Below are 140,399 nucleotides of genomic sequence, written 5' to 3'. Positions count from 1 at the left end.
TCTAGATTTTTGAGTTACAATTGGAAAGTCTCCACACTTGAAGTCATGAAGGACTCCTTCTAAAACATTTAGGGCTTCATTTTCACATTCCTTTGTAATTCATTTTACTATAAAGTAGGAATCCAGAATTTTTTTTTTTTCCGGGTGGCTATATCCACATCATATCTGTATTCAGGTCTCTTTCTGATTCTTCCATTTTATATCACTGATCCATTTGAGAATTCATGGGTCAAAACCACATTGTCTTGATGACTGAAGCTTCATGATACGATTAATCCTTTCGATAAGTCCTCTTTTTCTAGAATTTTCCTCACTATGCTTACTGATTAATGTTTCATAGGAACGTTAGGATAAACATACCTGTTTCAACAAAAACTGTTGATATTTTCCCCAGAATTAAAGGATGAATTTCCCAGAATTAAAGGGAGAATTACAAGTTCATGGGGTTGATTCTCCTTCCTGAAAGACGATGTGTCTTTCCACTTGTACAAATCCTTTTGTCTTTTAGTTTTGTTAATTAAAATACTTATTGAAAGAGACCACGTCACAAGTCGTTAAGGGGACGGCTCGATGACTTTTCACAAAGCGAGCCGCCCCGTGAAATTGCCACCCAGACTGAGAAAAAATGGAGCGCCTGGGTGACTCAGTCGGTTGAGCATCCGACTTCAGCTCAGGCCATGATCTCACGGTTCGTAGGTTCAAGCCCTGAGTCAGGCTCTGTGCTGACAGCTGGGAGCCCGGAGCCTGCTTCGGACTCTGTGTCTCCCTCGCTCTCTGCCCCTCCCTCTTGTTCTCTCTCTCTCTCTCTCAAAAATAAATATTTAAAAAATTTTTTTTAATGACTGGTGCCCCAGGAGCTCCCCTCCTGCTCCCTCCTCCACACCCACTACTTTCCCGGCTTGGGCCATCACGGGCATTTCCGGGTTTCGAACGTCCTAACTGAAATCACACTGCATAGACCCCTGGCTGTCTGGCTTCTGCTGAGAACATGAGCTCATTTCCGTTGGGCCCCTCCTGGGAGCAACATGGCTGGGTCATGGGGTGTTTGTGTCCAAACTGTGGCAAATACTAACGCATGGCTTCTAAAATGCTGGTGCTCTTTCCCACTCCCCCCAGCCGTCTGCTCAAATCCGTTCTTCCCTCCCCCCGGGCGCAGGGCAAGATGACGTCTCCCAGCCCCCCTTGCGGTCAGACTAGGCCACGGCATCCAGTGACCATGGAAACCCACGTGCTGTTCTACCTGCTTCACTCCCCCCTGCCCTTCTCTGGAAGCCACCGCGACCCAGGTCAACCATGCAAACAATGGCCGTGCCCTACGGGAGGGCAGAGAACCGTGTTGGCAGGGATCTGGCTTCCAGAAGCCTTCTGGAGCAGAGCTACCCCACCCACGAAGCAGTTCACCTCACAATGTCTACAGGTGAGACCGGTAGACTCCCCCCCCCCCTTTTTTTTCATGTCTATGCATTTATTTGGAGAGACAGAGAGACGAGAGAGAGAGAGAACCCCAAGCAGGCTCTGTGATGTGAGCGCAGAGCCCGACGTGGAGCTCGATCTCACACACTGGGAGATCACGACCTGAGCGGCAATCAAGAGTCGGCCGCTGAACCGACCGAGCCACCCAGGCGCCCTGAGACAAGGTCGACTTCTGTGCCCTCCGAGCCAGTGTCTGTTGGGGCCTTTTTTGCCAGGAGTTGGGTGTTTTAGCCTCCACCATACTGAATTTCCGGTTACCAGTACGTGACGTTGTCTCCCCCGTGAGGCAGTGGAGGAGGGACTGATGGTGCTACAAAGATTCTCTGTATCTCTTATCTATCGTGTAACCAGGGAAGAGGATTGAGGCATGGTTTCCTCGTCTGTCATGTATCTTCCCCGTTACGGACACACCTCCCGGGTCATCCACGGCGTGCATCACTGTCCGTCCCTCCTGCCCCCTCCGCTGTGGCTAACTAACCCGCTCGTGGATTGCCAAGTGCCTTCCCTTGTCGCATTAAATGCTTTCCTGGACCGAACCCCACGTTGTCTAATATGACACGGCCACGTTTTCATTTGAGTTGGCCCACGACACCTCTGCTCAGCTTTCACCTGAATTAACCTCGGTTTAGGGGAGCCCCTTCCACGGGGCACGGAGTTGCATTCGGTTGAGGAATCCAACGTTATTGTGTTTCTTGTACCAGGCAAATAAACCCACCCACGCGTATTGATAGTTCCGACATCTGTGTTCTATCACACTGTTCCACGTATTGTTTTGTGTTTTTATGGAGTTATTTTTTCCTTTTAAATCTTTGATCGGGGCACCTGAGCGGCTCAGTCAGGTGAGCATCAGGCTCTTGATTTCGGCTCAGGTCACGAGCTCACCCTCGTCGGGCTCTGCGTGGACAGCGTGGAAGCTGCTTGGGATTCTCTCTCTCCCCCTCTCGTTCTCTGCCCCTCCCCTGCTCGCGCTTGCTCGCTCAAATTAAAAAAATAAAAATGTTTTTAAAAAGAAAGCATTTTTAAAAAATCTTTGATTATGTGGTTTGTTCTCTTTGCTTTTTTTTTTTCCTGTGTGTGTGTTTATTTTTGAGAGAGAGAGAGAGCGAGAGAGAGAGAGAGAGAGAGAGCAGGGGAGGGGCAGAGAAAGAGAGGGAGGCACAGAATCCGAAGCAGGCTCCAGGCTCTGAGCTGTCAGCACTGAGCCAGACATGGGGCTCGAACTCATGACCCGTGAGATCATGACCTGAGCTGAAGCTGGACGCTTAACTGACTGAGCCACCCAGGTACCCCTAACATTATAACTTTATGTAATATTCTTGGCCCACCACTTCTTCCTCCACCGTCATTTGTGTGTGTGTGTGTATGTGTGTGTGTGTGTGTGTGTGTGTGTTTAAGTAAATTCTAAGCCCGATGTGGGTCTCAAGCTCACGACCCCGAGATCAAGAGCTGCACCCCCTCCCGCCTGAGCCAGCCACGCACCCCTGATGAGTTGGTTCCCCCATCATCGAGACAACCGTCTTTGACGTTGTCCAGACACCTCCCTCTCTGTCCCTCCCTCCCCCCACCCACTGTCGTGTTAGCCTCCGTTGCAAACTTAACCGCAGTCGGTGCGCCCCCGTCCTCTGCCAGGCACGTGTCGGCGGCCGAAGCTCATCTTGACCATGAGTTTGCTACAGACAGACTCCATGGGACCCACCCTGGCTGGGCTCTGCGATGGTCACAATTGGTGCTGGGGCGCCCTGAGCCTTGAAGGCCAGCTCAGCTCAGCGTCAAATCCTGCGTCCCACCGTCTTCCCTCGGTTAGACCTTGTAGGCAGGCTCTCTTCCAATCCCTTAAAATCGCGGGGATCCGGGTTCTTCTCCACGGCAGACTGGGAAGAGTTAGGTGCTCCCGGTCTGATTCTTCGTACCCAACTCCTTCGGCTCTTGTGGGATCCAAGAGATAGAGATGTCATCGCGTCAGGGCGAGCCCCGTGCTGACAGGAAGCGTGTTTTCGCTCATGTTTTCTGAGGCCTCCGGTGCTTGAAAGATCTTGCCATCTATATCCTCTTGCATAGTTTCCGCGACCCTTCTCCCCATGTGGCTTGTATACCAATCGTAGCTGCTGTGGGCAGCCGTGGTGCATTATTTTTGAATCTGCAACTCCTGAATTCTAGTCGTGCTGAAGACAGCGTTTGCGGGGACCTTTACGTCACCTCTTGCGCGATACCCAGTAGGGAAGACATGAAAATGGCGGTCTCGTGCTGACGAGTTCACATCAGCCTTCTGTTGAGCCATTTCGGCAAGCCTCCCATCCCTGTAAGCTACACTCCGGGTGCCACGTACAGGGGTCACAGCTCCCACCTCCGGCAAGGTGTCCCTGCCTCCTGTCTGAGTAGGAGACCCCCCCCCCCCAGGGCAGAAGCTGTCTCTTTCCCATCAGACTAGGAATTCGTAAAAGACCCAAGCGATGTCTCCCTCTTCAGACCAGGTAGAAGCCATCTCTTCTCCCACTGTCCCACATAAGCATACGAGCTTACAATATGTTGTGAGTCCTAGGGAGGAAGTAGGGTAGGAAGGGGGGAAGAAGAAAAATGGAAGCTGCTAGTGGGGTGAGGGCAGACGTCTCTGAGCAGATGATATTTACACAGAGAGCAGAGTAACATGAGGGGCAGGCCACGTGGATATCTGGGGAAAGAGCATGCCCTGCGGAGAGAATAGCAAAGGCCCTGGGGCAGGAGAAGCCTGACTGTTTAATGACTGGCAAGGAGGCCGGTCAATGTGGCTGGGGTGGAAGGTGCAGGGGGCAGGCGAGGTCGGAGACGCGGGTCATTGTGGGACCGTGACGCTGGCTTTGGCTTTACTCTGAGTGAAGTGGGAGCCACCGTGCGATTCTGAGCAGAGCACTGACCGAATCTGACTTCCTTTTAAAAGGATCACTCTGGTAAACAAACTTTTATTTTATTTTATTTTTTCAACATTTTTTATTTATTTTTGGGACAGAGAGAGACAGAGCATGAACGGGGGAGGGGCAGAGAGAGAGGGAGACACAGAATCGGAAACAGGCTCCAGGCTCCGAGCCATCAGCCCAGAGCCTGACGCGGGGCTCGAACTCACGGACCGTGAGATCGTGACCTGGCTGAAGTCGGACGCTTAACCGACTGCGCCACCCAGGCGCCCCTCTGGTAAACAAACTTTTAAAAAGGGCAGGGGGGGGGGGAGGCGCCTGGGTGGCTCAGTGGGTTAAGCCTCGAATTTCAGCTCAGGTCACCATCTCACGGTTCACGGGCTCGAGCCCTCCATCAGGCTCCTTGCTGACAGTGACAGCTTGCTTGGGATTCTCTCTCTCTCTCTCTCTCTCTCTCTCTCAAAATAAATAAATCAACTTTAAAAAAAATAAAAAATAAAAGGATCACTCTGGAAAGTAGGTAAAGAATAAACTGCGGGAAAGACAGGAAGTAGAAACAGGGCTGGGCTCACACGGCGGAGCGTCTTGCCTGTGACACTGACCGGTGTTCAGCAGCTGAGGTCGTGCCCATGCCTGCTCCGGCCTCCGCTCGGCCAGGCCAAATCCAATGGCAGGAGACAAGGGGCTCGAGGAGCAGGGCTTTTGCATCCTGTCAATACTTGCCGTCCGGTGACCAGATCCGGAAGCCCTGACCATCGGGAGCCTGGCGGGTGCCCTTTGGAAGCCACAGTCTGGCTCAGCCCGGCTTCGCGCCGAGGAAGGAGAAGGACGACCACTAGGTGGCAGCGTTGCTCCGCTGAGAAGGCGGCGCGGCTCCGGGAGGGGGACCTTTCCGTCCCGGACAAAAGGGAGCCCACCTGCCCTCTGCCGCTGGGCTGCTTGGGGCCCTCCTCTGCTGTGGATGATGGCGGCGAGCGTGGTGATTATTCCAGGGGCTTCCAAAACAATAACCACCCTTCAACCGCCCCGTGTGACCCTCACAGCAAATTCTGGGAGATCGCCCTCCCTCCTGGGACCTAGTGGTCCATTTTCCGGCCGGGACCAGGGGCCTGAAGAGGGGACTGAGGCTGGCTCACATCCTCCAGTGTCAGAGCCCGTCCCTCCCTGGATCTGGGGAGAGCAGCGGAGGGGGAGGTGGGGGGGCAGGAGCAGCCTTCACCTGCGCTGGTTTAGGGCTCCCAGAGGATGAGGGGACTCTTTCAGGGGCCACCAGAACCCCATCACATCAGCTGGTGGAGGGGTATCTAACGTCAACCCACCTAAAATAAAAATCGGATCAAAAGTGATGGCAAAGGAGGGGCGCCTGGTGGGGCTCAGTCGCTTAAGCCTCTGACTTCGGCTCAGGTCAGGATCTCACAGTCCGTGAGTTCAAGCCCCGCGTCGGGCTCCGTGCTGACAGCTCGGAGCCTGGAGCCTGCTTCGGATCCTGTGTCTCCCTCTCTCTCTGCCCCTCCCCCGTTCATGCTCTGTCTCTCTCTGTCTCCAAAATCAATAAACATTAAAAATTTTTTTAAAAAGTGCTGGCAAAGGAGAAGGACTTGCTCGGAACTGCCTGTCTTTATACTTAGTTAATGGTATTATTATTGTTCGTTATCACTCAAAAAAGAGGGAGTGGCTCCCATACCAGTCACACCCCATACTACAAGGCACCAGGTACCTCTTCTTCGGCCTGGATCTTAAGATCTAAGAGAAGATCTTAAGTAACGACTAGATTACTATCTCTGGCCTTCCCCAGACTGTTAGCTCCAAGAAGGACAGGCGCGGGTCTCCGCGTGTTCCAGATAGTAGCCTCGTTCCCAGCCCCGGAGCGGGGCCCATAGAAGGTGCTCAGGGAAGGGGACTGAACGCATGCAGGAATGTCTTGACCTAATCCCGTGGCCTCCATGGGGGCCCTCCTGCCCCCGAGCTCCGCAAAGCCCACACAGGAGAGCAGTCTTGCATTTCAGTAACTGAACTTCATTTCAGTAACTGCATTTCATGGATCCAGAAATGAAGGTGGTTCTCTGTCAAAGCTTCCCCAGCTGGGTGTGGGCCTGTCCCTCCCCCCTGCCACCCCCCACTGGGGGACAGACAGAGCAGAATGTGAGGGGACCCTGGGAAGCCAGCCCTGACCCCACTCCTGTCCCTCTCCTCCCTCCCACCAGCTCCTTTCCACTTCCACGGCTGCGTGTCCTGCCCAGGCTGCAGGATAGAGAGGCCGAGGGAGCCTTGCCCATAAATTACATTGCAGACGGTCCACCGGGAAGATTAGGATCGCACGGGCTTGGAGCCAGGCTTCCCAGCATCTCCCTGCAGGAAAAGTGGTTCAGGGATAAACAGACTCAGCAGTGAGAGGGAAGAAGGGAAGGAAGGGACAGGAAGGGGGGGGGCGGTGGGAAGGGGAGAAGGGTGGGCGGCAAGAGGGAAGAGAGGGAGAGAGAGCAAGGCAGAGAGACAAAAGGCAGAGACCAGTAGAGGCACATGGGCGGAACCAAACCCGATGGCCTCTCACCTCTGCGTTCTGGATCCCAGGTATCGAAATGTCTTTCTCTGGAAGACGAGACTGACGGCCTTAATGGTCCTGAGTCCCAGGGAGGGGGGGATTCCTCCCAACCAAGGCCGACTCTGGGGAAGAGACAGCAAACCTTGGGGCAGGTCTAGGGACTTGAGGACAGGACACCCGAGCGGATGGTCAATGCCATTCTCGGGGTCCCCTTTTCGGAAGTGGGGAAGCTACTTAACCCCAAGGACGGGGGGTGCGGGGCTCCCACAGCCCCACCCTTCCTCTGCCTGTGTTTGCTGTATGCAACCTGTTTCTCCCCCACCCCGGGACCCCTCACCATTTCCCCCCGGGGTTGCAATGCCTCACACCGAATGAACTTTTGCCTCCAGAAAGAAACGTTCAAATTCAATTTCAAGCCCTCGCGTTGTGGAGGGGAAAGCCTCTAGGACTGAGATTCAGGACACCTGGCCTTTGACCCCTGTCAGCGAGGAACTCACTGTGTGGCCTTGGGGTAGCCACGGGGCATCTCTGGGCCTCATTTTCCAAGGCGAAAGAGGAGCCTGGAGTAGCGGTCCCCCAAAGAGTCTTCCAGCGCTGAGATTCCACAGCAGCCCGCATTCCTCTTTGGAGGAAATCCCGAGCGAGCGAGCACTGAACAGGGAGTCGGGCAGCCCCTGCTGCAGCCGACTGAGCCTACATTTCACCTGGCAGGCTTGTTCGGAGCCAGCACCACTGGTTAAAACACCAGCATGTCTCCCCTTCGCTACAGCACCTGAACTTCCCAGCACCCCTGTGGGTCATGCTTTAGGATCGTGCCCATCATACAGAGAGAAAACTGAGGATTAGATCGTGCCCATTATACAGAGAGAAAACTGAGGGAAGGATCGTGCCCATGATACAGAGAGAAAACTGAGGGTAAGATCGTGCCCATTATACAGAGAGAAAACTGAAGGTTGGATCGTGTCCATTATACAGAGAGAAAACTGAGGGTAGGATCGTGCCCATGATACAGAGAGAAAACTGAGGGTTGGATCGTGCCCATGATACAGAGAGAAAACTGAGGGTAAGATCGTGCCCATTATACAGAGAGAAAACTGAAGGTTGGATCGTGTCCATTATACAGAGAGAAAACTGAGGGTTGGATCGTGCCCATGATACAGAGAGAAAACTGAGGGTTGGATCGTGCCCATGATACAGAGAGAAAACTGAGGGTTGGCCAAAAGCAACTCGGCTCAGACATAGCAGAGCAGGAGTCAGATGGATGCCAGCCCAGCTCGCCCCCCACCCCACCCCACCCACAGCGCGACGCCTGAACCGGGAGAGGGACACCTCGGAGAGGACAAATGGAAGACAAGGGTCACGTGCACCCCAAGGCATCCCCGGCTCGTCCCCCTGTATTTAGACGCAGGAGATTCCAGGGAACGGCTCGGTCCTAATCTCTGTTACGGGAAAGGATTTCTTGGACAGACGGGGACACCGAGGCCCAGAGGAGCTTCCACGGCTCTGATCGCCAGATAAAATACAGGACAATGTTCGGGACACATGCATGCTAAAAAAAAAAAAAAAAAAAAAAAAAAAAAAGACGATTGTTAATCTGAAATTCAAGCGTCACTGGGCAGCCTGAGTTTTTATTTGTTAAATCTGGCTGCCCTCAATGGGATACACCCCACTCCCCACCATCCTGGGGGGGCCACGAACCCTTCCCAGCACGAGCTACACCCACCCCCAATCCTGGGCCCTGCAACGAACACACATTTGAACGAACACTGGGGAAACAATCGCTTCCCGCAAACCCTTGAAGCCCCAGCCATCTCTAAAGTGCCCCCGGCTCTCTGGGGGCATCGAAGGAGGGAGGCAAAAGGCTCCCTCCAAGCCCCCCTGTGCCTCTGGCCTCTGTGTCGCGGCAGCCAGTGGCGTCAGAAACAGACACTTCCCGAATCCCTCCTCCGGGCCTCAGTTTCCACATCTGCGAAATGGGAGCCCGGTGCCCTTTCCCTGCAGCCCTGGCCCGAAGAGACTGTGAAAGCATCGTCACGGCCCCAGCACTGTGCCTCCAGGGGCCCGGGCTCTGGGCGCTGATGAACACTTCGTGCCCCTCCTTCCGGGGCAGGACGTGGGAAGGCGGACCAGCCACCAGGAAATACTGCTTCTGCCGGTCACAGTGACCGAGCACCATGCACGCCCGGCTGTGTATGTCACACGTCCCCAGCCCCGAGGTAGTGCCCAGCACATCAGAGGCCCCTTTGACGCTAAGCCCACGGTGTCCTGTGCCGAGCCCCACGTGCAGTGACCCGTGTGGATTATCTGGTCTAATCCCCCAAAACACCTCACACCCCCACGCGCGCGCTCATCGCCTGGTGGTCCTAGATTTGCCTGATGTGTGTCGTCTGCCTTCCCGACTGGGTCACACGGGCTCTGCAGCCAAGGGCCTTGTCCCCGGCTGCATCCCGGGCTGGGGAGCCGTGCGGGGCTCAGAACAGGTGGACCAAATGAATGAGTGCTGTTCTCGGCCCCTCTTACAGATGAGGACGCCGAGGCTGGGAGAGACGATGTTGCCCACGGGCCGAGGGAGGGTAGTTTGAGCCCAGGCAGCCCGACTCGGAGCCTCTCCTGTCACCCTCCACCATTCGGTGGGCACACAAAAAATTATCGGCGGATACACAAAGGAGTTCGCCACCCTCCTCCCCTCACCCACACCCTCCGGGGCCGGCAAAGCAACCCCTTCGAAATCTGGAAGCAATCGCTAAACCTGAGAGCTTGACTCTTCTTCTTCTTTTTTAAAGATTATTTATTTATTTTGAGAGAGAGAGAGAGAGAGAACGCAGACAGGGGAGGGGCAGAAAGAGAGGGAGAGAGAGAATCCCGAGCAGGTTCCACGCGGTCAGTGCAGAGCCCGACGTGGGGCTCGAACCCACGAACCGTGAGATCATGACCTGACCCGAAACCGAGAGTCAGACGCTCAACCGACTGAGCCACCCAGGCGCCACGAGCGCTTGACTCTTCAACCTAAAGCATCAGCTCAGATGCTGCGCAGAGGATCCTGCTCAGAGACGGGGAGCCACCGCCCTGAGTCACACAGCACCTTGGTAGGAGCCCAGCTGCCCCGTCCCGTAGGCCCAGGCCCTGGACCCCCCTCTCTGCTCCCCTCTGTACTGGCGACAGAGCAGCAGCCTTGCTCCCTCCTCGCTGTGTGACCTTCCCTGAGTCACGGCGCCTCTCTGAGTCTCTCCCGCCCTAAACTGGGAATACGGCTCCCGACCCCGCAGAGCTGTTCCGAAAATTGGGAAGTGAAACCGTGGACGACCAGCCCAGCTGGAGAGAACGTGGCCCTCCCCGCTCAGCAGACCCCACCAGCCCCCTCCCGGCCTCTTGGCCTCCACCCGGCAAGCACTAACCGGGGCCTGACAAACCCCAGAGCCAACCTGACAACCCTGTGAAGTCTGAATCAGAGGAAAATAATTGAGGTTAATTCCTCAGCGTCTCCAACATACCACCCACCTCTCCTCCCAGCAGGCCGGGGAGGATTTAGGAGTTAATGGCAGCATTGTCATGTAAAGGGCTTTGAGATCCTGGGAGAGAGCCCCGGGGACGGGGACGTGGCAAGTATGAAATGGGCATAATAGTATTCGCACCCAATTACTCCAGGATGGTCACTCAGGCTTCTCCCACCCCCAAGCCACAACGGAAGAGCCGCCCTTTCCCTCCCCCCCGCCCCCCACCCCCCCCCACCTCCTCCCCAAGCCCCTGCGGGGACCGGGCTAGGGCTAGCAGGTGCCACGGGCTGGGACCTGAGTCCTTCCAGCTTGCTGTGTGGTCTTAGGAAGTTCACACACCCTCTCTGAATAGCTGGCCTCCTTAGTGTCCTGAGGGTCCCTGCAAATCAATAGACAGGTAAAGCACCCACCGTGCCTGCCCCTCCCCCCACCCCTTTCTCTCTCTCCCTCTCTCTCTCTCTCCTTCTGCATCTTTCCCCCACTCGTGCATGCTCTCTCTCTAAAATAAAAAAAAAAACAGGGGCACCTGGGTGGCTCAGTCTGTTAAGCGTCCTACTCTTGATTTCAGCTCAGGTCATGATCTCACAGTTCGGGAGTTCGAGCCCTGCGTTGGACAGAGCTTGCTTGGGATTCTCTCTCTCTCCCCGTCTCTCTCTCCCCTGTTTGTGCTCTCACTCTTTCTCAAAATAAATAAATAAATAAACTTTTAAACAATAAAATAAAATGCAAAAAGAAAGAAAGAAACTTGGAGGAAATACCCCAGTCTCCTTCTCTGTGTCCTGAGAACGTCCAACGGGGACATCTGCCAGCTTTCTGTGCCCCCGCCCCCCCCCCCCACCCCGGGCCGGTTGATAGAGCCTGAACAAAGCTTTATTGAGCATGTACTATGTACCAGGCTCTGCGCTGAGTGCTATCGCTTTACATCTAACTCACCTCCTGGGAAATGTGGTGTTTCCATCCCATTTTACAGGGAAAGAACCCGAGGCGTGGGGCTAAACGGTGGCCGCTCTACGGAGCGGGCACCGCCTGGTTCCCTCCGCACGGGGCCGGGAGGCTCACACTTTAGAGGCAGCCTGAGAGAGGCCCGGATGGGGTGCAGGCTGCTCGCGGGAGAATCAGCAAAGGCATGGAGCCAAAAGCTCCGTCCGGCCCAAAGCCGCATGATTTCTGGGACAGACACGCAGCCCAGCTCGTCTGGCACGACTGGTGGCCAGAGAGAAAACTCAGATCCCCTCTCTCAGGCAGCTGGGGGTCTCTAGGGTCCCGAAGCCCCTGCTGTCGGCCATTCGGTGCCCCGCTGCCCCTCGGATGCTGACGGCCCACCTGTCTTTCCCATCCCTTCTGGATAAATCCGAGGCAGCCCCCTCCTTCCTCAGATGCTACCCAGGATCTCCTGGTCTTTCTGGGCTCCTCATTTTCCTCCTCCTGCTCCCCCCGCCCCTCCCCTGCCTCCCCCACCCATCAGAAGTTAATTCCTCAGAAACTTTCCTTGGGAGCAATTTCCACTTCTTATTATGCCCGCTGCGCCGGCCAGCTCGGTGCTATCTGGCTCCCTACAGCAGGGAAGACGTCTGACACTTGCCTGGAATAGCAGAGGTGACAGAGTGGGGGGGGGGGCGACTCCTGGGATTACGATAAGGGCTCACAGGCCGTTTGGTATGCCAGCCCAGGCCACACGCTTTACCTTCCGTATTGGGGTGATAAAGATGATTCTCCATGCTGGTCCCTATCTCCTATCAAGACCAAACATTCAAATGCAGCCCTTCGTTTCCAGCCCCCTCCCCCTGCAAGATCCTACCTCCTCCAAAGGAAATTGAACCTTATGATTTGAACGGGGAAAAAAAATTAATTGAAGTAGGCCAGGTCATTCCCTCCCTAGGACTCTCTCGGATTTAATGAAAAAAATGGAGATGGTTTTGAAGACAGGTGTACTTGTGGGGTGCAGAGAAAGAAGGGGCTGGAAGGTATTTCTTTGGTGGGCTCTGAGAGGAGGCCCCAGTCCATCAGGAGGGCTCCAGCCAGGGGTGCCCAGTCCCACCCCACCGGCCTGGTGCTCTGACCACAAAGTTGTCACATCAGAGATGAGTCGGCGGCACGGGGGCGGAGGGGGGGCAGATTCTGACCCAAAAGAGAGGTACTGAGGGTGGGGGGGGGGCGCAGGGAGGAAGCATGACTTCACTTCTCATCTTAATAAAATTTTACCAAAGGAGAACGAGGCTTCGGGAAGGTTTGGGTTCCTTTTCTTCATTATGATTATTTTTTAGGGTTTCGGAATTGTTTCCTGGGTTCGGAGCCTGTCAGCAGAATATTTATTGTACTTTATGGTGCATTAGTAACGAGATTGTCTTTCCTCTCCACAGCCGGCTTCAAACCCCCCCGTCTATCTGGAAGGAGAGTATATTAAGTAGGAGGATTTCTTTTTTGCCAAAGTCAGCAGCCGTGGCAAAGACTCCTCAAGTCCCGGAACTCCGGCTTTGGTGGCATCGCCCACGGGGCCTCGGGGAGGGGGAAGGCGCCCCGGCTGGGCCTGGCCTCATTCCACTGGCCGCTGCCCACCCCCCCCCCGGCACCCCCACTGAGCACCTCCCAAATTCTTCGGAGAGCCACCGGGAACCCCTGCCCTTCCCCTCGGCAGCTCCCCGCACCCCTGGAAGGGCACCACACCCCACGATGGACTCACAACCACAAATTACAGCCCAGACAAGTGTGGATTACTGGCCGGCAGGAAAGGGCACCGGAGGCAGAGGCCAGAGGCGGGGAGGGGCCTGGATGGGGTTGGGTGGGGGTGGGGGGTGGCCCATCCAACCCCCTCCCACAGGAGCAAAGACACAAAGAGGCCGGAACAGAGAGGCTGGCCGCCCAGCCAGCTGCCCCGGGGCCCACAGCGGCTTCCCATACAGGTTTTACAGGTCTGCCTGGAGGCGGAGAGAAACTGGCCACAAGCCATTAATTACAAATTGGTTCAGGGAGGGAAAGGCTGGGGAGGACATTTTGGCTCCGGCCCCCCGGGGGTGGGGGGGATTCCTGCTCTGTCCTGGATGGGCCCCAGAGCCAGCACTGGGCTGCCCCCCGGGGCCCGGGGCTGCCCAGCATTCGCGCTGGGGACACCGCTGGGACGGCTGCCTCTCTGGGCCTCACTTTGCCCATCTGTCAGCCCAGGGGTGGGATCGGGTCATCTCCAGGGAGATGATTCCGCTCATCGCAACGACAGCCACGCCCGGCTGTCACACAGGCCACCTCACCAAATCGCCCCAGCAACCCCGCGGCCGGGGTACTGTTATCCTCGTGGCGCGGTGAGGGGCCAGAGAAGGCAAGGGGAGCGCAGGTGCCCGGGAGGGCTGGGGTCATCAGGCAGGTAGCGGCGGGGCCTGGGCCCCGGCCGCCGTCCTGCCGGGCTCCAGCTCCCTTCTGGTGACTCCACACCACCCCCTCGGACAGTTCCGCAGGCCTCGGGTCCCACGGTCACCTTCCGACTTGTCCTCCTCAACTAAAAAGACAGCAACGCGTCCGGAATCTTAAAGGCTTCTGGAGAAGCTCCCACGCCTGTGCAGACCCCGGCTGAGACGGGGGGAAGCCAGGTCTGGGCCTTATTCCAGGAGGAGAGGGTCTACCAAGCCCACGGAGTGGAGGCACCACCCCCAGCCCTATGATGGCACTCACCGTCGTTCCTCTTCCGCCAGGACCCCTATCCCTCTGCTGCTCCTACGGAGCCCCCCAACCCCGGGCCGGGCTTCCCAGGCTCAGCACTGACAGGGTGCACTGACAGCTGTGGGGTGGGGCCCTCCCGTGCACTTCCGGGCGATTAACGGCAAACTTGGCCTCTGCCCACTAGATGCCAGTAGCTCCCCACCCCCACCCCAGTGGTGGTGACAACCACATGTGTCTCCAGGTTGTGCCTCTCACTCTAGGGGGGCAAAGTCATCCCTTTGAGGTTCGCTGAGCTAGCAGTTAAAGGCACAGAGTGCCCTGGTCCATCGCCCCCTCTGCCACTCAGTGGTATCATCGGCACGCTGCTTGACCTTGGAAAGTTCAGCCTCGCCACCTGCAAAATGCGGGTGATAATGATATGCAGAGGCCTGATCTGAGGGTTGCATGAGATAAAGCCTGTGAGGTGCACCTGAGGGGCTTAGCCCAGCATCTGGCAAACGTGTGTAACCAAAGGAACTGGTCATGAGGTGGGGGGGGGGGGGGGGGGACAGAGAGTGTCACCCAGAGAAGATTAACACCAACGATGAAGTCGCTGGGGCTGGGGCTGGGGTTCATGTCTTCATGAGCTGGGCCCATCCGGCTCATGAAATTCATCTTTGGGTTTTGAGATCTAATCCTGAAGACCCTGGTGGTCACACTGTCCAGTCCTTTCTCTGAAGACCCTGGATCAAGATTTGTGTCCTTAAAAAACGGGGGGGGGGGCATCTGGGTGGCTCGTTCGGTTAAGCATTTGAGTTTGTGAGTTTGAGCCCTGCAGCAGGCTCTGTGCTGACAGCTCAGAGCCCGGAGCCTACTTTGGATTCTGTGTCTCCCTCTCTGCCCCTCCCCGACTGGCACTCTGTCTCTCTTTCTCTCAAAAATAAATGAACATTTTTTAAAAATTAAAAAAAAAAAAAGGGTTTGTGTCCTTTCATTAGATCGTCAGTGCTCAACCATGGGTCAATTTTCACCCCAGGGGACATTTGGTGATATCTGGAGACATCTTTGATTATCACAGCTGGGCAGAGGGCAGGTACCCCGGGCCAGGCTAAGTTTCCTACAGTGCACAGGACGGCCCCCTGCCACAGAGAATTACCCAGCCCAACATGTCAATGGCACCTAGATTAAGAGACCCTGCATCAGGCTGATCAAACCTACTTGCTTTCCCTTTTTGCCTTGGCCCCTAGGAAGCTCAGAGCAATGTTTTATTTTCAACTGCCACAGCTTCTCTCAGCCAAGGTTTCTGATTCAACTTTCACCCCTACTCCCATCCTCAACTACTCTGTATCTTCTTTCACCCGCCCTGAAATAGGCCCATAGAATCTTTGTCTCCTTTTAATCGTGTTTTACTATTCTAGGGAGAAGGGGGCACATAAACCAAAGCAAAGCTAATCCCTGTCGGTTTCTTTTTAAGTGATTTTCATAAAGAGGTTTATGGCTTGCGGTTTCACTTGTAAGTTAGACCGTCCTCTCAACAGCCAGAGAAGGCAAGCAGGAGGGAAAAGGGCTCAGCCACAGGTGGCTCTGTGTGTAAACGACGGTGGGGACATACGTGGGAATTAAATGAAATGTCAGAGACCGAATGAATCCTGCTGATGGGCTTCCATGGGGAAGGGTAGGAACTCTCAGTGCATTAACCACTTAATCCCCCTGGCAACTCTTTCAAAAATGACACGATTTCCTTTTTAAAGACGAGAAACCTGACGTTCCCCGCCAGTGTAGATGACCCGCTTATCATCCTTATCCTAAAGCCAGTTTGGTTCATTCCATGGCCTCTGCGCAGGTTAAGTTACCCAGACGGTCGGCACGCGTGGGGCTGACCGCTCACTGTCAGCCAGCCTCCTCACCCCAGCGCCCGCCGCCTTCCGCCGCACCTGCCTGATGGAGCATCAAACTCAAAACAGCACAAAGGGGTGCGTCCGTGGAGTGGACTGTTATTCAGCCATAAAAAGGAGCCAAGTCCTGAGTCCCAGGAGGCACCGAAGGACACACAGCCTAGGATTCCATTTACAGGAAACACTCAGAATACTCGGGTCTACAGAGACAGGAAGGAAATCAGTGGTTGCTTAGGGCGGGGTCAAGGGGGGAGGAGTAGGGAGTGGTTGCTGATGGGCGCTGCTCTCCTTCTGGAGGGCAAGAACGTGCTGGAAGTGGATAGTGGTGACGAGTGCACAACGTTGTGAACGCACTCGATGTCACTGTGTTGTACACGGTAAGACGGTGAAAACGTGGTATATTTTGTGTATGTGACTTTTTCCACAATTTTAAAAAAATGTATAAAGATAAATGAAAGAATGTAAGGAAAGGAGGGAGGGAGAGGGGAAGGAAGGAAGGAAGGAAGGAGGAAGTGAAGGAAGAAAGGAGGGAAAGGGAAGGAAGGAAGAGAAGGAGTGAGGAGGAAGGAGGAGGGAAGGAAAGAAGGAAGGAAGGAAGGAAGGAAGGAAGGAAGGAAGGAAGGAAGGAAGAAGGAAAGAGGGAGGAAGTGAAGGAAGAAAGGAGGGAAAGGGAAGGAAGGAAGAGAAGGAGTGAGGAGGAAGGAGGAGGGAAGGAAAGAAAGAAGGAAGGAAGGAAGGAAGGAAGGAAGGAAGGAAGGAAGGAAGAAGGAAAGAGGGAGGAAGTGAAGGAAGAAAGGAGGGAAAGGGAAGGAAGGAAGAGAAGGAGTGAGGAGGAAGGGAGGGGGAGGAAGGAGAGAAGAAAGGAAGGAGGAGGGAAGGAAGGAGTGAGGAGGAAGAAGGAGGGAAGGAAAGAAAGAAGGAAGGAAGGAAAGAAGAAAGAAAGAAGGAAGGAAGGAAGGAGAAAAGAAGGAAAGAGGGAGGAAGGGAAGGAAGGAAGGAAAGAAGGAGGAAAGGAAAGAGGGAGGAAGTGAAGGAAGAAAGGAGGGAAAGGGAAGGAAGGAAGAGAAAGAGTGAGGAGGAAGGGAGGGAGGGAGGAAGGAGAGAAGGAAGGAAGGAGGAGGGATTGAAGGAAGGAGTGAGGAGGAAGGAGGGAAGGAAAGAAAGAAGGAAGGAAGGAAGGAAGGAGGAAGGGGGAAGGAAAGAGGGAGGAAGTAAAGGAAGAAAGGAGGGAAAGGGAAGGAAGGAAGAGAAGGAGTGAGGAGGAAGGGAGGGAGGGAGGAAGGAGAGAAGGAAGGAAGGAGGAGGGAAGGAAGGAAGGAGTGAGGAGGAAGGAGGAGGGAAGGAAGGAAGGAAAGAAGAAAGAAAGGAAGGAAGGAAACAAGGAGGGAGGAAGGGAGGAAGGAAGGAGAAAGGAAGAGGAGGGAAGGAAGGAGTGAGGAGGAAGGAGGAGGGAAAGAAGAAAGGAAGGAAAGAAGAAAGAAAAAGAAAGAAAGAAAGAAAGAAAGAAAGAAAGAAAGAAAGAAAGAAAGAAAGAAAGAAGGAAGGAAGGAAGGAAGGGGGGAAGGGGAGGGAAGGAAGAGGGAAGGGCAGAATGAGTCTGACTCCTCTGGGCTGGAGTGTGTGAACATCTTTTTTCCCTTTTCTTCTCATCTCTAATACTGGAATATTGTTTGCACAATAAAGCAACCAAAGAAAACAAAACAAAACCCAAAACAAAACAAGAAGAAAACAAACAAAGCCCAGACCCCTGGAACAGCTGAGTCTCGCCGACGTTGTGGAGAATCAACAGGTCAAAAAGGTGATCCGATCGGTCTGTCAGAGGGTTATTTTGTCTACACAACACGGCACAGCTGGTTCGAAGTTTGGGCTTTTTGTTTTCTTTTCCCTCGCTTTGACTGGCTGCTTTAACCCGGCGAATAAGCAATTTGAGAATGACTGGGGAAAAATAATATTTTAACTCAAGCCTGGGTTTCCAAATCGCCCAATTAATAGAAGGGGGAGGGTCCTTTCTTTGAAGGGTCTGGCCTCCGGCATTTGGAGCCCAAGTGAGTTTTGGGCCCACACCAAGCTGTGGGAAGATGGTTCCGGGAGATCTGCTCGACCTCACTCCTGCCTGGGGCTTTTCTCTTACAGGTGCGCTGGGGCTCATCCCAGCATTATTTGGCCTGGGGAAGGGGACAGCAACCCACCAAGTCTCAACTGAGAGTCTTAAAGAAACTACACTCTGGGGGCGCCTGGGTGGCTCAGTTAGGCGTCCGACTTCGGCTCAGATTGTGATGTCACAGCTTGTGAGTTCAAGCCCCACCTGGGGCTCTGTGCTGACAGCTCGGAGCCTGGAGCCTGCTTGGGATTCTGGGTCTCCCTCTGTCTCTGTCCCTCCCCTGCTCGCATCCTCGATTTCGTGATGGGCAGTCTTGACTTAGTTCTCTACACTCGGCCAACAGCGCGTGTTGCTTTTATAATCCCCAATTTTTTTTTTCCTTCAAAGATTTGCAGGGACTATCAAGGACCAGCGTTCCCTTGGAAATGGCTTCCAGCTCGCAAATGGTCTAAACTCGTCTTTGCTCTCCGGCTGTCACTGAAGCTGCAGTGAGGGAAATTCAGATCACACGCGAAGAAGCCTCTGGGCTCCACGCTGCCTCTGGCCACCTCCCAAAGATGCAGCCTCAGCACGGAGCGATAGAGAATCCCAGGCCGAGAGAGGCGATGGGGCGTTGGGGGACACGGAACCTCTCTCCAGGAATGTTCTCCGTCCCGCTTCCTCCCGTGACGGACTTCTTTCTCAGAGGGAGTTGGGACATCCTCTTAGATCTGAGCGCAGACCGTGCGCTCCCTGAATCTTCCGTCCGCTCTCGCTCCTGCCATTTAACCTGGTTGTGCGTCCTTGGGCAATTCATTGGACTCACTCACCGGTAAAAAGAGGCGGTTGTTCCCATGAGGTTCGAATCAGCAAGTCCTCAGGGCTCTGAGCCTGCCTCTGATGTTAACCCTGTGTTCAGGCCTCTCTGGTCTGATGAGTCGCCTGTTTGGACAACCCACCCCCCCCCCCCACCCCCCAAAGCCGTGTCAACTCTACCGATGAGGAAACGGGCTGCCCAAAGTCACAAGGCTGGAGAACGGAGAGCCAGGATTCGAACCCGGATCCCTGGCCCCAGGGTCCAGGCTCTTTTGAATGGGTTTCTCATTTTTGTGTCCATGGTGTCCCTCTGCGAGCACTGGCAGCACATCGGGTTCGGTAAAAGCTTGTGAAGGCTCTGACTACGTCCGCTTACTTAATTGTGCGACCACAAACGGTCAGCCGCCGCGCTAAGTGCGTTTCATGCATTACCTCATTTAATCTTTCAGCAGTACCTAAGGCGTAGGCGTTGTTCGGATCCCCGTTTTACAGATGAGGAGATAAAGGCACTGAGAGGTAAACACACAGCTGGCACATCCAGGGGATCTAACCCCAAGAGTGTCTCCCGGGTTGAAGATGAAGATTATTGGCTCTGTGGCTTGGGAATCACAAGCTACAGGACCAGGCATAATGGATTCCAAACGAACTGCTCGCCCTGGGTAGGCTGAGCCAGTAGGGTTGCTAGAAATCCTGATCCCTGGCTCCGGCTTACAGCTGGGTCCCCCCCTCCCCCCCCCCCCACACCCCTGCACTCCCACCTCAGGTGTGGCGCACAAAGCGGGAGGCTTGGTTCAGGAGGATCCCCCACTGCCCTCTCCCAGTGCCACCCTCTAGGCTTTACGTTTCGCCTGAAGGAAGAATAAAGCATTTGCTTCTACGGGGTTTTGGAAGGACCCCCATCTCCTTCCAAGGAAGCTCAGCTTCCATGCAAAACCATCGGTGTCCATGAGGAACTGAAAGCATGTTTGACTTCACAACGGGCACATTCGAATGGCCTGCACTTTACAATCCATGGCGACCCAGTAATAGTCAACACTTGTCTGTTAACGGTGTCTTTCAGGGAATGAAGGAAATCGAAGTCTGCTCTTTCGACCTGCATGGTAAGCATCTTCCTTCCTACGGACTTCAGCCCACGTCAGTGTTTCGGGCACAGACACGTACACATGTGCACGTACCTGTCCACCCACTCTACAACTCCATGGGTCTCTTCCCAGAAATTAATCGATGCGTGAGACATACTTCCACGAACCTTCTCCACCGTGCCCGGCTCTGGAAATTCAGGACAGAAGAAAATGTCCAGGTTTCAAAACATGGACGCGAGTGCAGGAACCATCTGACCCCATAATTAAACAGAGGAGCTCACTGAGACCCAGAGGGGAAGAACGACTCACCCAAGGTCATACCGCGAATCTGTGCTGAGCCCAACTGGGTACCCAGGCCCCCTGGCTCCCGGCCCAGCACTGCCCAGAGAGGTACGAGAATAGAGGTCATTGTCTAAATTAAAAGGAAACAAATGCCACCTCTCCATCCCCGAGGAGAGCCAATGGAGGGAGTCTTTGCAGACACAATTGCCACAAAAAGTTTTCAAAGCCTTCCCTAACCTAATATATGTAAAGAAATCTTTGGAGAGTTATTCCCCATTAATCAGCTGTCAGCAGCATTTGGAGGGAGGGGAGGGGAAAGGGGAACGGAGGAGACGAACTCATTTTCCAGAGCCTGTCTCCAGGATTTCAAAAACGAGTTTAGCAGAGCCAGTCACTTTGGGGGCATCTGAGAAAATGAGAAACGGCTCTCACACCCTCAAACGCTCTAACCCTGCACGATGATCCCTCTGATTTAGTGGCTTACACTTTCGCACGGATCGGAATCGTCTGGAAGGCTGGGTAAAAGCACGGATGGCTGCCCCCCCACCCACTCAGACGCAGCAGGTCTGGGGTGGGGTCTCAGAAGTCACATTTCCAACCAGCCTCCCGCAGACGCCCAGGCTGCTGGTCCAGGGACCACCCTGAGAGTCAGCGCCCTGGGCCATCGGAGCTATTTGAATGGCGCAGACAGAAGGGTGAAAAAGCAACTTTATTCATCCGGGGGCAGAATAACGCGGCGGTCAGGCCAAGACTCGAAGTCAGGCAGAGGCACTGGCACCCCCCAGCTCTGCCGCACCAGCCCCGGGGGCAGGGCCTTGTTGGCTGTTGCCCATCGGTGCCCGGCCCCGGGGCTGGGACATCACGACGCCAGACAAACGTGTGCTTCTGTTGCTGAGGGGAGGCAGTTCTCACCGGTGCCGGCCCACTGCCCAAGCAGAAAGGAAGGGAGAGGTGACCCAGGGTCCAGGGGAACGTCAATAGCGGGACGCCTCGGTGGCTCAGCAGCTTACGCGTCCGACTTCGGCTCAGGTCACGATCTTGGCGTTCGCAAGTTCGAGCCCCGCGTTGGGGGAGCTGTTGTCAGCACAGAGCCTGCTGGGAATTCTCTGTTCCCCTCTCTCTCTGCCCCTCCCCTGCATCTGCTGTCTCTCTCTGTCTCTCAAAAATAAACATTAAAAGAAATAGCGGGGCACCTGGGTGGCTCAGTCGGTTCAGCGTCTGCCTTCGGCTCAGGTCGTGATCTCGTAGCTCATGGGTATAAGCCCCGCATCGGGCTCTGTGCTGACAGGGCGGAGCCCGCTTCGGATCATCTGTCTCCCTCTCTCTGTGCCCCTCCCCTGCTCTCTCTTTCTCTCTCAAAAATAAAATAAACATTTAAAACCAAGTTTATTAAAAAAACTAACTAACTAAATGAACATATCAAAAAAGAAAAAAAAAAAGAGTGACCCATTAATCGCATTTCTTTGCCTTGATAGCGGGTTGGGGGTGAGTAGGTGCCGAGGCCTGAAACTGGCCTCAGAGTCCATTTGTTTTCGTCATAATAACTTCCATGTGGATGCCTCCATTTTTAAAAAATTTTTTAGCGTTTATTTATTATTGAGAGACAGAGAGAGACAGAGCATGAGCAGGGGGAGGGGCAGAGAGAGAGGGAGACACAGGATCCGAAGCAGGCTCCAGGCTCCGAGCTGTCAGCACAGAGCCCGACGCGGGGCTCGAACTCACAAGCTGTGAGATCATGACCTGAGCTGAAGTCGGATGCCCACCCCGGATGCCTTCATTTTTTAAAGGTACAACCCCCATTATGAAAAATTTAGAAAATGCCTGGAAGCAAAAAGAAGAACATCAGTATCGCCCGTGATCTCGCCCTGTAGTAACGCTCATCTTTTGAGTATACATTCTTCTGGGTTCTTTTTCTACACATCGGCATCATTTTTTGCTTAAAGTAGGATCATGCTGTTTTGGAAGCGAGGTTTTTTTTCCACTCCATTTTCATGAACACTTGGCATTAAAAATTCTGAGAGGTGGTACAGTTCACCCCAATTTCTACCCAGCACGACATTCTGCAGAGACAAAAACAGGGCCATGTGAGATCCAGCTACCTCTTCCCAGAATCATCTATTCACTCTATTAATTTACTTACTCACTTTCTTATTTATTTATAGAGGTCAGGAGCACACAGGGGAGGAACAGAAGGAGGGAGAGAGAATCCCAAGCAGGCAACATGCTCAGTGCATAGCCCGATCAACCCCCGGATCGTGACCTGAGCTAAAATCAAGAGTCAGATGCTCAAATGACTGAACCACCCAGGTGCCCCATCTCTTCGCTCAGGGACCAAGGTCACACCACTTGACCTCTCGGTGGCTCACTTTCTCAGCCAGTACCATAGGGGTGATGTGAGTACAGGCCTCCAAACAGTTGTTGTAAGGATTAAATGAGCTAACGGTGTCCAAGAAACATTGTATCAGTGTTACCTCTTACTATGTGTCCTTGTGATCGTTCCAGAGTATTCCATTATATGGATGTTTCATAAACTATTTGTCAGTATTATATTGTTTGAAATTGCCTCCCCAGTTTTCCCTATTATAAAAAGAAAATGGTGTGATGAACATACTTATGTCTTTGCACATGTGCGTGACAGGTTCCCAGAAGCTCCAAGCAGTAGCCCAAGGATAGTTCTAAACGTTTCTGGAACTTTCAAAGCATGCTTTCCAAGTCGCCCTTCAGAGAGCTGGTGCCAGTTTACTCCACCACAAACAGTGTAGTTGAGTCCCAGCTCCCAGAACCCTCAGCAACCTTGGATAGTATCACTTTTCCCCCTCACAACTGCCCCTTTCATGAGTAAGCGTAGCATCCCGTCTTAATATGCTTTGCTTGGGAAACTGGTGAGATGGACAGTTTTTCATACACTCCCAGTCCTCATGTATTAACGACAGAGGTCTTTAATAAATTGTCTGTCTGTGTCTTTTCGCCTCAAGATGGTGCATCATCCTTATTGACTTCCAAGAGCTCTTTATATAGCAAAGACATTTACCCTTTGCAGCAGAGATATCGAAAGGACTTTCTCCGGTTTGTCATTCACTTCTCAGTTTCATTCTGGGTGGGTTTCTTTCCTTGTGTATTACTTCGTTCCCCCCCTCCGCCCCAGAGCCACTTGTTAACCAGCCAGAGGTACCATTGCTCTCCCCCCATCAGTATCTTCCTTGCCCGGTTCCATCAGCCTGGGGCCCTTTTAAGTTTGTAGCCTGGGGCAGTCCCTTTGATTTACTGCCCCCTACATAATGAAAAACCCAATTGGAAAGTGGTCTATCAGGTCTTTCCAGAAGTCCTAGACGACCCCAAATTGGCTGGGCTCCTACCCCTGCTGGCAGCCCAGGTCACAGGTCATCACGCCCCAATGACCCCCGAAAAGGGATAAATCAAGCCCCCAGGTGGTGCTAACAGTTGGTGCCAGCCAACTGGTTCGGCTGCTTGCTTCCCTGAATTTCCCTGAAAATTTTTGGGAGAATGTAAGTTATAGCCCAGAACGACAAGAGGAAAAATACGCAACTGAGGACGAGCCACAAAACCGGCCCCTTCCTGAGCCCTGCGAAGTGCCAGCCGCTGTGCACACACACGACCTCTCCGGCGATCCTCCACAAGCTGGGCGTTCCTGTGCCTGTTTGCTACATGAGGAAATGGAAGTTCAGAGAGGTTAGGTCACTTGCCCCCAGAAAACCCAGCTCATGAGGATGGAAACCAAGATCAAAAGGGATCTCACCAGGTTTCAAAGGTTGCGCCCTATCTCGGAGCCCCACTCACTGGACCCACCTGGGTTTTAACCCCAGCTGTGCCCCCGGCTGGCTTTGACACCAGGAAGACCCGGTCCCATTTTCCTTCACCTGGGGATGCTCATGACCCGCCCCTGTGCCACACAATATGGAGTCGAGAATCAAATTTTTAACGTGGACAACCTTGTGAACCGTAAAAGCGTTCGGCAAAGCTTACCCTTTGTGCCAACTTGTATCAACTTGTAGCAATCATGCAAAGCCAGACAGCTTACAGGAGATCACCAGCCCCTTTCCCACTCTGACCACCACACTCTTCCATTCATTCAACAACACAGAATCCTGAGTTCACCGGAACCCCGGGCCCCACGCCTCCCTCCTGCTCCAATGGGCCCCGACACATGGAATGCTGTGTACGCGGAGTCCCCATACCTGGGGATGCAGAGAAGGCTAGTGGCCCTGCCCGTTTAGGACACGGCAGCCAGAGGCACCCCAGCCTCTCTATCGGGCAGAGCATTCTACGAGGCTAAAGGAGGCCAGGCGGGATACAGCTGTAGCTTCCCTGCAAATTAATTCTTTTTTTTTTTTTTCCCCCGCCTCTAACCCAACACTACTGATATCAACACGGATAAATCTCAGACACATCGTGTGACGTTTCAGAACGGTGCTCACGGCATATCAATACATGAACTGTTAAGGCAATAGGTTTTAAGGTAAATATGGAATCAACTCCTAAAAGCACGTGTGTTCATTTCCTGGGGCGGCCGTAACAAACGACCTCAAACTTGGTGACTTAAAACAGCAGAAACGTAATCTCTCCCGGTTCTGGAGTCCCAAATCACTGTAACCCTTGGCCAGAATCAAGATGTCACAGGGCCCGCCCTTGCAGGAGGCTCTGTGGGCGATCCGTTCCTTCTTCCAGCCTCTGGTGGATGCCAGTGTTCCGTGGTTCATGGTCACATCCCTCCCATCTCTGCCTCCTCGGCCGCAGCACCTTCTCCTCCTCTGTGTCCAATCTCCCTTTTCTTCTCTCTTATAAGGACACGTGTCGTGGCATCTCGGGCCACCCAGAATAATCCAAGATAATCTCTCCATCTCAGAGTCCTTAACTGGGTCCCCTTTACATCGTAAGGTAACATTTACAGGCTCCAGGGATTAGGACTCTGGAAGAATCCATTCTATTATAATATAATGTGAAATATTTAATAAGTTTGTTTTTTTTTTTTAACTTAAGCCCTGCCAGCTCCTTGCTGTGTGGCCCTGGGCAATTTATTTCACATCTATGGACTTTTGTCTCCTCATCTATATTATGAAGTTACTGGCATCCATCTCAGGGGTGTGTACGAGAATTCAATAATCTACCGTATGCAAAGTGCCTAGAGAGCGTCTGGCTCATCACAAGTACAGACTTGCCATTATTATGGCCATTGCTATGGTCGCCGTCTTCCCGAAACCCAGGAGCATTTTCTACAGCACACCCATGCATACGCACACACACATGTATGTGCACACACACACACACACACACACACGCACCCTCCTGAGCAAGAGAAATAACTTTTTCTGCTTCCAGCCCTGGTTTCTGAAACTCAGCTTTGGCAGGGGGTGGGAAGAAGAGGGGAGCTAAAAACTACCATGGTAGACGCAGGGGCGGGGGGGTGGGGAGCCCCTTTGCAAAGGCACTTTTTGATCTGCTCTAACTGCCACTATAGAGAATTAGATGGAATTCATTTTTATGATGAAGGAATTAATGGTTATGGAGAGAATCGGGTTCAGGTGGAGGACTTGAATCCAAAGAAGGGAATAAAGCCTTGAAATTCAAATGAAAAATTATTATACAAGCATAAAGGAAACCTATTTTACACCTGTAAGACTAAATGTATAAATATGAACCAACTGCTCCCTCTGGGAGATGGGGATTGTGCTTTTAATTCACCTAGACAAATGTGCAGGCCCTTCCCTTCTACCTACACATTTCAATGAGGACCTGGGGCACCCCCAGACTGGCCACCTCCTCCCTCGAGCTATAGGCACTTTCTAGCCAGGGGTAAAAGCCCCTCTGGCCTCCCCAGAGCTTGCAGGAGGGAGGTGGGCTCCTGAAGCAGAAAAGTCCTTGGACAAGGTCATCTCAAAGTCTCCCTCATAGAGCTACAATTTTCTTTTTATTTTTTTTTATTTTTTTTTAAACGTTTTATTTATTTTTGAGACAGAGAGAGACAGAGCATGAACGGGGGAGGGTCAGAGAGAGAGGGAGACACAGAATCCGAAGCAGGCTCCAGGCTCCGAGCCGTCAGCCCAGAGCCCGACGCGGGGCTTGAACTCACGGACCGCGAGATCGTGACCTGAGCCGAAGTCGGACGCTTAACCGACCGAGCCACCCAGGCGCCCCGAGCTACAATTTTCTGGTCCTCCAGTCTCCCATCCCCCCCTCCATGGACTCCCGAGGCAGGACCCTACGGTCACCAGAATGTGTCAGCTTCATTCGTTCATTCCACGGCACCTCTGAGCACCTGCCGTGCTCCAGTCTTTGCGCTCAGTGCTGGGGATCATCTGGTTTGCAAAAGGGGAAACTGAGGCAGCAAGAGACTAAACGGGAGCAAGAGAGAGACCGGACTTTGGAGTCAAGGAAGCCTGAGTTAAAAATCCCTTCCTTGCCACCCGCAACTCTTTGACCTTGGACCACTCTCAGTTGGACCTTGGACATCCCCAAGTCTCAGTTTCCACCCCCCCCACACACCCCCACCCCAACCTCTGTAAAACAGAGAGGCTGAGATCCGCCACCTACGGGGGGGCCTTGAGATTAAACAGGCTTGCTGTTCAATCCATACCCGGCACAGGCGAGGCATTCAAAAACCCTGGTTATTAATATGGGTGCCCAAGAGCAAAAAGTAATATGATCGTTCAACTTAGCTCTTTGTCAAGCACCCTCTGTGCTCCTTTCCACACTGAGCTCACCCTAGAATTGCAGAGCTGGATATGAAAAGGTCTTAGCGATGGAGTACAGAGGAAGTGGGAAGGGAGGAAGCCAGTGTGTACTGAGTGCCCACTGCAGCCTGAGAGGCTCACCCAGTTCTCATCACTGCTCCCTAAGACGGTGCAGACTGACCGTGCCCGAGTTCCATCCGAGCATCTCTTACCATGTGCTTATGGCTGGTCACCCTCCCAATGCCCCGAGGGATCCAGGAAATCCCAGCACGCAGAAGGCACACGAAGGTCCAATACCACTGTGGATCGCCATCCCCACAAGATTCAAGCCCAGGTCTCCCCACCTTTCCCCAAGTGCACATATCCTGCTTGTACTAGAATCATTCATTCATTCATTCATTCATTCACCCAACGAGTCCTCTGAGCATCTCCTAAGGAACGTAGGCTACAACAGTGAAGGCACAGAATAAATGATCCTGCACCCAGGAAAGGACAGACCCCTCCCAGAGTGGGCCATGATGGAGGAGGGGCCTTCCCAAGGACACAAGGCAGGAGGAGCCCTGGGGACCAAAGGAGCAGCATCCCATCGGCCTCCCCTGAGCAAAGAGCCATCTGAGGTGGGAACCAGGCAGCGTTTGATCTTTTCTTCCTCAGTCTCATCCCACCCCGCCCCCAAAAGCCCGGGGGCCCGCAGGGAAAGTTAGTCTGGGCTTGTGGGCTTCCCCTGGAACTCGTGGCCAGCCAGGAGCTCCAGGCAAGCTGGAGGCGGGCGCCAGCACCTCCCCCCTTTGATTTGTTCAATGAAAATGCCTTGCCGGTTCCATAGATGCTCGGTTGTGATAAGCTAATTGTGCAAGGGCGCAGTCTACAACCCATTAATGCTGGACTCCTGCAAATTGAACTTGGAGTAGTGATCTAAAGGGGCCAGCGCAGGCAGGCAGCCCAGAGCCATCGGGCACTTGGTCTTTTGTTCGGGCAGCTGGGAGCTTGGGAGGAGACCTCCGTCCTCGGGCTGTGCAGCGGTTGCAGGGAACAGAAATCCCGGCTGCTCACACACCTCCAGCCCCGCCTGTCTGCAGGTACGCGGTGCACTCCCGCGTGCACACCTGCGGACACGCACACTCACCTGCTCTCCTCGGCTCTTGCACAGGTACACACAGGCTCTCAGCCTCACCTACGGCCGCACGCGCACTCACGCGCACGGTCCCCTCCGTCTCACACCGTCCCCGGGAGGCCACCCCAAAAAGAAACCTTCTCTCCGTCCCACGGAGGCCCCTTTGCCCCACACCAGGAGTGCAAAGGAGAGAGAGGTTGCTGGGCAGAGGGGAGGCTTCTACACATGTCGGGGAACACGCTGCAAAGATGGCCTTGGTTGCCTTTCTGGAAGCCAGTGGAAAGCAGTTAGCAAGAGGCAGAGGCCCAGAGGAGAAAAGAGAAGGAAGTGGAAAAGGAGGCAAAGAGAGGAGGTGGAGAGGGGAGGGGAGAGGGTGGAGGAAGGCCAGGAAAAAGGATCACTGAGATCCTATGTAGCGGTCTGCCTGGGAGAAGTCTGACTGTTACCATTACTGCTGTTATTTACCTCGGGAACTGGAATCCAACCACACTCTTTTCTTTCGCTCGGAAAAGAGAAAACGCCAAGCAGGAAAATATCCTAGTTTCCCTCTCCTTCCTATCCCGGTTGGAGCAGCTATCTCAAGGTCGCTCTTCTAAGAGTGCTACTACTTATGAGAGTAAAAAATAGTAGCAGAAGGTTGGGGGAGTGGGGGGAAAAGGTGTTCTTTTTCAAGGGTGCCCCTTCACAAGCTGCACTGAGGAATTCTGGCATCCGGAACCCGGAGCGAGCCTCCAGAAGGTCCTTTGTTCATGGATATTCTATTTCTCTCCCCACCCCCACGCCCACCCCCCTCCTCTCTCATTATCAAACATTTGAAGACTGAATAATTCCATTTGTTGACGTCTTTGGCCAGAGCTTCTGAAAATGCAAAAGGCCTCGCCGAAATCAGGACCCCTGGTTTTCAAGGTGGATTTATCACCCTTTAAAGGAAGATTCCTTGGGTAATCGCTTTCAGAAAGTGCTCATCACACAGGGATCTGAGATAAAAAGAGTGTCCTCTCCCTTGGGCTGCGGGGGAGGGATCCCTGGCCACTGCCGGCAGCAAAAAGGAAGCCTCAGTTGTGGCCCTAAGTCTCGCATGCGTCGGACCCATCAATTCACAGTCTGGGGCTGAAGCAGCCAGAGAAAGGCCAGCTTCCCCAGGCCAATGACACATTGAGGTCTTGCTCCAGATCCTTAGGCCTCTTTCCCACTTGGAGGGTTCATCTGGGGAAATTGGGAGGAGGAATTCCATGTGCCTTGTCGTCGCTCTTAGAAAGGAGGTGCTGGGGGCAAAGCGGGGGTGGGGGGCAGGTAGGAACTCAGACCAGACAGGGAGAAGATGGAGGTGGGGGACAGTTATTTACCCAAGCCATAGAGCACCAGGACCCAAGGAATTTCTAGAGGGAGGGGGTGCCAGAATCATGTTGGGCTGAGCCTGGAGATGCCCCTTTTGAGACAGCCTGAGGTAGATGCAAAGCAGAGGAGGGACCCTTCTGGAAGGTCTTTGCCCAACCCCACGTGGACCAAAGGGGTCCCCCAGGGATTCAGGTCTGAGTTATAGCCTGGTGCACAGTGGAGGCCCCTACATACTTGAGCACACCATGGAGATGGGGGAGGCAGGGCCGGGATGAACAGACTGAGAGAGGAAACCCACTGGGGAGAAGTCAGAAAGGCAAGGAGGAAAGGGGGTGGTGACAAAAGAGAGATAGAGGGGGCCCATGAGACAGAAAAGTCTGTGTGTGTGTGTGTGTGTGTGTGTGTGTGTGTGTGTGTGTGTAAGAGACAGGGAGAGACAGAGAGAGACAGGCAGATCAAGACCAAGAGAGAAGACGAGGGAGGGAGAAAGGAGCAGGGAGAGAGACAGATTAGGGTGAGGGGTTGGACGGGAACTTTCCAGGCCGAGTCCAGCCTGACACACACAATGGAGACCTGAGCCCCCCAGCGCTGGAAGCAGCAGAATGGTTGGCGGTCTTTGCAGTTGATTAATGTCTGTGTGGGGAGTGAATTTGGGCAAGGGGGTTAGCCAGGGGAACTGAGAGGAGAGGGAAAGATCCCCCCCCCCCCGCCACATCCAGCTGCAGCCGCCAGCCCCAGTTCCCAGGTGAACCCCCCTTTCCCCTGCTGGATGTGAAATTGCCATTTCACCCCGCCACACTTCTTAATTGTTGCAAAAATCATTTGTGAAATTGGTCTCCAACAGGCGAGAACGGCCACGCTCATTCCGACAGACACCCCCCTTCCTCCCCCTCCGCCTGCCCCGCGGGAGCCCACGGAATCCCCAAGCTGCGAATACTCAGGGTTGATGCCACTAGCAAGGGGTTTCGGGGAGCCTGCTCAGGGCCTCCCTCACAACTGGGCCCACAGCTCAGTCCTCTGCATGGCACGGTGGGGACCATGCCAAAGGTTAGGTGGCCCCCCCATGGAGCACCCCAAGTTCGCTGTCCCCAGCCACAGCTGGTGGGGCCCTGACCCCAGGAGATGATGCACGCGCGCGGCCCCGGCGGTAAAGTCAGCAAGGAGGGACCGAATCTTCCAGCCTCCACGCCAGCGCGCCCCAGAGGCCTCTCCTCGCCCAGGGAACTGACCCAAACACACATTCACACCTTCTTGACAGCTGAGACAGCATGGAAGCGACTCTAAAACATAAACACAGACAGAGACCTTCACTTAGAAGCACTCGCGTACTCAGACTGGCCCGCAAGCCTACAAGGAGCCTTACACACAAGCCGACCTCCACCTAGAGACACACAGCGGCTTAAATTCACACACAAACACACCCCTCGGTCCACCCACAGACGTAGAGAACCGGTGCCTTAAATCCTTCCTCGCCAGGATGGAAATTACTGATGAATGAATGAATGAATGAATGAACGTACATTATATTATAAGTATCTCTACGAAGGAGTGTATATTGTGTGCATATCTGTATGTGTATATCCATACACACATGCATACGTGCATACACATAAAATATACAGCCACTTCTGCAGGTCCCGGGCCAGACCCCCCAGCAAGACAAGATGTAAAGGGACCCCAAGTGTAACTGGACTTCCCCAGACACATACACGGTGGCCTCAAACTTCATCTCTCAGTCCCTCTCCTCAGGGGCAATGGATATAGCAGGGTAGCACCTCTAACGAAGAAAAGAGCCCAGAAAACCTTGTCGGGCCCCTAAAACTCAGGCCAGCCTGGTACCCGGGCCTGGGCAAGTGCAACCTGAATTCCCCCTTTCCAATTCTAAAGCTACCTGGCCTCCCCCTCCTCAATTCTGGAGCCGCTGGAAGGTGTGGGTTTAACAGGTTTTCTGTAGGCCCCCATTCCCAGAGTGCCTCCCCACCAAGAGCCTGATGAGCCCTCCCCACACCCCCCCCCCCAAGGGCTGGGACAGACGGGAGAGGAGGGAGTCTGTCACATGCTGAGAGGGGCAAAGGTCACAGGTGAGGAAAAGGGGAGGGGAAGGGGGCACACTAGGGCCAGCCTGAGGAGAGCCCCCCAGGCCAAGACGAGGCTGACCCCAGGACCTGGAGAGGGCGGGCAGGGGGCGGGCTGCGGGGCGGGGGCCGAGTTGGAGGGCTGGGTTTATTTTATTGTATTTTGCCTCCAGCGCTGGGCCGGAGACACTCTTTCCCGAGGGAGACAAAAGGCCTGCTGTCCTGGCGTCCTGCCCCGCTGGGAGGGCGGTTCGCCCCCAGGACTCGTGTCCCGGGGCAGGGGCGTCTGGCCACTCTGGCCGGGGATGGGGGGGGGAATCACCACCCCCACCACTGACCCTTTAATTGGGGCACTTCCCCCTGTAAATTCAGAGGGTGGGGGGAGCTCAGAATTGACGGGCTCCCCGTGGCACCAAGACTCTCCCCCCCAGATCCGGGGCACCACGCTCGCTGTCAGCCTCCGGGCACCAGACTGCCCTCGGAAAAGAGGTTCTGGGTCGTGGCCAGGGTGCCTGAAGAGGAAGGCAAGTTTAAACCCGGCTGCAGCTGGGGGAAGCGAAGGGGGAGACGAGGGGAGAAGACGCAGTCCCTAATATTTGGCACGCCCAGTTTTCTAAGCACTCTGGGCGGCTGGGAGCCGCGGAAGGCTGGGTGAGGACCCGCCACTGGGGCGCGGACGTTATTTCACAGAGAAAGTCATCAACCCTTCTCCTGAAGTCACCCTAGGCCGCTCGCCCGAGTGGCCCCGCTGGCGGAGATTTCAGAACGTGTGAGAGACATGAAGGAGATCCGCAATCAGCCCACTCTGGCCCTGGGAGGCCAGAGAAAAGGCGAGAATTCAGCGGAGCCGCCAACCCTGCAGCAGACATTCCCAAGCAGCCGGGACGCCGAGAGGGGCCGTGGGCGACCAGGGGGCTGGGCGCTCGGCCGCTGTGGCCCATTCGTCAAAAGAAGACACTTGCACAAAGTTGGCCCCCTCCCCTTCCCTTCTGCCCCCTTCCCCCAGCCCCGGGGCCTCGCTCCCTCTGTGTTAACGGGCGGTTCAAATTCTCCCCCAAAAACCAGGTCGAGCCGGGGATTAGAAAAGAGAAAAAAAAAAATAAATATTCGTTGGCGATTTCTTTTCGTTATTGGTCCTCGCCTCCCTTCCGCCCTGGCCCCCTTTTCCATCTCATGAATAAAAGAAAAGTCCGAACCTATCAGATCTCGTTCGCTGCCTCCCCCCCCACCCCACCCCCGCCGCCACCACCCCCGTCCCCCCCACTCCTCCTCGTACTCCAGCTGAGCACTTTTGCACAACTTACCCGGCGGATCGCTCGCCCCCTCGCTTCCCCTCTTGCCTTCCCAACCCCGTCACCCCCAGTCGCCTCCCCTCCAGCCCCGAAACTCCGACAGAGCCACCTCGTCCCCTCCCCGAGCCTTGTGGGGGGCGGGGGGCGAAAGCCGGTGCGCGAGGGGGACGTGAGTGTGGTCTGCAGCGAGGCGTGGAGGGGCGCGCAGGGAGGGAGCGGGCGAGCGCGGGAGTAAATATATAACTAAATACGGGCGAGAACCCACTCGGCAGCCTCTCGGCTCAGAAACTTTGGCCCGGAGCGCGCGAGCGCGCACGGCCGCCCGTCCGAGGCCGGGCCCTGCCTCCGGCCGCGGCTCCCCCCTCCCTGCCCCAGCCCCGCTCCGCCGCCGGCCTCGCCTCCCGGTTCCGCCCGGCGCATCCGCCCGCACAACTTCTGGCCGAGCCGAGCGGGCACAGGCGGACTTGGGGTTGGCGTGTTTGTTTGTTTGAACTTCCCTGTCGCCACCTTCCCCCCCCCCCTCCCGACCGCCCCCCTCCACCAACCTCCGCCCCCCACCTCGCCCCCCTCCCCAGCTTCTGGACGCGAACGGCTGCAGCCGGGGGTGGGGGTGGGGGCAGGGAGCGCGTGCGGAGAGGGGAGGAGGGGGAAGAGGTTAAAAAAAGCGAAGTGGCAGAAGAAGGAAAGAAAGAGAGCGCAGCGGGGGTGAAGGGAGCGGACGGGCAGCGATTTGTGCCGACTCTGGACTCGTCCCCGGCGTGCGCAAGAATGGCGGCCCTTCCCGGCACGGTCCCCAGGATGATGCGGCCGGCGCCCGGGCAGAACTACCCGCGCACCGGCTTTCCTCTGGAAGGTAAGAGCGCCTCCGCGCCTCCGCCGGGAGCCCGGGGTCCGCGGAGACGCGGCCATCTCCAGGGGTGGCGGCGGCGCCAGCGGCAGCTGGGCGGGAGGAGGGGGGCGCGCTCCCCGTCTCGTCTGGGACGGAGTCCGGGCGCTGGACCCCGGAAGTTTCCGGGGCCGACACTTGTCCGTTTCTGCGCGGCTTTCGGTGGCCGGCGGCCCGGCCTCACGGGTCGCGCGGGCCCTGGCCTTGCTCCGCCGGGCGGAACCCGGGGCAGATTTCGGCCCCTGGGAAACGCCAGCTCTTCGTGAATTTCAGCTCGTTCCACTATTTTCAGATACTTCCCTCCCCCCGCCCCCATAGTTTCTCGCAGCTCTCCTGCGTTCGCCCCTGCAAGCGCGTCCTACTCCTCGTCCCGAATTGTTCTTTTTTGTGTGTTTGTTTTCCCCACTGCTGGGATGGTCTTCCCAAACCCCTTTTATTTCGAAATGCCGACAGCATGTGGACAGCGTGTGTCCAAACCAGGAAGGTTCTCCGCTTCTTCCAAAGCAACAGTCAGAAACTCCTGCTCTTGGGGTCTGGAAACAAACTAATGCGAAATAATCGATAGCAACGATTTCCCCCGGCCCCACCCCCACAACTTTTCACTTGGGCTTCGGAACTCGGGAACTCTCCTGGGAGAGGACCCCGGGACGGGAAAGTGAGCGATTCTGTAATGCGTCCTCCCTAAAGAAATATGCAGCGCCGGGGCGAGCAGGGAAGGACGCACCGTGGACGGTTCCCGGCTCCAGGAAAGGGTGCGAGCGGGCTGCCGAGACCCTTTCCTGCGGGTTTTTTTTTTTTTTTTTTTTTGGCTTCGTTTTGTGTTGTGTTGCTTTCTTTCTAAACGGATGGAAGGCCTTCAACCTGTCAACCGAGGGATCACTGGGCTCCTGGGGGCAGGTAGCCACGGTGTCACACGGGACACCGCTTTCATTTTGTAATTACTCTTCTGGTAATTGTATGAGCCCCCTTGTGCGCGAGGAAGGGGAAAGGAGGCGGGGAGGGGATGGACGGGCAGGCAGCCTGCGATCTGGGGAGGGAGGGGTCCCTCCGGCAGCGGGCCGGGCGCGGGTCCCTGCATTAGACAGAGGCGAAGAGAGTGGCTCCGTGATCAAGTGCGCGCGAGCAGCCACGCAGGCGGGAGGGCGCGCAAGCCCGGGGATTTGCCGTAACACTCTCCTGTAGCGAATGCAAGCGAAACAGGCGGCCGAGGACGCGCAGCGGATTAGAACAATATTTGCCCAACATGACGGAGAATACTGAGGAGAGCCGAGCGCCGGTCGCTAAAGAGGCTCTTGAATATAAAGTTGGGCGCTCGAGAGCCCTCCAGTGCTAATGGCATATCCCGCCACGGAGACCGAGTGACTCTGCCTTGGCGACGCACGATTTCTGATTAAATCCGAGGGTGGCTTCAGACTCCTACTTTTGCAAAGAGAGGTGGGGGGGGTGGGGCCGGGAGCGCGAGGAAGGAGGCGGTAGGAACAGCCGAGCCTCTTCTCGCCTCCTCCCTTCCAATTATACCGGCAGCTCCCTCCACTCGGGCGGCTGTGAAATCGTTCTAATCTGCCAGATCTCCGCAGCCGCCGAGTCCCCAAATTGGGGGGATCGAGGCCGGATTAGTGCACCGGGTGTCCCCCAACCTTCTGGGAGGAAATTGTGTAGACTTTGCATTAAGGCTTCTGAGGAGCTCTCCCCTCCCCAGCATACCGCAGGGGCTGACCACGGGGGATGTCTGTCTCCCAGGTTCCCAAAGTCACCCACACCCCGGGCGGGGGGGGGGTGGTGGTGGGGGACTCTGGCCCATCTGTGTACCAGCCTCTCAGAGCCCGCAGGGACAGTTCATGGATTTCTGAAGCCAACTAGTATTTGATTTGGAAGCTTGGAGCATCTCCCCAGATCTCCCCAAAACGAAATTAGAGCTTTGAGAGGGGTTGGAAGCAAGGAGAGTCCCTCAAGGGACAGCCAGGTGACCCCAGAGGCAGGGACCAATGGCGTCATGTCACCAGTGCCTCGACTGTTCAGGTAGAAGTTGGACGGCTCTGCCAGCCCAGGCCAGAGCACTAAACACTGGTAATTAACCAGCACCTTCTGGCTCGCTCCAAAATGGATCAGTCTTGACCACCTAGGGCACGGAGCGGACCAGAGGGGCCACATCTCACCCGCTAGTGGCCTCTCTAAGAGGCAGGCAGACCTGTGGCCCAAACTGCATCCTGGGGGACATTGGTCCCAGAGACTCCAAGACTCCATCAGCCTCTTGGCTCCGTCCCCTCCCTCCCGTCCTCAGAAGCATCCGTCGTCCTCATTCCCCATGGTGTGACAGGAGCAGGGGCACGCGGCGTCTGGGGGACTGTAGCAGCCAGCCGTGACTCCCCCCTCCATCCTTGCAGGACCTTCTCTGAGCTTTATGACGGTTTTCGCCTGACCTCTGTACTGCCTGGGCTCCAAATGTGTGTGTGTGTGTGGGGGGGGGGGGGGTTCAGGGATCCTCTGTCAGGGGTCTTGGGGCTCAAATGAGACCAGCCAGGGAGGTGTGCTCAGTGTCTCCTCCCCATCCTTACCCTGTGCCTCTCTCCTTCCCCATCTGCCCTCCCTTCTCCAGTGTCCACACCACTTGGCCAAGGCCGGGTCAATCAGCTTGGCGGGGTCTTCATCAACGGGCGACCCCTGCCTAACCACATCCGCCACAAGATAGTGGAGATGGCCCACCATGGCATCCGGCCCTGTGTCATCTCCCGCCAGCTGCGTGTCTCCCATGGCTGTGTCTCCAAGATTCTCTGCCGCTACCAGGAGACCGGGTCCATCCGGCCTGGGGCCATCGGAGGCAGCAAGCCCAGAGTGAGTGTCTTTGCTGCGAGCCGACAGTCGTCCTTCCCACGGTTGGGGGATCCTGGCCGTAGCCCCTCTCAATGCCCTCCATCATCCAGTATCACTGGGGGTTCCGTAAGCTTCCTCACCCCCGGATAGCTCCCTCCTTACTTGAATTTCCAGTGGATGGAGATAACTGAGGTTCCAGGTTGCCCAAGACTTGGAGGCCCATGAGTCATCCCTGGGCCGTCCCTATGTCTGCCCCATCCCCTATCGTCATCCCAGACCAGGGAAAAATCTCCCCTCTGTCTTGCCTGAAATAGTGAAAGGGAGATCCTAGGAGTCCTAATTAGCTTTTTATTTTATTACCTATCACTTCCCTGGGCCCTCAGTCAGCTGCCTTCCTGGGAACCAGGCTCAGGTTTTGTGAAAGGATAAAGCCAATCTCAGAAGAGGGCGGCGGTGGTGGGGGGGGATGGGAACCAGAGCCACCAGCCTGGCCTGGGGCTCTTGGGAGGTTGATATTAAAAGTATCTCCCTCCCCCCACCCCATCTTTCCACTCCTGCTCTCCCACCTCCACCTCTGAAGCAGGTGGCGACTCCGGATGTGGAGAAAAAGATCGAGGAGTACAAGAGGGAAAACCCAGGCATGTTCAGCTGGGAGATCCGAGACCGGCTGCTAAAGGATGGGCACTGTGACCGCAGCACGGTGCCCTCAGGTGAGAAGGCAGCTGAGCCAGCGGAGTCTGGTTCAGGCTTGGGGTTCGGGGCTGGGGGTGGAAGAAAGAGGACAGGAGGTGCTGAATGACGCGGAGCTTGAAGGAAAGTTGGGGGGAGCAAGGGGGACAGGAGCGTGGAGAGAGTTGGGGCACAGGAGGGACTCAAAACCGAAAGGAAGATGAAGCCAGGGAAGAAGGAAGAAGAAAGTTCAGAAAGAGAGAAGAGGAGGAGGAAGGAGAGAAGGAGGGATGGATGGACAGAACGGAAGGAGGGACGGAAGGGGCAAAAAGTTAATCCTATAAGGCTGGGTGATAACAGGAGCTCCCTGGGCACTTTCTCCGGGAAGTGGCCTAGAGAGATGGGTCCATCCTAGGAGGGTTGATCTCCGGTGGGCTCCCTGGACCCCTTTCCCCAAGTCACAATTTCTGTTTCGTTAGTGCCACCAGCCAGCAATGGGTCCCAAATGTGGGGGCCTTCCAGCATCCTGCCTTGTGAGACAGAAAGCGGCCTGGGATGTCCGTGTGCAGGGGCACGTGTGTGTGGGGGCGGCCAGGCACGCAGGGCTGGGCCGCACACCTGAGTGTGGAGACCGCAGCACAGGGGCTGGAGGGCCTCCGGGAAGGCCCTGGGGGAGTGGGTGTGGGTGTGAGTGTATCTAGGGGATGCGCGGGTGTAAGGCCCAAGTGTGTGCAAGGATGCGAATGGGAAAGCCACCGTGAGATGCCCCAGGTGGGTCGGCTTCCCTAGCGAGTGACTGTCCTTAGGTAGAGACGCTTAACCGGGGAGGGGGGCAGCGGGTGTGAATCTCATTGCGGCGTGTTGGGGGTGGGGGGTGCTGCGCGGCTTTCTCCCAGGGGCCCAGGTCGCGCCGGCTCCGCTGCCCCAACGACTTATACTTGGTCTTTTGCCTTTGAATTTCTGAGGTTTAGTGAGTTCGATTAGCCGCGTGCTCAGAATCAAGTTCGGGAAGAAAGAGGAGGAGGATGAAGCGGACAAGAAGGAGGAGGACGGCGAGAAGAAGGCCAAGCACAGCATCGACGGCATCCTGGGAGACAAAGGTAGGGAGCCTCCCCGGGGACGCCACGGCGGAGCCGCGCGTCCCCACCCGCCCGCGTGCGGGCCGGTGCTGCGCTTCCGCCGCCCAAGGCTGGCGACCGAACTTCAGCGGGAGGACTCGCAGCCTCCGGGGGTGGGAGCGGGGGGGGGGGGGCGGGCAGCCGGGAGCCCCCTCGAGGCTTTGCCGAGAGCGCCCCCTCGGCGCGCCCGGGGCCAGGGCAGGGCGCGGAGCCGGGGCGCAGACGGACCCCGCCTCCCCGGGGAGCCGGCGGCAGGTTGGTGCACTGCGCGCCGCCGAGTGCGCGAGCCCCGCGCGCAGGGCCTCGCCGAGCCCTCCGGCGCGTGTGTCCTCCGGCGCTGGCGTTTTGGCGGCTGGTCCCGGCATGGATCTATTATTTATAGGAAACTTGGGCAAGGGCGGGGGGGGGGGGGGGACGAGGAAGGAGGAGCCGGCCCGCGGCTCCCTAAATGAATTTGTTAACCAGACCCGCACACGCTCTCTAAACGGTCCCTTGAAACCCTGCCTGACAGTTGACTGACCGCTGCAATCAATAAAAATTAGCGAGGGCCGCGTGGGCCGCCGCCGAACCCTCAGCCTCGCGTTGTCAGGGCGCGCGGACCGAGGCAGCGCCGAATGGGTGCAGACGGGCGCACGAGGCAGGGCCTTGCCCCCGTGGGGCCGGGAGTCGAGGCCAAGTTCCCAGAGGCCCGGGGTGGGGAGGTCTCGGGCGAGGAGAAAGATTCGGACGCTCCTCGCACTCTCCCCACTTTTCAGCGCGGCTGGGCCGCTGCCGGGAGTCTGAGCCTGGCGCCCGGCTTTTTCCCCGGATCTGCTAGGGAAGGCATTTATCTTTCAAGCGCCTGCACGCCCCGGGAAAGGGGGGGCGTGCTTTTGTTTATTGACGGGGGGTGGGGGGGGGGAAGTTTCGGGAGAAGGGGAAGTCTTTCTCATTACCCCCTCCCCTCGGAGTTCTCTCTGAGACTGGGTCTTCCGTGGGGGCATGGAGGAGAGACAGACAAGAGCCAGAGCCGGGGAGGCTGGCTGGGGAGAAGAAGCAAGCCCCCCAGCAGGCATGCGGGCCGGGGCAGGGGTGGGGGGCTGCAGGCAGGCAGACAGCAAAGACAGTGCTCCTGTGAACCAGCAAAACAGTAGCTTTGTGGAAAGTGGGGAAGCGCCCCGAACCTGGGAACTTGGGAGGAGCACATTTGGCTGGAATTTCTTTGCAGAGGTTTCTCGAGGTACCTCCCTCCTTGCGTCCTGCGAACTCCCAGCCAGGGTCTCTCCCCAGTTTTCAGCAGGCTCTCCCAACCTTGAAGATGAACTTCAGAGACAAAGCCCGCTTCCAAAGACGACACCCAGGGAGGCCCAGCCCCCACTGGCCTGGTGGAGGGGGAAGGTGGGAGGAGGGGCAGGGGCAGCCCCTTTGAGAGCAGCCTAGAGCTGGGGAAGGGGCGGGCTATTGACATTCAGGGCCCCAAGTGGAGCCCAGTCCCGCCAGGGACAAAAGGGCGAGGGAAGAAAGGGAGGGAGCCGCGCCTGGCACCCCGCTGCGCCGGGCCTGTCGCACAGCCTCAGGTCTGCAGTGGGAAGGGGTCCTGTGCCGCTAAGGAGCGCCTCTGGCTTGGCCCAGGCAGCCCTGAGCCCTGCGACCCCCTGTGGGGGGACCCAGTCCTTACTTCAGTTTGTAGCAGAAAGTGGCTTAGGGGCACTTTTTTTGTGGGGTGGGGCACATTGAACTTGAAGGGCTCTTTTCTGGTGCCTTACCACACGGCAGACGCCGTTTCTGGGAGGTAACTGGGGGAGAGGCGGAAGGAGGTTTGGTTTTATTTGGAGAGACTTTAGGTGTGCGTGTGTGTGGTTGGGGTTTGTCCAGTTCCGTCTGTGAGGACGCAGCATAGAGAAATCTGTCCTGAGAAAGAAGGAAGGGAAGGGGATAGAAAGGGTGGGCTTTGGGGAGCCCTCCGCCTCCAGGGAGGTCCTGCGCTTCTGGTGTTGGTCAGGGCTTACGAAACCAGCTAAACAGGCAACTTCGCTGCAGAGAGGATTTCCCTTCAGCACAACCAGGAAGCTCCAATTCTCCAGGGGTTTGCGGGGAGGAGGCAGAGAGCACAGGAGCTGAGTCTGGAGAGGAGTTGCAGAAATGAAATGGCACCCGTGGGTCTGGTATCCAGAAAGCCCAGCATTTTTCTGAGTGACAGTGGGCATGTCGGGCGCCGGGACTGTGGGCTGGGTGGCTGTGTCAGCGCATGTGACTCTCCGTGTGGCTCTTTGCCCGTGGCCCTCTGGATCGTGGTGCCGTGGGGCTGTATTCTGTGCAACCGCGGTTCCGTGTGGCTCTGCAGGGTGGTTGTACGTGGGTGTGAATGGGCAGAGCGACCGTGGGAATGAGTGAGGGTTGCCTGTCCATCTGATGACAAGTCACATCAGCCCCCTGAGTACCTGGGCAGGCATCCCAGGCGACCCCCCCCCCCCTCCAAGTGGGAACCTCTCCTCTCCCTCCTAGGCCCCGGCCATCAGCTTCACGGCCAAGTTAGAGGTGAAAAGACCCCTTAACCTCCACCCAAGCCGGCCAGGTGGGGAGAGGCAGAGACCCCTCAAAGCGCAGAGCAAAGGGAGGGGTGCACGCCCACAAACTTTGTTTTGGTTTCTTGCTCTCGACAAACGCTTTCTCCGGGGGTTGCCCCTCTCGTGGCGGGGAGCCTTGGAAGAAGGGGTTTAAGAGCTCTCCTCTTTAAGCGCTAAAGAGAGATCCCTCCCTGAGTCCGTTTTCCCCTATCGTCCGCTTGGCATTTAATAATGTTAAGACTTATTAGAGCTGGTAATGAAAACTGGGACTCCTGAATAGGAAACTGTGTTGGAGAGGGGTGTAATAGCTTCCAGGCATGGTAAGAAACTATTTATCCGCAATCAGTCCTCACTCTCAGAGTTTGAAGCACAAACGTTAAGTTGAAGGGTTTTAAAGCAGATTAAATTGAGCTTTTATTTCTGTGCACTTTCATCTCTGAACAGCTCACTCCTGCTCCCCTTGGGCTGATATTCATGAGGCTGTTCATATTTTTTTTTTTTTTTTTGCTCTTATCCTTGTTAAGACTGAGTTATTAGGATTGTTGGTGGTGAGAATTTCAGACCGCTAAGGAGAGGGGCTCCGGCCACACTCTGCTCACCTGGAGAGGGAAATGGACAGTTCTTGCCCTCATCCACTTGGACCCTCTTCCCCTCAGCCCTGCTCCGAGGATCAGGGGAGACACAGGCCGGAGACCCAAGTGGGAAAGGATTGGAGGAGGGACAGAGAAGAAAAAGATTTGCCTAGCCTGAGCCCAGAGAGACTCTGCTGGGAAATTTGATAGGGGTTTGCAAAAAGTCAAGCCATCTCTCTGGGGGAACTAAGGGGGCCAGTGTAAAGAAATGGGGGGGAGCAATATCAATAGTAATCAGCACCCCGAAACCTCATGCCTCTGACGTTGCACAAACGTAGGCTGAAACTGACCAGATCAGACGTGGGGCTCCATCTGGGCCTCTGGGGTACGGCGCCCAGAGAGGTCACGATTAATACGAAATAAGGAGGAAGAGGGGGGACTCACAAACTAAAACGAAGAGGGTGCATTTGCCTCTGTGGGGAAGAGTGCCATGGTCACCGCCGGGCGGAGACTTTGCTGACTTCCCCGGGTAGGAAAGACCGTCCGAGGTGGGGGCCGAGGGGGGTGCTGGGTAAGGCAGATCTGTGTTTCTTTCCCTCTTTCCTTAATGCATTTTTAAAGCCGCGAACGTACAGGTGTGGAGTGGCAAATGACGGAGGAGGATCGGAAGGGAGAGGAGAGCCCCGAAGTGTCGGCTTTAGACACTTGTAAAAGGAGGTGGGAAACAATTTAATTTGGCAGCGCGGATAGCTGCTAATGCGGTTTTCGGTCGTTCGCTACACTGGAGGAAGCTGTTTTGATTGTGTGTACAAGGACCTGCTAAATTTAATTAGGCTCCGGGGGAGCGCATGAATAGGGGAAGGGGGGGGCTCGGCTCCCCTCAGCCCACACCGTTTTTTGTTTTTTGCTTTTTTTTCTTTTTTCCCTTCCCCCGGCTTCACACCTGGAAGGGGCATTGTTTACCGGATAGGCGAGAGCGGCCGAGGCAAAGGGAGGCGGCGCGGAGGGAGCGGGGCCTTGGGAGCGGGAGCCGGGGAGGGGACGGAGATAGTCCATTTATCAAGAAACAATCTGCATTGATTTAAACCAACAAGTTCCCTCCTCTGTAAATGTGTGTTTAGAGAAAGGTAATTGACACTCTACCAAATCAAAGGATTACCCCGGGTTGGCAATCTAATCAAACAGAGTCCAGGCGGGATTTGAGGCTGTTCAGAGTGGGGATCAGCTTCGCATAATGGGGGCTCGGAGGAAGATGGGAGGGTGTCAGGCAATTCCCCGGCTTTAGGCTGAGCTCGGTGGTGGATATTCAGTGAGACCAGAGGGAGAGAGGGAGGGGGGCGAGGCCTCCGCCGCGCCCGGGTGGTGGGGGGATGGGGTGAGCGGAGAGGGGGCGTGCGGGGCGGGGGTGGGGGAACATCCCGCAGGAGGGGGGCTCCCGGCGAGGGGGCGAGCCCACACTGGGCTGACAAGACTCCCCCTTTCTTCCCTCCATCCCCCCCAACCGAAGCCGCGCGAGGGGAAGGAGGGAGCGGAGACTAACGGAGAACAACAAAACACTGGCGCTCGCGCGCGCGCTCGCAGCCCCGGAACCCGCGGTAAATAAACAAAGTCGGCAAACTGTTTGCCAGATAAACTCGTGCCTAAATCGAGTGTGACGGGCAAGGAGAGTCGAGACAGAAGGAGATAAGGTTGGAGGGGGAATGAACGAGCATAATCTAATAGAAGACATTTAGCAAACAAACTTGAAACAAGAACAGGGTAGCGGAGGGTAATTATCCGCCCCAGAGAGCGAGGGAAGCCTTCGGAGGGCTGGGGGTGCGGGGGTGGGGCGGGGGGGGGGCCCGGAGCCGCGGGGGTGGGGCGTGTTGGGGAGACGGGGAGGCCAGAGGCCTTTGGGACTCCACGGGGAACCGGGCCAGGGTCCCCAGGGCGCGCAGGGGAAGGCCTTTGGGACTCCACGGGGAACCGGGCCAGGGTCCCCAGGGCGCGCAGGGGAAGGGCTCGGCTCCCAGATTGAGGTTCCCGCGCGGCTCCAGCCTCCCGGACGCATTTCTACACGGGGTGGGGGTCCCCCGCCGCGGAGGCGTGCGGGTTTTATGTTCACCTCCGGGCACGCACCGCCCCACACACCGGCTGTTTCGAGGCGTTTGTACCTAAAAGACTCGTGTGCGCGGCGCAGCCGTGAAAGGAATTAGATATTTACCAGTTTGAAATAAGCCTGGCTAAGAAGAAGAGAGAAGAGAGAGAGAGACATTGAAAAGACGAGGCTGGCTGGGAGAAGACTTCAAACGAATTCATCACTTGGAATGGTGGAGGGGAGATTTACCAGACAGTATTGGGAAGTTATTTAGATATTAATAACACATTTTCCTGAGGCGCGACCACGGCAGCCATCTGCGCGGCTCTTGGAGCTATTTGGCTGGGTGAAATATGGGCGTCTCAAATGTTGGGAAGAGATAACGCAATCAGGCCGTAACCCTGGTCCTAAGACGGCATCGCAGCGTTAAACCCGGATTAACCTCCCCCCACCCCCGCCGCCCCCTCCCCTTTCACAGCTTTCCAAATTTTTCACTGGAATTTACATGGAAGGATTTAAAAGCACATATAACAGTAGCCTTAAAGCAGTAAGGTGATTATTTGGGCTTTTTTTTTTTTTTTTTTTAAAGAATGCCTTTCTGAAAATGATAGTTGTCACACATTACATCTTATGTAAATAATACGATATAAAAACATATATATTTTTTATACATAGAGAGAGTTGAGCAAAGGAGATCTCCTTCCAGGTTGCCTCTTGGGACTTTCTGTTTGTCATCATCAGCAACGTTGATGAGGCCTGGTTCCTAATGGGAACCTAAAGAAACATGAAATGTACAATCAGCTAAAGCCAGACAGAGTTCACACCACAGAAGGGGCACAGAAGTGCCTGGTGAGGAGAAGCCTTCCAACTGTTAAGAGCACAGAAGAGAAACCCCAAAGGGGAGATTCTCCAGGGGCTTTGGGGCCTTGAAGGCCATGACTAAGGGGGGGGGTACATTCCAGGAATTCCAGGAAAAATAGCTCGTCTCCTTCTCCCATCCCAGACTAATGAGGTAATTAGGAAACCCGGTTGGGGATGGGGATAAGAGGAGATTGGAAGGTGGGGATGCCCCCCTCAGTTTTTACTGTCCTAGGCCTTCCCTCTTCCCCCCCCTCCCCCCAACTCTGCCTGAAAGAGGAAAAGGTGGAAATGGGGTCAGCGCTTTCTGACCCGCTCTGGAGCGATTGGCCCCGGCTGGGGTCGGGCAGGGGGAGGGAGGGAACTTGCCTTCCCAAATCGAATCAAGGCAGAACGGTGACCTAAGGGGGAAACGTCGCCATTAGTAGATAGATCTCTCCAAAACTTCAAACAAAGTGGGGTGGGGGTGGGGGGAAGGGAACGGTGAAGCTGGGTAGGCAGAGGCCAGGCGGGGAAGGGGTCCGCAGGCAGCTCAGGGGGGACTGGGAGCCTGCGAAGGGGAGGGGCCCGGAGGAGGAAGAGAAAGGGTCGAGGGCAGAGGGGAGGTGGGGGCCAAAGGAAGGGGTGTAGGAAAGGGGATATGATATGCCAGAGGGGAGTCGGCTGCACTTGGAACTTCAGCCCCCGGGGAGAGGCAAGGCTTCGCGGCGCTGCAGCCTGGGGAGGGGGGGGGGGTTGTGTGCGCCCCAAGCCGTGCTTCCATGAGGCCCCTAGGGCATCCCAAGGCGCCAGGGCGCTCCAGCCTGGCCCTCAGTTGGGCACCTCCGGGAGCCGCAGAGCCCCGCAAGCTTGCTGCGGAAGGGTCCGCACGGTTTCTCCGAGACTGCGGGTCAGCTAAATGGTCCAAGATTTGGTCGCCCGGGCCCTGACTGTGCGCTGGGCCTGCGCCCAGGTCGAGCCCAAGGGAGGGGTGAGCAGAGACCGGGGAGACACAGAGGCACAGAGGGGGTACGAGAGAGAGGCAGACGGAGGAGAACAGCAACAGGGGGAGGGGAAGAGAGAGAGAACGCTGCGCGCTGGAAAACTGGAGCGAGAAAGACCGAGCGCGGGGGGTAGAGAACCTGCCCGGAGCGTTGGAGGGCGCCGAGAAATGCGGAGGGGCCGCGGGAGGCGCGGAGCGGCAGGAAGGAAGACAAAGGGACGCCGAGTCCCCGAAAGGCTGGCCGGGGACGGGCGGGTCGGGAGAAGCCGTAGGCCCCCGAGGCAGCCCGCGGGAGAGCGCGGGCGGAGAGGGCGAGCGCGCGGAGCCGGGCGGCGGCGGGAGGCGGGCGAGCCGCTGTCGTCCTTTTGATCCTCCGCGGCTTCCCCTTATCAGAAGCGCTTTCGGTGACACTGGCACAAAGGCAGTTCATCATATTACAGCGCGGCCCGGCGGCTCGCTGCGATCCCGCCGCTTAATTAGAGGCGAGCGAGTCGCGGCCGGCGGAGCGGGAGGGAGGCCGAGCCCGAGGCGGGGGCCTGGGCGCCGCGCTCCGACCCGGGGCGCTGAGCAGGGGCCGGCCCGAGAGCCTGGTCCAGCCGGGACCGGGAACAAGGGCGGGGGGTGGGGGTGGGGCCCTCATTCGGAGCGCTGCTCCTTAAACGGGCCTATCGGGGTTTCACTGCCATGAGAGTGAGGCTCCCTGCCTTCGGGATGTTCGCAGCCGCCCCTTCTAAGTTCTCGGCTTTGGGGAAGAAATGGCGCAGGCCGGCATCCCCACTCCCTGGCTTCCCACGCCGCAGACTGGAGGGTGAGAGGGTGAGTAAGGGTGATGTTACAAGGCTGGAGAGCTGAAAGCTTCATGCTGCTCTGGGCCCAGTTCACACCCACAGGTTACCAGCGGCCAGAGGGTCAGATTCCCCCCTCCTGCGGCTTGCCCTGTCCCCAAACGATCCCAGCTGCGCCAGGCAGGAGGAATCAGGAGGGGCAGAGGGCATCGTGGTGGGCCTGGGAAGGAACGGTGCCAGTGTCGGTCCTGTCCCCCAACTCACTAGAGTGTAATCTTGGACAACTTGCTCAGTGTCTCTGGCTCTCGGTCTCCTCCTATGAAAGCCAGAGCCCTGGACTAAGTCAAAGATTCTTGTCCTCCTTGGGGGGGACCTTAGACCCCTTTGGGAATTGGATAAAACCCAACAAACTGGCCAACCACACAAGTTCGTACAGACAGAATTTCGGGGAGCGTATAAAGGGGTCTCTGGGCCTCTGGAGGCCATGCCCCATTGGGAACTTCACGCAGGCAGTTTTCCTGGTGACTAATATTCTCTAGGGAGTGTCTCTCCAGACACTCCTGGATGAGAGAGCCCGGGATGAGGATCTGGAATTGGAGGAGGGGTGTTGAGGCTGGAAGCCTGCCCTTTATCTGGCCCTTGCTGCTTCCACCCCTTTCCAAAGCATGCAGCAGTATCCACCCAGTCACCCCCATTTGGTTGTTGGAAGGGTCCTTTCTGAGGTTGAAAGAAGCACAAATGTGGTGTTCCCCTTTTTTGTCAAAGAAAGAAAGACGGGGGGGGGGGGGGGGGGGGAGGGAGAGAGAGAGAGGAACGAAGGGGGGAAGGGAAGGGAAAGAAGGAAGGAAAAGAAAAGAAAGAAAGAGAAGAGAGAAAGGGAGGAAGGAAGAAAAGAAAGAAAAGAAAGACTTGTTTCAGAGGGTGAATTTCTTCAACCTGTAAAATTTTGTTGAGCACCTACTATGCATTGTGCCAGGCATTGTGATAAGTGCCCAGGAGCACCTGAGACACCAAGAAGGTCTCTGCCTTCAGAGACTTTTGAGCCAGGTGGTTGAGACAGAAAATAAACAAGCCTACGATAAAGAGATATGCCCCAGCGCATGTGTTTGTGCGCGTGTTTACCTGGATCTCTGAGTGCGCCTCGCCCCCTTGCCAGGCTGCCTGTGTGTTTTGGTGTTTGTGAGTGTTGTCTGTATGTCTGTGTGCGCGTGACTGCACGCAACAACAGGATGTGTTTGGGGCCCGGGCTGGATTTGGCAGGCAGCCCCCAACCTGACTTGGGGGGGTCACAGGCCTGGAAGACAGGGCACGGGAAGCGCCCAGGGTTCCAGCTAAGAGGAGGAGGGAGGGGCGGCCTGGGGCCTGGGCTCCCAAGCGCCTTCCCTGTGCTCTTTGCCACTGAAAAAAAAGATCAAACAGCCCCTAGGACGGGACAGAAAAAGGCGTGGGGCGTCCTCCGGAGAAGCAGCTTGGAAAACTCCAGCCTGAACTTTTCTGGGGTCTTTTCACGGGACCCAGACCCAGCGGGGCCCCAGTGGAATGGGCAGCTGCCTTTCTGCAGGACCCTCCCCCGGTCCCCAGCCTCTGTGGAGTAACAGGTGGAGAGGGTCCACTCTTGGACGCGGGTTCAAATTACAGCTGTGGGTCTGTAGGTGCCTGGGGAAAGTGGAGAGAAGGTAACATTTGGGGAGGTTTCGTGGGATGTCCTGTGTTGTGTATACTTTTGCGCAGAGATTGTGCGTCTGGAATCAAACGCGCTCCAGTTCTCTGGAAACTTGTCCTACGGTCTGCATCAGATTTATCTGGGCTGCACACAAATCAGGTTCAGAGTTCATCTCCAGAGCATCAACTTTGGGGTTGGTAGGGGTCAGGGGGAGTTCTAAGGAACCTTCTGGAACTCTGTCATTCCCAGCGGAAGCCTGCAGAAGACCTCCTGTCTCCTGCAGTCTCTTGTAACCACAGAACCAACCCCAACTGCTGGTCCAGCGGCAGAAGGAGGAACCCAGGACTTTCGGGACTGATTTTGTACTAATCCCCTCCCCACCCCCACCCCCGTTCCTCCTCTTTGCAAGTTTTTCTCCACACTTGGTCTTCTGGGTCTTAGATTCACTCTCGGGAGAATGAGAAGTCCAACAGAAAAAAAGAAATTCCAGGGTGTGTGTGTGTGTGTGTGTGTGTGTGTGTGTGCGCGCGCACGTGCATGCCCCCGCGAGAAAAAGCTAGGAGATGCCCGTCTGCTTTCTTCTACTGCTTTTTGCTCCTCCGTTCTCTTCTTCTATTATGGTCCCTCCAGCCGCCTGCAAATGCCGCCCCTCCCATCTTGGGTGATGGGGAAGGTTCTGAATTATTGTGCTGGCATTTTTAGGATTTACTGGAGGTGCTGGGAGTGAACCCTAAGCAAAGAGGCTCTGGAACCTCCTTTCCTCCCTTGAGGGTCGGATGGTTTCTGGATTGGTACTTTCCCTTCCATAGCTGGTACAGCTGACACCACGGAGGTGTAGCTGGTGCCCTCAGGGCTGAGCGCCACAGGGGCGATTACCCCCCTAATTGCACCCTTGCGTCTCCCAAACACACACACACACACACACACACACACACACACACACACACCCTTCTCCCTTCCTGGCTGGTGGTAGGTTTGAATGCTGGTAGCTCTTCTGTTGCGGAGCCCTGCCTCAGAGACTTGCAGTGGCCAGCCTCAGTTTCCCCATCTGATTAGTGGGCTTGTCAGCCCCTCTCCACCTCCTGGGGCAGGAGGAAATAAGGGCCGGGAAAGCGCCTCAGAAACTGGTCAGCGGGTCCGAGGAGGGGGAGGGGCAGGCTCCAGGGGTTTCTCCTTCCCCGGGCTGACCGCCCGCCCCCCCCCCCCTCGGCGCAGTCCCCGCTCGCGCCTCAATGGCCACTTTAGAAATACAAACAACTTTAGAAATAAAGTAACCAAACCCCCGAAAGGGGCTTTGAAGGGGCGAATGCCTGGTGGCGCTTTACTATGGTGTGGGCCGAGGCCCCGGCCTAATCCCGCTTTCATTTTCACCGACGGCCGCGGGGGAAGCGCTCCGGGCCTCCCGGCCCCTCAGGAGGCTGATTAGGCCACAAAGAGCCCCCATTATCCCGAGAAGAAAACCGGGGGCGGCGCGGGGCGGGGGGAGCTGGGGGAGCGGGCTGCCCGCGCCCGGGCTATTGACTTAGTGGATGAAGTCAAGAGCGGGCACGCTGGGAGCCCTGGGGGGGGGGGGGGGGAGGGGGAGGGGGAGGGGGGAGGGGAGCGAGGGGATCGGCCCCGCGCGGGGGAAGGGGCGGGGAGACGGAACAAAACAGGACGCACAAAACCCCACAACAAAAACTAAGCTTCGGGCGAGGGAAGCTGGCGGTGGAGGGCTTGGTCCCTGGGCTTCTGCTGGGTCAGCTGCCCCGGGCGGGCGACCCACGGAGCGGGGTGCGGGGCAAAGGAGTTAAGGCCCGGCTGGGAGGCGGTCGGTGGCTTTCTTGGGAGGGGATGCTGGCGGAGAGGAGAAAGTTCCCCCCCCCCCCGCGAGGCTGGTGTGTCTGTCGCTAAGGGCTGCGGTGGCTTGGGCTCCAGGCTCTGGCTCGCAGCCCTTCCCTTGCTCCACGAACCTGGGGAGCTGGGTCCAGAGGTCTCCAAAAGTCATCCCCTGCTGTGGCCACCTGTGGTTCTGTGATCAGGGACATCTGGTGGGCAGAGGCCACTCCTGAGATGCTCTAGGAAAGGTGCCTGAGCTGGGGCCTCAGCGAGGAGGGGGATGAAGGACAAAGAAAAGCCCGGTCCCCTGACCGAAAGATCTGGGTAACTTTGAGTGAGGTGCCCCTGGAGCCTCAGAGTCCCCATCTGCAAAACTGTCCCATGGATGTCAACTGCAGAAGAGTCGGTGATATAATTACAGAGACTGCAGGGCAGATTAGGAGACCAGATGAACAGTACTCTCCAGTCCCTTCCACCTCCTCCTGTGCTCCAAGGCCACTCCCCTATGACTTGAGAAAGAATAGGGACTGTAAATCTGTAAGTGATCACCTCGTTTGACCGGGCTGGGGTCGGGGCAGGTGCTGAGCCATGTGCAAATGAGTGGCATCCTCCCTGATCTAGAAGAAATAAGTGGGGCTTGGAGGCAGCTCATTCAACAGAAGGCGGGGGATGGGGGTTGAAGAAGGCAGAAACAAACAAACCAGGACCTCCCAGCTTTGGTGGGCAGGGTTGGGAGAGTCAAGGTGAGCCCTATTTGGTGACTGAAGGAGATAGTAGAAACATCCTCCCGGCATGCGTAGAGGAAGCAGGTGAGGGTATATGACACAGTCCCCCAATCACACCTTCTCCCCAAGAATAGCTGCCCCCCCCCCCCAGTTCTCTTGAAATAGGAGAGGTCTGTATACTGACTTGGAAGTGACCTGAAGGCATCTAGACTCTTCATCCATTCATCACGACGGTCTGTTAAGCCTTACTTCCTGTGGGCTGGCCTGGGGGGTTATACCCCCCCAGCCCAGCCCAGGTGGTGGGGCTTCTCCAGGCTGAGCTAAGAAGCTGGGACTTGTTCCAAGAGCAGTGGGGAGCTCTGAAATACTTTATTTCAGCAGGGAGTGCTGAGCCTGTGGCTGGCTCCCAGGACAATGACAGGGACCGGGCTGGGATCCCAAAGGGTGAGCCAGAGTTGAACAGGCCTTAGAGCTCATCTGGTCATTTTCTAGATGGAAAAGCTGAGGTCCAGAGAGCGTGGCATGAGTTGAGGCCAAAGGAGGGGAAGGGAACGCTTGTTTTCTGGCAGCTTCACCCGCAGAACAGCCAAAGAAGCGGGTTGAAGTCTTGCTTCCAGGAAGGCCAGGGGTGAGGGCCTGGGGAATCTGGCCCTTTTCCATCCCTGCAGTTCGTCACCCTTTGTGTTTATTTTTTATTTATTTTAAATTTTTTTTTTTTTTTGAGACAGAGAGAGACAGAGCACGAACGGGGGAGGGTCAGAGAAAGAGGGAGACACAGAATCTGAAACAGGCTCCAGGCGCTGAGCTGTCAGCACAGAGCCTGACGCGGGGCTCGAACTCACGGACCACGAGATCGCGACCTGAGCCGAAGTCGAACGCTTAACCGACTGAGCCACCCAGGCGCCCCTACCCTTTGTGTTTAATGTGTGATACTGTTTTTTTTTTTAAGCTCCATTTCACAGAGGGAGACACTGAGGCTCCGAGAGATTAGCTCAAGGAAGGAGGGAAAGGAAGGTTTTCTCCTAGTACGGTCTATAGGACCTTGAGACTGTTACCCCCAGACGCCTGAAGGGCACAAGTCTGGCTACTCTTGTCCCATTGGGATAATTGCAAGCCCCCAGCCCCTCCCTTCCATTCTTCAGGAGCCCGGCCCAGGGGAGGCTGGCCCAGGGGAGACTATGGCTCCAGCCAGTACCCCCCACTACCACCCACAGTCCCAGCACCCATGAGCACCTACTGGGATCTTGAGACTTGACAGATGTCACAGACTTGGCCATCTTCCTTGGGAAGAGTCCCTTGATTAGCAAGGACAAATAAATGACTTGGAGAAAGACAGAAAGTAACTGCAATATGGCGGCTAGGGTTGGAACTCAGATGCCATGTGAATGGCCCCCACGGACAGGCCCGGGCTTTGGCACTAACTGCCACGTAACCCTGAAGGAGCCACTTAATTTCTCTGGTCCTTCCCCCTTTGTCTGAACGATGGCAAGGCAGGATCAGCCTAGTGGTTTTCAAAGTGAGTTCCGTGGAGACTTGGGGTTCCTAGCAAGAGCTTCAGGGGTGACCCTTTGAGCTCTGATACTCTGAGCACATAGGCACTGGAGGGGAGGAAGTAAAAAACCAAGGTGTTCCTCATTGAAGGAGGAAACTCTGGTGAGGCAGGGCTTTGTCCCAGGGCAGGGAGTGGGGGGCCTACCTCCAATGGAGGCTACTCTGGAGGAGGGGGAGGGCGAGAGAAGCTGTGTTTACGCCTGGAATCAGAGCCCGGGGCTGTGGTTATTGGTCTTCAGAGATAAGCTGATATTGCTTATCTGGTGACAAATGATTTCACTCCTCTTCTATTCCCTTGATTAGGGAACTTTCTCTCCTGGCCGGGAGGTCTCTTTGGGAGAACAGGCATGGCCGGTCTCCAGACACTGGGGTCTACCTTTTGAGTGCTTGCCCAGCTTGCTGTGTGACCAGGGGGGGCAGTTGCCCTCTCTGTGCTTCACTGGGGAGGGGTACCCGTGGCGGGGCCAGACTGCAGTGCTGTCCTGGCGTGGCCCTGGAGGGAGGATTCAGTGCAGAGTGTGGGAGACGGAAAGATCCGATGAGGCAGGAAGGCAGAGGGCTGTGTGGCAGAGCCACCCGGGGGCTTTTGCAAAGTGTGCACACAGGGGCACTTCCTTGGTTTGGGACATCCGAGGGGCGTGGCTTTTTGGGTAAGGGGCTCTGGTCGGTCCGCTGGCCACCCCAGTTGAGAGTCACTGGTCTGCTGCCGCACTGTGTTTTATAGATGGAGAAACTGAGGCCCAGGGAGGGGAAGACACTTGTTCCTTATTGCACAGCAAATCAGGAACAGAATCAGAACAGGGACCCCGATCTCCAGACTTTCAAACCAGGCACCATGAATGGAACATTCATCCAAAGCCGCTGGGTCCCTCACTGTTTATTACTGTCACCTGCCCCTGCTGAGGGTCTTGATCGTAAGGGCACCAGGCTAGGAAGAAGGGGACTGTCAGGACAAGCCCCCTGCCTGTCCTGCTGTGCCGCCCTCCTGCCCACACCTCGAGCGTGAGCGTGGCCTCCCAGACACCCCCCCCTTCATCTCAGCCCCCCCACCCCCACCCCGCGGGTCCCCTGGATGACATGCTCACATCTCTGAGCCTTGGTCTTCTCACCCGTCCGGTGGGGCTAGAAACCACAACAGGAGCGCAGGTCGAAACACAGAAAACGTGGCCAGCACATAGGGAGTGTGTGTTCACAATGAGGTGGAAAACCTGAAAGCGATTCATGCAGGACAGATGACCTGTGGAGATTTCTCAGATAAGAATTTCCCAAGTCAAATGCAGGTTGGTTTATGGGGAGGGGAAGGCTCTAAAATACATGTGCGTATTTTTTCATAAAGATTTATTACAAAAGTAGTATGTACTTGCCCAATTTCAAATGATAGAAAAAGCAGATACAATTAAAACGGAGAATCCTTTTCCTCCTCCGGAGATGGTCTTGTTGAGTTTGGGGGTATAGCTGTCGGGATTTACGTCTCTACATCTGTATCTGTGTCTATGCCTCCGTCCATCCATCTAGACCTAGATATATATAGTTAAAATGGCATCGTAGCAACTTAAGCTGGGGACTGTTAGAGGCTTTGGAGGTGAGCGTGAGACCCTAGAATTGAATCCCAGTTGTGGGTACGTGTACGTTTCCCCAGTGAGGGATCCTTCGTTTTCCTGGGTCTCTAGGGCTCGGGGTCCCCAAAAGGTTAAGCGTCTTGAGGTAGGAGATTTGCAGGTGTCTGTCCTCTTTAAGGAGGGGCAGCAGAAGTCCCCCCCCCACACTGCTCCCCTTGGCCCCCTCAGTGCCTCTCGCCTCCTCCTTCCTCTTGTGCACCTGCCCTGGCTTCCGGCCTCCTCTGCTTCAAAGCAGAGCTCCAGGCAGGCTAGGCTTTACCTGCCTCATCTCTGAAAGGGGAAGTGGCATTTCAGGCACTTAATTAGACCCAGGACAAGAATAGAGGCTGGCTGTCTGGTCAGGCCAGAGGGGATTGCTGGGGGGGATTAACACCCAGGTAAACCCATCAAGGCTCACCGGGCCCCTTGGCAGGAGGCAGCAAGGGAATCCCGCCCGCAGTGGAAAGGCTGGGCCAGCAGCTGGGAATCACATTCCCAAGGGAGGCGACAGACAGAGTGTGTGTGTGTGTGTGTGTGTGTGTGTGTGTGTGTGTGTGTGTGTGTGTGCTGGCACAGGGAGGGCAGGGAGTGGGAGGAGACGGGAGGCCCCCTCCACCATCTTTCCCCCCCCACCCCCCACCCCTAGTGCCCCGGGAAGGTGGAGATACAACACCGTTTATTCCCACAGCAGCAACGTGCCCACTACGTGCCAGGCACCAGGCGCTGTTCTAGGGGCTGGAAGTACAGCCTTGAGATGCACAGGGTCCTGGAGCTTTCGCCCTGGGGGCAGGGAGGCAATGAACAGGTCCACGAATCGGGGAAGACTTTGGGAAGGTGGACAGGGACTTGGAGAATATAAAGCAGAGCAGTAGGAAGTGACTGCCTGGGGAAGTGATGGGTGATCACGGAGCCCCGCCCCAGGGAGGTGATATTTGATGGGAAACCTGGCGGGCTGGAAAGCAACAGCCGTTTATTGAGCATCTACTCCTTAGGAGAATCGTCCGTCGGCCGGCCGCTGACTGTGTGCCACGCCCTGGGTTAGGCACCTTTGTGCATTCGTGATATCCTGCCAAGAGTACCTTAAGGAAGGGCTTATTTATTAAGATGCCCATTTATAGACAGAAGGAGGTGCCTAGGCTCCGTGAGCCCAGATGGGCAGGTGCATCTCACTGGTAGCCTGTGCTCTCAACCTGCTCGCCTCCTGCTACTATAGGTCAGGAGCCCGGCCAGGCGCTCTGTTCCCCTCCTGTCACTGCCCGCCTCAACCCCAGCCCTGCCCCACAGGGACCTAGTATCCCAATTTTGCCAATGAAAGTAAGAATTCAGAGAGGTTTGCCCAGTTCCCTAGGGTTGGCAAGTGGCAGAACCAGGCCCTGAATTAGGGTGCCACAAACGCTTCCTGCTGTCACACCCCAGCTTCTTGGCAGGCATCTGACCTTGGGCTGCCCTCCACTAATTCACAGCATCCTGTGTCCCTGGGAAGTGGCTTCCCTATCTCTGGAGCAGAGGGCTTGTCATTAACAGAAGATTCAGCAGGAGGGCTTGCTGACGCGTTTTCGCTCGCCAGGGCCCTGCCCACATACATGACTTGTGTTTGGGATTCTGAACTGAGAAATCCCAGTTGGCCTTGGGGGTGGATGTGTCGGAAGGTAAACGCTGGGACTCTGTTGAGGGAGTGTTCTTGCCTGTGTGTGTATTTTGTTGTTTACTGTATATGCATGGCTGCTGGTGGGCACTATTTTAGGAGTCGGGAAGGAAGAGAGTGGGTCTTGGATAGATGGGGTCGGTGGGGGGGGCTTTGTCTTCATTTGATGGCGCGTGTGGGTAGGTCCTTGTGACTTGAAGTGTGACGGCTGGGGGTGAACGTGTTCAGGGGTGTGTGGTTTGCGTCGATACGGGTGTGCCTCTGTCGGTGCTGTGCGGTGGAATGTCCCCGGGGCTGTCACTGGAGACTAAGGAATCGGTGTTCTCGTGGGGCTGTGTCGGTTCCACCAGGAACAGGTGCAGGTCAGTGTGTTTTCAATGCATCTGCCCCCATTTTGCGGATGGGAAACTGAGGCTTGGGGAAGGCAGAAGTCACCAGCCAGTAAGTGTCTGAGCCAGGAAGGGACACCAGGACTGCCTTCTCAGTCCAGCCTTTTTCCGCTGCTCCCCAGGAAAGGTTTAAGTGGCAGACAAAAAGGTTTAAATGCCAGGGTGAGCCGGGCGGACGCATGGGTAGTCACACGCACGTCCCCCTCCTCCTTCTGGTGTCTCTCGGCCTCTGCCTGTTCCCCGGGGCCCCAGCCCAGCCCTGTCGCACGCGGGCCTTTCTTTCCTGGGATTGCAAATACGTCAAAGATTAACACTGCAGCTGGCTGCAGCCTTGAACAATGGCGAGAGCTAGGAAGTGAAGAAATAGCCGGAGAGGCACGACAGCCCTGTCCAGAGGGGCGGCTCACAGGGTCTGCCCACTTGACTTGGAGTGACCCCTCGCCCCACCCCAGCCCCGTGCGCCCAGCTGCAAAGGGAAAACAGAGTCTGTAAAGAAATTCGTCCTGGAAAGATCACTTCTTACAGGTCCACCACCTCGGACCAGAGGTTAGGGGAAACTTAAAGAAGGAGAGGGGTGCCCGATCCCAGGGGGAAATAGCCAATAAACAGTCACACGTGTGTGTGCGTGAGAGAGAGCGAGAGAGCTGGAGGGGGTGCAGCTGGAATCCTACTCGGACGCCGCGACCCAGCCTGAGATGCGTCGCCTCCGACTCTGTTCTCCTGAATGGATGACACGACACGACCAAATAAGTAAAACCAAGGCACGGGGACACGGTGCCTTTTTCCTTCCCGAGTCTCCACTCACCCACTTCCTCCTGGTGAGTGGCAAGGCGCCTGAGAACGTCACTGGCTTCTCCGGGCTAGCGGAGGGGGGAAAACACCAGCCAACATGGGGGGGGGGGGCTCATTTGCAAGGCTGTGATCATTAAAGATGAAGAGATCGCGCTCACTTTCAGCTGGGAGGCAGCTCTGGAAAGCCACCTCGGGATTGTGGAGGACTTACCGTGGGAGGAGCACGTCCCCCGTAAGCCCCACAGTCACAGATCTTGCTAATCCCATTTTACAGATGAGGGAACTGAGGCTCAGGGTTCCCAAGGTCGGGACTAGAGAAAGAGGCAGACGGAGTTTGAACCGGGCCCCTCCTGCTTTGGGTCCAGGACTCATGGCAGCCCCCGGGGGGCTCAGGAGGGGCCAGTCAAGGTGAGAACTCATCTAGCTTTGCAGGTGCCTACCGTGCCAAAGCGACATCAGCTCCTAGGCCAGAAGCGCATAGGTATCCCTTTAGCTTTGGCATAACTTGTGTGATTTAATTTTCACTCCGCTATTTCGTCGGGAGCTGGTCGGGTGTGTGCAAACGCCCCCGTAGTTCATCTCTCTGCAAAAACCAAATACTGTGTTAAACAAAGACGACGTACTCCCTTCCTGCGGCCAGAAGCTGGTCTCCCTGGATTCCGGTTTCCACGGTTAGAGGCAAGGGCTGCCGCTGGTCCCAGCCCAAGCCTGGGAAGCTTAGAAATGCAGGTGGCGCATCCCCTCCGCAGATGAAGCCACTTAATTACCACGCAATCAATATGCAAACAAGTGCCAAACTGGGTTTGAATCAAATTTCTCATTGGGGACCCAGGGCGGGGAGGAGAGTCCAGCAGATAGGGGGGGGGCCCATCAGGGGTAGGCTGGCAGGGGAGGGGGCTGCAGGATGAGGAGCTGGGCTTCGGCTGGGACCTGGGCACCCGAGGGCCGCTCAGAGGCCCCCGGAGCCCCCGGTATCTGGCGTGGGGCCCGGCTCCCAGCGAGGGGAGCCAGGGTCCGTGGCCCAAGGCTGCTATCGGCGGGAGGGTTTCCAGACCTGTCAGCTGAAGTCTGGCGGTCTCCACTAATTCATTTGACTCGGAAATCTCAAATTGACCAGGTTCCCCCTCCCCTCTTTAAAACAAACTCATTAAACTTGTCAACACTCATTAAGCCTGTAAAACATTGAACTAGAGTCGCTGGGGAGACTTGCAGAGGGTGTGTGTGTGTGTGTGTGTGTGGGTGTGTGTGTGCGCGCCTGAGAGCACGCACTGCAAAGCCGAACTGGGCCCTGGGAGACCCGCCTCTGAGGCTTGGCAGGGGCAGAAGTCATTCATTTGTTCATCCACTTCCTTCCTCCCGCGGGTTCCTTTCATCCAAGGCGGAACGGTGTGGGGGTCAAGGCACGGTTCCAGACTCAGCCTGGAGTCAGTTGGGATCTGCCTTGGCCCCTCCTGCCTGTCCGATGTGGGCCAGTCCCTTATCCTCTGTGCCTCAGTCTCCCCCTTCTGGAAAATGGGCGTTTTAATTAGGCCCCACCTCACGGGGCTCGTAGCAATGTCTGGCACCTGCTAGGAGCACTCCCGCTGGTGGCTGTTATTATTGGTAGTAGTCGCAGGAGTCTTTTTAGCTATTATTATTAAGAATCCCTTCAAATGTAAGGGATCGCTGAGGAAAAGGTGTGTTAGAACATGCGCTTATGGTGACAAGTGACATCCAGAGTCAGAGCTAGTGCGGTGCCTGGCATTGTAGGGATGTGAGGGATGCCCTTCCTTCTCTAGGGTAGGGACTCCCCCGTTCACTCCACATGCCCCGCCCCCTCCCATGCAGCGAAGAATGTGGGGGGCATTCCAGAGCTCCCTCCTTTGGTGACGACAATGGGAGCACTTTCCTATCACCCAAAGCAAAGCCGGGGTGTGCGTGGGGCCGGGGGGGGGGGGCGGGAGGAGATACAGGCTTCCAGGAGAGGCCAGGGATGTAAGCCCACCCCACCTGAGAGTACAGGTCCCCGTGGCCTTAGAAGCAGAAGCAAAAACCACACCCACCTTGCCCTCAATAAAGAAAAACACCACCGGTTAAAACAAACAAACAAACAAACAAGAAAACGCCTGATGGGAAGGCAACCAGGTGACCCCAGATCTAAAGCAGAAGCTGGAGGGCAGGCTCCTGCCTGCTGCTGGTTCTAATACACACTTTCCTTCTAAGAAATTCCTTCTGTCTCCCGCTCCCTACAGCTGGGACTGAGGGCCCAGAGATTGTTGCTCGGCCGGCCGGAGGCCTGCTCCAGGGCCCCGATGAATAGCGGTTTTGTCTGGGCCCCCATTTAGGATTTGTGGCTGTACTTGTGATGTGTTCTTTTTGCCTTTAAAGTGGGGTGTCCACAGGCTTTCTCCCTTTCTCTCTCCCATTCACCTTCTTATTGAGAATGCCTCCTTAAAAAAAGAGAAAAGAAAAAGAAAAAAAGAAAAAAAAAAAAAAAACCCCCACGCCGGCCTTCTGCTATTTTCCTTCTCTCTCTGAAAATGAGAACATCAGCTATTGAAGCGGATTGATGAACTCTTCCCAAAAGTTTATTAAGGGAAGGTTAGACAAAAGCCCCAAGGCCTGCCGGCAACTGAACAGTCAGTATATATACTGGGCCCTTTTGTCCCCCCAGGGCCGACGCATGAATACCTCTCAATAGCCCTCTTTAGAGTGACAAGATCAAGCCAGACAAGGGCTTGTTAAAAGGAACTCCGAGCTGTTTCTCTTTCCCCAGCCCGGAGCTCCGTCCCCCACTCCCTCCTGCATTAATGTACATCTGCAGCAGCGGGAGGAATAATCGGCTGGAATTCTGTCGGTTTTGTGTGGGTTTTTCTTTTTTCCTAAATACACCCTTCCTCCTCCTCTTCCCTGCCCCCACCTGCCCCTCCCTCCCCCCCTTCCCGCCCCGCCCCCTCACCCAGAGGCCCTGCAGCCATATGTTGTGAGCGCAGCCTGCTGTGTCTTTGAGGGACCCCGGGGTGGGTGTTTCTGGAGAAGAGCAGAGAATGGGGTTCTCGAGCCTCTGGCCCTTCCCGTCTGTCCTCTTAGTAAGAAGCACGCTTACTGAGCACTCACTGTGTCCCGGGGCTGGAGGAGGGCCATATGTGTGTCATCGCCCATGTGGGCTTTTCCAGCAAGGTGGGTGTTATTTCCCAGCAAGTTATGATGGGACAGCAAGGTGGGGCGAGCGTGCCTGAGTTGGGGAGTGACGATGGGCTCAACTCACTCTTGAGGCCTCCCCCTGTGCGTCAGCGGCTCCGTTCAGAACAGGTTGAGGCAGGACATATGTGTCAGCCCTGGTTGTATGGAGGCTTCCGGACGGGCTGGCTGTGGCTCGGTGGGCTCAGGGAGGATCCACGCGTTCCGTTCCGAGAGGGAGGTTGTCCGGGAGGGGCCTGGCCCCCAGCATGCTGAGCGCGCGAGGTCAAGAGAGATCTGAAGTGTCCCTGGGACGGTCCTTTCTTGTCGATCACAGCTGAAGGAGAAGGCACGCGCTGTGGCTCCAGTAAGCCCCCGTGCCTGCCTTCTAACTGAGATGGAGAGTGTGCGTGCAAATGTGTGCAAGCGTGTGTAAATGTGTGTGCATGTATGTGTGCCTGCATGCGAGCGCGTACATATGTGTGCGAGCATTTGTGAATGCGCGTAGAGAGTAGGTGTGTAGTGTGTGCACGTGCGTGTGCACGTGTGTGCAAGCACGTGTGAGTGTGTGTATAGGTGTGTAGTGTGCGTGTGTGTGTGCACGCCCGTGAGTGTGTGCACCTGTGTTTGCAAGCACGTGTGAAAGTGTGTGTAGAGTAGATGAGCAATGTATGTGTGTGCATGTACATGTGTGCCCGTGAGTGTGTGCCCGTGAGTGTGTGCACCTGCGTGCATGCGTGTGTGAATGTGTGCATAGAGTAGGTGCGCGTGTGTGTGCGTGTGCGTGCACGGCAGGTGCCCTGTCCCAGCGAGGTTAGCTCGGTGCTTGCATCTCAAGTGGCAGACTGGAATGTTCTTTGGGGGCGTTCTGCCTGGCACGATACCGTAAGCAGAGGAGGTGCTCCGTGAGCACTCCGTAAATCCAGAACTCTCCTGAGACACATGAGCAGCCGAGGGGAGAGGGACAACCAGGCCTCTGTGAGGCGTGAGGCCTAGCCCCTCCCTCGCCTCCCCTTCCCCTTCCCCCCCCCCCCCACCCCCACACCTGTCTGAATTTGCGCTTGGAGGAGGCCTGAAAAGGGAGTGTCCCTAATGACCTCGGTCGGAGAACTGGATGCCCCACTTGCCTTCATTTACCTTCACCTTCTGAACAGCTTGCCTCACAGCAATGCCCAGAGGGTGTTGTCCTCCCCGGTGGCTTCTCCCTGGGGAAAGGGATGCAGAGAAAGCGGAGGGGGCTCAGGCAAGTAGCAGGTAGAAGGAAAATCGCTTCTGCCCCAGAGGTGGGAGCCTGGCCTTGGCCGCTCCAGCGGGGTGGCCCAGTGTCCCCGCCTACCTGGGACTGTTCCGGTTTTAGCACTGAGAGTGCCGTGTCCTGGGATCCCCTCGGTCCTGGGCAAACTGGGTGGTTGATCATTCTCTGCTCTGGTGTGCGAAGACAGGCCCTTTGACCTCGAGGCTCAGGTCTGTCACCTCCGAGTTGGGGGCATCCCAGCCTCGTCCCAGCTTTGTTAAAAGGCTGGGTGGGCAGGGAGAAGGGCCGGCAGAGGGACTTTGAGAAGCAGGGGGGTGCCGGGTGCTTGGAGGGTTTCTCTCGAGGAGGGAAGCCTTGTACTGGGCAGCCGGGGTGGCTGCGGGGTGGGGGTGGGGGGGGAGCCTGGCAGGGGAAGGGCAGAGGGAGCTTGGTTTGCATCTGCCACTTGCTGGCCAGGCAGTTTAGGCACAGTTGTTCCCTGGCCTGGGACAGGAAAGCGATGCCACCCAGATCTGGCTCTGCTCGGGACCAAGTGGGTCTCTAGCAGATACTACACCCCTCCCTTCGCTCCTACTCTGCTCATCCCCCAGACCCCTTATTTTTTTCTGGCTTGTGGACAGAATTAGAGGGAAGGAAACGGGAAATCCAGATGCGGAATCTATCCAGAGAGACCAAAGCGGGGCGGGGGGGGGGGGGGGGCGGTGAGTGAGGCATGGGGTGGGGAGGCTGCTTAAGAATCACCATAATTTAAGAAATCTGCCTCTCCTCCCTTCCCCCAGATAAGAGTTGCTGTTTCATGGATGATTCAAGTCGAACTTCCCCCAAGGAAGGGCTATGACCCCTGACCCCTGTAACCTGTATTTAGCACGTTCAAAAGCCCCTACTAGCCCCAGAGAGCTGACCTGAGCTGGGACCAAGGCAACCAGGCAGGCAGGGCTATAAACAAGTGGGGCTCCTTGGGCTCAGGAATCCTGAGCGAAAAACCAGAAGGGAGCCAGAGATGGGGCCTGGCCTGTTAGCACATGGCCGAGGAGGGGGTGGGCGCGGGCAGGAGGACGATCAGGGAGGTGGAAGGGGTTGGGGGAGAAGGGGCAGCCTACCCCCCAGGTAGGGGTGGGTTTCCTCTCTCTGACCCTGTTTTCTCACCTGTAAAATGGAGCCAGAGAGACTGTCCCCATAGGGTTTTTGCAAGGATTTGGTGAATAGATGTGGGTGACCGCCACTCCCCTAAAGCCCGGAGCGTGCCAGGGGCTCAGCAGTGCCCGGGGGGGAAAGGTGACAGGAAAAATGTGATCAGCGGGGGCCACACCCTAGGGGGGCACTTGAGGATTTCGGTAGGTTGAGATCAGTCCGTCTTTTTTGAGCAGTAACTACATGCCAGGCACTGGCCGAGGTGGGCAGCGGCCTGGGAACGTCCTTGCCCTTGGGGACCCCCCGTTTGGTGCGGGAAGCAGACAGGAAAATATATAGCCCCCCCATATTCATTGTGAGGGGAGCTTAGGGTGGGGCCCAGAGGCCGTGGGAGATTCGGGCTTTGGGGTTCATGGGATGAAGATGCATCTGTCTTTATTTCTTCAAGCTCACGTTTCCTGTGCATCTTTCCAGAAACTTTCTGACCTCTGCTCCCACCTACCGCTCTTGCCCACCCCAAACCTGGCGTGATGTGTGCACATCTCCTGGCGAGCCTGTCGTTCTCCCCCAGTCTTCCTGAGGGGAAGGCAGGGGCTGGGGAAGGGTCATGGTCGGTCCCGGCTCTCCCACGTGGGCCTGGGTTCCATGTCCACTCAGCTCCTGCCCTTGCTCTGTAATTCGGGCAAAAGAGACGACCCCTCTGAGCCTCGCTCTCCTCGTCCGGAAAACAGGGCGAATGACACTCAGCTCAGTGCTGGAAAAAACCAAGCGCCTGATGCCGGGTCCGCACACAGGAGGTCCTCAGAGCATGGGTGCGGGTGCCAGAGGTGGGCCTGGAGCCCAGGCTGGCTTCTGGCTGCAACACGGGAACCAGGGCTCCAGCTCCTGCTGCCGGGCCTGGCCTTTGAAGCTTAGTACAGCTCCTTATTACCGCAATTAATTACCCCGGGACAATGGTGCTCAGCCCTGCCCTCTGTCCTCGCCTTCGAGTGGCAGGGGGTGGGCCGGGGTGGGCGGAGGGCACCGGGAGGAGGGAGGTTAAGCGGCTGCCTGTTTGTTTATGGGCCCAGGAAGCTTTATTGGTTTTACACTCCAGCCTGTTTTGAAATCAAAGAACGTTTCCAAGGAGGGGGTGGAAGCCAGCCTCCTGGAGCCCAGAGAGCAGAGGTGTTATTTATTTTTTGGTCCCTGGTTGAGCACAGACTGGTCCTCACAGGTCTGCTCCGGGGCTGGACAACAGGGGTTGGCGCTTTGCCAGGGACAGGGCCGGCGTTCAGGGGCCGGGGTGGGGGTGGGGGTGGGGGGGAGGACTGGCCTTCCATGAGCTTCTGGCAGGCGGGTGGGGAGGACTCTGAATTGGGGTGGGGGGAGGGGACTCTGGCTTCCCAAGGCACGAAGCCTGTGACCGGGCCCCGGCCAAGTCACGGCTCGCCTCCTCTCTCTGAGCGTTGGTGATCTTGTCTTCCAGAGGGGCCCGAGGATGATGACCTCTGCCCCACAACCTCGAGGGATGTGCTAAGTGACGTCCAGTGCTGTGGTAACACTGGGTAACCTCTGGGAAGCCGTGGCATTTGCTCCTTTGTTCCTTCTTTAGTTCGTTCGTTCGTTCATTCATTCATTCATTCATTCACGCGATCGCTTAGGCTCTTGCCCTGTGAGAGAGACCGCAGCTTCGGGTCAGGCTTCTGCTCGGAATTCGAAAAAAAGAAAGCTGGTTTCTAACATTCGTTCTTTATTATACAAGAAGGGCGTGCTTATCGTGGGGAAAAAAAGTCAAATGCTGGAAGGGTATAGAGAGCAAAAAGTTTGTCAAGCCCCCCACTGCCCCCCACCCTGCCCCCAGTGTTAAATATTGTGAATCATTTAGGAATCTGATCGTCTAGGTATTTCTCCGCGGGGAAATGCGCGCGCGCACACACGCATTGTTTATTTTGGCAAAACGGGCTTTGCAACACACACTCTTCTGGACCCACATAGTTGACGACACGTCAGGGACGTTGTTTTCCGGAGGCTGGGGCAAGAGGCGGCCTCTTCCTGATGCCTCACCGGCAATGGGTTTTATCAGTTGTTTTAGTCGCTGTCAGTCTGACACGTGAGGACAGGTGTGGCTGACTTGTGCCTGTCAGGTTCACCTGTTAATTCAAGGAGCCGTTGCTGTCCTGTTTTTTTTAATGCTATTTTAAAAAAATGTTTATTTATTTATTTTGAGACAGATAGAGACAGGGCGAGCAGGGGAGGGGCAGAGAGAAAGGGAGGAAGAGAGACAATTCAAAGCTGGCCCCGAGCTGTCAGCACAGAGCCCGACGCGGGACTCAATCTCGCGAACCATGAGATCGTGACCTGAGCCGACACCAAGAGTCGGGTGCTTAACCCATAAGTCACCCAGGCGCCCCGTTGTACCTGTTTTATAGAGGATAAGACCGAGGCTCACGGGATTGGAATGGTCACCTCAGGTCTCCTGCTAGAACATAGCTGAGCTGGAAGTTGAATCTGAGTTAGAATTCTAACTCTGGAATATTCTGGGGAGTGTGGAGGAGTTGGCTCTATCCTAAGATACAACCACAGAGGGCGGACTTCGGGTAAGATCGGCAGCCTGGCCTTGAGGTGACAAATTAGCAGCACTGACATTCTCCCGACAGGCCAGGAGCCATTAAGCAGGTGGCTTTCACGTGAACTTGAAGCGCAGGCCAGCGGTTACCGGCCCATCCGGGACGGGTCCCTCCCCCCACCCCGACTCCCGAGAGAGAACAGAGAGACAGGGAGACTTGGAAAGCCTGCGCCTCACCCATGGGCAGCAAGAACACGGGGTGTAATTCTCTCTCCTGATCTGGGGGTCTGGAAACTCATAGCTCCCCCCAGTCGCTGTACGAGGGCTGGGATTTGGAGCAGAAAAAAAGCTCCTCCTCCATCAGAGCCTCCTCCAGTGTCAGCTCTGGAAGCATCTAGTCTGACCCTCTCGCTTTCACAGAGGGAGGGGCAGGGGCCCCAGAAAGGTTAAGTGACTTGCCCAAGGTCACACAGCTAATTAGTGGCAGGGCCTAGACAGATTCCATCCTGCTGGAAAGATGATCTTATTCCTCTGAGGCAGTGGTGACCTCTCTTCTGGCCCCCACGCTGCCTATAGCCACATCTGGGTTTTTCCTTGGGATGGGGTGAGGGGGGCGGCTCTGGGCAGGGGAGAGGGGCTGCCCCGGGGGTGAGGTTGAGGCAGCCGGGCTGGAAGTCCGTTTACAAAGTTATCACAGCCGTCCCGCTTGGCCAGCACCCTACAGCTTACGAAGCCCTCCCAAGACTGTGATCCCCACAGTGTCTCTGCAAAGTAGCCTTGTCACTCCCGTTTGAGTCATGGGGAAACTGAGGCCCAAAGGGTGACACCAGTAGCTCAGAGGCACACAGAGTGTCAGACCTGGAAGAGGGGAGAGCTCTGGACTGTCTAGTTCGACGCCCCCATTGTATAGATGAGGAAGGCGAGGCCCAGAGGAGGGGGGAGCCAAGGGCTCCCTATTCTGGGATCTGTTCCCCCGACACATGCTGTCCCCATAGACACATGTCTGGTGAACCCCTGCTCCTGTGGAGAAGCAGGATAATGCAGTCCCTTTCCCAGGGAGCATTTGATGAGGCCTGGCCAGAGACACCACCCTCTGGTTCTAGTGTCTAAACACAGCAGGGCAGGAAGGCAGCTAAGCTCCCAGGTGGCCGAGTCAGCTAGACCCGGACCCCCATCCTGACTCTGCTGTGTGTCCCCGGGAAAACCACCTCCCCTCTCTGGGCCTCGGCTTCCTCAGGTGCAAATGGGGCTCCATACAGAGTGGCTGTGAGACGATAGAACGACAGCCTCGTTACCATGGGTGCTCGATAAACGTGGAGGCTTATCGTGTTTGCGGTCAGGCCAGACTGAGAGGGGTTGAGACTGACCCGGCTCTCGACCCCGGTGGCCTTGACAACACCCTGTACCGTGCGTCCTTCATTGTCTCCGGCTGAGGAACGAGACGATGCCAAGTCAACTCATCCTATTTCAAAATAACTCGGTGTGTGTGGTGGTGGGGGGGGGGGGGAAGCACCCAGCTCCGCACCCCAAACCTCAAGCCTCTCCCCACCCCCCTTCTGTGCACAGTGGCCCAGTTGGGATCTAGGGGAGACCCTGAGTGCTCTGGCCTGTGGGGACCTCATGGGCTCTCCAGGGAAGAAGCTGTTGGGGGGCAGAAGAAGGGGCGGGGGGGGGGGCTTGCTCTGTGCCTCAAGCCCCAGAAGTGGCCCAGGTGAACATACCTGCCCATACCGCATTCTCTCTAATAGCCGCCCAGTAAGAGCCCCCAGCGCCAGCCGGTGACTGTGGGACAGGCTGTGGGATGGGGGAAGGGGCCGGTGGGAGCAGAGGTGACTGAAGGCGCTTGGCCACTCCTGGAGCCCAGACACCTCCCCATTCACTCCCCGGCCAGGTCCTTGCGGGGGGGGGGCGGGGGGTTCAGCCCTTCGCCCAGGTGCTGTGTGGCTGCGTTCCACCTGAAGACAGGCTTTGAAAGTCAATTATTTGAAACCAGGGAAGCCAAGTCCTCACGGGCCTCTCAGAGCAAACAAGCTTTTGGCACGTTTGAAGAAAAGGAAACAGGATTGAATTTCCCTTCCCACTCACCTGGGGAAAAATTCAGACTGCTTGGTGGTGGGGGCATCTGGGAGCTTGACTCTAGCAGTCGCTTAAGGGGGCAGGGGTCCTCTGGGGTCATCGGGAGAGGCCCCTGAGACATCCTGTGGCTTCCCCCAAGCAGCTGGCTCTAGGGCTCAGACACCTGAGGGCGAGCAGTCCTTCCTTTAATCTGACTTCCTTCCCTCCTGCTGCTGGTGGGAAGATGGTGTGACCTCAGCGGCTTGCCCCTGGCCAGGTTCGAGGAGGCGCCGGGTTCGAGGCCTGACCCTCCCACGGCTAGGTGTGCGTGCCGTCTGGCCAGCCGCTTTACCGCCGTATGCCTGTTCCCCATCTGTAAAATGGGGAGGTTAATAACATTCTGAGGTTCTTGGTCAAGTGTGAAATCCTACAGAGAGGGAAAGCGTCGGGGGGGGGGGTAGTTTGTCCTGTGGTTGGGCTTTGCCTACATCCTTCAGAGAGCCGCAGGGGGAGGAGGGATGCTTCAGTCCGCACACAGCCCTGGCTTTGCAACAGCCCCGTAAAGGGAGACCTTGTCCCAAGAAGCCACATCCTCCCACGACGAGGCCGCACAAGGCAGACGAACCCCAGCAGATGTGTTCTGGAGGATGTGCAGTCGGAGGCGTCTGAGGGTAGATTTAAGGAAATACGTACCTATAGTCTCCGCGAGTCATGAGTCACGGAGTGAGGGGGGAGATCGGCAGTGGCGGGGGGCAGGGGTGGAATTTGCTCTAAGAATATGGTAGAAGCCGGGGCGCCTGGGTGGCTCAGTCGGTTGAACGTCTGTCTCTTGATTTCGGCTCAGGTCGTGATCTCTCGGTTCACGGGATCGAGCCCCGTGTCCGGCTCTGTGCCCACAGCTCGGAGCCTGCTTTGGATTCTCTGTCTCCCTCTCTCTCTGCCCCTCCTCCGCTCGTGCTCTGTCTCTCAAAAATGAATAAACATTAAAAAAAAGTTTTTTAAAAATATTTCAGTGCCCAAGCTGCACCCCAGACCATTATTCCGTGATTCCAATGAACAGCCCTGGTTGAGAACCCCTCGCCCAGAGTCAGAGCTGTGGGTGTTGCAGCCACGGGGATCCCTGAGCCACACCCTCCCAGCTTCGATGTCCTCACCTACAAACACCAAGAACCACAGAACCCTCTCAGAGAGCAGTGAGGCGGATAGAAGGGCCACCGTGTGTGAGAAAGCACCTGGTACCTAGTAGGTGCTCATTAAATGCTTGTTAGAGTAAATAACGGTTGCCATTCTGGGAGCACCTGCTCCACGCCGGGTATGTTGCATTCATTTACATCAGCTTGCCTCCCTGTTGATTCCTGGCTTGGCAAGTCTTTCCCCAGAAGAGGGTTGCTTCTGCCCTGGTTTTGGGCAGGCTGGTGTGTCTGGAGGCCCTGGAGGAGGACCCTGGCTGGTTCTTGTGTGGACACATCTTGGGTAACCTTCGGCAAACAGTGACTCAGCCTCAGCCAAGTCCCTTCCCAGGCCAGGCCCGTCTTCAGGTTTCTTCCTGCAGCAGGTCAGGGCCCACGAGGATATAGCAAGTAACCGTGCCGGTTTTCTTTGGGGCCCTTGGGAGGGATCAGGGGCCACAGGATAGGGGCCTCTCTTTTGCCTTCCCTTCTTCAGATACTTGATTTACCCGAGCACCCTCCCGCCTCCTAGATGCTTAGGGCTCAGACAGGCTAAGTGTCCAGCTTGAGGTCACCCAGGATTCAGACTCCCCCCACCCAGTGCTTGGCCTCCAAAGCCCCACTGTGCCGCTGGCAGCCGAGAGTTCCCCTTCGGGAGCAAAGGAATGATGTTTCTGGATCCCCAGCCTGGCCGGACGTGACTCAGTTCCTAGCACTTGGCCTCACTCTGCCTTCTCCTTGGTTCTCCTCTCAGGTCTGGAGCCACCCCAGACTGGGGCTGGCAGTTCATGGCATTGCTTCCGGCCTGGCAGGGGAGGCCAGGAGGAATCCAGAACCTGTTTAGAGCTGCAGAGCCTGTCCTGAGTCAGTGGCCCCAGGACTTGGCAAAACAGAGTTATCGGCACCCCTAGATGGGGCAGCCTGCTGCTGGCCACCCCTCCACCCTTTGCTGACATACCCTGAGAGTGTCTGTGGGTCTCTGGGACGAGAGAGGTGGCCTCACACCTGACAGCAGTATGAGCTCCTTCATTGACCTGCTGTGTGACCTCTGGCAGGTCGCATGCCCTCTCTGGGCCCAGTTTTCTCATCTGTAGGACAATGAGTTGGGGCTGAAGTACCTTTCAGGTTGCTTCTAGTTTGAGCCTCTGGACTCTGCTGACATAGAAAGGGGGTCTCGAACACTAGAGACCAAGTCCGTCCGGAGAAGCCATCCTGAACAGGGAGGCGGGTGCCTCCGCACCCGGCCTGAGATCAACCTCGCCCTCTCCCTCTCTGAGCCTCGGATTCCTGATCTGGACGTGAGCCCTGGTGATGAGGTCTGCACTCCAGAGCCCTTGTGGGGACGCGGTTGCCAGGATTCAATGAGCTCCTAAGTGCCCCAGGGCCTTGGTGCCTGGCAGATGATCCCTGTTACTGCTGCCCTGTTGTTTGCATGGGTGTGGCTGGCTCTTTCTCCTACTTCCGGCTGTCATCCTGGGACCAGAGGCAGCAGGAGCCGGGAAGCCGGCAGAGGTGGCGGCAGGGTGGGTGGCTTTGGGTGGGACATGTTTGGCGTCCCTCCCAGGCTCCAGCCCGTGGCTATGGCCGCTCTGGCCCCGGCCTCGTTCTCCAGCAGGCACCCTCGTCACCCTCTTGCTTCCCCTCGGGGGCTCTCAGACCCGTTTCGTGAACCCTAACTGACTTACGGCCCAGATCCACAGTCCCCGCCCCGGCATGTCCGTCCCTCTGTCCATCCGGCTGTCCGTCACTCGCTGGTCTGGCCCCAGGGCCCGGGGAGTGGGTGCCAGGCGGCCAGCAGGGGCTGCGGGGTGTGGGGTGTGGGGACAAGCCCCGCCTGCGTGCCACCCTCCACCTGGCTCCTTGCCCCATCAGGCACCACTTAAGGGGATGTACCCTTAAATGTGGAGGGCGAAGGCAGGGCTGGAGATGCCCTCAGAAATGGAAATGGGACCCATTTGTTTATAATTTACTCCCTGACACTTAACGGGAACCCGATGGGACCAATGAAGGCCCCTCATCACCCAGCTCCTCCCTGAAAAGTGCTGGAGCCAGTTCAGTTCTCTGAAGGCAAATGCATCCCGCAGTGGAGCGGACCCCTCTACACCCCCCCCCCACCCCCACCGCAGGCCTCCCTCCCCCCCACCCCCGGCCCCTCTCTCAACTTTTGAAAGAGTCTTTGCTGTTCCCAAGATCAGTTGGGCCTGCCAGCCTTTCCAGGCTGTGGGGCAGGAAGGCAGGGGGCCTTGCTTTCGAGGTAGAGAGGGGCCAAGGACTAGAACAGTCTGGGCGCAAGACAGGCGGGGCGGGGGAGGGGGGGGCACGAGTGGGGGGGGGGCGGCGGTGATGCCGGAGAAATCCAGTTTTCAATTTTCCTTAAGAGAAAAATGAGTGCATGAGAGACAGAATAATTTTCCAGTGTGCAGGCTGTAAGTAAAACCTCCTTGAGACATTGCGAGTTATTAAGAGAAGGAAAGAAAAGAAATTGTGAAATCAGTTTGCCTTTAGCGGAACTGTACAATGCACTCTTATTTCCAGGGGAATCTAATTAGCGGGCAGGCAGCCGAGCCTGAGAGCGCTAGAAGCTGGAGGTTGGGCCGGGGGGCCCCCGTGGCTGCGTGGGAGGGGGCTGGGAGGGCAAACCCTGGGCTTTGGGGAGGCATGTCCCCTCCCCGCCTCACGGGAGGTTCCGCTGGCTTGGGTTCGAATCCTGCGTCTCCGCTCTGCTGTGTGCCTTCGAGTTGGTGGCCTAACGGGAGGCTCTGCTTCTGAATTTTAGAACGGGAAGAATGTGACTCCTTCACGCTGCCGTCGTCGGGGAGGGGGGGCGGGGGGGGTGGGGGCGGGAACGAGGGAGTGTATAAATAGGGCCCGACACACACTGGGCGCTCGGCATTTGCTTGTTCCTGTCCTGCGGCCGCCACAATGGTTACCACCCTCCACGCTTTCAACATGAACCCCTCCCTCCTCCCCAGGCCCCCTTCAGCATTCCCCTGGCTCAGAATCTCCCCCTCTTTCAGCCCCGACCCTCCGAATCTAGTCACCGGGTCCCCTAGCCTCGTATCGCACATCTGGTGCAGCCTGTGAGATCAGCCAGCCACCCCCCACCCCCACCCCCACCGCACCCCACCCCACCCGGCCTCTCGCGGGATCCAGAGGATTCTTCCAATGAGCGATACTATTTTGTCGTCGTCGCCGTTGTTCCGAAATCTGTAACAGAAGGCGGAAGTGCCGGGAATCGGAAGCACGTGTGCACACGCGCGTGCACACAACAGGACCACGGCTGACCGTAGACCTGTGTCCTTCCGCGTGCATTCGCGAAAGCGCCGGACCCCGCACCCTCCCGTGATGACCACTTCCATATCTCAAATGCTGCGTCGTCTCCCAGCCCATGCAGCCCCGGGCCGCAGGGTGCCGGTCTTTCCAGCTGTCCCGATCGGGGGCGGGATGGCACTCGGCGAGAAGGGAGGGACGCAAGGGACGGTCGGAGAGAAGCGTTGGAGTGGGGATGTTCTCCGGTTCCCAAGGCCTCTTCACTGCCCTCACTCAGAGAAATGAAAGGCAGGGGGTCTGCACATGACCTCAGCCTCCTGATGGACCTGAATTCCAGTCCTGACGTGGCCGCATACAGCCGTGTGGCCTTGGGTGAGTCATTGCCCTTCTCTGAGGCTTCGCCGTGGAACTGCTCTGATAATCAGTGCCCGGGGCTGAGTGTTGTGGGGTGATGCCACTTATGTGTGCCAAGCACAGTACCTGGCACCGGGTGAGAGCATCATGGACGCCCTTTATCCCTGTTTTAGCCCTGTGGGGTGGACCTCTCATTCTTCAGAACCGGGGAGCCCCATCCCTCACCCCTCTTGCCCCCGCTGAGAACCAGATCGTTTGCAGATTAACCAGATCGTTGCAGGTTAACGTAACTAACCTATGGCCGGCCCCATTTTGGAAAAAAAATAACATCATTTATTCTATCAAGATTCAGCAAACGGGGCCCGAGGCGATAATTGCCCCAGGGTGCGAGTAACAGATTTTATTTTTATTGATCAAAAGAAAAAAAATTTTTTTTTTTATCAAAAACACATCAAGCTAGAAAAGGCGTAAGCAGCGGGATCAAATTGGATTTTAACTCCTCTAAAAACTGGCTCACCTGCTTCCAGAGCTGTCTGACTCTGCAGCGAGATGCTTGCAGTCCAGAGTGGCTGGGGGATCATTCCCACGGCAGTGGGGGCTGTTTTGCAGCCTTCGTTAAGGTGCCACATTTGCATCTGGGCCACCTCTGAGTGGACCAAACATCTGGATGTAGACCGGGGTGGGGGGGGATCCAGAGGGGTACCCGTGTGTTGGTTTACAGAGCGTCAATCCCCCAGACCTCTTGGAACGGTTCAGCTGGCTAGCTGGGGCTCTCAGCGTGGGGCCAGGTGGCTGATGTTGCATAAATACATCTCTAATGAGACGGTTGTGCAGGGTGACCCTAACATACTCACCGGTAATCACGTTAGCTTGAAAAGCAAAGTGTCACAGGCGTCTGTGGGAACATTGCAAGTTATTGCATGGATCTGGGCATATAGGAGGAGGCCATGCATTCATTCCCCCTCTCACTCATTCGTTCATCCGTTCGACAAACGTGTGTTGAGCCCTCTCCGTGGGCCAGGCCCTCTCCTGGGTGCTGGGAATAAAGCAATGAACAAAACAGATTAAAAGAGAAAAAGCATCATCCTTCCGGCCAACCGTTCAAACTAGAAGGCTGGAAGGTGGGTCACAGAGGAAGCAGGGGTCAGGTGTAGTCCCTGAGGTGAGCCTTGTAAAGCTCGGTCCCCTGATGCTGTGACAACTCTTTCCCCTTGTTAATACAAGTGACGGAATCTGATTGGTAGACGCGGTGGGGGAAGGGAAAAGAGGACCTAAGTATGGAACCAGGGCGGAGAGAAGGGGTGGAAACAGGTGCATCTGGAGGCTGAGGTGGGCTGGGACAGGCTCGGCCCTGGTTAGGGCTTCAGGCACCCCGGGCTGTGGCCTGTCAAGAATCTGATAACCCAGACGCCAGGTGACAGAAGCAGGGACCACAGAGAAGAAAGTCCACCTGCCAAGTGTGCCCCCTGGGCTGGGCTCACCTTGGGCCGAGTGTCTCCTCCCCACCAATGCCATGCGTGAAGAACAGGCGGGCTTCGGGGGCCGGGAGAGAGGCAGGCTGTTTCGGTGCCTCCATTTCCATTCCGATAATAGATAGGTAAGAAGTCGCATGGTTCTCCCTTTGCCCAGAGCAGCATGGTTTGGGTTTGTTTGCTATTTTTCTCTGAATTTCTGGAGAACAGTGCTTCTCAGAGCATGGCCCCCACCAGCAGCATCAGCGCCACGGAAAAAGTCGGTAGAAATCTATCTTCCGGCTTCATCTCCTGAATCAGAAACTCCCACCGAGGGCCCAGCAGAGTCTGGGTTCCAACGAGCCCTCCAGGGGGTCCTGATGCCCCGAGCTTGGGAATGGTTGGTTTAGAAGATGCTAGGGAGGCGGCTTGATTTCCTTGAAAATGTATTTGGTGACTCTGGGCACCCATCTGGGTCGAAAGGAGGCTTTACCACTTCGCATCTGAGAAAGTCTCCACCCCTTCCGGAAGCGTTCGCCCAGGAGCGCTGGCCCCTGAGATGGCCGAGAGGATTCCATGAGAGGACGTAATGCACGCTGAGCTCCTGGCACACAGGACCCCCTCGGTAAACCGTAACCCCCTTGATCCTTGTGTGCGTTACTCGACAGGGGTGAACCAGTAAGAGAAAAACATTCCGTGGGGCAGGTGCTGGTCGCCTTTGAAAATTCAGCCTCAGCAACTCTGAGATCAAGGGAATCACAGCATCTTGGCATCACGACCCAAAAGGGGGTGATTTGGTTCCGCCCCTTTGTTTACAGGTGAAGAAACAGAGGGCACGTGTCACAGCCGCCCTCCTCCCCACACCGGCCCCCTTCTGACCACCCGGCCCGTCTCCTTCCACCTTCTGTCCCGTCCCGAGTTATCTTGCGCAGAGACTCACAGCGAAGAGTCCCAGATGAGCCCCTGGCTGCTTTTTGCAACTATCTTTGGAAGCCAGACTCTGTGCCATTATCAGCCGCGACCTGCACGTGCCCAACACCTAGGTTGAAGTGGACCGATTAACATCTGGAGGCGGGAACCTGGGCAGGGAGAGAGGGCAGCAGGCCCAGGGGGCCCCCTGCTCTCGGTGGGTGCCTCCCATCAGCCTGCCATGAGTCCAGCACTGGGACCTGACTCTGAGCTGGTGTCCGCTCCGAGACCAAGTTTTCCAGGGTTGGGGTACCTGCCTGACATAATACGTAACAGTAATTAAGAAATAAGCCGCCTTGCCCAGCCTCACAGCGATCATTTGGCTAAGTAACTACCATGGTCCAGTGCCTCAAAAATCACCATTAGAGTACGCTCCTTATGGCCATAAAATTTCTCGTTTTCTGCCTTTCATCAGCGTCCCCCTGCAATCTTCGCCTTGCTTTATTTATACATTCGTCCTCAAACAATGGCAATAAACTCTTTCCCAGAGTGTTGCAAATCAGAAATTTGTCCACATTTTTCCACCACCTTCCACTGTGGACCTGCTCCGCCTGGGAACAGCCCAGCCAGGCCAGCTGGAGAGGCCGGGCTGCCGCAGATTGATGGGAGCATGACAGGGTGGGGTTGCTGGGGAGAGAGGGTGGGGAGGGGCAGCCGAGAATGCGAGAATGGCCATGAAAGGCCTCTGGCTGCCCAGCGGCCAGCCCAGCCTGAGACACAAGGGGCCCAGGACTGGCCTGGGGAGGGGAGGGGAGGGGAGGGATAAACCTTCCCTAACCCCTTCCCCTAAGAGAAGAAGAAGGGCCTGAGGACTACTGAGAAACAGAATATAAGGGTCATGAAATCTGTCCTTCCCTGCCCCCACAAGAATCAGAGGATCTCAGGGTGTCCTGTACCCCACACTGCACCCCCAACTTAGAATCCCAGTCCCTCTGGACCTCGCCCCTACCGCCATCGACTGATCCTTCTTTATCCAGCGACAGGCATTTACTGAAAGCCCTACTGTGCACCAGCAACTGTATTAAGCTCTGGGAGTAGAAAGTGGTGAATAAATCAGATAGACCCCACGTCCCCTTCTCAAGGCTGTTCTTAAAGATCCAGGAGGACCTCTGGTTCTTAGGGATAGGGCAAATGGTGCTCAGAGAGGGGTTTAGACTTGCCAGAGGCCACACAGGAAGTTGAAGGCAAAGCCAGGAACAAACTTCAGGGCTGCAATCCAGAGCCCCCAGTCTCTCCAGCCAGCCCATGGCCTCCCTGGGGAGCCGTCTCTGGGCCAGGTGATCGTTGCCTCATCTGGCCGGGGCACTGGGTGCCTGTGGCCGGGGTGGAGGGCACTTCTGCGTGAACATTTTGCATCCGAACCTGGCATTTCTGGTGGAGAAGTAACTCAGGCTGATGGCTTTCCTGTTGGGCCACAGAGGGGAAGTCTGTTCTATTAGGGGAGCCTCCCAGGTGAAGCTTTTCCTTTTTAAAGAGCGAGGCTGGCCTCCCTTAGGGTGACTCGCCCCAGTGACCCCGCAGTCCTGGCTTGCATTTCCAGTGACCCCGTTCTTCCTTCATATTTGTGTTCTAGGCTCAGCCCACGCCACTGCCCACCTTTAAGAGAGTGGTTCTCTCTCTAAAAGCAGGGTTCCGACATGTCTGCTGGTTTCCGTTGTGGTGACATTCACTGCTGTCGTTTTTATCAGTGTGGGTCTGTGGGGCGCCCAGGAGGGGACTGATAAATACCTGTTGGGCCCACGCTCCTCTGTGCTTCTTGACGTGCAACAGAACATTGGGTTTTATAGAATTTTCTGGGAGGCCTATTTAAAGAAAGGTGGAGGTGGGAAGAGTCGGGAGTTGGGTGGATAGAAATGACTCAGCACAGGGTCCTGAGAGAGAATCTGTGACTCTGGGGAAGCTTGAATCACAGCTTCCGATTGTGCCTGGGATGACAAGGCGCATGGTTTCTTGGCTGCAGTTCCTACCAAAGACTGTCATTAAGAACATTCTAGAAAATTAAAAAAGAACACTCTAGAATGATGGGGCACCTGGGTGGCTCAGTCGGTTAAGCATCCGACTCTTGATTTCAGCTCAGGTCATGGTCTCACGGGTTCGTGGGATTGAGCCCCACGTCAGGGGCTGCTATCAGCTTGGGATTCTCTGTCTCCCTCTGTCTCCCTCTGTCTCCCTGCCCCTCCCCCCTCTCAAAATAGATAAATACACTCAAAACAAAAGAACATTCTAGAATGATAGGAACCACAGGGTAGGGTAACACCCAGTTATAACAGAGAAACAGAGTTCCTACCCTCAAGATACTCCTAACGAAGGCACAGTCTCTCTGAGGGTGTCCCCAGTTTGATGGGGGGAGGCCCAGCTGTCACACTCAAGAAGTTCAGATAACCCTCTTACAAGCCCTTTGATATGGTGTATTTGGTAAACAGAACATGTGCATTACAAGTTAATGGTTGGTCTCTGGCAGGAGTCAATGCCAGGTGCCGGGAGGGTGGCGTGGGCAGCAGATAGCACGGGCATTCAGGGAGAGCCGACTGGGTGTAGCGGTCACGGAGAGCTTCGTGGTCTAGGGGGACTTCGGGTGCGGCTTTGCAGGATGGGGGGACTAGGAAGTGGTTTAGAGCATCATCCCGGGCGGCAGCGAGGTACGAAGGTCTGGAAGGAGCCCACAGGGCAAGGCGTGCCCAGGTCAGGGCAAGGACCTCGGATGCCAGGCTCCGATGGGCCTCCGGGGCCAGCTGCCTGGGTTTCATTGTCGCTGTGCCATGGGCTGGTCTACCCTGTTTGAGCCTCATTTTCCTCGCCTATAAAACGGGGCTGATAACAGCCCTTACCCTGTGATTCGAGGCGCTAAAGGCACATAGTGTGCCCGAAACACATCAGCCATGTGTAGGTTAATTCTCTTGCCTCCTTCGTCCCCAGTCCTGTGGCAGGAGACTTTGTGTGACCACAGAGCCCCGTCTTAGGGTCCAGCGAGCCCCAGGTTGAAGCCCTTCCTCACGGCTGAATCTGGAGGCGGACGGGGGGTGGTTCGATGGATGAAGGGGGGCAGGGGCCGGGGGTCCTGAGCCATTTACCATCTCTGCCTCCTTTGATGACTTTGCAACTGTCTGCAACCCCTCTGTGCCTCCCAGAGTTCCAGCAGTGAGGAGGGGTGAGGGGGTGGCGGGGAGAGAAGGCTGGTGGGGCAGGCTTGACTTCTCAGGCATATGGCCCTTTCACAGCGGCTTTGTGGGGCGCCGACGGGTGGCCTGCCTGCCTTTTCCTCGCCGCGGCCCCAGCTGCTGTTTCCTCTTCGCTGACCTTGAGCCCTCGAGCCTCCCCGGGCCCAGCTTCCTGAGGGCCTGTCTCCTTCGCTGGCCCTTCGTGCCTGCCAGCCCTTGTATCCGAGCCCGCTGCACCCCTCTCCTCTGCGGGCACCACCGGCATCTGGGACGGCCTCCCCTGGGGAAAGAGGGTGCGGGCGGTCTGTGGGCGTGCTGGGGTTTGTGCGGAGCGCTCGCCATAGGAGAACAAGGAAGGGAACAAGGGAGGGACCGCCGTTCACGCAGTCGTTGGTTCATACACGCATTCCTTCCTTGCCTTTGTGTTTCGTGCCACGCAAACGTGCTTGCCTCTGGAGGGTACGGAGGTAGATGAAGTTCTCGTCGTTTGCAGACACCCGTGGTGACAGCCGCGATAACGACAATAACAGCTCGCGTACGTTGAGCGCTTACTGTATACCTGGCACCGTTTTAAACCCTTGTCTTGGGGCAAGTCATGTAACCTTCACACCCGACGCCTCTGTTCCTACTTTCCTCGCTTTACAGATGAGGAAACTGGCCCAGAGGAGGGGGTGTGGCCTTCCTCAGTTGATCATTGGGACAAAGGCACCGTGTGGTATGTTTTGAGGTTCCCACGCGGGCAGCCGCACCAGCACCCTGAGGAGCAGAGGCGCACGGAGTTCTTATTCCCGGGGCTGGACGGGGAGATGGAGATTCCAAGGGGACACGTGACATGCTCAGGGTCACACAGCAGGTCAAGGCGTGAGTCTGGAGGGCCAGGTCCACCCCCACCCCACCCCCCGCCCCCGGGCCAGGCTCTCCGAATGAGAGGAGAGACCGGGCCTGGAGGTACAGCTGCTCAGACGGGTGCCCTTGCATCCCACCACTGTCGCATTTTAGCAATGAGGAAAGTGAGGCTCCGATGTTCAGCAACGCGCCCAGCACCTGTAGCTTGTTGGAGGCAGATCCCAAACGCAAGCTCAGGCCCATCCGACCTCCCAGCTTCTGTCCCGGCTGCCCGCCAGTGTTTGCCCGTGGCTGCCTGGCCACACTCTGTAGGATGGAACCCAGTTGGGGCACCTGGGTGGCTCAGTCGGTTGAGCGTCCGACTTTGGCCCAGGTCATGATCTCTCGGTTTGTGAGTTCGAGCCCCTCGTCGGGCTCTGTGCTAGCAGCTCGGAGCCTGGAGCCTGCTTTGGATTCTGTGTCTCCCTCTCTCTATCCCTCTCCCACTCATGCTCTCTCTCTGTGTCTCTCTCTCTCTCAAAAATGAATAAACATTAAAAAAAAAAAAAAAGATGGGACCCAGTTGTTAGGCTTCCTTTAAGGTTCCGACCTAGTGAGCTCTGTTCTCTGCTCAGCACCAAGCATTGCTTTTCCTGGCCTTACAGGAGGCTGGTGAGTAAACGACAGAAATAGCCCAGCAAAGAGATACAGGAAAACTGTGATTATTTTCAAGATTGTCTTCAAATCCCAGGAAGAGAGTTAAAGGGGATGGTGAGCTGAGACCCTCCTAAGTGTCTTTTTTTTTTTTTTTAAATTTTTTTTTTTTGATGCTTTATTTGCTTTTGAGACAGGGAGAGGCAGAGCATGAACAGGGGAGGGTCAGAGAGAGGGAGACACAGAATCTGAAACAGGCTCCAGGCTCTGAGCTGTCAGCACAGAGCCCGACACGGGGCTCGAACTCACGGACCGCGAGATCATGACCTGAGCCGAAGTCGGCCGCTTAACCGACTGAGCCACCCAGGCGCCCCCCTCCTAAGTGTCTTAAAATGTCCTGCCTTCTCCCCTCCCCTACTCCACAGCTGCTGTCCCCTTCCAGAACTCCCCATTTGCTTCATATGACGCCAACAGGTTAAAGAGACCGAGTTGGAAGGACCCTTGTGACGTCGTTAGTTTCAACCTCCTGCCTTAACAGGGACACCTTAGTTTTGAATTCTCTGCACCCAGATAGTTGCAGCCCTCCAGAAACCCTCCCTTCTCTCTCACATTTGACTTGTGCTTGGTTCACGGTTCCATGCAGAAAGAGTTGTGGTTGCATCATGAGAAAATGTGGCTCTGAATTCTGGCAGTTTAACTACACAGTACCGTTTCAAACAGTTACTATTTCCTTTTTCCTTGATAGGCCCCTTCTTAGCAGGGATGTATAAAGAGTGCCCTCTAGTGCCTGAGAACAGTACCAGGCCGTTAGCAGAGAAGCGGTGATCAGAGAACACCCCACAGGGGCCCCACATTTTGTAATGCAAATTATATACCTGCAGTTTCAAGTTAAAAAAAAAAAAAAGCAGCCTGATGGGGTCGGATAGGGACGCTCCTGGAGAAAGAAACGTTTTGTCAGGTTTAGGTGGTGAACCTAAACTCTCACTAATACAGTGAGAGTTGGGAGAGTGAAGTTGGGCCCGTTGACTCGTTGGTGAGTAGGACGTGGAGTCAGACGGAAACCCCCCCACCTCTCCAGTGCCTCCCAGCCCCCCCCCCCCGAGGGGGCCTCCCAGAAAGCAGGACTGAAGCGTGGACGGTTTTGCTGAGCCCCAGCAATGAGCGCACAGAGATGGCTGTGTCACAGCCAGATGGCGGAGAGCAAGCTCGGAAGGCTTTCCAAGCTGATCAGAAAGGCCGAGGAGCAGTGAAAGCTAGCATTGGCTGAGCGCTGCTGTCCCTGACACGGTTTCTTGTGCCTTCGTATGCTCATATATTTACCCGTTCGTTCGTTCATGCAACAGATATTTGGGTGGCCACTTTGTGCCAAGCACTGGGTATTTATCACTGAACAAAAAAGATGAAGCCACCCAGCCTCGTGGAGCTCTAATTACGGCCGGGACAATGCGGGGAGGGCCATAAAATAGAAGAGTTAGCCTATCTAATTGTGATAGGTGTGGTGGAAAAATACAAAGCAAGGAAGGGGGGAGGGCGTCCCTAACATCATCCGTATTTTACATGTGCGGAATCCACAGAATCCGGGCAAACTGCACCAGGAGCCTGTGCTCTTAAATAGCCCGCTCTACATTGGCCTGGTCACCTGCTCACTGCAGGGGGGGGCATGGGGAGGGTGCTGCAAGCAGAGGGCACAGCCTATGCAAAGGCCTGTGGTTGCTGGAGCAGGAGATGGTTGCTGGAGTCCAGGGAATGAGGAAGAGGGCATACAGGGGCAGGGCAGGGTGGGTTCGGAGTCAACAGGGATTCTGATGGCCCTGGCCCTGGTGCTGGGCTGGTTGCATGGGAGGCGTTGCCGACAGAGGAAGAGGGTGTGGAGGAAGAGGGCCAGGCCTTCGATCCGGACACCTGGGTGGCAGTGCTGGATGGGCACCTAAGACAAGTTGGGGCACTCGTGGTGGACAGGAGGGGCTCACTTCCGGGGAGCTTTCACGCGGGGTCCGAGCGAGCCCTGCCCCTCGGCCCAGCCGGGTTGCCCGGCCCTTGTGTGCGGCCAGGCTTCCGCAGACGTTCCCAGCCTCACGCACCGCACGGCACGCCGGTTACAGCTGAGCGGTTCTGCGGAGGGGCCGGGAGGGCTCCCACCATGGCCCTGGCTCGCCGGGCCCCCAGCTGAGCTGTAAATGACTTTTCCATTTTCCGAGACCTGCGCCCAGGCCTGTTTGGTATTCAGGGACGCCGGGCCCACACTCGCCAGCTCTCGGCTCTGCCCGAATTACTTGATTAAAACGCATATCAACTATTATGTAATTCGTTTCTCTGCCGCAGCTCGAGCCGGGCCTATGTTAAAACTGTAATAAAGGCTGAGTTTGGAGGCAGCGGGGGGGGGGGGGGGAGGGGGGGCGAAGGAGCAGGGGTGGGAGGGCGTCTCTGGGTCGGGGGAGGGGGTCGGGGGGAGCTGAGAGAAGGACCCCCGACCTCAAGGCCACTGCTGGCTTCCTCGAATCTAGATGACAGGGACCTGCAGACGGTCAGCTCCCCTCCTGCCTCCTGAGAAAGTCGGTAGGTGTAGCAGTTGTGACCATCTCATTTCCCGTCTTTTCCTCTGGCAGAAGGGACAGCAGGGAATGTTTGGGGGTGAGGGCAGAGAGCAAGCCGCATTGGCTTTCGCGCCCAGAAATGGAATTCTCCATCGCCTGGGAGTTCTCTGTTGCAAAGCTGGCTCTCGCTAGGCTGTGAGTCCCGAGTCCTGGGTTTTCTTCGCAGCCTCCCTGCCCCTGGGCTCCGCTGACCATCTGAAAATGGGGCTGATACTGCCTGCTGGGCCCTCCACGGTTATTGGGAGAGTCTGGAGTGGGGACAGTGACAGAGCTTGGAGACCGTAGGGTGTGGCACACACGCGTAGGGTGGTGACCGCTGCCGTGTGTCGGGGGCCAAAGGAACTTTGTAATTGTACTGCCAGGCCCTGTTCGTCTAAGACGCCCTTATTGAGCACCTGCTGTGTCCCAGGCGTAGGCTCTGCTCCGTGCAGGGATCTCCCAGTCCAGTCGGACCGAGAGACCCATAGACAGGCAGGTTGGGTGTCCCCCGATGAGCTTTGAGAGCCCGAGAGTGGGCGTGCAGACCGGCCTGGACATGAATTGCATTGTGCTGGGTAAGCAGGAGCGAGCCCAGTGGAAGGGGGTGTGGTGTTCCAGGTAGAGGAAGCTCACGGTCAAAGTCAAAGGCATGGAGGTCTGAGACAGCCCCGGCTTGGCCATTTAAGGGTGCCAAGAGCTGGCCAGGGAACCTCGTGGAGTGACAGGGTGGGCCTGAGCACGTGGGCAGGGCTGACAGTGGGGGGATTGGGGGGGGGGCGCCTCACTGGCCTTGCTGAGGCTTCCGGAGTCATCCGCTGTGGGAGATGGCAAGCTTGGAAGGAGAGGCAGAGGCTGAAGGAGAAGCCGTGGAAGATGCTCCCCGGTGACTCTCTACCCACGTCCATCCACCGCACCTAGGCTGGCCTCTGTCGTGAGCAGACCTCAGTCCTGCCCACCCTTAAGCTTTGACAAACCAGATGGCTCCTGTCACCCTTCCTGTCCCTCATTCATTCTGTTCTCAGGGGGCTCTGAGGCTCTTTCAAGTCCTGTCGCTGTCTTGTGTTCTGTGCCTGTCCTGGCCCCAGTTCCTACGGAAGCAGGGTTTCCTTCAGTAGACTGGGAAATTCCCAGAATAGGGATGGTACCTCCTCCATCAGATTGGGAGCTTCCTAAGACAGAGGCTGTTTTTCCCCCAGAAGATTGGGAGGTGGGGCTGTTTCTTCCCTGCTCAGGATTGGACTCCCCACGTCCCTGAGCAGAAACCAGGAACCCAGAGAGGAGGCCCGTTGCCATATCCCTCTGTCTTGGGGCTATCCCCACACCTGTACGGGCTCTGTCCCACCCCCTTCGGGACCTTTCCATCTCACAGCTGTGTGGGGGGAGGGCAGGAGCTGCTGCTGGCCAGAGGCTGCCCCCCCACCCCTGCCCCAAATCGAGCCTGTGTCTAATGAACGTGCTTCACGTCCACTCTGCCCACGTGGCCCCCTTCCCCGTGCCCCTCTGGGTTATGCAGTGCATTTCGGGATTGAATCCCTGGGACTGGGTGTATTTGGCTCTGAGCCCCAGCTGTGCTGGGGAAGGTGCCCCAGGATGCCTACTGTGCCCCCACAGCCTCCTCTCAGTGACGGGAAGCTGGGCAGCCGGGAAAGGAGAGAGGAAGGGGTTAGATCTGACCCCAGGTCTCTGCCTTTAGGGATGAGTAATGAAGGGAGGGCTTCCCTGCCACTGGTTCCCTTGTCCTGTGGCATCACGATCAAAGGCAACCTGGTAGTGACCAATCAAAAGCACAGACGACTGCCCAATGGCCAAGAGAGCAGGATGGAGGGGAGGGGACCTGGGGCAGAGGAGCGTTGCTCAAGACCGGATGACGTCCCAGCTGTGGATGGAGCCCCATGACAACGTTGCCCATCGTGCATTTTGCCGTGCCAGGCTTTTGTACGCTCTTCCCGCGGCCTGGGATGCCTGTCCCCTCACCTAACATCTAAGAGGCCGTATGCGGTGTTTGGGGGAAGAAGGAGGGGTGTCCCTTGTGGGCGAGGCCTACCCCTATTCGGATAACAGACATTTAAAGCAGTTGAGCAAGGACGGCGTGGGGGCAGGCAACAGGAGAGCAGGAGGCCGGTGTGCCCCTTTCCTGAGAGACTCTGGGCAGGTCACGCTGCTTCTCGGTGACTCAGTTTCCCCCATCTGCAGTGGGCTCACATGATCTCTGAGGCTCTTCCTGCCTGACTGCGGCTGAATGCCGTGAGCACAGTGTCCCCAGCCCGGGCTCAGCACTGTCGCTCCGGTGACCGCGTGGACGACGAAACATGAAGTGCTTCCAGAAATTCCCAAAATGGGATGCTAGGCGAGGGGGAGGGAGAACTGAAGGCAAAAGAGGAAAGAGAGAGAAAGCAGGAGTGGGAGGAAGGTCACCACTGACCGCCTGCTTCCTCTTTCCCTCTCCCTTCCTTGGTCTCCCCTTCTCCTGGCCCTCCTCTGTGCTCCCCATAGTCCCCCAGGGTCCACGGAGGGTGCAGCTCCAGAGCCCCGGCCAGGCCACTCCTTGCTGGCATTCCCTCTGCTGGACCAAGATGGGTAAGAGGCACAGGCCTGATGGACTCGGGAAGCCAATTCAGCCGCCAGGGTGTCTTCAGCTCTGAGGCCAAGGAGCTTGACCAAGCCCTTCCTGCAACCTCTCTAGCCTGGACCTGGGGTAGGCAGATTGCTGGCCTGATAGCCCCGTCCAGGGATGAGAAGTAAGCTGGCCGCAGACTCCTGGGCTCTCTCTGCACAGGAAGCAAAGGCTTTTCTCCATCCCCAGGCTCCTGGGTGGAAATCAGTGGGGACTCTCAGGTAGGGGCCATGGTCACAACCAAGGTCATCAGGTAAGGTCTCTTCCAGCCTGAAGGGTTACTCAGAGGTCCTGAAGCAACCCAGGAAGGGCCTGTGTACACAAGTCACATAGTCCAAACGCTTCACGTTATAAATGGGGGAAACTGAAGCCCAAGGAGGGAAGGTAGCCTTCTTAGGGTCACGGTTCTGGGCGTTTAGGGGCAGAACCAGGTATGGAATCTAAGCTTCCTGACTGCCAGCCCTAAGCACGTGCATTTGCTCTGTCTCCCTCCCCCCCTTTCTCCTGGCCCTCCTCCTTTCATTTTTGCTGTATTTTCCTTGAAAACAATAGCATTGCTGCTTAAATGGTCATTATTTTATTTTATTTTATTTTATTTTGTTTGTTTGTTTATTTATTTATTTATTTATTTATTTATATTTTATTTATTTTTGAGAGAGACAGAGACAGAATGCGAATGGGTTAGGGGCAGAGAGAGGGAGCCACAGAATCCGAAGCAGGCTCCAGGCTCCCAGCCGTCAGCCCAGAGCCCGACGAGGGGCTCGAACTCACGAGCTGTGAGATAGTGACCTGAGCCGAAGTCGGACGCTCCACCGATGGAGCCACTCGGGCGCCCCTACATGGTCATCATTTTAAAAATACTAACTATAGGGGCGCCTGGGTGGCGCAGTCGGTTGAGCGTCCGACTTCAGCCAGGTCACGATCTCGCGGTCCGTGAGTTCGAGCCCCGCGTCGGGCTCTGGGCTGACGGCTCGGAGCCCGGAGCCTGTTTCCGATTCTGTGTCTCCCTCTCTCTGCCCCTCCCCCGTTCATGCTCTGTCTCTCTCTGTCCCAAAAATAAATAAAAAACGTTGAAAAAAAAAAATTTAAAAATACTAACTATAAACAAGTGTAAAGAAAACAAACAAACAAACAAAAGCTCTGTCACCCTGAAGGTTAACATTTGTTAACCTTTTGAGCACGGCGTTCCGGAATGTGTCATGCGTGCTTTTTCCGAAAGCGGGGATCCGTCTTTGCGCGCCGCTTCGTGCCTCGCCTTTTTCTTAGAGTCAGGTGTATGGAGGTATCGCTAACGCGCAGCCAACCTGTCCGATTTTGGAGAATATCGTTCTAGGAATTTCAGCAAGGGTATTTCGTCACGAAACTACCCCGAGTCTGTGGTCATAGACATCCTTCTCTGTCAGTGGAACTAACCTAAATACCCAACGGTGGGGGATTAAAAAAAAAAAAAAAAAACATTCAGTTGTGCCAGGAAGTGTTTAACCAATCCCCTCGGGTTGGGCACGGAGGTTGCTTCCCCCCCTTCACCGTGATGAGCAGAGCTGCGGGGAACATACTTGCCCTCGTACTCAGGAGGGGTCTCGGAAGGCGGGCACGTGGCGCTACTCCGTCCCTCTCCCTCCCTGTCGCCTGCCTGCAGGGAACCGGCCGGACGAGGGCTCGGACGTGGAGTCGGAGCCCGACCTCCCTCTGAAGCGCAAGCAGCGTCGGAGTCGGACCACATTCACGGCCGAGCAGCTGGAAGAGCTGGAGAAGGCCTTCGAGAGGACTCACTACCCGGACATCTACACCCGCGAGGAGCTGGCACAGAGGACCAAGCTGACGGAGGCGCGTGTCCAGGTGAGGCGGCGCCTCGGGTGTTGGCGGGCATATCGAAGAGGCGGGAACGGAGAGGGTCCCAGGGTTTAGGGGGCCCCCAGGGGGTTCTGCAGCAGGTGGTCCGGGGACCTCGTAGACGAGGAATGCCCCCGGCGCTTGATGCAGACTAAGCAGGCCGCAAGCGTCGGTTGACCGCGGTGAGGTCCTGCTGGAGAGCAGTCATCCCTTCCGAGATGAGCCAGAGGACAGGGCTCAGGAAGCACAAAAGTCTCCAAATCTCCGATGAGGGGAGGAAGTGATTAGGAGGAAATTTTCTGAAGGGCCCGGCTTCTCAGGACGGGTCATGAGTTTCCCATCACAGGAAGCATGTGAGCACACTGGGCAGGCTTGTTCCTGATGGGTTGGAAGCATCAGAGGAGGGATGGGCAGACCTCGGATGCCCCCATCCACACCCTCAAGGGAGTGTGGGTCCTCATCGGTGGGGCTGGGGGAAGGGAGGGCGGCGAAAGCAGGACCTGCCTGGGCTCGCAGGCCCTCACCTGCCACCTGGCCCCAGCGGGGGAGGGAACGGCCTCCTCTCCCCAGGTCGGGGAGGAAGTGAGAGAGGGTCATGATGGCTAGCTCCTGGCGGAATGAATGCGTTCCCGGCCTGTCTTCCTCATAAACGGGGGAGGCGGGTGTGCGGGAGGGGCCACCCCAGACTGCTCACTGGGCACTTCCAGCGGGGAACCCGGCTTTGCTAGGCGCCCACCTTGCCCCAGCCCTCCTCACGCGTGGCCCGGCGGAACGTCAGGCCACCTTGTCAGGCAGGTCACCTCCAGGCAGGCCGCAGGTGCAGAAGCAACAGGCCTAGAGAAGCGGCAGAGCTCGGCTGGGGCTGAGCTGGGCCGGAACTCGGGCCTGGCAGGTACCAAAGCCAAGGTCTTTCCATGCGGAAGGAAGAAGCTGCCTCAGAGCCGGGGACCTGAAAGCCGTGGCAACTGGCACTTAAACGCTCCAGGAACCGGTGTACCTCCCTCCGCCCTCCCCACCCCCACTGCTGGAGCGGGGGGTCCTTGGCTGCCTTTGAGGGAGACCCCGAGGGGAAGGGGGCAGGCGGCAGCAGCCAGCTTGTCTCATTCTCTCCCCTCCTCTCCAGGGTGATATCTGAGCCTGGCCTGGGCTCCGGGCCTCCCTCCCCGCCGCTCTGATCGTCCTGCAGCTGTTCTCCTGGGCACATTCCTGGGTGCTTTCTCATTCCCACGTCTGGCGGCCGCGGCTGCTTCCCATCACCTTGAAGCCTGACCGCTCCTTGTAAAATTTCCTGGCTGTCAGGGCAGTGCTTTTATTGGCCCAGGGGACCCAGAAACAGGTGTCACTCAAGGTCCAAGGAGGGAGGGGGGCTGGGAACAGGGGGAGCAGCCAGAGGCCGGGCAGACCCACAGTGTGGGGGCCCAGGCAGCCTCCTGCACATGCTGACTCCCGTAACATCCTGTGGGCTCCTCCAGGGCGGTGAGGGTGCCCAACCTTGGCCTGAGAACGTAGCGTGATCCCAGCAGAGGAGGGATCGATTATACGTTGGGTTTTTAACAAATGACCAAAGCTGACCAAAGACATCAAGACCAGGATGATAGAACATTTGGCCCGGAGAAGCGATTTGGAGGACGGGGCTGCTCTAAGAGGTCCCGGAGGGTGGGACCAGGGCCAGTCAGGGAACGTCCCCAGGCCTACATAAAGGTCTGCAGGGACTGGGAACCGCAGGCCTAGGTTTCCCTTGGTCTCTGTATCACCTTCAATAGATCTGTTTCCTTTCTTGAGACTTAGTTTCTCATCTATAAGTAAAGGAATGGAACTAAATGGTCACTGCGGCTCCTTAAAGTTCTAGGATCGCACTTATTTTTTTTTTTCATTTTCTTTTGATGTTTTGTTAATTTTTGAGAGAGAGAGAGAGAGACAGGGTGCAAGCGGGAGGAGCAGAGACAGAGGGAGACACAGATTCCGAAGCAGGCTCCAGGCTCCGAGCTGTCAGCACACGGGGCTTGAACTCACGAACCGTGAGGTCGTGACTTGAGCCGAAGTCGGACCCTTGACCGACTGAGCCACCCAGGCGCCCCTAGGAATTTTGTTTATTGACAATCAGAGCTGCCTTGTGAGGTGATGAGATCCCCATTCCTGGAAGTGTGTAAGGCAAAATACAGTGTGCCATCAACCAGAAACCCTAGTTTCTTCTGCTAGGGTTCCTGCCGTGGACGGTAGGGCAGAGACCTCCAAGCCTCCCGAGCAATGGATCTGAGGTCTCGGGTGTCGGATTCTAAAAGTCTGTGATTCTGGGATTCCGCAGTCCTGAGACGTCTCGTGTCAGTGGCCCGGGGAGATGGTGAAGGGGTCCCGAGTGGGCTCAGAGCCAGATGCTGAGGTGTGAATCCCAGCCCCAGCACTTACACCTGCAGCCTCAGTTTCCTTATCTGCAAAGTGGAGGGGACAGGAAGAGTCTACCCTGTTCTAAGGACAAATGCTTACCTGTGGTTTTTTAACCACACGCTCCGCATTAGGAGGTGCCTGGCACACAGGAGCTCCATAAGTAGGGTACATTCTTAGTAAAACTCCACCTGCTTTTTCCAATCCTGGCCACCCTGGAAACCCCCAGTTCGTTCAGCTGGCACTCATTTATTGAGCACCTACTGTGTGCCGACGCTGTTGCGGGCCCCGGGGAGTCAGCAGACAGAAACCGCTGTCACGGAGCTGACACGTGCATGAACAAGGACACAGGTAAACGTGTCAGGCGGGGTTCCAGTAACTCAAATGCGTTGCCTCCCTCTGGCTCTGCTCCAGCCCTGCTTTTGAAGCCTGCAGGGTGATAGTTGGCATCCCTAGTGTCCAGGGGAGACACCGTGTCTCAGCTGGCGGAAAGCCACCAGGAAGGGTGGGAAAGGGGGCATCAGGCAGGAGGACGCGTGCCTGGGGACCAGTAACCTTTCTCTGGAGGAGCCTTCACTCCTGAATAGCGAGGGGCCAAGCCCGACCTTGTATCCGTCTTCCTCGGAGGTGGACAGATCCGCTGTGTCCCAAGTACCGAGATCTCTGAGCCTGTGTGTTTCCCCCAGAAGCAGAAGCCTCCCTGAGAGGAATCCCATTTGAGAAGCAGTGGAGGGACTCATCACTAATTAACAACTTGGACTGGACCTTTCCCTAACAGTAGATAATGCTTATGGGACACTTCTCATTTGCGGGGCACGATGCTCAGTGTTCCACATACATGGTCACTGTCATCCTCCCCATGACCTTAGGAGGCAGGTATGATCAGTCTCTCCATTTCCAGCTGAGAAAACCTGAGGGAAGAAATTTCCTAAAGACAGTTAATCAGCAGTGCGAGGACTTGAACCCAAGTCTGCCTGTCATGTTCTTTTCTTCTGTGCTCCGTGGAGAGAAGGACCAGATGGAATGTTCAGCCCCGTAAACAGCTGCTTCCTATGGCATCGTGTTCCCAGTGCTGGGTGTTGTGGGAAGGATCAAAAGTGGATAATAAAACTCAGCATCTGCTTTCAAAGAACTCAGCCCTGATCAGGGGTTCTGGTGCAGGGGTGTGTCTGTGTGTGTGGCGGGGGGGAGGGCGGAGGGGGTGATGGGGCTTACCCCTGTCCCTCCTGGAGCCTCCAGGCTCCCCCCTGTGAATGGGCAGCTTACACTGGATGCCAGCTAAGAGCTCGGCCATCAGAGAGTCCCCACCAGAATGATGGTTGTAGATGTTGTTCTAAGCGCTTGGCCTGTGTTAAGTCACTTGAGGTCCCGGGAGGCAGTGGTTCTCTGCCTTGTCTGTTGTGTGCCCGGGGCACAGGGCAGCTTGAGGGCTAGGACAGTCCCGTCCATCTCTCTATCCTTCACATCTCGCTTGGCATAGAGCACAGTCCCAGTAAAGGTTCGTGATAAGAAGGAGGGAAGTAAGGAAGGAGGGAAAGAGAAGGAAAGGATAGGGAAGGACGGAAGGGGAAGAACTTTTCCAACTCTCTTTGGTATTCTTTATCCGAGGGAAGGATGACCCACAGGCAGCTGTGATGTGCCAATCAGGAATGGCTCTGACTTCAAGGTTTTTGCTACATATATGTATCATCCGAATCGCTATTTGTTTTTATTTTATTTATTTTATTTTTTTTCATCTTTATTTATTTATTTTTTTTTTTTTTTAAATTTTTTTTTTCAACATTTTTTATTTATTTTTGGGACAGAGAGAGACAGAGCATGAACGGGGGAGGGGCAGAGAGAGAGGGAGACACAGAATCAGAAACAGGCTCCAGGCTCCGAGCCATCAGCCCAGAGCCTGACGCGGGGCTCGAACTCACGGACCGCGAGATCGTGACCTGACTGAAGTCGGACGCCTAACCGACTGCGCCACCCAGGCGCCCCTCATCTTTATTTATTTTTGAGAGAGAGACAGAATATGAGCAGGGGAGGAGCTGAGGGGAGGGAGACACAGAATCAGAAGCAGGCTCCAGGCCCTGAGCTGTCAGCACAGAGCCCGACGCAGGGCTCGAACCCACGAACCGCGAGATCATGACCTGAGTGGAAGTCGGATGCTTAACTGACTGAGCCACCCAGGCGCCCCACTATGTGCTTTTAAAATAAAATCAATGTATGTTATTTTTTCAAATGATTATTTATTTTTGAGAGAGAGGGACAGACAGTGTGAGTGGAAGAGAGACAGAGAGAGACAGAGAATCCAAAGCAGGCTCCAGGCTCTGAGCCATCAGCACAGAGCCTGACGCGGGACTCGAACCCACAAACCGCGAGGTCATGACCTGAGCGGAAGTCGGACGCTTAACTGACTGAGCCACCCAGGCACCCCACTATTTGCTTTGAAAATAAAATCAATGTATGTTATTTTTTCAAATGATTATTTATTTTTGAGAAAGAGGGACAGACAGTGTGAGTGGAAGAGAGACAGAGAGAGACACAGAATCCAAAGCAGGCTCCAGGCTCTGAGCCATCAGCACAGAGCCCGACGCGGGGCTCGAACTCACGGACTGCGAGATCATGACCTGAGCGGAAGTCGGACGCTTAACTGACTGAGCCACCCCGGCGCCCCCAAATCAATATATTTTAAAATAAAAGTGTCTCTCGCTGTCACATAAGCAGGCAGCCGGAAACACACATCAGGGAAGACTAAACAACATTGATGGGGGACTTGCTGGAAAACATCAGCTGCGGAAGCGCTTTTCTGTGTGTTCAAGAGGAAGCTCAGCATGGGTGTCAGTGAGGCACCGAGGATAAGTTAGCACCAAGCCCGGACCTTGTCTTCCACACGCCCAGAAGGCCCGGAGGAGGAGTGGAGGGGCTCAGGGTTACTGAATGTCTGTGTCACTGCCATCTGGGATGTCCCTCCCTTGTAGAAGGAGGAAACGTTGAATGGGAACAAAAATGTGCCCCACACCCTCTCCCAGAAGCGGGGAGCAAGGAAACACTGCCCATTCCGCGCCAGTTCAGAAGCCCCTCGGTCAGGACGCCCCTGGGGAAGCCCTCCGTGCCCTGGGGCGTGGGGAGAAGCGGGGGCCACAATTTCATTCCAGAGTCAGTTGTCGCTCCTGACCGGACTGCCTCGTCTCCTTGCTCTGTGCACCCTAAACGAGTCAGAGCCGGCTGCGCTGTTCCTCCAGCTCAGAAAGCTAAACGCGGCTTCTCTCCTCCAGAAGGATCTGGAAGACAAAAGACACCAGGGGCACAGAAGCACCCCTCCACTCAGTGGAGGCTGGGCAGGTGGGGGGAGGGTCTTAAGTGATCCTGTGCTGCTGAAGGTTGGAGGGGACCCCACCAGGAGGGGCTCCCATCTGAGCTTTGTCGCATCGGCCCTGGCAAAGATACACCAGAGCAAGCTCTGTATTTCCTTGTTCTCTCGTTCACCCGTTCATTCCTTCATTCATTCATTCAACAAGTATTCCGTGTAGATGCAGGAGTTGGCTGCGGGAAGAGTGTCTGGCTTAGAGGGAACGGCATCTGCAAAGCCCATATGCTTTCCCATGAGCCTTTTCCTCCTTTTCTGGACCAGAGCTCGTTGCAAAATCCAGACAAGTGACTTCTAGAAAGTCAGACTGATTGAAGTTTGAACCTCAGATTCGTTTCAGCTATAGCTGTGTGGCCTCGGGCACGTTCTTTGACCTCTGTGAGCGTCAGTTTCCCCTTCTGTGAAATGGGAGTAGGAGTACACGTCTCCTGGGTCTACTGGGCCGACGTGAGGCACCGGCACGGGGTGGGGGGTGGGGGTGCCTGGCGCAGAGGGTGGGAGGGAGCGTGTGTTAAGACAAGGATGGTCGCCCCCCGAGCAGCTGCGGTGGAGAGAACGTTGCACGGAGTCGCCCAGACGTGGCTGTGTCTCCGACCCGCCCCGTTACGTGGACAGGTCACTCACTACCTCTGCCCCTCAGTTTGCTCATCCGTAAAATGGGGAGAACAATAATAATCCCATAATAATCCCTTCGCCGGGTGGTGGTGGTGAGGCCACGATGGGCTCACACCCACGCAAGTGCGCTGCACTCCGTCCCCGGCCGCGGGAAGGTGGGGATTGGACGCGGGCTGGACACAGGGTGACGGCTCGGGGACCAGTGGTAGCCGTGCCTCAGCTCTCCGCCAGGAGCCAGGCTGAGGGATCCCCGCTCTCTGCTCTCCACCCGCCCAGGTCTGGTTCAGTAATCGCCGCGCCCGTTGGCGGAAGCAGGCAGGAGCCAACCAGCTGGCAGCGTTCAACCACCTTCTGCCAGGGGGCTTCCCGCCCACCGGCATGCCCACGCTGCCCCCCTACCAGCTGCCGGACTCCACCTACCCCACCACCACCATCTCCCAAGGTGAGCGCACGAGATTGTCCTGGCACCTCAGCCGCGCCCTGCCCCCCATTCCTCCCTTCCTTAACTTAGAAGGAACAATAAGGGCTATTTATTTCTCTAACGTTTATCTATCGTCGAGAACAAGCACAAGCAGGGGAGGGACAGGGAGGGAGGGGGACGCAGGATCTGAAGCGGGCTCCCCGAGCTGTCAGCACAGAGCCTGACGCGGGGCTCGAACTCACGGACCGTGAGATCGTGACCTGAGCCGAAGTCGGATGCTCAGCCGACCGAGCCACCCAGCCGCCCCCAAGGGCCATTTTCTTTTTAATGGCCATTTGTCTGTTTGCACGTGGACAGACGATTACCACGGGAACAGTGAGTTCCTGCCTTTGAACTTCTTGGTTTTGCCAACGGGCCACAGAGCACCCAGGTGAGGGTTAACAGGTAGCCTTCCCGCACACGTTTAGAACGGAGCTTCTCAAACTGTGAAGTCACGTGCATCTGCTGCGGTCTTATTAAAACGCAGAAGTGACAGACAAGGCTACTATCCCTCCCTGGACCCCTCCCTCCATCCTGTCCTCCCCCTCGTCTCTCTCTGCACCCCCCCCCCGCCCCGGGGCACACATTGGGAGCCCCACTACCTGACATCTGACTCATGATGCCCCTGGGGCTCCCTCTTAAAGGGCCAGCAGGCTGGAGTTCTGGAAACTGAGGAGAGAGGCAGGGGATCCTCCCTATGATCCTTTTTCTCCCCTCCCTATAATTCTTGATGAGAAATTGACGATGATGGTCTCATCCCCCGGAAGGCTGCGTGGAGGGGCCCTGACAGAGCAGAACAGCAGCCCAGCAGCCAGGAAGAGAAATGGCAGCTCGGACCCTGGCCCCATCACTCAGTGGCCTTTTCGCCTTGCACGAGTGCCCGGCCCCTCCGAGCCTCGGTTTCCTCATCTGTAAAATGGGAATCCTGTGCCCGCTTCACACCCTTAGACAGTATTTGCAGAAGCACCTGGCCGGTGGTCGGTGCCCCCAAAATGCTGTCGGGACAGGCCTGGGTACATTAAGAGAGTCCCCAGTGAGGTCTGACTTTCAGTCCAGAAGACTTTGATTGAGCACCGACTGTGTGCCAAACGCTGTGCAGTGTGGCCGGTGCAGATGCCTGGAGGTTGTCTGGAACGTCGGTTAGCTGTCAGTCGAGCCTTGGCTAGTCCCCGGCGTCCTGTGCAGAAGCCAGCTGGTCCGATCCTGAGTAGCGAGGGGAGGTCCCCTCCGTCCGCTGGATGGCGACGAGGAGGAAGAGGCTCGTGGCTCGCCTTCCACGCGGACGGTTCTTTCCCTGCCCTGGGACGCCCGCCATCTGGGCCGGGGCCACTGGCTCAGGCCCTCTCCTGGGTCTCTCCGCAGACGGTGGCAGCACCGTGCACCGGCCCCAGCCCCTCCCGCCGTCCACCATGCACCAGGGGGGGCTGGCCGCCGCGGCCGCCGACACCGGTTCTGCCTACGGAGCCCGGCACAGCTTCTCCAGCTACTCAGACAGCTTCATGAACCCGGCGGCGTCCTCCAACCACATGAACCCCGTCAGCAACGGCCTGTCTCCCCAGGTAGGTGGCCTCACCAGTCTGGTCCCTGGGAAGCCGCGGGCTCCGGGGCACCGAGAGAGAGAAAGAGAGAGAGAGAGAGAGAGAGAGAGTTAAAGTGGGAAGCCGGGACGCCCCCGCCACCCTTGCTGGTCAGGACCCTGGGATCCTTTGCCTGGGCTTTATCTCCGAGCCGCAGGCCCGGGTGACCCTGCGGGCAGGTACGGAGAATGGGTTTCCCTGCTCCTGGCCACAAGAAACAAAAAGCTGTTCCTGGCCCCCCAGAGCTTGTGAGTCCGGCCCCCCGCCCACCTCATGGCTGTTCGGTTCACGAAAGTCAGGCATTTTCAGGCAGCGTGTTGGCAGAAGCCTTGTACCGTTTCCTGTGGGATGCTGACTGTGGTTTTGGGGCTTGGTTCTCGAACCAGGAGTCCTTCCTGGATTCCATCCTGTGCTCCACCCATCTCTTGCCTTTCCCCAGGCGTGACCACCGAATGAGAGGCAGGACCGCCTCCTGTTGGTAGAGAGAAACGCGGCTGGGGTTCTAGACTGGGGGCTCTGCTCCCATTGGGTCTTGGAGCTCGTTCCCTCGTGTGTGATTGGTTGCTGGCTGCGTCACTCGTTGCCGGGGCTGTTGGAAGTCGTTGGGGCCACCCTGCGATCCAGTGCACAAGGCATCGCTGAGGCTGATGATGCTGGCTGGTGGTTTGGGGAGCAGGACGCGGGGATGCTGGCAGTCCTGGTGGCTTTGAGGAGCTGATGGGTTCCCTTCTGTAGCCACAGCGGGTTCTCAAATATCCACGGAGGAAAGGCGGAAATCCAAGGCTGGTTTTGCCCTGCCTCCCACCTTCTGAGTGTGACGCAAGCTTTCCTGAACGGCTCTGGTTCGGTAGGAAGGGTGAAGGCTGGAAGAGGGTTACACCCCAGCTCCGCGGCTCAGGGCGTCGGGGAAGTTAGCATCTCTGAGCCCCGCTTTAGCCCGCGTTGAACTAAAAAGTGATTAAACCGGGTGTTGCTAACCTCCTAAGAAGGGTGTTGTTTGTGCTCAGCTTGCTAACTGGCCGAAACCTTAGCGCAGAGGCTGGCACAACATAGGGGCCGAATAAACATTAGTCCTCGTGTCAACCCCCCGCCCCCCACAATTGCCAGGACGATACAATCAGTATGAGAACCCTGTTACTTGAAGAAAAAAGGGGGCCAAAGGGAAGGTCCACTACAGCCCCCAGGCCACATCCATCTAGCTTCCTGCTGTTGTCAATAAAGCTTTATTGGAACATAGCCACGCCCGCTTCGTTACAGATTTCTGGCTGCTTTGGGGCTGTAACGCCAGAGCTGAGAAGTTTCAAAACAGATCACGTGGCCCACAAAGTGAAAAATATTTGCTACGTGGCCCTTATAGGGGAAAAAAAAAAAAATTGCCAACCCCTGGTCTAAAACCTTCCCGAGGTTTTAATTTTCTGCATGGTTTTGGGTCCGTCGCCGTGTGCCTCCATTAAGTGAGTGTGGTGGAGACCTAAGTGCGTTTTAGTCTCCTCATTTACTTATGGGTAAGATCCCTTCCCCTCTCTGTGCCTCGATTTTCCCCATCCGTGAAATGGGGATGGTACTAAGCCTCTGTCTGGTAGGGTTGTTGAGGATGGGATGAGCTGACGCGCACCAAGTCTTCCCCAGTCCGGGGCAGAGTTGAGCGAGCCGCTGAATCCAGAGCTCCTAACAGTGATGCCCGAGGTCCTCTTGGGGCCCACGTTAGGGGCCGGGGTGATGCAGCCTGCAGACCAGAATGCTTTCCCGGTGGAAGCTCGTGGGCCTCTTGGGCGCTCAAGGCCATGACTTCCATGCCATTAGTGCGGAGGACGAAGCGGCTGAGCTGACCTTCCAGAGTCAAGAGGCAGACGGGATCCCAGAGCTGGCTGGGCGGCCGTGGCTGCAGAGACCCGAGGTCTGAGGATGTGGTCCAGGCCTGGCCCCGCGGTATGAAACAGTCTGGAGGAGCCTCACTTGGAAATCTGAAGAGGGATGTTGAGATTATGCAGGCCAGTCTTCTCGATTCATCTCAACAGGGCCCGGGAGGCGTTGGCCTGGCCAGGGCCCAGAGTCCGGGGCTGACCACTGCTCCTTGCGGCCCACGGGGCTGAAGTTTCTCCCCAAAGTGGCAGTTTTGTCACAGGGCACATGAGAGACGAGCAAATAGGGGGCGCTTGGCTTCTGGAGCACGATTCAGCGATGAGAGGCATACAGAGCAAGGATGTTTCATGCACCGTTTGGGCCCAGAGACCAGCCTCGGGGAGGGAGCGAAGACGAGAAAAAAAAACCCAGCCACTACTGTAAGCAGCCAGTAGCCCACCCTTCTCCCTGCCCGAGCTGGACGCTCATCTCTCCTCCCAGAGACCCTCGGGAGGCTTTCCTCCACTCCTCAGGCGGAGAGGCTGTCAGGATGTGATGGATTGGGCTGACTCCGGAGACTTGCCCAGAGGTTCCCACCAAAGGTGTGAAGACAGATGGAGGGTCTGACAGGGGCAGAGGGGACCAGGAGGTGAACAGCTGCTGGCAGGGGAGAGGGGGCCGTGCGCAGGGTGGGTGGGAGGGCAGTCCGGGTGCGGTTCTGTCCGTGTGAGCTGCCGGGGTTAAGCTTTGAACACGTCCTGCGGAAGGGGACAGCGAGGGGGGGTGTCTGGGTCTGTACCAAAGCTGCTGGTATTTGTGACTCCCCGTACGCTCCCTCCGCCCTCTGGGCAGGCCAACCACACACCTCCGTGGTCTTGGGAGGGGTGGGGGGGTACACGCCCCACCAGGACAGACCCGCTTCCCAGGCCCTGCCTCCCCACCGGCAGGGAGGTTCTCCGGAGCTCCCCTGGGTGAGAGGGATGGGATGGGGTCTGTCTGGGCTGGGGACATCACCCCTCACCCGAGACTGCAGGTCCTTACCACGCCCCCCCCCCAGTAGCCTTGGCCTTTGTTCTCACAAAAGCCCAAGGCAATTACTGTGTTGTGGGGGTGGGGGTGAAGTTGGGGCTCTGCGGAGCACCTGCTCCTTGCACTGGTCAGTTTGCTGCTGGCTGGAGAAGTGCCCCCTCCCGGGGCCTGAGCCGGGTCCTTGTCTCCGAGCCATCCCGGGAAGGGGGGCTTGTCAAGGCTCAGAGACTCCACGGAGAGACTGCCTAGCCGAAAAATCCCCTGGGAAATCCATCTATGCAGCTCTGTGCTGAACCCTGGCTCTCAGGCTAACAGATACTTACAGAGGGCCTACTACGTGCCAGGCACCGTTCTAGGCACTGCGGATGAATCAGTGAGCGTCAAGGATGTCACCGTGCGGAGGTGACAGTGTAACAGGACAGACAGACAATACATAATAGAACGGCAGGCCATGCGGTGTATCTGATACGCTGTTGACAAGGGCAGCTTAACTTGCCAGCCCCTGTGACTCAGACTCTGTCCTGAGAGTTTCTTATATGGTAAATACTTGGTAGCAAAGCCAGGCTTCAGCCCTCATCTCCAGAGCCTGAGAACGTAACTAACACTGCCCTCTGCCTCAGAGATGCCCACTCTCTCTCTCTGTCTCTCTCTCTCTCTCTCTCTCTTTCTTTTTTTTTTGGAGATTGGCTGGCAGTAAAAAAAAAAAATCCTGTCCCCTTTAGCTCCGCAGAGGGGAAAGCTCATTCAGCCCATGCCATGGATGAGAAAACTGAGGCCAGGACCTCAGGTTAGGGGCCAGTGGGCAGAGTTGAGTCACACGGGCGGAGGCCTCCTGAGAGGTTTAGACAGTAATGAGCCCAGCCCCTCAGCCATGTGCAAAGCTCAGCTTTGCAAGATCGGGGGCTCAGCACTCGGTAAGATGCCCCCAGCTTTGTGCACGGGGTCCCCGTGAAGAGGTACCAGGAAAACAAATACAGTTTGACCCTTCGACCATGTGAGGGTTAGGGGTGCTGAGCCCCCCCCTCCACCCCACGATTGAAAACTCACATATAACTTTTGACTCCCCCTAAAATGTTACTCACAGCCAAAGCCTTACTGAGAACATACGCAGTCCATTAACTGCTTATTTTATACGTTCTGTTTCTTTGACGCTGTGTCCTTACAATAAAGCAAGCTAGAGGAAAGGAAACGTTATGAAGAAAAGCCTACGGAAGAGAAAATACACTTGCAGTGCTGTGCTGTATTTATTGAAAACCTCCATGTATAACTGGACCCACGCCGTTCAAACCTGTGCTCTTCAAGGGTCAGTGTACTGCCCATGCGATCTCGTCCCTGATGGCTTGTTGGGGACTTGTTGCAGACCCTCCCGCCCAGCCCGCTCTCGCCCCTTTAGCCCAGGCTGAGGTCCTTGGACACAGCTCTTAGAAAACAACTCAGGACAGCTTAGGACAAGAGGAACCTTTCGTGGTTATGAATTACAGTGAGTAATCTGATGCCCGCCGTGGCTAGGAATCGCACACAGGGCACGCTGGGAGGCAGGGGTAGTGGGCAGGGAGATAAAGGGGACACCTATATGTAGGTCCCTTAGGATGCCTGCCCTTATAGGATGCCTGCCCTTAAGAATTCCCCGGTCTGATGGGGGAGATGCAGCCACTGCCTTGAGAGGCTCCTGGTCTGGCCGAGGAAGGACTTTGCCCATCCTGAGGAGCCCACAGTCAGACAGAAGAGGAAAACCCCCGTCCTTAGATGCCCTGGTGTGATGGCAGAAGCCAGCGCTGTCCCGGGGGGCTCCCGGTGTGAGGGGAGACAGGCTCAGAAAGTCACTCATGGCCACTGAGCAGTCTGAAGTCCTGAGCGAAGAATCAGGAACGCAGTCCCGTCTGGCCAAAGGCTCCGGGCAGGGCATCTGGTGCTGGCAGCTTCTTTAGGGCCCTTGTGGGCGTGTCCCTGGGGTGGGGGTGGGGCGCCCTGGGCCTGAGCTTCCTTGTCCCCCAAACTTTTTCAGTGCAGATTCTAGCAGAGCTGGAAGTGGAAACTTCTGGAAAGCCCAGACAGGGGAGAAAATTGCCCCAAACCGTAGTTAGCTTAGCAGCAGGGCCAGCCCCCAGGGCCCCAGACCCCCAGCGGAGGGCTCCTGCCACTGCTTCACAGGAAGGGGGTGTTTCTTTTTTGCCACCGTGGCTCATTTTGCTCCTTCATAATGTCCCACATTCATTGTGTCCTTTGCTCCTCGCTGGAGCTTAACAGGAAGGAACCTGTAAAAGGGATTTACATATTTACGATTTCCCCCAACTGAACTAATGAAAAATATTCTCTGAGTGTGCGGTTCATCACACGGCCGCAGTCACAGTAAAACAAGCCTTTTTGTCCTTTTGGGCTCCTTGATGTTCTCTTCTCCTTTCCCTCTTTGGCCCGTTAAGAATTACCTGTGACAGCCAAGGTGGGGTGGATGCTTCCGGAGGGCCGGCATGGACGGGGCCAAATGCTTCGGCTGCTTTCACTCACCGAACCCTGGCCATTATCTTGTGACCTTCGTTTCACAGATGAGGAAACTGACTTGTCCAGGGTCAACTACCTCTCCATCCATCCGTGTGCCTGCCATGTGCCAGGCTCTGCGATAGGTTCTGGAAAGTGGCAGAGCTGGGATTGGAACGGTCTGCCTCCAGAGCCCTCTGTGCTATTCTGTGGTCTCTGGCTGCCCCCCGCCCCCACCCCAGCCCCACCACCAAGGTCCGTCCTGTGGTCCATCTGGTGAAGCTGAAGTTTGCAGCCACGGGGCATAGTCAGGCTCAGGGTCCAAATCATCCAATGCGAAGCGTCCCCTTCCTCCTAAAACCAGCAGGAATAAATCTCAAGGCTTTTATTTAATTTCTTGATGAAAAGCGGTCTCCTGAGTGATTTGCCACAGCAGACTTCGCTCCTGGCATCACTTGAGGGCCTCAGGGGACCCAACCCAGCAAGGAAAGGCACTCCATCCGCTGAATACCTGCCGAGGGCCAGATCCCACGGAAGCGCGTGGGCTCTGTGAAGTCATTCAAGCGTCGCAGAAACGCTCTACTTGGGGAAACAGGCTCAGAGAGGTTAAGTGACTTGCTGAAGGCCACAGAGCAGCTGAGCGGCCGAGATGGGACACTGACACTGATCTGCCTGACCCACGAGCCGTGCCTCGCGGTGCCCCTCAGCAGGATCAGTCCGCTGTGCCCCTCGTGCGATGAGCCCTGGAAACTCCGTGTGCTGCCTTCTCCTCTCACTTCCTCCTTGTGTGTTTTTTTTTTTTTTTTTCTCTTTATTGGCGACACTCCGTTTATAATAAGCATTTAAAATGAGTCTTGCTGGACCAGGGACGAGGAAGGAGGAGGGAGTGGGAGATTTGTAGGCAGGAAGACGGGGAGGGGGATGGCGGGGTGTTAAATAGCCCAGAATTTTTTAAAAACTGATGCAAATCACTGGTAGGAGAGAAAATTATGTGCAATTACGTCCTGATATTGGAAGGTTTTGCCTAGCCCAGGCAACAAGATCTCATTAACAAGCAGAAAATAAGATTGAAATGGTGTGTAAAAGAGCTGAAAAATGAATTTGAATGCTGCGTTTGTCCACAATTACCCCCTCCTTCACACGTATTTTATTGCAATTTTTTTATTATTCTTAATCTCTCCATTCCTCAAAGCAGATTGGGGACATCCTGGCATTACCAGGGCATCGGGAGGAGTGCGGAGGATTTCTTGCTCCCCTGAAAGGAGACCCTTCTCTCGCACATTTTCCAAGGTTGGGTTTTGGAGGGATCAGAATTCATTTCTCCGGCTTAGTGGGTTGCAGGAACACGGGGGCTTTAACCCCAGCCCCCAGCCGAGTGAGCGCGCTCCTCTGTGCCCCGCCCAGCCCTTCCTTCTCCTTTCTGGGCGCCTCTTCTGCCTCCGGCTTCCTTCCCTTTGCCTTCTCAGGATCTCCTCCAGGCTTTCGCTCTCCCAGGGGTCTCTGCCACAAGCCCCCGCACCCCACCCCACCCCTGAGTAGGAGGAAGCTCAGGGGCTAGAGAAACAGCTCGGGGCTGGAGTTCTGGTTCTGCCATTTACTGAGCGGCTGTGTGGCCCTAGGGCAGCTTGCTTAACCTCTCTGGGCTTCATTTTTTCTCATCTGAAAACGGGAAGCGATAATCTCTGCCTCTCCGGGGGCGCTGTGAGGATAAATCGAGAATTCGAGGAAAGTGCCTGGCACATAATAGGTGCTTAATAAATTCCAATCCATTCTTTACTTCTCCGCCTCCCTCTGCCCTGCATCCGCGCCCTGGCCTCCTGCTCTGCCTTACCCCCTTCCCCTCCCTCCCCTCTCGCCTACCCTCCCTTCCATTGGTTGGAAAATGCCCGAGTTGGGCTCCAGTCCAGGACCACATGGTGTGTGTGTTCCCCTGAGCCCAGTCCTGGGGGGGAAAGAATGCCGGGTGCGGGAAGCACCCTTTTCTGCTAAACACACAGGATGCTCTCCCCGCTCTGCTCGGGCCTTGGGAAAGGATGAGCAAGGACAGAACAAGTGACCGGCTCAGGTTGGAAGGACACGGCTCTGATCCTGAGTGGTTTTCCCCAGGGTTAGGGAAGAGCTGAGTCACCCCACCCACCCACGTACCCATTTCTCACCGTGACCAACGATAATTGGGGGGGGGGGGTCAGGGGTCAGCTGGTGGGAAGGGCCACAGTCTGTGGCCAGATTTTCTCGGCCCCGAAGCCAAAGGCCATGTGGCAGCATCTGGCCTCCTCGGCTGGCTTCCTCCATACCCAGCACAGACCAGCTCCCGGAGACCCTCTGCCACAAGCCATGTCTGCCCGCCTCCGTCAGGCATACCAGGCGGGGGGCCGCGGGTACTGTCTTCTCAGTTCATCAGGCAACCCCACGCCCCAAGTGCCCTCTCCCCCTGACTCCTGGCCAGCCCAGCCCTGGGGCAGGGACGAGCTACCAGGCTCAGAGAATCGGCCACGGGGCCCCGGGCATCTGCGAGCCCCACCATCCCCCAGAGGGACACACGCTGCCAAGATCCCGCCTCACATCCAGCTTTGCCTTTGTCCACAGTGAACCTACCTCAGTGGGAAAAGCTGAGCTATTTCCCCCCTGGAAGGGCCAAACAAAACCACCTGCTCCCGTCAGTCAAGGGCTCAGCTCCAGCCCACAGGGAGAGGCCTGGACAGAGCCCCGCCTCCTGTGAACACAGACCCTTGTTTATTTCTCTGCCTTTCTCACCCCCTTTTCCTGGGTGGAGGGGCCAGGGCTGGGCCAGGCGTGTGGGAAGGCAAGACTGGGATCAGGAACTTTCCAGATTGCTGTTGAGAGAGGCAGGTCATGCCTGTGTACAGGAACTGGGGTGGGGGGGTGCGGTTTATTGCTTCTGGGTGACTTTAGGCTCTTTTTTTTATCTTCGAGAGAGAGAAGTAGGAGGGTGACCCTGACCCGTTCTCCTTTCTTAGAGGGCTAGGTAGGATTCTGGGAAGATAGCATCTTAAGTCCACATCCCTGAGTCTGGACAAGAGATGTGGGCCGCTCTGGGACTTGTTTTTGCCCACCACCAAATCGTGTGCAGGAATCTGGACGGCACACCTTGAAGAGGTGTGGGCGGGAGCTTCCCACCAGGCAGAGTAAGGTGGGGAAGGGGGCCCGGATGCTCCGTGCACCCCTGCGCTCCTCAGTGGGACCACAGGCAGTACCCAGTGCCTGATGACTCGTGTTGGTACCACACGGAACCCGGCGTCTGGCACGCAGTAGGCCATCAGCCACGGGTGGTGAGCCCCCTGCGTTTGCAGCGACGCTCTGTTCCCAGCAGGTGTTGGAGGCAGCCGATCATTCAGTCTGTATTTGAATGTTATTACCTACAATGCCCTCCATTTACCTAACTCCTGTTATTCACACAGCGTCTAGGGAGACTCGAAAAAGACATGTACTTGGCTGTCCCTCTCTAACCTCGCATATTTCAGGGGCCGCCTCCCCACCAAAAGTGTCGTGGACAATTTAGTGGGATTTCCGGCCGCGGAGGATAGGAAGTGCAGAGGGGTCTGGGGAAGGAAGGGGATGGTCACGGAAGGCTCCCTGGAGGAGTCTCAGCGGGGAGGTGGGGTTGGCTCAGGGGACAATCAGGGAAGGGCTAGGAGGTTGGTGCACACAGGACAGCAGCAAATCATCAAGCGAATACTAAAACGGTGTCTAATGCAGATACATCAGGGACAAGTGGAATGATCATACGGACGGGAGTTCGGATACTGGGTTCTCTACTTACTTGCTATGTGGTCACAGGCCAGTCACATGAGCTCTCTGAGCCTCAGTTTCCTCAGCTGGAAGACGGGGCCGATACTACTCGTCGTGCAGAATTATGACAAATAATGAGACTTTGTTCATGTGAAACACGTAGTACCAGGCTGGGCATGTAGCAAGCGCTTAATAAGTGACAGTCTTCCGGTGATGTCCTTTCTCTGGCCATTTCCTTTTTGGGACTGGAGGTCTGGCTTAGCCCAGGCCATGCCTGGTCACCGACTGGAAAGGCAGGACATCTGAGCTCCCTCTCCGCTCCGCTTCTCACCCTCTGTGTGACCTTGGTAGATGCCTCCCCCTGGGCCTCAGTTTCCCTATCTGTGCAATGAAAGAGATGAATCAGTCTGTTCGTAAGGCACCTTCCTGCTCAGAGTCTGAGATTTCTGTGGGTTCTTTGTACAAGCACATGAGTCACAGCCTCTAGATCTGTGGGCAGGGACTGGCCCTCCTCTCCAGCCTGCCCCCCCCCCCCCCCTCAGGCTCGTGGGCCCCAGCCTGGGCCTTCTGGGCTTCCCAGCAGGCCAGGGGTTTAGCCTTCTAGAGCTGCCTGGTTTGGTGGGAAAGAATGCAAATAGCGGATTTGTCCTTCTTTCTGATTAGTACGGGGCTTGGAATGAGACAGTCCCGGCAGATAGAGGGGAAGAAAATGAGGGAGATTAGCAATTAATACGGCGGGCAGACTCGGAGCGGCACAGGCTGGTCCCTGGGGTCCCCAGCGGGAGGGAGGCCGCCGGGATGGCCAGCCACAGGACCTGGGAGGCCGGTGGCACCCCGGGTAGGAGAGGGAGGGTGACTTTGAGGGACCCCAAAGAGTCACGCTCTTCCCTGCCTCCAAGGTGTTGTGCCTGCTGCTCTCTCTGCTGGGACTCCTTCTCCGCCACCCTGTCCCCATCTCAAAACCACTCCTGCTTACTCCTTAGGACTTGGCCGCCTTCCGGGAAGCCTTCGCTCACCCCCTCCTGGTGGGTTAGTTATGCTTTCCCTGTGCGTTTATCACATCATATCAGTGTGTTAAAAGTACTTGTATTACTAGGCAGATATTACCTAAGAATAACGTTCTCTTTTTTTGAGCACTTATCACAGGCCAGATGCTGTGCTAAGCCCATCACATGGATGATCTCATTTAATCTTCACACGATCCCCTTTGGAAGGGGAGGACCTCAATTATTTCTGTCTCGCGAATGGGGGGACAGAGGAACCAAGCAGTGTACATAATTGGCCTGAGATAAATCGCTAACAAGTGGCCGGCCCTGGACTTGAGCAGCCTGCCTGCTCCCAGAGCCCATGCTCTCACCCAGCATCTGTCACGAGAATGGTCTGTGGCCCACTTGCTGGTAGGATGTGGGGGGCCCCACACGTGACTCTGATCTCGGCTACTCCCAGTGCCCTCAGGGGCAACAGAGCAAGGGGTACCGAGACGTGGGCTCCGGGGTCCCTGCGCCTGGTTCCAGTCACCAGTACTGTCACGACCTGCCTGTGCGATTCCAGAGAGGTTCTTCTCTGCCTCAGTTTACCCCTCCGTAAAGTGGGGCTAGCAATAGGTTCCGTCTGCTAGAGTAAGCTGAGGAACAAGCATGTTGAGATACGCGAGGCATGTTGGCCTCCGGCACACTTCAGGGGAGCTGTTTGCAGACAGGGGCTCCAAGGCCACACGTGAGTTGGGGGCAGGGCCAGGCCCCAGACCTCCTGTTGCAGAATTAATTTTCCCCAGGGTCCCTGAGTTCCCCTGCTCCTTCCCGCCTCCTGGTCTAGGTGTCTGCCCTGCCCCCGCCTCAGCCCCGGGGCTGTCCTCTCTCCAGCCCCTCCTCTCTCCTGGCCCTCTCCCCAGCTGTGAACGTTTCTGCAACACCTTTGGGAGTGGGGACAGGTGTTCTGAGCCACCCCAGGGAGTGCCGCTGCAGGATAACAGCTGATGGGGAGGAAACAGACAGAGGACCTTCCTCCCCCTGGGGCTTCAGGGAGCATCTGAGATCTCAGCCCGTGTCTCCAGGGCCGTTGTTCTGGAAGGTCAGGCCTGAGGGCCTCCCCCACTCGCGTGTGGCCTCGGCCAGTCACTTCCACCCGGCACCTGTTTCCTCCAGAGTGATGAAGGCCAGCACTTTCTTCAGAGGGAGGACAGACTCGCTGGCACCCCGCAGCCCAGCCAGGCATGCCCCCCACCTTCCTTCTCCTCCGGCCTGACTTGCCTCCATGTCCTGTCCCTCAGCCCAGAACTTTCTCTGGGTCACCCTCCTCTGCTTCCCGCTTCTCTCCTTAACCCACGCCCTCCCCTCCAAGTGCCCCAGTTCTCCCCGCCCCTTGTCCCTCACCCCATTTGCACCCAGCCTGCTCCCAGACCCCTTTCCGCCCTCCCTCCTTCTCTCCGCAAACCCAGCCCTCCTCCCCACTCTCTCTCCCCTAATCTCTCATTCTTCTCCACTCGTTCTCTCATTTCCCGATTTCTCCAGCCCCCCGCCCCCCTCCGTCCCCCCCCCCCCCCCGCAATCTGCCCACTCTCAGGGCGGGGGCTGGGCGCGGTTCTGGGTGGGGGGTGGGAGAGCTGGGTCGGGGCGGGGGCGGGGGTGGCGTGGGGGGGAGGGGACCGGGGGAGGGGACCGGATCCCCACTCCCGCCCCTCCCTGCGCTCCTCCGCGCCTTTGATCCATGGCCCGAGGCCGCCTGACAGTGGAAAATGCGGGGAGACAAAACCACTCAGTCAAAGTGATTCCCAACAACTGTCTCCCCGAGATAAGGACGCGCTCGGGCTCGGCGGCCTGCTTAATTCCTGCTGCCCGGGCCCGGGATCGGGGAGCAGCGCGAGCCCGGCGGCCCCCGGAACACGCTGCCCGCCCTGCCCGCCCTGCCAGCCCAGCCGGCCCGCCGATGCACGCAAGGTGGTGGCCTGGTGGCGGGGCGGATGGGACCAGGGCGAGCCATCCGGCCAGGCTGGGAAGCCGGCAGGAACTCACTTCCAGGGCAGTGTCAGGGCTCTACCCCCACTCCCCTTCATTCCCTCTCCCTCCACCAATGCACATGCCCATCCCTGAGCCTGAAACATTGGCGTCCTCCCTCTCTTCACTTAGCCAAGCCCCATTCATCTCTCTGGTGTCATCTCAGAGGCCACTTCCTCCGAGAAGCCTTCCCAGACCAACCGTGCAGTCTGGGTGGGCGCACTCCCTCCCAGGGTAGCAGTTGGGGCTCTGAATTCTAACTTTCTGGATACCGCTGTCTCCCTCTAAAGCAAGGGCTAGGTTACCCTAGTGGCCCATGACTCCGCTGCAAAGCCTAGCACACAGTAGGGAGCCAGTAAATTGCCGTGGGCACAGCTGGACACCGTGAACATTCATTCTCTGCCCAGCCCCGTGCACCTGCCTTCGAGGACCTTCCTTCCAGTTAGTTCCGTCAGAGACAAGCAACCAAACCAGGAGCCAAAAGCCTCCAGAGAAGAGGCGATATCCCAGACAAGGGGAGGGATGGGGGCAGGGGGGTACCCGTGACCCCCAGGATCCTATGAGGAAGGAAACACCTTCCTCGGGGCTGGCCTGGCTGGACTGGACTGACCACTGGGAAGTCCCACTGTACGTGGTAACCATCTCCCTTGGCAAGCAATACTGCGATTTGGGGGTTCGGGAGGTCAGATATTATAAAGTAAGGTCAAAAGGACACCTTCGCAATCCCCCCCAGAAACCTCAGAGCTGTCTGTCGGGGGCACAGAGACCGCCAGGGTGGTCCCATTGGAGGCAGGGTGTGGCAGTCACGGGGAGGCGGCAGAATTCAGCTCAGGACGTGAAGGGGAAGGGCTGTCCACGTCCAGGCTGGCTGTACAGGGAAGGGGTGGCCTTGTAAAGCACTGAGCATCCTGTTTCGGGCGGGGGGGCGGGGCATGCAAGCAGAATCTGGTTTTGTCAGGACTGTTGGAGAGTGGGTTCTTTGCAGTGTGGAGGCTTCAGGAGAGACTGTGGCTCCCAAACCTGTGCATCAGAGTGATCTGGAATGCCTATTAAAGATCTAAATCCCAGGCTCCACCCTGACTGGCCGGTCCCCTAGGTCTGCATCGGGACCAGGAGAATCCATATTTTAAAGAAGATGCCCGTGTGAGGCGACCTGGGATTATCAAAGCGCTGGATTAGCAAGCTTTCACCTTGTCAGCCTCACATGAGCACCTTGACCTCCGCTTTCTTTAGGAAGTGACCTCAGGGGAGGCCTCAGAGGAGGGTCTGTTTGAATTGAACTGAGATCCCTTTTCCAGCAATGTCCAAGCCAGAAATAGTTCATCCTAGGAATAGTTCATTTAACCCATTGCCTCCTTTTGCTAAAAAAGACACCCACAATGGCCCTGCATGCTTTCCACCGCCGAGAAGGACTCCGGGATTAGCAGGGCTTTGCCGAGGGCACGAGTGGGTATGGCAGCAGCCTTTACCTTCATCTCCGCCTCTGCCCGCAGTGGTGTGGGCAGTCCCCGCTTTGCCAACAAAGCCCCGGGGAATCTTGTCAAGCATCCAGCAGAAGAGGGGGCCCCGGATGGAATGTATGAGGAAGCCCCACCCCTGCCCCTGTCCCTGGCACCCTGCTGGTCTCTTGCCTCCCCTCTCCCCCGCTGCAGAGAGCATGAGGGCTCAGCAAGCGACCGACCGGACCCTCAACCTTCGCTCCAGACAGTGGGTCTGACCTTCGGAAGTCGCAGGATTAAGGTCCTGTGAGGGCCCTGTCAGGTGTCTTACACAAAGGGCACACCCAGCCTGAACCTGGGAGGTGATGCCCAGGGTAGAAGTTCCCGAGCCTCCCACGGGGCCTGCCTTCCTTTCCCCACCACAGAGAATGCACCCCCCCCACCCCCCAGCTCCCCATGTTCTTCCCCGAGCCCCCTGGTGCTGACCTCAACCGCAGCTGATTCCATGTTGCCCCCGTGAGGAGGAAGCAGCTGTCCCAGCTGGGGTCCTGCCCTGCTTCAGCCCCCGAAGGAACAGGAGTAAAGGAAAAGGAGCAGAGTTGTTCCTTGAGCACCGATACTGTCCATAATAATGGCAGTGACCTCCTTGATTTGTTTAGAACGTGGGGGTCCATGAGGCACTTTTGCCCTGTTCATGATCTGATCGTCGCCACATCCTGAGGGCCTAGAATCGTCATGCCCCTTTTGCAGACTCAGAGAGGAAAAGCTCAAGGTCAGCGGCAAGGGACAGCGTCGGAATCCAAAACCCAGGTCTGCCCGCTGGCAGAGATTCAACTCTCCTCCGTGCTGGGCTGCCAGATCAGACAGAGGCTGGCCTGGACCCTGGCGGCTCCGGGTCTGGTCTGCACTTGAAGTTCCCAGGGGATTCACGTGTTCGGGAGAGTCTGAGAAGCACTGGGTGAAGGGTCCTTTCTGACCGCCCAGTTTTCAGATGCCCCAGAAGCTCCCTGCAGTGACTCGGTGGACCACCCTTGAAGGCAGAGGGCGGAGAACGGAAGGGGACTTGGAGGGAAGGCCCAGAGGGGGAGCAGGGGAGGTAGGCTGAGGGTTACCCCGGTCCTGCGGTCCCATGCTATGGTGGCCCCCAGCTGGACCAGGGCGTGAGCCTGGCACCCGGCCTGGCGGGCTCAGCTCTGGTGCGAGAAGGTCCAGAGTGATTCCAGAGGCGCCTCCTGCTGGAGGTATGCAGGAGTGATGGGCAGAAAGGCGGGGAAGTGCCCGGACAGACGGACAGACCGTAGAGAGAAACAGGGTGTTAAGATGCCGGCGGAGAGAAGGTCAGGGAAAGGAAGCAGCAGGGGCAGGGGGAGAGAGGGAGAGAGACAGGGGGAGATAAGGAGAGTCTGGGGGGCAAAGCACTCGGAGGGATAGAAACAGGAAGAGAGAGAAGGAAAGAACGAGAGACAGAGTGAGACAGAGAGGGGTGCACAGGCAGGGACGGGGACAGGAAGGGGAAGACAAAGGGCAAACACAGGAGGCCAGCAGGGATCAAGGCGTGCTGGGGACTCAGGGACACGAACTTATAGAAATGAGGCGGGGACAGGGGGCTGAGACAGGAGGGCGGCCCCAAAGCTGGAGAGGGCAGGGGCTCTGCGCCGTGAATCCCAGTCCCACCCCTCCCCCGGCTCCTGCCCTTGGTTCCTTCCCTCTGCTACTCCCTGCTCCTTCCTCCCACCTACGGTCCAGGTGTCTGTGGAGGGCCTTTTCCCAAGCCAAGGGGGCTGCCCGGGCCTGAACCCCAGATGCCCTGCTCCCAGCCATGGCCTCCTGGAGGGGCAGTGGTTAGTCTCAGAGACCCGGGAGCCCGGGGTGAGAAGTGCTGCCCTTCTGACGAGTGTTTCCCTTTAGTTCCAGATGCCACCCTGACAGGTGCTCCCTGTGATTAATGTCCCCACCCCCCTGGCCTGAGACCAGCCCCTCCTTCCCAAGCCAAGCTGGTGGCCGTGTGGGCAGCACAGGGACCGAGCCTTCCAGAATCCCCTCCTGGTCCCTCCCTCTTCCTCAGAACCACCCTCCGGATGAGCCGGTTGACTCTGGCTGAGTTTTTATTCCAGTCTGTGTCTTCCCATCTGTGTGATGGCATTAATAGCCCTGCCGCCATGATCAGGACAAGGTGTCAGCCAGGTGCCCGGAGCCCTTTGGGGTAAAATAGGGAGACCTCTGGGCTCTGCGAGGAGGACGCCCCCCAGCCCTGATACCACAGCCCCTAATGGTGGAGGTGGGGCACAGGAGAATAACTTTGGCTCTGACAGGAGCACCGGAAGGTGTGAACTTGACAGTCGTGAGATTGTGGAGGGGGCGTACAGGCTTCGGCAACCTGAAGGCTCTGTGCGGTGGCAGAGGAGGGGCCGCGAGTAGTGGGGGGTAGAGCAGGGGGCTGGGGGACTGCTGTCAGGGCTGGGGACCGTGGTTGGAGACGCAGGTGGAGTTTGAATCGGCCAGGGTTGAACGGGAGAGTTGTCGATAACAACCCTCCAGTTGGGGGCAGTGGCTACCAGCTGTGAGATCTTCAGCAAGTGACTCGACCTCTCTGTTCCTATAACCCGTGGATGACAGTGGTGGCTAGTTCACAGGGTTGTCATGAGCAGCAAACGAGTTTGCTTGGAACGCACTGAAGGATGCTGAATGTCGTGGATGAACGTGTGGAGGTGTCACAGGCACAGGGTCGTGGAGCTGGGTCGTGACGGGAGCCAGGGACCCGGGCTGGCGTTGGGGTGCGTGCCGTGTGGGATGAGGCAGGGACTCCTTTCCGGCTCCTTTCCCCACCTTGCCCAACCCCCTTCCCCGAATAACCCCCGGCATCGCCTTCCCAGCCCTCAGCGCCAGTGAGAGAGCTGCTGTATCTCTTCCCGAATCTCTCGGGGGCCCCGGGGACTAGAGAGAGACAACATCTCTCCGCAGCCGTCCCCAGCCTCTTGTTTGTTTGGTACGCGGGAGCCGTGGGCACATTTTTGCTAATTTTGTGACTGCCTTTATCAAATGGGGATTCACAGGCGCTTTATCCTCGATAAGTGGATTAGTCGGTGAACTAAATAAGACGGTGTGGGACGCGGGGGCTGCTCTGGAGAAGATATTTGTTTCGCGAAGAATGGAGTCTGCGTTCCCTGCCCTGTGCAGGCAAGGCAGGCCGGGCGGCGAAGTAGCTAGAGGGCCCTCCACACTCCTCCTGGGGCAGCGGAGCCCCGACTCGTGGGAACTCTGCACCGTGCAGACAGGAAGTGGGAGGGAGGCTGGGTCCCCGGAAGACAGGGCCCCTGGGTCCCTCTGGGCAGAGGGGAATGAACGGAGCCTTGGATTCAATCCAGCCACTTCAGGACACCTGGGCCCATTTGAAGACTCTCGCCTGCCTGGACAGCAGCTGCCTTCTCCCTGCCTCCTCCTTCCCTACACCTTCCCCTTCCTTCCTCCTCTCTCCTTCTAACCTTCCGCTGCCTTTTCCTCTCTTCCTCCCTCAAACACCCCCAGAGGCCTTTTGCCTAAGTCCTGTGAATCCAGACGTGGGCAGGACATGGTCCTCGCTCTTGCAGACAAAAGACAAAAGCAAACCCATGGGCCCCCCGAACATGTAGCAAGAGGGGACTCTGGTTGCACACTGGGCCTCTCAAACTTTTCCCCACAAACACGCACGCACGTTTTGTATTCTCGGGCACGGTGCAGCCGTATTTGTCGCTCACGGTAACACAATCAAGGAGCCTCGTGTCAGGTTGGCTCCCCGGGAAGGGTGTTGGGACCCATCGGCGGGTGAAGATGACCGGGCTGCCCGGGGCCTGGGCGACTGAGAGGATGCTGGCCCGGCCACCTGGATCGGGGGGTGGCCGTGCGGACGGAGGTCAAGGCCAGGAGGCAGCCGGGAGGGTGCCCAGGATGGAAGGCAGGGCCGAGATGTGGGTTTCTGTAAGACCCGCAGGTGGAATATTACGCTCAGGGAGGGAGGAGACAGAGGCGGGCGGATGCTCGTTCCAGCTGTTGCCCCACAGCTGGATGAGAGCGGGGTGGGGGGTACCCAAATGTTTTCGTCTTCCCCCCCACGTTTACTATGAGCGGCCGGAAGCTCGAGGTCCCTGTCCTGTGCAGCAAGAAGAATCTGGTTGAGGGCGAGGGGGCAGCAGAGACTCTAAGAAGGAAAGAAAAGGATGGAGCGAAGCATTTGGGTCCCCAGCTGGTCCTTAGCAGCGTCCGTCCTCCCCAAGCTGCCTCCAGCTGAGTGTGATTTTGCTATTTATTTACATGTAATTATTGCTATGAGGTGCAGATATTAACGCTGTCAAGAGCAATTTGCTCTGACATTTTTCACTCGCTCGGTGCCCCCGCCGCTCTCGATGGAGCCCAGGGCTCTCCCTGCTCGGGCCGCTGAGCGCTCGGTGGCCCGGCCGGGAACCACCCAGCCGGCAAGGAGTAGCGTCAGCGAGCTCACCCGGCTCCTGTGCAAACTCATTAAGCTTTGAAATTGAATTTGGTCCAGGAGAGGGCTGGCTGGGCCCTGCTCCACCGGGCCTAGGCTGGCTCCAGGCCCCCCTGCCCCGCCTCCCTCGGAGAAAACCGGGCAGGGGCCGGGGCCGGGGCAGGGGCCGGCAGAGGGCAGCTGGTGAAACGGTGGACGGGCGCTGTCGGAGAGGCGAGTGTGCACACGCCCCAAGGCGGCCAGGGCGCAAAGGTTGGGCATCGCTGTTGCCCACCCTCTCGCTTCTGCTACCTGATTATCCTACGGGAAAACCAGGCCGCTCTGACTTCGCAGGACATCGCTGTCCTTTGCAGGACAGCTGTCCCCACCTAACAAAGAGGCTTTCCTCTCTGGAGTCAGTCAAGCGTCTTACCCGGGATGGCAGGGCATGGCACCCTGGGGGCAGGAAAGGTACTGAGCTGGCCCTGCAGTGGGTCCCTTAGGTAAATGCTGGAGGGAGAATCGTCTCTGGGATTAGACCTTCTGAGTTCAGATCCCAGCCCCCCCTTACTGTGTAGACTGGGGCGAATCACTTAGCTTCCCTGAGCCTCAGTTTCCCGACCTGTAACGTGGAACAGCCAATACCCATATTTCCTCGAATCTAAGACGGTTTGATGCTGGCCCACCCTTGACCTTACCGGAAGAGGTCAACAAAAGCACCACACACGGCTCTGTCACCACTGCTGCCCGACTTTGATGCTATCTGGCCGCAGCCGCAGCCGCAGCCAGGCGTCATGGATGACGGTAAAATGCGTTCCGATCTCGGGGAGACTAAAGCACCCGCCCTTCGGACCGCCGTTCTAAGGCGTGAAGGGCAGTGCTGCCTGCCCACAGTAGGTCCTTGGCATGCACAGTAGGTGCTTAATAATGACACCTTTGATCACTTTTCCTTTTGAGACTCTCCGTAACCGAGGGCCATTTTCTAGGAAAGGAAACTGAGGCCCATTCATTCCTTCACGCATTCTGCCTGCTTGAGGGACTCGGCTGCTTAGAGAGGGGAAGCGGGCCTGAGCTATCATGGCTGTGAGCCCTTAACGCATTGTGATATGAGCCAGCTTGTCTGCCCAGGTACTAACGAGGCCTCCCTGCCCCCACTCACTCCCTGTCACTGCCATTCTGCGTCCTCGTCTCCGGCAATTACCGAGGGGGAGCACCCCCCACGCCAGGGAGGCTGAGAGCCTGGGCCTCCCCACCCTCCTGTTCTCCCAATCTGGGCCCAAAGTCCGGGAGGCCCCCCTCCGCCCCCCTCTCAGCCCTCCCACCCCTTCCCTCCCCTCAGCTCAGCCAATTAGGCCCCTGACACCTGGAGCCACTGACAAACTGTTTCTGTCACTTGCTCTCTGTCTTTCATTAGGGCCGCAGAGGAGGGGGAGCGGGAGGGGAGGGGGAGGAGATGGGATCTTTCATGCTTAGTAAGGCCAGATACATTAATTACAAAACGGCCATTTGCCGCGTGAAAGTGTGCTAATTAAATTTATGCAATCATTATCTTTAAATAGTCATATCTTTCCCGGCGATCGGCCCCTTCCTTCTCCAACCCGGCCGCCGCTCAGATCGCTCGCTCTAATCCCCCTCTGCCATTATCGCGCCATCAGAGATGGTCCCTGAATCCCACCGCACCCCGCTAGCTCCAGCCCCTCACGGGGGCCGGGAGTCCTGGGGCTTGTCCTGGCCTGGACACCATCGAACCCGGGAACCACCCAGGGAGGGGACGCCAAGGCCAGCCCCCCTCCGGTGCTTCCAGATATTTCTAGATGTTTCCGGATTTTGGAGCCTGGCATCTCACGGAGCAAACATTGGAAATGGGTGTGTGCGTGTGTGTGTGTGTGTGTGTGTGTGTGTGTGTGTGTGTGAGAGAGAGAGAGAGAATATCTTTGACTTCTTAGACAACCAGTGGGGAGTCATTCTGTCCAGCTCCCCCACTCCCCCGGGCCGTCTTTAGCTAGGCCTCCAAGGACCCCTGGGGTGGGGAGGGGGCTCTGTTGAGTTGAGGGGCTGGTGTGAGTATGCCACAGACCCCTCCGTTTATTCTTTTCATTCACCCTCCCCTATGCCAGGCCCTGTGCTGGGGATAACAGATAAATTCATTCATTCATTCATTCATTCACTCAACTAATATTTGTTGGACATCTGCTATGTGCCAGGCACTGGGAATAGGACAGCAAGCCTGCCCCCAGCAGCAACTGGCCAAATCCAGGGTCAGGGTCAGGCTGTGCCCAGGGCAGAAGGCAGGGCCACAGAAAGGCTGAAAGCGTCCTCTGGGGGAGGCCCGAGCCCAAGGCCTCATTCCGGCTTAGCCTTCCCGAGTCTTCTTCCCCATCTAGGCTGAAGCCGTTCTCTGCAGAAATTATCCTGCCTGCCTTCCTCCCCAACCGGACAGAGCCTGCCCCCCTGAGTCTTTTGAGGTGTGCTGTGTTGGACGTGGAAGGGAGAGAAAATCCGAAGGAGTCTGGGGATGGCGAATCCCCCTCCGGTCAGAGAGAGCAGTCAGTGACCAGATGGCCCCCCGGCCCCAGGGTGTGCCCTTGGGGAGGTCAGCTAGAGGGGCAGACGGGACACGGACCCACACATAAGCCACACTGGCACGTGCATGCAGACTCACGAACGTGCACACACATGCAGTATTCCCACGTGTGGTCCTCCCACCTGCACCCACACATTACGCACGCACGCACACATCAACCTGAGAATGACCCAGGGCCGTATATGGTACACGAAGACCACAGTCAGGGGCAGGACAAGCGTATTGGACTAGGAGTCGGGGGTAGAGGATTGCCACTCATTCGCCAGGTGACTCTGGGTGAGCCCCTAAGCCTGTGCCTCATCTGGAAAGTGGGGTGACTGCTTCGTAGAAGAGGTGTGAGGCTTGAAGGGAAATGCTGTGGAAACCGTCCGGGGTTGTGCTGGGCAAGTAGCCGGGCTTAGAAAAGGATCGGAGAGGGGCTGGGGGCTGGGGGGGGGAGGGGGGGGGCGGAGGAGGGAGGGGACCTTGCCGGCCAGGCTGAGCACCGCTCTCCTGGTTGAGATGTGGAGGGTGAGGCCCGTGAGCAGAGAGATGGATGGCGAAGGAGGGGGTGGGGGGGGGGGCAGGGACAGGGAGATGTGCAGGAAATCTTGTTTGGAACCTCAAAGTCAGCACCCGAAGCCCATTACCGCTGTCCACAGGGGGCAGGGAGAGGGGAGGGGGCCCCGATCCTCTTAGCAAGACGCTAGCAGGAGAGAGGGGGAGCGGGGGGGGGGGGTGCTCGGCTGCCTGGGTGGGTGATTTCTCGCTTGCGGTAATCCCAGTGTGCAGCTGGGGGACAGGCAGTGGGACGGGCGGGGCGGGGGTGTTTGCGTGAAGTGTGTCTGCGTATCCGTCGGGAGCCGGCGACCGTGGGGTTGTGAGACTGCGGTGTCCGTGACTGGGTAAGTGTGTCTGCCTGCGTGTGCATCCGCGAAGCGTGTGACGGCGCGCGGCCTGGCCGCGTGCGTATGTGCACTTTTCCGTGCGTATCATTCTGCGCGTGTTCGCGTTGGCCTGTCTGCATAACGCCGCGTGCAGTCAGCACGCGCGTCAGCGTGTTCTGCGTGCGTGCCCACGTGCCCATCCGCGTGGGTGCGGATTGGCGCCCGTTGTTACGCGTGGGTAGCAACAACGGCAGTGACTTGGGCGCCGCGGTTTGCCAACTTGGCTGCACGTTAGAGTCACCGGGGGAGCGGGCTTTAAACCCTCCTGATGCCCAGAGCCTCAGACCGACTCCTGGGAGCCTGCGGGGGTGTGAGATCCTGGGACCAGCATTTCACGAGACTCCCCCGCTGATTCCAGTGGGCGACCAAGGCGGAGACACAGAGCTGAGCAGACAGACCCCAGTGGAGCAGCCTTGACCCTCAGCCGGGCATGCCTCCAGGAGCTCCATCTGGACCCAGTGAGGGACTCCAGGCCCCAGACCCTTAGGGACCAGGGCAAGTCATGAGTGGGGCTGCCCCCTAGTAGTCCCTCAGTCCCCAGAGACAGATGTCACAAAGTTCAAGCATTGTGTTCCATACCCTTGCCTTCTCTCCTGACAGTGGGCAATCGGCAGCCCTCCCCCCAAAACGTGCCCCCCTCACCTCTTCTGGGAGTCGGGAGAATGAATTAGTGAGACGGGGGACCAGGGCTGTCGTGGAAGATAAAAGGGTTCAGTGGGCCCCACCAGCCGGTCCTTTTGGAGCCAAACCCGAGGCTGAGGGTAGGCGGGAGCGGCCGTAAGCCCAGGGATGGGCTATACTCCCATCAGTTTGTGGTGCCACTCTCCTGGAGTGGAAGTCACTGTCCCCTTTGGGCCTCAGTTTCCCCACCTGTGAACACGTGGCAGTCTCCCGGGTTTGTATGTATTTACGTGGGCTTCCGTGTAAGCTGGCGTGGGGGCAAGTGTCCCGGAAGCTATTGGGTGATCCAGACAGAGGCTTTGGGGGCCGCCTCGCCTCCCTGGACTCAGGTGGGGTGTCCTCGTGAAGGTGTGCCTTGGCCCGCTGACTCACACCCGGCTCCCTTGTCAGGGTGCAGGCCCCAGCTTCTGTGGGGCGGGGGCAGGGGGGAGCAGAGATTCTCCACTCAGAAAGCGCCCACTGTGTGCCAGGCCCCATGGGGAGGAGGGGGTGAAAAAGACACAGGGAGGAGCTCCCTGAGTCCTTCCTTAAGGGTGGCTTTCAAGCTCAGTCCCTTCTGATCCAGGTGGAAGGGGCGGGGCAGCTAGCGCGCGCGGAGAACAGACCGTGTGCCTGGCACTGTCTTAAGCATTCAGCGTGCATGGACCGTCTAATTCTTAAAGGGACCCTATCGGTAGCTACAGTTATTGCCGTTCCCATTATACAGATGAGAAAACTGAGACATAGAAGGCTAAAGAAACTGCCCAGGGTCACAGCTCACCCCGGGCTGAGCATGAATGTTAGTGCAGATATTCTGGTCCCCGGTGCTGCAGGGAAGCTCCTGGGAGCCCTGGATGGCAGAGTGGGGTGTGTGTGTGTGTGTGTGTGAGAAACAGCTGTCCCTCCGGGGGCTCGGGGTCCCCTCTGTCAGTGCCAGGGTGGGGCTCCCTGACCCGCCCACGGGTCCAGGTGGTCCTTGGCCTCCTTCCAGCCCCGGTCCCATCTCCGGGTCCCACTGCCTTGACCTCTCCAGGCTTGATCCCCGCCCCCTCCGCGGCCCCCTCCGCCCACCCCGCACCCTGCCACGGAGCCCTTTCTAATTGCAGCCTCGCTCCCGAAGCGCGCTCGGTTATCACAGAGGGTGCAGATCCCACCGCTCTGCCTCCTCGGTCCCAGGCCCTGGGGCCAGCTCAGGAGCGGAGGGAATTAATTACATTTTTCCCATCCCCTTCTTTTAAAGGACCGGAGCGCGCCACCGCATCCCGGGGGGTGGGGGGGGTGGAGGGGTGAGGGGGTGGGGGGGGGGGTGGCGAGCGGAGGATGTGGAAGGAGGGCTGGCGCGGGGCTCCCGCAGCCCCCACCCCCAAACCGGCGAGCCAGCCTCTCCCCAGCGGGCGGAAGGGGGCTGAGGCTGCCCCTTATTGATTTAGTCTGGTGGAGGCTGGGACTGATTTAGAGCTGAGGGAGAGGAAGGGGCTGGGGGCGGGCGGGGGCCACGGCGGGTGGGGGCAGAGGAAGGGATGGCTGTCACTCAGCCTGACGGACAGCCCGGAGCTTTGCCTTCAGATAAAACCTTACAGATGTGGAGGTCGGTATTGATTTTGAGTTAGTAACGGTAACGTACCAAGAAGTAATACATTAGCGAAAGCAAGGTCACCGGGAAAAAAGTAAAACCCACCGGGGGAGAGGCCTTAGCATTCTTGAGGGGGGTGGATTACCGCATCAGACTGGGACTTCCTCAAGTTCAAAAGTTTGCAGGCCCCAGACCTCTCAGCTGGGCCCCTAACCCTGGGCAAACGCTTCCTGCTTCTGCGGGCCCTGCTTCTGCTCCCAGGGGTCCCCGGGCCAACTGGGGGGCATGGAGGGCCACTTGGGTCCACAGGACCCGCTCGTCAGGGTCGCCAAGGGCCTCTCCTCCCCCACAGTCTCCAGCACAGCCTGTTGGGAAGGAACACAGCTAGAGGGCAGGGAGACCCGGGTTCAAATCACAGCGCTGCCACTTACTGGCTGTGTGATCTCTGTGATTTCGCCTCTCTGTGCCTCAGTTTCCCCATCCGCAAAATAGGGGAGATAATAGCTTGGAAACTGCCATGCCTAGAGTCAGGGGGTTAGAGGAAATGGAGAGAGGCCGCCAGGGACTCTAGGAGAGAGTAAGCACATCCCTATTCACACCTATCCCAGATGTGGATTTGATTTGATGTTCCAGGGCAAATCCCATTGAACAAATCCCATTACGGGAAAATCTCCCTGGGCCTGAGCTGATTCTGAGCTGTCTGTTAATGGCCCAGGGTCCAAGGCCTCCCAAGCCACTGGGCACCACGCAAGCCCTTTCTGACAGAGGCCCCAGGAGGCCTTGCAACTCTCGGGATTTCACTCAGCATTGACCTCCTTGCTCTTTCTTAAACCTGCTGGGTGTGTTCCCACCTCAGGGCCTTTGCACTTGCTGACTGGTCTGCCCGGAAGGCTCTTCTGCTATACCCTCCCATGGCTGGCCCTTTTATCACCTCTTTGGGGAGGTCTTGCCTGCCTATTCCACATCCCCCCTTTATTTTTCCTCTATAGCACTTCTCGGTATCAGGAATTTATATAATTTGTTGTCTGTCTCCTTCGTTAGACTGGTGGCCCCAGGAGGGCATTGAGTCGCTGATGCTCGGGGCCCAGCTCAGTGTCTGGCTCACTAAGGTGAGCACTTCGGTGCTCACTAAGTATTTGTTAAGTGATATCCATGAATTCAACAGCGTTTTTCTAGTATGTAGCAGGTACAATGTAGGTGCTGGGGCTGCAAAGGTAGATGAGCCATGGTTCTATCCTGTCCTCAAAGAGCTCACAGCCCAGCCCTCTTTGCGGCCTGGCACCTGGTAGCACTCTATGATGCTTGCTGAATGAATAAATGAATGAACGGCGGATGTCTTTGGGAGACACCGGATTATTTGGTGTATCGGGGATATGACGTGTCAGGCAGGAAGAGGGGGAGAAGCTGGGACAGGCAGGCAGCGGTCTGATCACAGGAAGACTTTGTCCTGTTTATCTGGGAGGTAATGGGGAGCCACTGATAATTCTTGAGTGCTGTGGTCAGACTCGAGGTAGTTCTCTGCCGGTCTCTGTCTTGCAGGATGAGTACTGTCTGTGTGCGTGGCTCCCGGCCCATCCCAAAACATGCCTGTCCTCTTCCTAACCCCTCCCCCTTTCCCTCCCCTCCCCCATTCCTCCCCTGGCCCAGCCCTCCCCTCCCCCAGTCCATTGTCTCTTGTGAGCTTGGCATCTTGGTGGTGTGCGGGAGGGGAGGATTAAACCGGGGTCTCACCAGAGCTGACAAACCCTCCCGAGAGTCTCCCCGCCCCCTACAATTATCCTCCTGAAGGAAGGGAAACGAGGCCTGTGTGTTTTCCCTGAGCCCCTGAGTCTATTCTCGGAGTCCAGGCCTCCTTGGAAGGGATAGCGAGGCTAATGTTTATATGGGGGCGATGGGATGGGTGGCGAGTTTCCTAATTTTCTTAGATGGAAGGTAAGGTCTCGAGTGGGAACCTGATAGGCAACCTGGAAGAGAATCGGGTCTCCTAATTCCCTGGCGGGTCCCAGATGCCCTGCGATCCACAACCTCCTCGACCCGGCAGAACCTGTCTCCACAGTCAGAAAGCAACAAACACGGTCCAATGGTGTCAGCCGTCCTCACACACCACCCCCTTCACGGGGTCCCTCTTGCCATCACCCCTGTACCCTATGTGGACCCTCCCCTGAAAGAGGGTGAGTTTGGGAGAGTCCACGGGCACCCGCCTAGACTCCCCCCTTCTCCCGCTCCCGTCCCCGTGTGTTCGCCAGGTCGATGGGGCTGATGAACCATTAAGTCCCATCTGAGCCCTGCCGGCTGCGGAGAAGGCCAAGACCCGCCCCCGAGGCCCAGTGCTCTTGACTCGGGCTCAGGGGGTGGGCAGCGAAAAGACAGGAGAGTGAGCCCAGGGTGAGGGGATTGTGTTGGGAGCATGGAGGGAAGGGTCACGGAGAGGCTGTGCTCATGCCCCAGCCCCTGGGACCCCAGCCCCACTCGCCCCCACCAGAGGCTGCCAGCCCCTGGGGTGAGGACCTATCTCGGAAGAGGTCAGACGCCCACTCTCATCCTTGACAGTCAGTCCTGACCCTGTTGGGCGGGTGGGTTCTGGCCTCTGGACTCCGAGCTGCTCTCCAAAGAGTTGCCGTGAGGTCTGAAGAAGCCACAGGCTTTTGAAGGCCTCGGTTACTTCGTCTGGGGAAGGGGCCTCATAGCTCACCTTACACATCTCTGCAGGGCTCTGGATTGGGAGGGTCACCTGAGTTCATGCCAGGAGGAAGGAAAAGAAGGAGAAAGGGAAGACGAGGCTTAGGGGAGCCGGGGTCCTGATTCTGGAGTGCTGGGTGGGTGCAAAGCCCTCTGCACACAGACCCCACCTTATCCCCCCTGCCACCCTCCACCAGCAAGGCTCCCCTCCTGGCCCGGTGGCCTCATTCCTATAAGGGGTGCCACCACCAGGGGCCTGGGCCCTGCAGGTCAGCTCACAAGGACCCGCCTTGCCATCGTCTCCCTGGACTGAGCAGGACACCCGTGCCCCCGTGCCCCCACCCAGCTGTCTGCCCTGCCTTTCCCCACTCTCTCTCCTGGAGAGCCGGACAGCCACTGTCACCTCCCCCAGAAGCTTTCCTGGACTACCACACTGGCTGAGTCCCCTCCCCTGGGCTCCCAGAGCCCCCTGAGAGCTGCCTCTGTCATGCCCCTCAACACGTCATAGCAGAGATGCTGTGCTCTCAGCTGCCTCCCCCCACCAGCCCCAGACACCCTCCTGCCGAGGACAGGGACCATGGCTCTTCCTCCTCTGAAATCCTGGGGCCGCAGTCACCATCCATGCATGTTTGTTGAATGAGTAAGTGGACACACCAGGGAGCCAGCACCAAGTTCTTTAAGCTGAGTTTACAGAGATGAGCCTCACCCCTGCCTGTCTGGGTTGCCAGCACCGATGGTGACTTCCTGTTTGCTGTATGGGCCAAGCAGGGAAGGGGGGATGGTCACAGACAGCTGAGAGCTACCAGAGTCAAAGAAGGTTGCCTGCGACGCTATCTGGAAGCATTGGCCATGGGTGTTGGTGTCGTAGGATCTCCAAGGGTCTCCAAGTCAGGAGCATAGCAGGCCTGCCATGGGGAAGCCGGACAGACCCAGAGTCCTTCTCTAACCTTTGTGTCAGAATATGGGGGCATCCCCATCTGATGGGATGCGCAGTTTCCCGTCCGAGGGAAGCCCCCGTCGGAGGGGAGAGACCTAGCTAGTTCGTTCATTCATTCGTTCGTTCATTCGTTCATTCATTCATTCATTCATTCATCGGACAGGCACAAGGTGTCCCTTAGAGCCAGGCCATGGGGATATCCCAGAGGCAAACAAAACCCTGCCCAGCTGCCTGGAGCTCTCAGCCAGGGGAGATCCCGTAGGTCAGAACCTAACCAGGAGAAATCACCAACCGTCTTACCCACAAGGGCAAGCAGACCGAGTAAACTGAAGATCTCGGTGCCTTGCGGGGATCTTAAGGGAGCAAAGGCCTGTCTGGGGCCCGCCTGGCATCGTCCCCCCCCCCGCCCCCCCCCCCCACACAGACACACGCGTCTGCGGGGTCCGTCCTCCGAGCAACCCCCCCACCCGCCACGCCTGCTGCTCGGGCCGCACTGATGGTCTCTCCCCTGCAGGTGATGAGCATTCTGAGCAACCCCAGCGCCGTGCCACCGCAGCCGCAGGCCGACTTCTCCATCTCCCCGCTGCACGGCGGTCTGGACTCGGCCACCTCCATCTCGGCCAGCTGCAGCCAGCGGGCCGACTCTATCAAGCCGGGAGACAGCCTGCCCACCTCCCAGTCCTACTGCCCGCCCACCTACAGCACCACCGGCTACAGCGTGGACCCCGTGGCTGGCTACCAGTACGGCCAGTACGGCCAGAGTGAGTGCCCGGCGCCCTAGACCTCCTCTTCCCCCTCCCTGCCCCGCTCCGAGGCCGTTCTGTTTATTTGCAGAGAGCTGCAAGGTGGTGTTGGGGTGGGGGCGCCCCTTCCACAGGCGAGGAAATTGAGGTCCGGACGGGATGGACCGTTGTCCTCAGGTGACGCTGAGCCAGGCCCCTGCACTCACGTGACTTTCGTGGCCTTCGAGCAGTGTCGCCCCGTAGAAACATTAATATGAGCCACACGTGACGTTTAAAATTTCCCAGTAGCCGCAGATTAAAACGTCAGAAGAAACGAGCGCAGCTATTCCTCCCGGCATATTTTGTTTGACCCAGCACATCTGAAGTGATGATCATTTTGCCACATAAGCCGTACAGAGTTATGAATGGGATGTTTCACGTTCTTTTTCTTCACGCTGCATCTTTGAAATCCAGCCCATGTGAATTCAGACACCAAGTTTTCATTGGAAAACTGTTTGGTCTGTCTTTAAATTTCATAAAATCACAACCGAGAAGCAGATTGTTCCAAGTACGCTATAAAGTTTCCCAACCACGAAGCTAAATCACATTGCAGTTTTAACGTTTACATTAGATCAAATTAAATTACGGTGTAAAATTCGGTCCCTCAGTTGCCTGTGGCCACATTTCAGGGGCTCGATGGCCACATGAAGCTGGTGTGATGCTAGAGACCCTGCCCCTTTCTGCCCCCTGGGTAGGGGGGACAGCTGTATTTTGATCTGTCTCCTGTACCCCCCACCCCGTCCTCAGCCCCGACTGCCCCCCCACTCGGAGCTGGTCTCACATGCCTGCCCCAGCCACCGTCCCCCCCAGCCAGCATCTTGCCCGGAGGCGGTGGGCACCAGACCCTCGGACCGAAGGCTGCAGAAGGCAGGCCCGGTCGCCACCCCCAGCTGCCAGATGGGGCAGTGGCAGGGCAAGCGGAGAGGACAGAGAGCCGAGGTCACCGGGCTCCCCTCCTGCCCCCCTCCTGGCCAAGGCCTCACCTGCTGGTGTCAAACTAATCAGAAGGGCGTGTGGTGAGAGGCTGAGGTCCCAGCCCGAGGGCACCCCCGCCCGGCCTCACTGACCTCTGCTTCCTCCCCACACGGCCTTGGCCTCCACAGCTAAATGAGGGCCAGCTGTGCCCGTCTCCACCTCCTGGCTGTGTTCATGGCCCCTGCCCCATGTACGTGTGTGTTCGATATGTGTATGTGCATGTATGTATGCGTGTGAGCGTGAAAACACGCCTCATAGATACATGTGATGTGTGTGTGTGTGTATCGTGTATTTCAGCATACGTGTGTTCGTGCAGGCATCTTTTTGTGTGTAGATGTGTGTTTGTGTGTGTGAATGTGTGTGAATGTGTGAGTGTATGTATACGTGACTATTTGCATATCTGAATTTTTTTAAAAATTTTTTTTAATGTTTATTTTTGAGACAGAGAGAGACAGAGCATGAACGGGGGAGGGTCAGAGAGAGAGGGAGACACAGAATCTGAAACAGGCTCCAGGCTCTGAGCGGTCAGCACGGAGCCCGACGCGGGGCTCGAACCCACGAACTGTGAGATCATGACCTAAGTTGAAGTTGGACGTTCAGCCCACTGAGCCACTCAGGCGCCCCGATGGTTCAACTTTTAATGTTTATTTTTTGAGAGAGAGAGAGAGAGAAAGAGAGCAAGTCGGGCAGGGCAGATAGAGAAGGAGACACAGAATCCGAAGCAGGCTCCAGGCTCCAAGCTGTCAGCACAGAGCCCGATGTGGGGCTCGAACTCACGAGCTGTGAGATCATGACCTGAGCAGAAGCCAGGCGCTTAACCAACTGAGCACCCAGGCGCCCCCTGCTTTTTAAATAAAAATTTTTTAATGTTTATTTTTCTTTAAAAGAAATTTTTTTTAACGTTTATTTATTTTTGAGACAGAGAGAGACAGAGCGTGAGCAGGGGAGGGTCAGAGAGAGAGGGAGGCACAGAATCCGAAGCAGGCTCCAGGCTCTGAGCTGTCAGCACAGAGCCCGACGCGGGGCTCAAACTCACGGACTGTGGGATCGTGACCTGAGCCGAAGTCGGCCGCTTAACCGACTGAGCCACCAGGCGCCCCTCGCATATCTGACTTTCAGTGAGCATATTGTGTCCGCACGGTGTGCGTGCGAGTTTGTGTGTGAGTGCACAGGTGCACACATTTGGTCACGTGGGTATGTGTGTCCGTAAGACGCACACATGGGTTTCAGTGCACATTCAGGTGTGTCCGTGTGACCGAGCGTCCACGTGTCTGTCTGTGTATTTGCACATGTGATGCTGTGTCACCTCATGGCATGTGCGCCAAACAGGTGCGCACGTGTATAGACGTGTGCGAGGGTGTGCAGCGGTGTGTGGTTATCCGTGCGTGCAACGCGTGTGCATCCAGACGTGCACGGAGGCTTGAATGTGTCCGTGGGTGTGTGTATATTTGGAGCACGGACACGTACACTGTGTGTGCAGTGTGTAAACACGGGTGCGTGCACGCTAAGGTGTGGCTGTGTGTCCCTGTGCATCCGGGCGGGTACGCGTGTGGCCTGCGTGTGCAGCTGTGCCCGTGTGGGTTTGCGTGCACGAGGAGGGAGTGCAAGAGGGGGTGGAACCCGTGCGCAGGGACGGCAGAGAGCGGGGCGCGCACGTGCGTGCGAGTGTTTCCAGAGGGGCCCGAGGCGAGCCCCGGCCCCGGCCCGCGTTCCCAGGCAGAGCGGACACACATGCTCTTGATAAAGAGTTTAGAGCCGCTCCGCGGAGGCAGCAGCCCCGGCCTGGGGCAGGCGTTACTCACCCCCGGAGCCCCGTGCCCTGCTGCAGGGGGCCTGCCCAAATCGGAAATAAAATTAACCCCAGAGTCAGCATGGGGGCCACCGGGGAGGGGGGATCAAAAGGGAAAGGGCCCAGGAGGCGAGAAGGGAAGAGGCCGGCCAGTGATTTCCCCTCCCCTCCACCCTCCCCACTTGCCCCATCTAGCTCCAGCCCCTGCCCCCCTCCCCTCCCAACCCCAGATGCTCCCCGAGCCGTATTTTCCAGCCCTACCCAGAGGGAATCCCAGGGCAGACCCCACCCCACCCCACCAAGATTCCAGGTCTGGGCTGGGAGGGGCCTGGGGGAGTGTTGGCCCCACCATCACTAAGTCTGCCACCAAGTCACCCTGCCTCAGTTTGCCATCCGGGAAATGGGAGTCCAGGGATTAGACCCCCAGCGTTTTTCCATTGTGCCGTCTTCCTCACCTTTGACATTCTGGGACAGCCAGGGACAGGGACCCGTCGTGTTCCCACTGACCGCCTGCCCTGTGTTTACGGGTGACTGAATACGCCTATGGCGGGGCTCCCGGTCCACGTGCAAGAGTGTGCACGTCCCAAACAGCCCCTGTGTATGCCCAGGTCCACCTGTCACCTGCTCACATCTGTCCCACGCAGGAGTTTAGCCCACCAGGCACTGGGCAGATCGCGTATTCATTTCCTGCCGTGTTCAAAACCCTACCCAGAGTAGGTGTTATGTGTCCTCAGGCTATAGACGCAAGAGCCAAGGACTTTCCCAAGGTCACACAGTAGGTGAATGGCGAACTCCAGGTCCCCTGAACTTCCAACCCGGTTCTCTTTTGGCCAGACCGCAAACTTGTGTTATCAGTAGTGACACCACCCCTCGACCTACCTTTGTGTAGATTCACGTTCGTGACTTTATATGTACCTGGCTTCGAGGTATAATTACGCAAAATAGACGCGTGTAAAGGAAGGATAGATAACCCTTTAGTGAGCATCTACTATGGGGTCTGGCACTCACGGCTGCTTTGTATGGCGTGCAGACAGGCAAGGAAATGGATCCCAGAGAGGGTATTTGCCTGAGATCCGGCATCGATGCGAACACCGCCACACCTACAGCCCTGACCTCAGAGAGCCTCCCTTGCAGGCGTAGGTGTGCATGGAGGGTGCACGTGGCTAAACTCTTCAGCCAGAGAGTCCACTCCTCTCCCTGGGCCTCTTGTCTTCCCAGGGACACCTCCACACTTTTTCTCGTTCCCAGCCATTATCTGTCCATCTGTCTGTCTCTCCTGTCCCTGGAGGGGGTGGGGGCAGGGGGCAGGGACGGGGCACACAGCAGATTAATATGGCCCTGGTGTTCCCAGAGGCCAGGGCCGTACTAATGATGGGGCTGATAGGACGCAGAAGTGTGAAAAGAATTTTAATAGATCTGACAAGTCTAATAAGAATTTGTGTCTAGAAGGGTCCTCCTCTGGGGCCGCGGGCTGACGAGGCGCTGACGGCTGAGATTTGTTTACTGGTTGGCATCTCCTGCCAACTCCCGATTAATCTAATTTGAGACGTTCAGAGCCCAGGCGCGGGCACAAGGCAGAGGAGAGGGGACGCGGAGAGACAGAGGGACAGGGAGGGCCGCTGACAGAGGCTGTAATGAGAAATGTCACAGCCCTGCCCTCGCCGGCCCCTCGCTCGACCCCAGGGAGAGGCGGGCTCTGCGCACGGAGGGTGCCCTTGAAGTTGGCTGGTCATGAGTAAAGTTGGGCTTCTTGGGGTCAAATCGCCCACCTTGGCAGGGCCTGGGGAAAGTCCTGTGGGCTGAACCCTGGCTGGCAGCCAGGAGAGGCAAAAAAGGAGGACACAGAGTGACCAGAGGCACAAGCAGGACAAATTCGGGTTCCTCCGTCTCACATGCAGTGCCTGACCGTGAGTCAGCAATCTTTCTGTGCCTCAGTCTCCACCTTTGTAAAATGGGAACAGCTGTGCCTAAACCATGGGGTTGGTGAGAAATTGAAGGACACCGTGTCCGCCTCGCCCCATGGTAAGCGTTCCGTATGTGAGGGATCGAGCATTGTTGTTCTGACTGTTCTCCAGAGCCGGGCCTTCCCACCCCACCCCCCGGGGACAGCCGCACCGGCTGGCACAGAGTGTGACGTCAGGTGGAATAAGGGGGAACAGGCAGAGGCGTTCGGTGAGTCAGGAGAGGTCGCCTGACTCGGCCGTGTGCCCTGGGAAGCCACCCACACTTCCTGGAGTCGAAACTGGGGCCCACGCAGGATTTGGGGTGTCAAGTGCTCCCTACCCTCTAAAGCGCACACACCCAGGACGCTGCGGGCGAAGCGCGTGGGGGTGGTTCGGAGCTGGCAACAGACCGCCTGGGTCCACAGCCTGAGGGCCATGTGACCTTCCCAGTTACACAGTCCCTTAGGGCAGGGCCTTGGCTCCACCGCCTGTAAAATGGGACAGCGGAACTAGCAGCCTGGCAGTGGTGAGCGTTAAGCGAGATCGCGCATGCGTGAGGGGCATAGAGCACGGTGGGCGGAGAATGAGCTCGGTCGGTGGGTAGCTCCTCCCTCTCTTCCTGTAGCTCCTCCCCCTCTTCCTGCTGTGGCTGTACAGACTAGCTTCCTCAAGGTCAGTCAGCCCCCGGGGCCCAGATAAGACTTGCTCCAAGGAGCAGAGACGAGATGCCTGAGTTGCAGGCTGCCCCTGAGGCCAGAGATCCAGAGATTGAAGTTTCTTCCACCTGCCCCTCGCCCCCACCGTGGAGTGAGGGGTAAGACAGGCTACCACCCCTTCTGTGTTACCAGCTGGGAGCCTGGAGGCTGAGTGATGTCAGGGACAGCACCCAGGGCCTCAGTTCAGGCCCTAGAGCCTGGAAGCTAAGGAACACAGAGCCCAGACACTCCAGAAACCCCAGGACATTTGCATATCCTTTAGGAATCGGTACAGTCCCTGAGCCTTCTGTGCCCAGCATCTCAAAGCACATCATCTCATTTGATCTTCATAACAGCCCTTGAGGAGGCTGGGATCTGCTCTCCCCATTTTACAGACCGCGAGACAGGCCTGGAGAGGCAACATGATTTGCCCAAAGCCACATGCACCGGAGATAGTTGGGACTCCAGATTGCCCCATTCACTGTTCCTTTCCTTCTTGCCTCTATCAAAGGTCACACCTGCTTCCTAAATCCCAGTCCTGTGAGAGCCCAACGCCTCTGAGCTCACCATGTACCAGGCACAGTGCTAACCTCTTTATATGCATTTTCTCACTTTCTCCCCACAATTCTTCCACCAAGGCGCTGTCGTTATCCCCATCTTTACAGACAAGGAAACTGAGGCTTGTATAGGTGAGATGGTTGGTATGCCCCAGATCACACACTAAAAGTTGGCAGGTGCAGGATTTGAACCCCTAAAGAATATGGTCTCAGTTACTGATACTTCCCAACTCACCTCCCTGGGCCTTGTCTCTGGCTGTGCCCACACCTGGCTCTACCCACCTGCCGTAGGCAGGGACCCTCGACTTTGGGGAGGCATGTGGAGCGCTACAGGGCCCCTCAGCGGGCAGGTGACAAGGAGAGTATCGGGTCAGGCCTCGTGAGTCCAGGGCAGTAGTCGTTACATTTCCTCTCGCCTTGGCCTCGGCCATGGATTCCAGGTTGGGAGGTAGCATCTCTGTGCCTCAAGAGGCCTCGGTCCCATGCCAGTCACATCATTTGGTCAGAGCTGATCTCTGCTATAGCCTCAGGCGGACACAGCAGCGTCGAGACAGAACGCGTGCACACACAGACCTAGCAGTCACGCCTGCGCACACACGTACACTGACACGCGTACCTGGCTTAGGTGCAACTCACCTGGACACAGTTACCTGGGCATGCGTGGGCATTCCCCCTGCTCTACTCACACAGGTACATACAGCTCATCCACATCTGTCCACATGTACATGCGTGAGCATTGTTCATGGGTGAACATTCATATTAGTGCCTGTTACTATGCAGAGATTGTTGTTTCCGCTGTTCACACACACACACAAGCACACCCCCTCTGACACTCATCCCTCTGGGTGGCTAGAACTTCAAGGCTAAAGGTCTCAGCTGCCAGCATATCAAGGTCCTGGCTCCTTGTTCTGCCTGGATCTCTTGGCTCAACTTTGAGTAAGGGATGTAAGGGATGTTGCTGTGTCTCACCCATGAGCTGGGCTCAGGCTCCAGAGAAAAAAGAAGGATCTTTTCCTCATTACTACCCAGGCTCCGTGGGATTCATCGGACATCCCCCATAGCAGGCATATGTACAGGTGTATTGGAAAGGGAACTAATTCTTCTCTCAACAATGTGGAATCTTTTGTACTTTCCTACAGAACCTGTGAGAGAGCTGGGCAAATAAAAGTGTTAAGTAAATATTTGCTTAATGGTTAGAGAGGAGGTAAGAGAATGAGCTTCATGAAGAGATGGATGGATGGATAGAAGGATGGATGGATGGATGGATGGATGGATGGATGGATGGAAGAACAGGTGGATAGATGGACAGAAGGATGGATGGATGGATGGATGAACAGGTGGATAGATGGACAGAAGGATGGATGGATGGATGGATGGATGGATGGATGGATGGATGAGCAGGTGTATAGATGGACAGAAGGGTGGACAGATGGATGGATGGGTGGATGGAAGGATGGATGGATGGATGGATGGATGGATGGATGGATGGATGGAAGAACAGGTGGATAGATGGACAGAAGGGTGGGTGGATGGATGGATGGATGGATGGATGGAAGGATGGATGGAAAAACAGGTGGATAGATGGACAGAAGGGTGGATGGGTGGATGGATGGAAGGATAGATGGAAGGATGGATGGATGGATGGATGGATGGATGGATGGATGGACGGACAGGTGGATAGATGGACAGAAGGCTGAACAGATGGATGGATGGATGGATGGATGGATGGATGGATGGATGGACAGGTGGATAGGTGGACAGAAGGCTGAATGGATGGATGGATGGATGGATGGATGGATGGATGGATGGAAGAACAGGTGGATAGATGGACAGAAGGATGGATGGATGGATGGATGGATGGATGGATGGATGGATGAAAAGGTGGATAGATGGACAGAAAGGTGGACAGATGGATGGATGGTTGGATGGATGGATGGATGGATGATGGATGGATGGAAGAACAGGTGGATAGATGGACAGAAGGGTGGACAGATGGATGGATGGGTGGATGGATGGATGGATGGATGGATGGAAAAACAGGTGGATAGATGGACAGAAGGGTAGATGGGTGGATGATAGAAGGATGGATGGATGGATGGATAGATAGATGGATGGAAGAACAGGTGGATAGATGGACAGAAGGGTGGATGGATGGATGGATGGATGGATGGATGGATGGATGGAAAAACAGGTGGATAGATGGACAGAAGGGTGGATGGGTGGATGGATGGAAGGATGGATGATGGATGGATGGATGGATGGATGGATGGAAGAACAGGTGGATAGATGGACAGAAGGCTGAACGGATGGATGGAAGGATGGATGGATGGATGGATGGATGGATGGAAGGATGGATGGATGGATGGATGGAAGGATGGATGGATGGGTGGATGGAAGGATGGAAGAACAGGTGGATAGATGGACAGAAGTGTGGTTGGATGGATGGATGGATGATGGATATGGGGCAGATGGAAGAATAGGCAAAAGGACCTTAATTTCTAGGAGCTTCTCTTTTTTTTTCCAGCTGCTGTTGATTACCTGGCCAAAAACGTGAGCCTCTCCACACAGCGTCGCATGAAGCTTGGGGAACATTCTGCTGTGCTGGGACTCCTGCCTGTGGAAACTGGCCAGGCCTACTAGGGACCCTGGGGCGACTTGCCCCAGACCAAGTCCCAGCCCAATCCTTACTGATCCCTGAGCCTCCCAGCCTCAGCCCTTTCATTACCCTGGGGTCTCAGGAGGCCAGGAAAGGAGCCCATTCCCTTCTCATAGCCAGCCCTCTGGAGATGTGCAGCCAGTCTACCGTTCACCTATGTTTAGGAACCCAGAGCAACCCCCTTGGAGTCTGCCCCTCCACTCTCTCTCCAGGAGGGTTTCTGTCAGCCTGCAACCATTCCCCCAGTCAAATCCTGTCGTGGCCTCTGTGCTATCTCAGGCACAGAGGTGGAAGCTCACCCTGAATAGAGCAACCTGGGCACCCAAAGGAGGATGGTATCTGGGATGAGGTACTGGAGCCCTTTGGACCCGACTCCAGTGAGTACCCCGGCCAGAGGTGGGGGTGGAGCTCACAGGGTCCCTCCCAGCTGGAAGTGCTGGGAGCCAGCCCTCTCCTCCCAGGTGGATCTCTGGCCCAGGGCCCAAGCCACAGCCCATTCCTCCTCTGGATGCTGGGACGCCAGCAGAGAGGGGACCCTAGTCCTGGGGTCTTCCCAGGGGAATCACCCAGGAATTCTGAGGACTTCAGGACCCTCCCCACACACCTCTGCTGGGTGTAGGGGGTGGGGATCTAGCCCAGGTGGGGGCTCCAGAAGGACCAGGCAGAGGCTTACCCAGGGAGAGGGGCTCATCAGCAGTGGGCGGCCAGCAGCCACAGACCCAACCCAGGCACCCCAAGGCAGCAGGCTCCTAGACGGAAGTCCGGGTTCCAGCCTTGCTCACCCCGTGCAGGGCCTAGGGAGCCCACGGGCTCTTCAGTTTCCCATTCTCTGAATCAGGCGGGAGGGGGAAGGGAGCAAGTCGTGTATCGAGAGGCAGAGGGCAGAGGGCAGGCTCAGAAGGGCGTTGCTTAGCTGGGGTTCCTATGCTTGTGGACAGCAGCCCTTTGTTGCCAGAGGCTTTAGTGCTGTGCCTTCAAGCCCAGGACCCCTGGAGCTGCGATTTCTCACAGAGCCTCCCTTGGAGACCTGAGCCTGTCCCCTCCATGCCTGACCCTCTGGTAAGGGCACCTTCATCTGCCCTTTAAGCTGCTGGGGAGCAGAGGGCTTCCCTTGGAGCTCTGGAGGAGGGTTATGGGACCAGCAGGGACTGCTTGTCCACAGGCAAAACCACAGACTCCCCTTAACATTTGGTGGCGGGGGGCGGGGGGGGGGGCAGTGGAGGAGGCATGTCATTGTCCCACTGACAGTGACACCTTTCAGTGTTGATCCACTCTAGGTCGAGAGGGCCCTGTCTACTCATCCAGCACAGCTAGGTGGGGGCAGATGTGGCCAGTGTTCAGGCCACTGCTCCTAGACAGGTGGGGGATGCCCAAGGTTCCACAGACTAGGGGAAAGGCGCCTTCCTTGGCCACGCCAGTGGCTTCTTCATATCCCTTCTCTTTAAAAGTTGACATCTTTGGGGAATGGTTCAAGCCCCTCACTTTGCCTCCCTTGGAACTTTTTACTACCTTCACCTATTTATCAAAATTCTATTCGTCTCCACCGTCACCATTGTTATCATCTATACTTGGATCACCTTTATCAAGTGCTGCTAGGTTAGAGGCACTTGTGACAGCTGGGCACATGAGGCCACCTCTTTGTTCAACCCATGCCGCTTGCTCTCAGCCAACAAGACATTCCCGGAGGGAAGGGCTGCTGCTTTGGGATTCAGTCAACCCGAGTACCTCCCTCCTGGGGAACTGGGCTGGCAAGATGCTAGGACACTTTCCTGTGTGGATGCCGCTTCTGTGACAAATGCTCACCTGTTTTCTCGTCTTCAGACTTGGTAACATCAAGCCTGTCCTGGACCACGGCCAGGGTGGCTCGTATCTCTGGTTTAGAGGAACCTATGGATACACGGAGACAAATAGACTCTTTGGTAGCAGCAGATACCTGGACATGTGTGGCCCATGGAGGTCAGCCCAGTTTTCAACTGGGGCATCTACTGCGGGAGACTTTTGGTTCTTCAAGCTCTGGACAGAAAGGAAGACTGTGTTGTCCCTTGGTGACCCAGTCCCCGTGTTTGTAACCATCACAGCCAGGAAGCAGCTCTTAAGGTCAACCACAGTCTTCATCCACATTCCTTGAATGGTCAGTCCTCCCCCCTGGAGGCCTGGCTCAGAAATCATCTTGAGTCCCCTTACATACCCAGGAGCAGAGCTCTCAGGCAGGTGACATCAAAACCACCCAGCCTCACTCCCAGGAGGTGACATTCCCATGCTAGGACCAATCTCTCAAATCTCCCCCCCCCCCACCCCCAACCGTGATGAAATGGGAATAAACCAAGTGATTTCTCTTTATATGTCCAATTTCTCTGGAGTTCTCCCAAGCCACCATCTTGGTAGAAAATGGGACTTATTCTCCCTGGAGCCCCACCCCCACCTGGCAAAATTTCCCTAAAATCCTGTGTATTAATGTGTCTAGCCAACTCAGTCCATAAAACTCCATCTTGGGCTGGCAGCTCACAACCTCACCGGAGAGATGATGTGGGACAAGAGGTACAAGGCTTCAAACTCTTGAGGGTTGACCACAGCCTAAGAAAGGAGGCCTGAATCCCTGTGGCCAGGTCAGCCCAGAAGCAATCCCCATCCATTCCTGTAAATAGAATCCATAGCCAAATAAGAGATGTTTCGGGGCGCCTGGGTGGCGCAGTCGGTTAAGCGTCCGACTTCAGCCAGGTCACGATCTTGCGGTCTGTGAGTTCGAGCCCCGCGTCGGGCTCTGGGCTGATGGCTCGGAGCCTGTTTCTGATTCTGTGTCTCCCTCTCTCTCTGACCCTCCCCCGCTCATGCTCTGTCTCTCTCTGTCCCAAAAATAAATAAAAAACGTTGAAAAAAAAAATTTAAAAAAAAAAAAAATAAGAGATGTTTCCTCCAACTTACCACAAGTAGCTGTTGGTCCTACCTATGGGGGGGAGGTCCCTCTTCTGAGCGCATTGTACATTAGTTGGAAATGTGGTGATGTGCTGTTCGTTTATAGGAAGTCGACTTTTATATAAATATATATATATATATATATACTAAAAAAGGAAAGAAAACCCCCACAGTGTGTGTTGTGCTAGTGGGCAGAGACCATCTGTAGGGATATATTTGCATATTGTGTGTTTCAAATTATACATTCCAGGCTCTGTTGGGTTCTTTCATTTTTATTGCTTTGTTTTTTTCATTTGCTGTTTCTCTCTTGCTATGAAAAAAGAAAGAAGTGATGTGTAAGAACCAAGCTATGCTTCATACTCTTGTTTTTTACTTGATTTACCTTTGCCATTCTTTTGCCAGAAGAACATGAAGAAGAGAGATAGAGGAATGAGACAGAAGGAAAGAAGGATGAAGAGGGGGGTTTGCCCAGAAGACAAATGAGAAGGTCAGATTTCCAATCTGACTATGGCTTGAGAGCAGAGCAGGTCCGAGACTTGGCCCCGACTCCACGGAGATCCAACGTTGTTTCAGATGGGGCTGGTGAAGCATGCTGAGATTTGGATCCTGGAACTTGGTGAAATTCCATGATTGCCCGAAAAAGACATTCTCTGGGGCCTCTCTCAGGTTGATGTTCTCGCCCAGCTCCCGATGTTCCCTTCACTACTAGATGCTTCTTGAGGTTGTCCGCTCTCTCCTGCAAAGGCACCGAACCGAGACCAAAATGGGGGTACTCCGGCCGCCATACTCCGAAATGCTCAGAGGCAGCTGTGTACTGGGGACTCTTTCTGTCAGCTCTAACACGGCCAATCCCCCACCTGGGACGTATCCACATAGCACTCTAGATCATTCCTTCTTCCTAGTAATTGCAACTCGGTTGCTTTCGTGTTTGACTCACAGCCATATGCCTCCATGTGGAAGTGAGTGTGTGTGCATGAGAGTGTGAGTGGGGCGTGTGAGTGGGCTTGTGGGTGCAAGGGTGTGTGTTTAAATATAATCGCACCATAATTTATTCAGCTATATGGAGTAGTAGATTAGAAAGAGAAACTGGCATTTGCTTTAACTACCTGCTTGTGAGCGCTTCCTCTGTAACTCAGGCGTAACTGTTATACATTAAAAGAAATTAAAGCATTTCCAAGGTTCTGTGTCCTTAATTGACTGTCATTAAGCAGCTGCCCTAAAAGGGACCGAGGGATGACTGAGAAGCTCTTTGACCTAATTTAGAGGGTCAGAATAGGACCACCGGGCCCCTCAGTGCCAAGCAGCTGTTAGACAGGTAGTGAATGCTTAATCAGTATTTGACCAATGGAATGCTGTTGTTTAAGCATCTCTCTGATGAAATTTCAGTTCTCTTCACCAGGACAGACTTCCTGCTGCTAAGCTTAGAGCCCTCAGTGTCCCTTTCCTAGGACATAGAATTTGGAAGGTAGGAGAGAGCTCAGAAGCTTCCATGTTTCCTTAAGGAGCAGAACCTGATATGGGGATTCATGGGCAGGTGGATTTATGGAGGGGGAGCCCTCAAGAGAAATGCATAAATGAGTGAAGGAAGCAACACGGGACAGGGAGGGAGCTAAGCAGGAGGAGCTTTTAACCGGAGTCTAGTTTCAACCTGACAGTGCCGGGGACTCTCGAGCACGAGTAGCACAGAGCTAGTCTCATCTTGAGACTAGAAGACTAGCCTCTTGTGCTAAACTGTCAGTCATTCATTGGCTGCTGGCTGTTCCTAGGGAATGTGGGTACGTGGATATGTGGATAAAGGCTAATGTACCCAAACAACTCTGGCCCAAGTGCGTCCTGTGGGCTGGGGTCAGTTCTCCAGAGAAAGGTGCAAGGATGCACCCATAGCAGCGACAACACGTCTGTTAAGGTACAGGGGCACTGGCTCAGTGAAAGGGATCTGGGCAAGGAACAGCAGCTTCTACTACACATATGTTCCCCTGGCTCTAAATTGGGTTACCTGTGTCATTCCAGTGTATGGGTTTACTGGGATGATCTGAACAGGAGGGGGGCGAAATGAAGGGGTTGCTGGGAGATATTGTATATGGAGGATCGGTAAGGTGTTTTATGGACCTGAGCGCATCTAACCCAGCCAAGTGTTCCAGGTTAGGACTACAGGAGATTGGATCTTCCCTCCCCCGCTTGGTGTTCAGTAAGTCAGGAAGACATGGGGGAGAATCAAGAACTGGTCAAGTTCTGCTCTTAGCTTCGCATGTGACTGTATGTGGGTCCTGAGATAATTTTCTTCCCTTCTCAGACCCTATTTCTATATATTCTTTAAAAAGCAGCCTAGATAATCCCTAAGAATCTTCTAGGTTACCCTGACAATAAACTGAGCCAATAGCTGTTCTGGAAGGTGGCCCAGAGAGTGCGCCGATGGCTCAGAGCTGTCCGCTACCAGTGCTGAGAAAGCAACACTCAGTGCTGGGTGCTGAGTGATGCCAAGCTGCTCCCAGACACAGATCTGCCCTTGGGGGCCCTCAGAGAGCTCTCTGACCCCCTCTAAGGGAGCTTTCCTAAGAGTCCCATCCAACAATCTTTGTTTACAGATCAAGGAAAGCTGAGAAATTTAATCTTCTGCCCAGGCACACTACTGCCCAGAATGAAACCAGGTTTCTGTCTAAAGGAAAAAGGAAGAATGGCTATTGGATGGAAGAGTGTATCAGTCAGCTTTTGCCACCATAATGCTTTGTAACATAGTAGCCTCTTTTTCTGGTTTTATTGCTCATGCACATCTCATATGAATAAGTTTCACAATCTTTCCTGGAGTAAAATTTACTAGTGAAGGAAAGAAGACACAAGAGCCCCGAGATGGGGAGGGACACACAGGACAGAGAGATGAGGCTTCTGTATAATTTCATCCGTTGTGGAGTTGAGTCTATGAATACCTGGTCCTCCTGAGAGCACAGTTTCTAGAACCCCACTCCTTCCCTTCCCCAGATTGCCACTGACTTGCTCTGAGCAGAGAATTCATTCTCCTGGCTCTAATGATGTAAATACCTGTTGCAAGGATCAGGGACTCACTTCTCAGAGGCACCAGGGAGGGTACGTTCAGGGCTCCAGGCACCTATGCTCTCTCCCCTGGGAAGAATCAAAATGCTCCCTCATGTCAAGCCTTGTATTTAGTCCCAGGTACCCTCTGTGTGACTGTAGAAAAGCCACTTCCCCCAATCCTTCAAATGAGAATAAAGTCTGTCCCATTATATCAGGCTGGAAAACAATAACCAACAACTTCAAATCTCCTGGCTTAAAACACGAAAGGTTTAATTTTTTTCTTGCTCATATTTGTGACTGCGGCCCATCATGGTCATCTTGATAGAGAATGGGCATCATCTCGAGCACTGCTGGCCGCTGGTACCAGAAGGAAAGAGAGATGTAAATTGTACACTGGTTCTTAAAGCATCCAGCTGAAGTGGCTGGTGTGGGACATTTCTGCTCAGGTTCCATTGGCCAAAGCAATTCATATGGCCACACTGACCTTCAAAGAAAACATAATCCATCTTGTGCCTGGGAGATGGGAGGCTGGGCTATCGGGAACAGCACTTGGGGCTGCCACAGCCACCTATGCAAGGGAATTTCATGAGGACCAAGTGAGAAAAACTGATGTGAAAGCAAGCATCTCTTTAAGGACCTGCTCTATGCTCCCTGCCGTGGGAGGTGAGGCTGGGCAGGGAGTGACACTAAAAGAACCACAAAGATGGTCTCTTCTCTGAGGGAAAGGCGTGCACTTTTTGTCTTATGCGCATAACAACATTGTGAGGTGGGAATTTCACCATCAATATATAGGAAAGGAAGCCAAGAGTCAGAAAGTTAGAGTCACTTGCCCACTCTCACACGGCTAGTTACTGATAGGGACTGAGCTTTTCAAAAGAAGACTTCCTTGGGGCGCCTGGGTGGCTCAGTCGGTTAAGCGTCCGACTTCAGCTCAGGTCGCGATCTCGCGGTCCGCGAGTTCGAGCCCCGCGTCGGGCTCTGGGCTGACGGTTTGGAGCCTGGAGCCCGCTTCCGATTCTGTGTCTCCCTCTCTCTCTGCCCCTCCCCCGTTCATGCTCTGTCTGTCTCTGTCTCAAAAATAAATAAACGTTAAAAAAAAAATTTTTTTTAAAAAGAAGACTTCAGTGTCACGTTCCAATATTGGAGCGCCAGAGACGTGGAGGAGGGGCCTTGTCTGAGGGTGGATGCCGATGGTCTCTACCCCATAGAGACCAAGCATGGCTGTCTTCCACAGTCTGGCTCAGGGGCAGAGAGCCCTATAGGTCACTGCCATCATCTGATGAGGAGATACCATCAGATAGTCCACAGATATCAGCACTGCAGTGACCCCTCCCAGAATTCGTACCACATTGATTCTTGGAAGACAAGGCATGTTGGATAGAAATATGAGCTTTAGACAGAATAGACCCTAGCATGTATCCTTCCTACTATGTGCCAGGTGATCCCCATCCATTGTTTTAGTTAACGCTCCCAACATTTGCATATGGCAAGCATTGCAGGCCCTCGTATACAGATGAGGAAATGGACGCAGAGAAGTGAGGCAGCTGGTTCCAGGCCCCCAACCACAAGGTGGGGGAGTAGAGATTCAAACCCATGACTCGTCCCAGTGTCCTGTCCAGCATAGCAGGCTGCTCCCTAAGTGCAGATAGGACATTGCGTGAACTAGGAGGACAATGCGTTTTGGAGTGTATCAGTCAGTTGTTGCCAGAGTAATGCTGCATAATAAGCCACATCAAAGCTCTGGTTTACAACAAATATGAATTCTCACTTAACCAGGTTTGTAGGTCACCCATGGTTTCTCTGGTTTGGCTAATCTAGGCTTGGGTTAAAGTATGGTAGGCAGACCACCTGTAGGATGGCCACCAAGATGTATACCTGGTATACCAGGCTACCTGGTATACATGTTCTTGAGTGTGGGAGGGGTCTGTGAATATGGTGGGATGGTCACAACCTCAACATGGTTACACTGTCTGGCAAAGGTGGGAATACAGTCACTCTTGTGATTACGTTACATTACACAAGGCTCCATCACAGCAGACTGGAGTGAGGTTCTCCTGTGGTTTTTAAGAAGTCAGCTGCTATGTCATGAGAAGGCTATTGCTAGGAGATTAGGGCACCCTTCGGGAGCTGAGAGTAATCTATGCAAAAGCCAGCAAAAAAGTGGAGACTTCAGTCCTACCCAAGGAACTGAATTCTACCAACACTCTAAATGGGTTTGGGAATAGATTCTTCCACAGTTGAGCCTTCTGATGAGATCACAGCCCTTGCTGACACCTTGATTTCAGCCTGATGAAATCCTGAGCAGAAGGCTCAGTTATGCTGTGTCCAGACTCTTGACCTACAGAAACTGTGAGATAATAAAGGGAGGGGGGTTGTGTTAAGCCACCAAGTTTGTAGTAAATGGTTATGCAGCAATAGAAAACTAATACAGATGGGCAGGAAGACTTCAGTCTCTAGGTATGATGATATTTATTCCGGGGCGGGGGGGGGGGGCGGTCTATGAAGAAGCCAGCTACAGGACCATGAGTACAGATCACCAGATCACCAGTGTTCAAAGGGCATTTTCCATTTCAAGCCCCATTTCAAGTTTCTTCTCTTGTCAGATCCACTAACATCCCATTGGCCAAGGCAAGTCTCATGGTCAAGCCCAAGATCAAGGTATAAGGAAGTCCATTCCACCCACCTTGAAGCATGGAAAAATTTTGGATGTCTGTTACAGGGGAGTTTAAGAATTAGGATACATTACTCAGGAAATTTAGCAAAAAACAAACAAACCTTCATCTGGTTCTACCTCCCTCCATGCCCATCAGTACACAGCTGACCAATAAGCATTTACGTCCATGGTATATTTGAAGTCCATGAAACCCCCTTCCCTAGCCCTGTCAAACTGATCCATAGAGAGTAGGCTTCTAAGAGAGGAAAGTGGGAACCAGAAGTCAGGGTGAAGAGCAGGTACCACTGTGAGGTTTGTGGGTTACAGGAGGAGCTTTCAGTAAAACTGACATGAACAGGACCACTCCCAGGCAGATGGGCTTAGGTAAGCATTGTGGTATGGGTAGCTGGATTCCTTGATTCTTTGAGCTGGATCACACCCACCTGACCCTACAGAACTCCATCTGCTTGTGAAGCTAGCCATTAAAGCCAGCCCATTAGCTGCCCATGTCATAGGGATGCACACGTCCTTGGTGCCAAGTATTTTATGACTTGTCTATGGTTTTAAGAGAGCGTATTGAAGTCAAACAGCCTATGTTCCAATCCTAACACCACTACTAGCTAACCTTGGGCAAGTTGTCTCTGAGGACCCAGTTTTCTCATCATCTATAAAACTGGCATAATGATAGTACCAACCTCCAAGGCAATTGTCAAGATTGCATGAGATCACATAATAAAGAAACCAATGTCACTTTCTTTAGCCCTGTTTCACAAACTTATGTGACTATTGGATTTTTTTAAGCAGGGAATAATTTGGGGGAGTGGGAGCTATTTTTTTTTAATTTTTTTAAGTTTATTTGTTTTGAGAGAAAGAGAGGGAGGTGAAGAGAGAGAGGGAGAGAGAGAATCTCAAGCAGGCTCCATGCTATCAGCACAAAGCCCTATGCAGGGCTCAATCCCATGAATCATGAGATCATGACCAAAGCCTAAATCAAGAGTTGGACACTTAACTGACATAGCCACCTAGGTGCCCCAGGTCTTTTGTTGTAAGAATCCTTATTAACATTATAGAGAGATGCCTGGAGTTTCCTAGCAGCCAATGGAAAATAAGAAAACCAATGAGTTACCGAGTACTTATGTCAATGAGAAAATAAGAAACTTGCTAAAGGATGGTTCTCCCTGGTGTCTTCCTGAATAGGACCATATGATGTAATATATACAAACTCAAGAATAAACTCCTGAAATATATAAAGATGTGCTGCAAGAGATAATTCTTATAAAGTTCTTCAATACAGGTTGTTAGTAATTCAGTAAAAATAACCCTGGTGGGAGGTGGGGAGAGATAAGAACAGGATATGATCTAGATACTGGGTTCCCTGATGACTGCACTTGATCCAAGGATCATTTTTGGAATATCTAAAGAGGAAGAGTAAGCCTATCAAAAAAAAATCACACTTCACACGACTTTTTTCCCAATGGAACTTTTGATAAATATTTTTT

At 56.2% G+C, this 140,399-nt stretch overlaps 1 protein-coding gene across 3 annotated transcripts; it reads left to right on the top strand.

Moving 5' to 3' along the window:
- Positions 1 to 33,081: 33,081 nt before the first annotated feature.
- On the top strand, positions 33,082 to 134,389 carry PAX7 (paired box 7). Of its 3 annotated transcripts, none has more exons than XM_058718897.1 (10): positions 33,082 to 33,540; positions 36,170 to 36,405; positions 36,965 to 37,094; positions 38,019 to 38,153; positions 84,997 to 85,196; positions 91,819 to 91,984; positions 93,365 to 93,561; positions 121,422 to 121,668; positions 130,173 to 130,681; positions 133,623 to 134,389. In XM_058718897.1, exons 1-9 carry the CDS (start codon positions 33,456 to 33,458, stop codon positions 130,286 to 130,288), a joined length of 1,512 nt encoding a protein of 503 aa, XP_058574880.1. In that variant the 5' UTR covers positions 33,082 to 33,455; the 3' UTR covers positions 130,289 to 130,681; positions 133,623 to 134,389. The 3 variants fall into 3 exon arrangements, with proteins under 3 accessions (XP_058574880.1, XP_058574879.1, XP_058574881.1); XM_058718896.1 differs by having other exon boundaries at positions 133,620 to 134,389; XM_058718898.1 differs by lacking the exon at positions 133,623 to 134,389 and adding an exon at positions 132,126 to 132,784 and having other exon boundaries at positions 36,968 to 37,094; positions 38,025 to 38,153.
- The last annotated feature ends 6,010 nt before the right edge of the window (positions 134,390 to 140,399 follow it).

This window comes from Neofelis nebulosa, chromosome 2 (genome assembly GCF_028018385.1).
Source record: "Neofelis nebulosa isolate mNeoNeb1 chromosome 2, mNeoNeb1.pri, whole genome shotgun sequence".
Classification (NCBI taxonomy): domain Eukaryota; kingdom Metazoa; phylum Chordata; class Mammalia; order Carnivora; family Felidae; genus Neofelis; species Neofelis nebulosa.
This window is presented reverse-complemented; position numbering and strand designations above follow the sequence as displayed.

Coding starts and splice junctions, on each gene's coding strand:
- PAX7 (XM_058718897.1), top strand. CDS start 33,456: ATGGCGGCCCTTCCCGGCACGGTCCCCAGGATGATGCGGCCGGCGCCC. Junction 38,154..84,996: donor CGGCATCCTGGGAGACAAAG/GTAGGGAGCCTC, acceptor GCCTGCCTGCAG/GGAACCGGCCGGACGAGGGC. Junction 91,985..93,364: donor CACCACCACCATCTCCCAAG/GTGAGCGCACGA, acceptor GTCTCTCCGCAG/ACGGTGGCAGCACCGTGCAC.